Raw genomic sequence first — 144,179 nt, 5'->3', positions numbered from 1 at the left:
TAGTTGAAGCAGGGGAAGACGGCTAGCCTAGCTTTATCTTTGGGTAATAACATCTGCCAACTAGATAACATTACATTAGACTTAGCAACATTTCGGAAAATTTTTATATTCCAATGTCCCTAAATGTTTGATTGTACACACGTGGGAAAATGCACAATGCTACATTTTCCCACGTGTTTAGAATCATTGCATGCATTTCAAGCCGTTTTGCTTTAGGAAACAAAGCGCTATGCATGAAGTTAAGCCTTGCCTAGCTTGGTGTGTGACACCTGTCAAGAGAACCTTTGGGGTCAAAGGTGAAATCTACTTCTCTTCCCATTGAAGGAAGCGAACAGGTAACGCGATATCGGTGAAGTCACCAGGTTGAGATTTTTAATCCATTGTGCAGGCAGCAGGGAGCGGCGCAAAGGAGAATTGATGAGAGTGCGGTTGAATCTGTCATGTGTCAGAGAGCAGAGCTTTGTAATTGTGTAACTTTTGAAACACTTTCAAAAGTCAAAGAGCAACAACAAATGCGACGTCCAAAACATAACAAAGGACTGACACTGAGAAGGCAGATGATTAAATGAGGTCACGGAATGAGGGGGAATATTGAGACAGTCGTGTTATAGAATTATTGTCATCTTTCACACAATGACAGCTTGTATAATGCACGGCAATCATTTTACATATCGGGTTTCAATTGTTTTATGGCTTTGCTTCACAATATTAACTATCATATTACAAAACACTTTTTTGGCAAGAAGTTTGTGCGGTTTAATTGAAGTTTGTGGATTTCAGCAATTGCCAGGGCATTGAGTTTGAGCTCTTGTTATTGAGATGAAACCAACCCCTGCAGTCTGAGTAAACAAAGCTAATACAAAATAATGCGGGCCTGATTAACCTGCATTATTACCTTGTTTGCGTAGCACGTCATTAGCAACAAGAGTCTATCATTTCTCATGCTAGAGATTAAGAACAATTACCTGTAGACCATCATTTAATAAACAACACAACTGTAAGTGAATAGAAGTTTAACATTTGTTCATAAGACCTTGATTATATGTTGCACAACTTAAATAACATCATTATTTTGAGTCCTCATCCTGACAAATGGGAAGACCTACTAATTTGTAAAATATTTGTACTTTTATTTTTGGGAGAATTACCAGGTGAGTCCTTACTTATCCAATCCATTTTATTTATATAGCACATTTAAAAACAACAGAGTTGAACAAAGTGCTGTACATCAACAACTGTATAAAAACATAGCATAAACATAAAAACAGACAGGACATGAAACAAATGTAATACACGAGACAATGAAACCAGATCAGAAGCCACCGACTGAAAAACTCTCCTCTATGACGTAAAAACAATACAAAACACTAGTAAGCTAAAAGAAACCCACATTTAACAGTGATTTATGTGATGTTTGGCCTCAATACACAGTGTGTACAGTGTGTAGATGTTATTCATTACACCTTGAGTAGGAGGAAATTACTATAACCTTAACGACAATAAATGTTGCATTACTAATCGAATAAAAACACAAATATTTCTATTAATTTATGATTTAAAAAATGTAGGAAACTTTGGCAATTATGATATTGTATTTGTACAATTCTAATGTTAAAAACTGTTTGTAAAATAAACCAGTAATTTAAGTGACATACAGTATATGTCAATAAGAAATACATATATTTATATTTTGTTTTTATTTTATTTGTCAATGGTAAAGTTCTCCTTCCGGAAGTGCTTTCATAAAAAAGCCTTCCTTGCTGTGTCACAAACTGAGATCATGTGACCGGTGAGATGAGGAAGTGTTGACAGAAGATTCCCTTAAAATACACACACACACACACACACACACACACACACACACACACACACACACACACACACACACACACACACACACACACACACACACACACACACACACACACACACACACACACACACACACACACACACACACACACACACACACACACACACACACACACACACACACACACACACACACACACACACACACACACACACACACACACACACACACACACACACAATCTCCTGAAAGGTGATATCTTGTGAAAATCCTTGCTGAGGAAGTAGGGATTAGGTCGAAAAGGATGGAGAGGAGTAATAAGAAAAAAAAGGACAAAAATGGGGGAGCAAACAGAATCCATGCTCTTTTCTCCCTCTTTTTATCCATGCAGTGTGTGTCTGTATCTCCCTCTCAGCTATGAGGCAGCAGTGATTGTCCCACATTGGTCCCAGGGTCCCCACGGTGGAGGCCCACCCTACAGCCATGCCCCCAGACACAGAGTCTGATGAGGAGCACAAGGCCAGCCACGAAGGCTTACACTGAAAGCCCAAGGGAACACACACACACACACACACACACACACACACACACACACACACACACACACACACACACACACACACACACACACACACACACACACACACACACACACACACACACACACACACACACACACACACACACACACACACACACACACACACACACACACACACACACACACACACACACACACACACACACACACACACACACACACACACACACACACACACACACACACACACACAGAGAGAGAGCAGGGAATACATGCACAATCGGCCCGACATGTACAGTGCACATATGATCACACAAACAGTCAGATCAACACAAAAGCAGGTGGGCGAACTCATTCCACTGGCACACTTACACACACACTGGCACGGTATCAAAAAACATAGTAAAGCATGGAACAACACAAACACACCCGCTGCTACTTCCTGGCACAGAGACTCGTATCACATCAGACATGTACTCTCAGAAATAAGCCCGGTACCAAATCAATATTTTCCGTTCAGATTTAATCTTTATTTACCCATATGTCACAACAGCATTGACATCTCTTTTACAGCGGCCGAGGAGACATTACACTGAAACTGACATGAATGAAAACGATACGAGTTCAAACATAAGTACAATTATTTCAGCACTAGTATTTGTTTGAAAATGTAGGCTAAAACAGGCTTAGTATTACTTTCCTGATTAATGTGCAATTCTAGGTTCATATTACATTTGAGATGTCATGTATTGACCCTAAACAGGATGTAAAATCAGAGCAATTCATTTAGAATAGTGTGAAAAATAATGCGAGGAAAGAAACAGTATTATCATTTCCCCATATTTTCCCATCTAAAGCCCATTGCCTCAGATTGGTGCCTCAGGCCTACATAGAACCACAACATGTGTGCACCTCACTGGGACCAATTTTTGAATTTTTCCCAAACAAACCTGAACCAGCAGAGAAGAATGAGGAGTCATCTGCTATTGACATAAAGCGCTTAATCCTGCCTAGCACTAACTAGCTCTTCTAAGACTGCACCTTTCACCTCTGAGTTGGCTAACTAGCCTTCACTGCTGCCTGTTGGCTACACACCTGCCCCAAAAGCACCTGGAGGCAGAGGTAGGCCCCAAGAGGACTTAAACACACATTTATGTATAAACCTGAGTGTGTGGACTCACATCACACACACACAGAGACTGCCTACACACATACACACGCACACACACGCACACATCGCACCGAGTTTACATTCAATTCACTGTCCTTTTGTCAGAGCCGTTGCAATTATAGCTACCAAACACACACCTGGTGCTGGAGAAAACACCCGGCGCGCCAAAGTAAATTAGCAATATTAGGAACGCGCACTCATCATTTGCAGTCAATTTCCTGTCGCTAATGAGATTAGAAACAATGCTGTCAGTCAAGAAACAGTGGCAAAGCGTTTCCATTTGGTTATTTTCTTTTTAGCCCGTACTCATTGGTTTAATAATCATGAAAATAGCAGGATATGGCAGCACTGTTAATTACATTCTGAATATCTTGGACTTTTTAGTCACTCGGAAATGTCATTTCGTATGATATTGGATTAATATTAACAGTAAATGAGGTACGTAATATGAAATTATAATTTCTTCGTGGGTATGACAAGGGAATAGGATAATAACCACAGCACAAACAAACCGTTTTAATTGTGTTGATGAGGGTTACACAAGATAGGGAATGGTATTGGAAATTGCTTTTTGTGTTTTTACACAATTCAGTTTTATATGTGCCAGAAACAGTATATATTTTGTCTCACCTTTTATCACCTCCTCCTCTACATCTCTACCCCCCTGCCTTTTGCATCTCCCCCCTCCCATCCACAACCACCCCCTCCCGCCAGTGGGGATGGTGGCGGTGGTGACCAGAAGAGGGCAGACATACTGTATTTAATCTCATATCCTGTTATACATCTCCTCTATCTCTGCACCCCCCCCCCCCCCCACATCTTTCTATCTTTCTCTCCCTGTCTCTCCTTTTCGTGAAGTTTAGAGGAATTTCTATGACTGACCCCCATGTACCCTCACCCATCCATCACGATTTCCCTCATCATTGCTGCCTGGACATACAGTACAGGAATATGTGTTTATTGTCTTGGTAGAAATAGATCCTGGCTAAGAATATCCACTGTTTTTCTTCTTCTTTTTAAGGTTTGTTTAGCTTTAACAGTAGACGTAACCAAAAGGAAAACAATGCTGGAATTCATCTGCGATTCTGAATCAGTAGGTTTGGATATTATTTACCGTTTTCATTGGAACGTGACATCATATTTCTACAGAATAGGGAAAAAGAGACTGCAAATAGCAGATTATTTGCTTGTGTGTAAATGCAGCCAACCACTGACAGGGGCTCTCATGCTCTTACTCATCCAGGAAAGGGCAGGGCCAGAGCTGGACATTATTACATATCGATCGAAATCCCTCCTCCTTTCCTCTCTGTTGTATCTGATCAGACACAGGCACACAATGGCCGCCCTCCCTCTGTCTAGCTCTTTTTCTGAAACCTCCCTCTGGTATATTTTAGATCCCGGATGCCTGAGGCCTCTGCACACCTCACTCCCCCCTCCCTGCTTTCCCCCCCGTGCTAATGAGTCGGTGGTGCTAACAGTGCAGGGCTAGCTAGCCTGCTGATGAAATGTAAATGGGCAGTAATGAGCACAGCCACGCATTCATAGCAAAGCGTACTGTCCCCTCCCTGCCTCCATCTTTCTATCACTCCAGTGCTGATGGACAGGCCCCGGTCCCAGGGTGGTCATGTGACTGACAGGGCCTGGCCTGGTGCTGAGGGGACCCCAGTGGGCCTCTGGAGTGGCCCTTCATGACTTACCTCAGGGACAGGGAGAGCGGCGGCGGCGGCGGCTCGGGTCTCGCTGGCCGTTCTAAACTGGTCCATTAATTACATCAAACCCTTAGAGAAAATGTAACAGGCAAATGTAATAACAGGGGGAAGGAGGAGGTTTGTGTGTGTGGGTGCATGTGTGTGTGTGTACACTAGTTCCATCCACCCCCTGCTATTGTAAAGGAGGAACGCTCCGAGCTTATTGTCGCCACTGACACTCATCAAACAGCGCCTTCTGACACTTAAGGTCAATGATTTACGACCCAACAACGGGTTTAGTGAGTGCAGTAAATCGACACATTGGATCCCCAATTATGAGACCCTAGTTTCTTTAATTGGTGATTCATGATGAGCCATAAATGATGATTCTCCACATGCAGGTTTCATGATATCTGAAAGGCTTCATTAAGAAACATTTGACTTTACGTTTGGTTTCTAAGGAGAGTGATTCATCATTCAGTGATGAGATGATCAAATGAGGAGGGAATAATATACAAATATTTGTTGTAATTGTATTTTCTTTAAGCAATATGATAGTTATAGACTCTTTGGGGATTTTGAAATACTTTCAGTTTAGATTAATTTGATATTAGAGAATTTAAGATCACTGGGATTTTATTTTTTGGAAATAACTGATGATGTGATTTGAATGTTATACATTGGAGGCACAGACTGCATCTATTGAAGGGCTTTGTATAGACTCACATTGAGTCACAAGCGTTTTCCCAGTGGCTTTCTATACCTAACAGCTCCTGGGTCTCTCGGTGTGGCTATTCATTCATACATCAGGAACTCTCCTTTACCGAGTGTTGATTCATTATCTAAATGACTATAAATTCCCCATGTGGAAACAATTCAAAGATGTTATTCTGTCCAATGGTTTCAAATCCAGAAAGATGTCCCCATTGAAACTTAGCTTAAAGGTGGAGTAGGTAAGTTTGAGAAACCGAGATCGAGATCGCTAGAATTTGAAAATACACAACCGGAAAAAATCTGCCACTTCCTTACAGAGCCCCTCCTCCAACACACACGAACGCGCACATGACCAATGAGGGCACGAGATAAGTTTGTGCCCCGATGGGAGGCTGACAGGCAGGTAGGCCATCCAATCCGTTTAGCCGGGCTGGCTAAACGGATTGGTTGTACTTTTTACAGTACTACGGCTTCCACAGATGACATTTTTTTATTGATTTTTTGTCAAAGCACTTCAGATATTCATTGCTATCGGGATGTTAAGAGCATTCCATGGAATATAACAAAAAGTGTATCTCGAGCCGGTTTCTGAAACGTACCTACCCCACCTTTAAGCTAAACTAAGCTAAGTTTCTGGCCCATTGTAACACCGTTGTTAGCATCAGAACGGTCCCATAACAAAGATGAAGGTTTGAAAGATACCATTATTCCCAGTCAGCCAGTATTAAACTAAGTGTACAGTACTATAGTAAACTAAGTGCCTACTGTGACTTTTAGGAAACTGCCCAAATGCGGAACAGTATTCTCATGCTATCTCTGTTCTTTATTCAGGAATCTCCACCGCAGCTCACATGCACACAACATACGGCATGTGTCACCGAGCAATACCAACGCGCTCTTGGAGATTTGCAAAAGGAATTTCAGAATCGAGTGCAAATCCCTCGGTGCAGTCGCTACATTTAAATGTTGTGTTTTGCACAGGGTACAGTATCTCTCTCACTCACTGTGCTGTTCAAAGATAGATATGCTAATGCAGGAAGTAGTTCTGCTGTTATTCCAATGCACTTGCTGTGCTGGAAAAGCCATCATCTCGGCATATAGTGAATCAAACTTGTGTATATGGAAAATAGAAGAAGAGAAGAGTTTGGGGTAGCCGTGGCCCACTTCTTCTTCTTCTTCTCCTTCCCCTTCTCCTCTGTGTTCCCTCTTTCTCTGCGGTGCTGTCAGTCTCCCTGGGGTCGGATCAGCGCCGCCGCAATAGGTAGGCCGAGGCTATCAAAGTACACTTTTAACTTTTTAAGACTTTGCAGGTTGGCTTTGTTCTCCTTTTCTCTCTGTTGTGCGGGCTCTCCTGGGCCCTGGGTTGGGGAGTCTCTCTGGGTGCTGGCGAGTGGCTCTGGGCTATTAAAAAAAATGCAGGTTATCTACTGGGAGAAGTGAAGGAGCCTTTCAAATTGAAGTGAGCTCACGACCAAAGAAGGAGTTTGGAGGGGGGGTGGTGTTGGTTTCGGTGACGAGTATGCAAGTGTACAGGGTTGGGAGGGTAACTTTAATAATGTAATCCGTTACAATGACTAGTTACCTATAAAGCAAATTAAATCAATAACTTAATCTGAGTAGGAAAATGTAAAAGTAATGTATTCTGATTACTTCACGTTACTTTTGGATGACCTCAATATAAAATGCTATACAAATGAATAAAAGAGAAAAATAAGGCATTATTTAAGACAACAAGAATTTTGACCTAATTTGGCGTATACATTCACACTTAGCCTACATAATAGTACAGTTTACAAAAAATAAAATAAACTCTGATTAAACAATATGCTCTTTTTAGTTTTTTAACTACATACATGCTAGTAATCCCCAAATGCTAGAAATGTAACAGTAATCTGATGACATATGTTTTGTAATGTAACTGTATAAGGGAATTCAGTGAACTTTATTTGTATCCTGATTATGTAAACCCGTTACAAGTAATCCGTTACTCCCCAAGCCTGCATGTATAGTGTACATTGTGTATATATAAGGGTGTTTATGTGTGTATGTGCGGAGGAACACTAAAAGTCCACTGTATATCCTACGTGTTTCAACACCTTGCAAACCGCAAACCGACCCCCTGTGATGGGTTCACACAAACACACACAGACACCCGCTTCATCACCCCCCCCCCCACTCCACACACACACAGCTGCTGCATCCACGACTACCACGTCTCCCACCAAACAAAAACCCCGGGCTCAAAGCCTTTGGGATGATTTGATTAGCAACGATATCTGAAAACGGCCTCATCGTGCTAACAAGATTAAGCTGAGGCCCTGTCTGTTTTCAGTGCTGGAAATTTGCTAGGTGATTAAAACTGGCTCTCTCCGCTGGAACAGGAGCCTTAGCCGGCTAGTGGGACCGTTGCCAGGTAACAAGACATGACTGCTATTTTGATGTGGCTACATACATAGGCAAAAGGCTAAAGCTACACTAGGCTGCTAGGAGATAAAGGGGGAAAACATTTGTCCCTGGCCAGGAGATACAGGAAGTGAAAACGCCTATGCACAAAGAGCTACTATAGAGGACACGCTCCAGAAAAGCTCCACTGTGTGATCATCATGAGACATAAGACCATCAGTATATACATTTTTTGAAGGTTTCCAATGATGTATTTTTATCCCTAGAGTAACCTCCTTAGGGCCACATTTTGAAATTGAGAAATTATTTATTTAAAATATTTTAATTATCAGACTCATTAAAAGTGTGTAAACTAATTAAGAAAAATGCATCTGAGTGCCACAAATAAATACAGTTGGTGTACATGGACAACTACAAATGTCTTGTCATAAATGAAGACGGATTTCGATGGAAACATTTAATTAGAGAGTTTATTTTTCAAACGGATGCTCAGCTGAGTGATTTGAATATAATTATTATTTATATTTATAAGAGGCACAAACTCGGGTTGTATTCAGCTATTGAATCATTTGTAATAAGCATTTTCCTATACTTAACAGCTCCTAACAGAGTCTATATTTTCCTGATTTGCTATAGGTTATCAAACATCTGATGTGATGTTTAATATGAATTTAGATTTCATACTGGACAATGAAATAATGTCAGTCTGCAAAGATTGGTAACTACATTTAATTTAGTTTTTCCTCCATCAGTAAAAGTATGCTTGTGTTAAAAAGAAAATTATAGTAGTAGTAAATATTGAATTAAACCACTGGAAGGGTTTTGGTGCGTTAGAACATAAGTTATACTTTAACCTCAAAGTATTTTTCACTCTACTATTCCATTTGAACGAAAGTCAAGCTGCAGGATCTCCAACTTTCAGTTTACCATGGGTATTAATTCTTCACTCCACACTGTATTTATTCAATTGGATTATGTATGCATGGAAGGCCTAATGAGGGCTTAAAAATGCAATTATTGCTTAAGCAAAAAATGTGACTTTTTTGATAAATGTTTCTATTACCTAATAAATGGAGAATCAACAGACTTAGGAACTGCTTTATTCAGGGCTTGAAATTAGTCCATCAATCATGTGCAGAGTTTGTTAACTATTTCTCTCCTTCTCGCCTCCTTCCTCTGTTGCCCCATCCTCGCGGGTCTGACAATATGGAAAGCGAAAGAAGAGAAAGGAGGGAGGGAGAGAAAGAAGAGATTGCTTATGATAACCCATTGAAATACAATGAGGCAGGAAAATCATTGGGGAAAGATACTTACATGCAGGGTATGATATCCCTTAACGACCGGACTATGATAATGAAGTGCATTTATAATTCATACGGGCTATAGGCACAGGTCAGTGGGCACAGGTCAGTGGCGCAATGTGCACAAGGTTAATCAGAAGCAAGAGGGTCATTTTTATGAGCCTATTGATTATGTTTTCAGAACAATGAATACCACATAGTAGCATATGTGTGTGTTATTGTATTGATTTGGTGAGTTCTTATCCAAATGTGGCCTGAAAATATCAAACCGACCCCGATAAATGGACTGTTACAATATTCAAGACATGCTGTGAGTCTAACCAATGGGAGTGGATCAGTGTAAACTATTCATGTGTAAGGACTTACAAAAGTAGGTTTACTTAAAGGGTCCTTGTGCTTTTTGGAGGTTTCAAGTTGTGGTGTGGTTTGTGTGCATGTAAATGGTCTCCATTGGACTCCTTTGTTGACTTCTGTAACACAGTGACATCACAACATAACACTCAGCACAGGCAGTATGAGAAAAATAAAGAGCTTTTTGAACATTAAAGCATGGAAACATGTCACAGTAGAGGCACTAAATACTAATATAAGCCTGAAAGATGAACATAATGGGGCCCCTTTAAAGAAATAATACAGAAAAGCAAGCCAGGAGAAGAAGATTGGATTTTTTTGTGCCATTTTTACGTTTTCGAGCGGATAGATTCTTCATTTTAAACTGAAATCCACAATTTAAGTCATACTTGCATTATATACTATTATCAACAGATACGTTTTTTAATTAAGGATAATCACAAATATATATATTTCTTTCTTTTTAAGGCGCAAACACACACACACACATCCAGTGTGATAGGGACCACACCTGCGGAAAATGTGGGGGGGGGTTTGAATGCAGACGAACTGTGTCTTCATTTGATCCTGTCATGTCGTATGTCAGTCAGTTCAGATTAGCTTCTACAGTATGTTTGGCCAGGTATCGGTAGAGGAGAAACAAAAAAGCCACATCATTTTTATTCCTTCATCCAATCTAAATGAATGGAAAGTGGCCGTTCTTGTCAGAGTCGATTGGGAAAATGTTTGGATCGGGCTGATGCGGGAGAGGAGACTTCCGCTCGGCTGTACATCAATTCAAGCGAAGGGAATATTCAAAATATATTCATAGAATGTTCAGCGCTATTTCAGCGAGGGATCACACAATATTACCTCCACACGCTGATAAGATAAGGTATTTTTCATATTTCCATGTATTTTCATTCATTTTCTCATTTTGGGGAAGGAGGAGGAAGCGTTTGGCCTCAGGCAAGATTAATAAGCATTTAAAACGGTTTCACTGCTAACCGGCAAATCACAGTGTGTGTTTGAGAGTATTGTTCACCACTGAGTGGCCATGAATGACATAAATAGATTGCCCTGGTATACCCAGAAAGCTATTGAAGGCAGGAACAAATAAGTAAACAAAGCACACGTCCTTTACCTATAGAATTTCCTACATGCAAGTGCGAGTGGCATACACATGCATGGAATCCAAACACACAGTATACACACATATATTCCATCTCCCTTGTGAGCTATAATTAAATGAAAAATTGCCTTCCGGTGGCTTTTTTTTTTCCTCCTCAAAAGACAGAATTCAAAACACTTAACCCCTATTAGATACCAATTGACAACGGAGCCTAAAATGGTTGCTGCAGCCGTTGGCTAAGACCAAGTTAGTCTCAATATCTGGCTTCAAGCCTGTGTATGTGGCTACAGGCTAACCACCAGCAACACCAACCACCCTCCCACCATCCCAAATTTGCAAAAATAAATTAACGTGCATGCATATACCATGTGTGGAAATGCAGAGATTCACACTAAAACCCCTTCATTTGCACCTTCATGCATGAGCATACACACACATCAGCAAACTTGTGCCCAAGCATTACGGTACAACTGTAAAGTGGTTTAATGGCTGATGTTCAAACAAGCAAGCGACGGCGCCATAATTGAAGCCCTCCCCAAATTGTGTTTTTATTTTGCTCCCCAGTTCTGAAATATAATCAGTTTGCCTAATTTTATTGCATTTCCTAATGATGCTCGCCCAGAGCAATTGTTCTGTGTGTTCCTTAGCAAACAGCGCGTGTCAGCTCACTGAGATTAATCTTGATTACTTTAGCCCTTGATGAAGTAGGCTACAATAATGCTTTAATTGGGGAATATTACCACATACAGAAAAAAACGGTGATAGATAGACCAGGAGATGGATGTTTGACTCCAAACTGCACTAATTGTAATGCTGTTTGGAGTGATTAACTCTGGATGGATCAGTGGCTGTGGCGGAAGCAGAACACCAACAACAAACAGGGAACCATACATCCGTAACTGTAGTGTGCCGTTATCGTTCTCATTGCCGCTGACAAACATGAACATTCACATTTGATTATCAAGACGGAGATAATGCTTCGTTATGGTTAATGTCCTACAAATGCAAACATGTATTGCTTTTTTATGTTTCAACGGTTCCTTCTGATCCAGTTTGGTCGAATTGTTGTTGCTGATATGGGTTGTGTGCAAAATATGTCCTGCTAAAACTCTAGACAATTTTTATTTAATCGTTGGCCATATTTTGGGAAACTATTGTTAGCCAAATACAAACAATATATATTCTGTACTTCCTCCATTTTCAGCATTGCACTAGTGTTACATTTTAGGACACACGATGTACAGTTCAAAAAATAAAGAAGCTATAATTTGCAACCGAACCCAAAAAAGGCATTTTAAAAATATATATTATGTTGCAAACTCTGATTACTACTTTATCCTTAAGACAACTTGAACAGTACAGTTGGTCATCCAGGTCTGTTAGCAGCTACAGTAATATAGCTTCGAGCGGCTAGCTTCAAGCAGAGATGCTACAGAGGTCCGCTAACATCACTTCTCCCTCCAGAGAGCCAGATATCTATTTGTTTATCTTTATTGATGGCATCTGGAGAACGGGCAGGACAGAAGAGAATACACAAAGAAAAATAACCAAAAGTTACTTCATTTTTGCATTAGCCTAAAACCTAGAATGACAGAATGCTTCCTGTACGTCGTTAACGTTTCTAGCTCTGCATAAGTGTTGTATTTTATAAGGTTTACCGTTGAATTTTGCAGCGTGTAGTCTTTAAGAGAGGACACTGAACACATTGTGCTTGCGTTGCTAACCGCTAACTCAAATCTTCTTCTCTCTCAGTTATAAAAATGGTCCAGAGCGTCTTGTGTGCATTAAAGCAGCTTCTACTTTGAGATTAAATCCAGCCTTCTAACCTCATTACCTTGACCTGAAGTATAATGAAGCCCCTAAAAATGCGGGTCCGAGGCCTGTCATGTCACTACTTATGGAGACTGCTGTACACACCCCGGGGGCAACACCCAAATCTGCTCATGCAGCTCTCCTGCTATTCTGCCCCATCTTCACTTGTGTGGTATCGTACGTGACACGGGTGAACACACACACACTTGCTGTACAGTAAAGTGCATACACACACAGCTGCACTCCAAAGCTGTATAGGAGAGACCCAATCTACTCGGTCGGGACAGTTGTCTTACGAGGTGTCGTACGCTGACTGGACATATGCTGACCCCTTCCGATTTGTTTTTTGTGCTGACTTCCTCGTTGGTGCCTCTTTGTGTCACGACTTTGTGCTGAGTTTTGCAGAGGGTGGAGGAGTTTGCTTGTTGTGTGTGAGAGACTTTCCCACATGTGTGTGTGTTTGTTTCGAACTGTTGGTCTGTGTAAGCGAGTAGTTGGATTTGTTGGTGCTTGATGGCAAAAGACAAGGTGTCTCACTTGTTGAGCATGTGAATGAACACACAACCTAAATAAATACACTTTCTGCCATTTATATGTAAGGAAACATTTCTTTCAAACACTAACACACACTTGCCGTCCCTGTACCTTCAGCTCATTCTCCATCCAGTCCATGTGAGTGACACCTGACAGAATGTGTGTGACTATCGTTAAAGGTAAACACACACACACACACACACACACGCTCACACCTCCACAGAGCGTGTCACCTGCTCACGACGAGGCCGGTTCAAGAAGATAGGCAAAGGAGGAATGGGGACAACATCCTAAGCGTGTGGGCATTGGTGCTGTCTCGTGAAGGTGTGAATCTGTCTTTAAAGAACATCACAGCTCACACACACATCAGGATACACACTGGCACGAGAAATGCATGCACACACAAGCTGATTTATTCCCAGTGTAAAGGAATGATCCTGTATTCAAACACACCCTTATGCTAGCTTGTATCTTTACCCACTGTGCCACAGTCCTTGGTCAGGACTAGGAGGTCACACACAGTCTACTGTTCATCATGCCACGTCAAATCCTGCTGCAGTGAGGCTCTGCATGTCAAAAAGGCCTTTCTCTGAGAAGCCTGACAAGATGCAGAAGGATCAGTCACGCTGTACCGGAAAGATAACGTCACCAGAATCTGTTACGACATATTGAGGGGGGGGGGGAGGAAAATGGAAAAAAAACCTGACACGTTCCACAAAAGCTTAAAACAGGAGCTGTACAGTTATTTGGTGATATTAATGTATGACGACAACTAGCAAAAAATGTCAATAAAATGTTTTATGACATCTCCATCGTCCCTGGCCGCCGCATCTGTAATACTATTCAAATGGGAGCAATGATGATAAGGTTTGGCCGAGGTTCCCATAAAGGAGGGGGGAACGGAAGACGAGGATGATGGAGGGCCCCCAGATAGCTCGCTCCAGGCCGTCTGCGGTGCCATAAGCTGTTGTTTTATTTCCCGTTTTGTGGGTGTAATCAGAAGAACAAATACAGTATGTGTTTGGCAGGGAGGGCTGAGGGTTATCCCCATCTCTGAAATCATATAGCACATAATCTACATACTGTGCGCTACGAGGAATTATAGAGAAATATGTCATGTTGGATCTGTGAGAATATGGCCAGAGGTGAAACCTGTGTGTTATTCCAACAGTGCAAGATGTGAAATGCCTCACACGAAAATACTACATTGCAGCCCAAATGATAGTGATAGAAAACACCACAATAGCATACATGGACTCCTCATCTGAAAAAGGCTACACACTAAGTGGACAGAATTAGAAAACAATGTGGGTGGCCATATTTGGCTTACGTTTGTTCAAATGTAAAATGTACTTACATGTTTCTTTAATCCGTGAGTTAACACTTCAGGTGCTCAATGCATTTGGACATAGTATGTCTATATGCTGCTTATGAGTGTGGCTTCCTCACAGAATTAGAGTGGATTTGGTTCTAATCTCCTGGGTTTACTCCACGTACAGTCCAACAGCAGCTTTGGCTTACAGGATTTTTTGACAGTCGACAGTCACCCCTGGTTTGTCTTGTTAGAGCTTGCCGAGCTCCAGCAAGACAAACCAGGGGTGACTGTTAACCGTCACACACACACACACACACACACACACACACACACACACACACACACACACACACACACACACAACACACACACACACACACACACACACACACACACACACACACACACACACACACACACACACACGCACACACACACACATACGCGTGTACACACACACACACAAACATGCACGCACAGGAACGTTCACACAGAAGCAGAAAGAGAGCCAACTGTACAGTAAATAAACCTGCTTGTCATAATAGTGATGAGAGCCGACTCCATTATGTTCTTTTGAGTTTATTTCTCTGATTTACCGCAGTCGAAGCGACGCTTGCCTGGGACGGTCTCCAAGGTTGCTGTCAGGGGGAATTTAATGTCCTTGGCTTTAGCGTCTTTCTGGGAGCCTGTCACATCGGCTCAGCGCTGACTGGCACACCAGCCGGGACCCCTGGCATTGTGAATATTAATAGAGTATTGATACCGCCAAAACACAGGATCCTCATGTCTCCCCCCTCTGCAGGACTTTAACCCCCTTTGTCCCCCTCTCCCCTCTCTACATGGTCCTCTTTTCTTATTTTGATTGATTAATTTGACCGTTTTTATTACCTCTGCTTTTCCTCAAATTATGAATTAATCAAAAATACAGGTGTATATGACTTCAGAAGTGTTGTGACACATTGCATCAGATCTGTTTCATAAGGCACCCTGTGCATGCACCTTCATGTCTTAAAAGCAATGACTCAGAAAAACCGGGATCTCGTTCAACAATCTTTTTGTAATGTTTCCGACAATGCCGTTACACCAGCCAGTTCTGGCATGACCCCCCACTTATATGTTATTACTGTACTTACTGTATGCCGGCTTCCTTTCCCAGGTGTCTTTGGATCAGATCGTGACAATAAGTAGGAGTATTTAAACACTATGCGCTGCGATGGGAAATTGTATTGTGCAATACATGTTCAGTTTTTTGTCAATGACATTCATGTTTAACGTGCCAAGTCAACAACGTCTTCACAGTGAAGGGGAAAAAAAGAATTATGATACTTTAATACCCTGAAAGTTGGTGTTAAACATTTCCTCTAATAATACATACTTATTGCCACAACTGCAATCAACAAGTAAATAGTATTATTTGTTGGAATAATAACTTAGACTCAGACATGTATTATGAATGTGTTGTGGCTTGATTAAATGTGTTGGATTTTCAACATAATAACCAACTGCTCATATTTTGATTTAAGTATTGTTAATACCGCTATATACATGTATATTATATTTCTCTGATTTGGGCATAGTCATTTGTGACTTTTTTCCAACTGAGTAATGCATGTTTCTTGTTACAAAACAAAAAAAGAATAAATAGTTAATACAGAAACACATTTCTCATCGCCAATATTGTGGTGTTTATTGAGGGCCAAATTATTCATAGCATGAAGTGATTGAGAGTTGTTTTTGTCAAGACTTAAATGCAACTTTTTGTCTCATGAATTCCAAACTTTGCAAACAGTCATTATGAATCACACAACTTCTCCTATAATATCGAACAACATGATGAATTCCAACATGCTTCATCACAAGGGGCATTGATTTTCATGTCAACATAATTATCAAAAAGCGTCAGACTAAATTGGCCTGACAAGATAGAGAGTTCATTATCAGCCGAAACACTTGGGAGTGTGTTTCTCTAATTAATTTTCTATAATGAACCCAATGTTTTTGTTGAGCTCGTAAATACCTCAATGACGCATTGTTTACTGGGAGACTTCATCCCAAATCCTCTGGGTTTTGCGTGGGAAGCTTGTGTTGGCTTGAGTATGGCATTGGACATGTTTAGTTCTGAAAGTGACAATTTATTATAATAAAAATGTAAATTCTAACATTGTGTGACAGGCTATTATGATTGTATTCTACACTGAATTCAACACAGTGGATGTCATCGCTTTAATACGATGGTTTCTCTATCACCTCAGAAACATTTTAAACTTGTTCCAATTTCGGTCAAATAAGTGCTGTCCCCTCTCTAACTCACCGTAAAGGGCGGCGTCGACATCAGAAACTATTTTCAATAATTGATTCTGCACCCTAATTGAACAGCACGACTGCACGACATAGCTCATTACTTTACTCATTAGTTAATTATCGGAGAAGTAGGACAAGTCAATAAAAGTGAAGGCAGTAAATTCTGATACTAATTAGCCGCGCTTCCTTCAAGACATATTTAAAGGCAGATTAGTTACCTGAATGTCCCGCGATGGGATAGGAGGGGGCTGGGGGGGGGGTGAAGTGGAGGGAAATGGTGGGGGGTGGGTGGGATACTAACAGGAAAGATGGCTGAGGTTAGAAGCTTGATATCATTAAAGTGGGAGTGATCATAGTTACAGAAAAGGGATGGAGCTCCCCCCAAAGACAGCTTTTAAACCACATAGGGATTCAAGGTTAGGGAAGAGAGAGGGGGGGGGGGAATTAGTACTGGGGGCAAAGTACAAAAATAAATGTATTTTGTGTAATAATTCATCATGGTGAGGATTTTTGCTTTGTGTAAAAATATTGAAAATTGAAACAAAAATCAAATCAACAAATAAATGAGCATAAACGTTTTAAACAATATAATACAATTAAACATAATATAAAAACGACATTATGTGTGACTCCTCAGTAATATCAGCTGCTATTGTGTCTTTGACATATTGCTCCAAATTGATGAATGAGCCGAATTGATTAAAACAATCTATTCCCTTTCTTTATGAGCCTCTCTGCCTCTATTTGTTTTCTTGGCTAATGCTGCTAATAATAACCGTTTGACACATTGGGCCCACAGTGAATAGCCGTGACTGGGTCCATGCACTCCTAACAGGGGGGGGGGGATTTGCAACAGTAGTGCAGATGCCCTGTCAGCCAATCATAATGCAGCCAACAGTAGTGTCTTTTTCACATGCAAATGCCACAATGTGATAATAGACACCTGACATGGAGCATGACTGAATGATCCTGCCTGTTTAATCAAAGGCGCTCCTTATGAAGCCCCCAATCCTCTGTTGCTATATTTCTGATACCTTCCTCCTTCTCTAATATTTCATCACCCTCTCCTTTCTTCCTGATACTCCGTTATATTTATCTCTACACCTCTTTTAATACTTTTCTTCCTTCCTTTACACTGGCCCTCCCTTCTCTCCCTCCCTCCCTTTTATCACTCAGCTGTTTTCACGGTCATACATTATCACTTTTTCCGTCAATTGGCTTTAACCGTGCTAAGTTTTGTGAGGAGCCATTGGCGGGGGCCCCCTTAGGGACAAGGAAATGACAGAAGGCGGCCTTTATTTACCTCTGTGGCCCCTACCGTGTCGTCTGCTTAATCATGTGGCTAATCGACAACACTGTCTCCCCGCTCGCCCGCACCCGGACAATGGGGAACCTCATTCATATTTAATACAATGGAGTGTTTAAGTCATTGCACGCGTCTGAGGAGGAGGATATTGTGTTTCATTGTGAAGGGCTCCACAGGGACCTCCTCCCTGCCCACCCAGGCCTCCCTATCTGCCCTCCTCCTCCCAACTAGCATATGCTTGGCTCTCCCGGTGTTAAGCAGGCGGGCCCCGGCCCCATGCAGCTGGCTGGACGCGAGAGGGCCCCGGCCTGGTATCAAAGCTCGGATTCCCATGATTAATTCAAATTCTGCTTTATCACGGCTTAAGAAGAATTACCAAGACAAGTATGTACTCCACTGGAGAGTGAATTACGTGGGGGTGTCTTTAATAATGCAACAGGGCGTATAATAGCGGCTCTTTTCCGAGCACTAATCTCCTCGCCACCTCCACTTTAGGGAGCATGGTGTCAGATGCTGGGCACCATGTGCTGCCTCTGTTCTCTAACAGCTCCAAAAAGGGGATTTAACACATTTTGTGCCGTATTTGTTAAAGTGTCTGTTGCTACTTAACCACTTCCATGGCATTTCAGTTGTAGGGCTTTAGTTGAAAACGTAACCCTATGTAACTGCAAACACTTACGGATGTGAGCAGAGGAAATCTTCATGTACTCCTTCTCCCTGTCAGTTTTTCTCTCCCTATCTGTCTCTCTCGCTGTTTCCTCTCCTCCCTGTTTCTCTCAAAGATTAACCAGGGTCATTAAGGACACCGAGAAGGTTCATTTTGTCGTTACGAGTGGCAAATTAATCATGGGGGGGATGCCATTTAATGACACACTTCCCTGGACTGATTACTTGTGTTCTTGCTAATTACATTGGTTAACTACAGTGCACCTATGAAGGTCCTTTTGGTATTTGGTCTCTCAGGTCCACATGCCTCCTTAAAGACACTCTCCCACTTTATTTTCTCCTCGGAGCAAATTAAAGAACATAAAAGAAACAGCTGTGTACGGCGTGGAGCCTCAACGAGCCCATTACCGACGCGCCTGCCTGTGCCACGGAAGGAACTTAACTGTGTCCTATAACCTCCAAAACGAGGGCACGCCGCCTGCCGCAGTTTTGCTGTCGCAGCGCTGCTGCGGCGGCGGCTTCCCTCCTCATCTCTCACTGCTGGTCTAAATGAGAAGAGCACAAAAGCTCAGTGTCATTAAAAAGCACCACCATTAAGACTGGCTGGCTTCATTTGTCCTCCATTATTACTGAAGACAGACGCAGAGGTGGGGAGGGGGCAGCAGGCAATAGAATACAGGTTAGACACAGAGCCCAGTTAATAAGGGAGGGAATCTTGGGGCAGGTAAGGGTCAAACTGGACACTTCCTAGCATGCAGGGAGGAGCCATTCATCTGAATGGAAATGTCAGCAGAGAGCATCAGGTCAACAGCTCCGGGCTAACTCGGACCTGGGTGTGACTCCTGACACTCAGCAGTGGACAGAGGCCAGATAATGGGTTTAGGACCCTGATGGTTATCTCCTCAACTCTGGCTTGTTTTCATTCCTCTCCTCCACTGCCCCTCCTTCCAACCCCCCGTCCTCTAATGACAACTGAGGAGGGGTTAAATGGTCCAATTCCTCAGAGATTTTTTAGGGGGAGAAGAGACGTGACAGATGCAATCGCCGTAAACGTGTCGCTTCATGGAAAAAGCAACTCAGAAGCCACTCAGAAGCCAGGGATAAAAATAGGAATGTTGTTTCCTTGTGATGTGCGTCACCACTATGTATGGGGGGGGGGTGTGTGTGTGTGTGTGTGTGTGTGTGTGTGTGTGTGTGTGTGTGTGTGTAGGTGTGTGCATGTGTGTGTGAACAACTCCAAGTCCCGCCTTTTGACCATCATGGTTGGTTACTTTATTATGTATTTGTCAGATCGCTCAAATGACATCCTCGCCAGGTGCACTGATCCAAGACAAAGTTTGTTTTGAGTGCAATTGATTTTTATTATTGATCGATCTATTTTCGATCATCGTTCAAATTGCTTAGAGTGACATTGCAGTGATTTAGATGTGACAGTTGTTTGGAATGACATGTTTCAGTTGATCATTTTGATCAAAAGAATTTAAATCCCATGGGGAAAAACACTCTTCCGACATGAAATGCAGAACACATTTTGTTTTCAGGAATGCAACCCCTTTGTGTGGAAAACAGCAGACACATATCCACATCTTCCTCATGTCAAAATCTGTCCGAGCGTTTGGAGCCCTTTGATTTTTCTTTTTTTCTTCCTCTTGCTCATATTGAGACGGCTTAGAGGAGATCCTGAAAAGACCTTTTGAAATGGACCAGAGCTGGCAGTCTGGCTATTTGGTAACCCCCCTCCTTTTCCTCAGCCTGTTTTACAATCTCATTAAATCGGCCCTTTGTTTTGCCACTTTCCAAGCTCTGATCTCTGGCTTAGGACGAGTCAAGAGGCCGAGACAGTTTGAAAAAGGCTCCCTCCGCCACAAAGGGGCCGCTTGTTCGTAATCATTCCCCTCTTCAACGCCACCCAGACAAAAAAGAGAGGGAGAGAGCAAGAGGGTCATTCACTGGCGCGTTATCGTGAGAACTTAATGAAAGTTTTATAACTCTTGAAATGTTTATGACCTTCCCACTCAGCAGCTTGTCCCGGCAATTGATGACTGATTCTGACAGCTAGTCCGTTGGCTAATAGGTCCTATCGGCAGAGGGAGGAAGAATATAGTGGCGAAAATGATTAGGCGTTGTCAAAGTGTACTTCAGTCGACAGAAATTATCTCAAGAGAAATTAGAAAATGCTCCTATTTTGTATTCGAGGTGAGTGTTTACAGTGTGCCCTCAGTATCTTACCTTAGCTGTTTGGTTGCTACAGGGCGGCACATGGAGATATCATAATCTGTTTGGCAGCCTCTGCTAACAAAGTCTTCCTCCTCGTCCCTGCCCAGCCGCTTTCCAGCTCTTCATAAATACGGCCTTATTACGCAACATTCCACTCCATTATGTCACGGTGTTTACAAAAAAATGGAGGATTGAAAGGGCCACCATCAAAGAGAGATTCTGCTGCTGCTTCTGCATCACATTCCAAATAACGCTTCCAAAGTGTTGCATGAAAGGCCGAATTGAGCAGTGACTGCAGCCTCTTCACTCACGAGACAGTAGTTACTGAATGACTCCTCCTGCAAGGACCCAGCAGAGATCCATCTTGGTACCGTGAACCTGTCATGGAGCAATGAAGGGGAATCCAGCGCCCATCTGAAACAAATGACAAAGTCTATCGCCCAGGGCCCCGCTCTCCCTCTTCTTAACAGCGATGCTGAGAAGCCATCACTGTCCACAAAATATGATAAAACCCATGGCATAATAAGATTCATAAACATGCCCAAATACAATTTGCTGAGATGTATTTCAGGAAAAGACAATCATTTACAACTTCTGAGGGGGATTTAGAATAAGTATGTTTGTATGCAAATCCGGCAAACACGTTTTATGTACTGCGCTCCCACAGATCATGAAAGCGCATTAGATTTATGGCAATGTGTGTGCATAATTGTGAAGATGCTAGGGTGGGGGAAAAGAGGAAGAAGAAGAACAAGACGACGAAGAAGAAGAACAAGAAGAAGAAGAAGAAGTCTCAGGATTTATAGTGAGACCTTTCGGGGGGTTTTGATTAGTGTAGAAGGAGCCCAGCTTTCATGCCCCCGACATGGAAAACAATGTCTGCCACTTGGCTGAGTCCTGGGCATCCAGGCCCCCATTGCTTCCACATGGGCTGCCGCCAACATTCGCTTTTGGCAATAAAGATAGCCGAGGACAAAAGACAGACAGCACGCACCTCTTGGCAAATTCTTATTTTGCAAGCAGGCCTTCTTAGTTATTGTTTTTTCCTTAAAAAGAAGTGAAATGAGGGGACGTATTTTTGGGGAGGATTGTTTTATAAGTGAAGAAAATAATCCTGAACAAGCACTTAACATTGCCGTAACGTATCTTAAAATGGTATTAATTGGATTCAACTACATGGCTTAACCTAATACCTAACATTTGGTAAAGAGAGTTAAGATTGATTTAGTTTTTTTGAGACATTCGAATCCATTCTCTGACCAAGCTGAAGTAAAACTCTTCGGCTTTGGTCCAGTCTGTGTTGCCTTCTCTGTCATATCCCTGAAGCCTGACACTTTACAGCCTTCCTCTGTGTAAGCTAGTAACTTTTAGGGTCTTATCAAGTTCTCTAGTAAAGAAACTAAGGCGTCCTGATTGGCCTTCTATAAAGATGCCACTTTAAATAAAGAAAGGGCTAAGTCTAATGACTTTATGCTACCTTGGCCTTATGTACACACCATTAGAAACTTTAATCCAATAAAGTCCAATTTACAAACTCATTTATTACCAATAAAGCAGAGGAGAAACACCTGCTTCGTGCCACCTTAACCTCATTTTGGGATTTGTTTTCTTTTCTCTGCCTCGCTCTGTCTGCTGTGCAATGTGGCATGCATTTGTGCGTCTGAGACAGCAGCCTCCTCTTCCTCCATCTCCACCGTTGGCGGGAGAGAAGAAGGAAAGAAGCGGGGGGGGGGGGGGATTGTCCCAGGAATCTGGAGTTTTTTGGAATGAGAGTTCAAAGGAACTCCCCGCAGCCTATATAAACCACCCTCAATTGGCACAAAGAGGAAACTCAATTTGCAGGGAGCTGCGCTGTATACTTTTTATAGAGGAACTTTTAGTCATTAGGCCATATACTCCATCTCACTCAAAGAGCCAGGCGACGCGGCAGGAGGCCTCAACGTGCTTCTTCTACAAAAAAGCAGCACCCCCCCACCCCAGAGAAGAAAAATTCTCTTAATGAGAGCCCAGTCAGTTCCTGTGTCTTCAGATCTGTCCTGTTTGTTCAGCAGGGGGATCTGTGTTAACCCTTCCTCAACGAAATCTGCTTAGAAGGTGTAATCCTATCTAGTATGCATGTAGCAGTCTTCAGGCGGGGCTGTGCAGGAAAAACAGCCAAAGATGCTGTATCAAATTAAACATATGTGTGAAAAAAAGCACACTCTTTTGGGCAACAATCAGTCGGCATTGAAAGAGAATGCATTTCCTCTGAAAATCTACTTTAAGGTTGTCATATTCATTTGAGTCAAATGGGATTTAAGAACAAAACACTGTTTGAAACACGACAGGCCCAATAGTTGATCTGTTTACACAAACATTATTCACTATGCATACGGTGGGACTTTCATCAAAGCAAGTCCGTATTAAATAGAGAAAGATTATTTTAAGTACAGATACAACATACATTCATTTAAATATTATTGATTTAAATATTTAAAACATGCCATACAAATGAAACAAAGTCAAATGTACAATACATTACATTTGGGACAATTGTATTTATGATTTATGAGTCAGTTCCGTCTTTTGTATGGAGCGCCAGTCTTGGGATAAAATAACATTATTTGACAATAAAAACATTTTTACTTTCGGAATTGATTCCGTACACTTTCACATATTTTTCATTTGCTTAAAGCATCACGTAAACAGAAAATGATGTGTTTATAAGTAACATTTATTACCCTTTATCATACCATTTATCCAGGTTTTAATACAGACCAGCAGCTACATTTTAGTTGATTGCATCCATATCTTTTTTGGTACAGAATGTACATAATTTGGGTTGGTTCCAAGGACAAAATACATATTACAATAGCTGACCGTCATTCCCCATTTGTCCTTTTTAATTAGTAATTTAATAAATGCTTCTTTTTAGAGTATAATCATCTGTAAATGTCATCGGAAATAATATTTTTAGGTAGCAGTGATCCTCTTTGTTCCCAGTTTTAGACTCCCTCCTAACATCATCTTTCATAATCTCCCCCTCCCCGTGTCCACCTGGGTTCCTGCTAACCTTCGTGAACTTTGACCTTACCACACAGCGCTCGCCAGCCATCATATTTGTCTCTTTGTGTCCTTTGTCGCCCTTCTCTTCCCCCCCAGTCCCCCCTCCCCTTCACCATGTATGGCAGATTAATGACAGCTAATAATATCTGATGTTCCTGGACATTGCGTCCGGTAATGAGATGCATTCCCAATGGGTAGGCAAGGTGTCACCACTAACAGATTCACCGTGGCTGTGTGCAATTAGCCTGTAAAAAGGCTGGGAAAATACACTAAATCAGTATCGGCCAAGATGGATGAAGCGCGCTGAAAGAAAAATACCCCATTGTTACCAAAGACCCAGGAAGAGGGAGCGAGGGGGGGACATGTCTCTTTTCCTCCTCCACATCCCTCTCCTGCATGTGGACAGGTTACCTTTATGGAAACATTATTCCTTGACTGCTCCCTGGCAGGAGTTCATTACAGCTCAGCCGTACGTTGAAATATTCTGCGCAAAATGTCAGCGTATGTAAATGAGGACTCAGCCCTCATTCGCATGTCATGTTGTGTTTAAAAGTTGTTGCAACCTTTCGTTCACTACTTATTTCTGGCTTTCATGTGGCCCTCCTTATCACCAATGATTCAGATCACGAAAGAATAGAACGTATTATTTGATCATCTAATACAAATATGAAGAATACACCATGTTATCATTTTAATCTACCCTCAAAAGGACATTCATCAATTCATAATTTGTATTGTTTTGTAGCTATTTACAATCTGTGATATCTCAATGTGAAATATGGTGTGATGTGTCTCCCACCAACATTCAGAAGAAGTTAAATGAAAGCCCAAATAATCGATTTTCTGTGTGATGTGGCCATATTTATATCTGTACTAGTAGGCCATATTAAATCATGTTCAACAGCATCGATCCCGGAGGGCAGTTTAAATATTAGTGAGCATTAAATCAATATCAATGCAGGCTGTTGTTGCACTCTGAAAAAGGACGCTGGCATGATTCAACATTTATGCAAAACAACAGCTAAACTCTGGCATAATGTCTGGTGCCATCCTCACTGCTCGCGCCCTGTGGCTACTCGGAGTGATGAGAATGGATAGAGCCTCCATTCACAGCCATCCATGTGCCCAGTGGCTCAAAGCACCCACCAGTAGCCCAGTCATCCCCGATGTGACAGCTAGCTCAACGAAGCTAATGCTAATGCTGCACAGCACCCACTTCCTGCTGTGTAAAGTTGAAGCTCTTTTGCTTTCCAGGGCAGATTTAGATGCTGTGAGGTAAATAATTCCCATCGTTGGAGGCTTGACGCATGTCTGAATGCTTGGGTTGTCAAAAATGTATTATATGCAGACGATGCCAACTAGTTCACCGAGAGCTGTGAGGAAAGGGGATTTGGTGCATTGTGCCTCAGAAGAGAACGCTGCAGTACTCCCATATTCAGCTCCTGCTTTGTGCCCCCCTGTACCCCCCTGAATCTGTGGGGGCTTTGTCAGCCTAATGAAAATTACATTCACACCCGCGCCACTTCTGCCTATACAGCCTACATTATGCAACAGATGAGCACTGGGGCCACGGTGTCTAAGTTTGATAGCATTTCTTAAGCAGGATCAAACTGGAAGTGCGGGAGGAGTGTTGGCAGTGATGTGAATTTGATGAGTTCAACAGTAAAAATATTCACTTTTCACGTCTCATAAGAATGACAAACAGGTCGGCGCCGGGTAGATTTTTGGAGAATTTTTTCGGAAGGAATCTTCTTTTCTAATATCATTACTGGGGGTAAAATTGATATACAAATGAACTTTTTTGAATAATTGACTCGGTGCTCATAACGAGAGGGGATCCCGTCATTTTTTATGAGCCAAATGTATGCTACAATATAGGAAATCCGGTTAGGAGGAAAGTGATGAGTTTCAGGAAGGCACCGAAATCTACATGCAAATGCATAATAATCACACATCTACATTATTGCAAGGAAAAAATACCTTGAATTAAATTATCACGTGGGCTGGAATAATCATAATGTTATTGGAAACTCGATTACGGAGGCAAGCCATGTCTGGAAATTAGCTGAACTTCGCTAAGACAAGTCAGCCCCTTGAATTCATCAAGTATGGATTATCACAATATTACATGTTCACTTTGATTCTGCTGTCCAAAGACAAACATTCACAGTCACTGCTGCACACTCCCCACGTTTGTTTTATTCATGAACTGCGCTCTGATCTATTATACATACAAAACTGATTCTATGCTGATCGCCTCGGGCTAAGAGGCTCAGACATAGAATTAATTATATGATATACACATGCATGATAATTGTGTACGATTCGGTCAAACACAGAGGTATTTCTCCATGTGTGATTACCATTGTTGCTTTGGCGGCAATTATTTTCATTATTGTTGCTAATATTGTTAATGTTATTGTTTTGTCATTACAGCATTTCTCTGGGGCTTATTTTTAAGATATTAGGATGTATGTGACCGCTACTCTGGAATAAATCATGGCGTTGGCTGACGAGGCCCATGACATTAATACATAAACGGCACGCTCACATAGCAAGAAAATTACTTTGAAATTAAACACCAGGCTAGCACAGGTCGGGCACAGGAAATAGAGATAAGGGTGCTAATTCATTAAAAAATATTAATGAAATATCCCCCTCTACGCAGTGCGCGCGGAGACAACCATACTTTTGAATATTGCAGCATTACAAGTCTTTCCTCTGGCTGATATGAAGGGTAGATCTTTCTTTAATATTAATATTATATTGGTTGATACTCTGTTTTCCATGCCAGAGCATGATTGAAAATATCATTTCCACTCGGTACTGGGAGCGTCATGCATGGGTTGGTTATCAAATTCCAACACACACTGCAAGGTCCAATAAGATTCCACTGGAAGATTGTCCGAAGACATTTACATAAAATAAACTGGGTTTATGCAGAGTTTACTATGAAGGGAGTGCTGGACCTACAGTGTGGAGGTCGATTGCACGCATTGGTGGCATTTCTAATACAGATACTGTATTTAGGCATGGACACCGTATAAGGAGCTTTATTGATATTTGCATAGTATGGGAATATCTGAATATTATATGGAAGACGAAGCGTGCAAAACAACTGAAAACATGTTAAGCAATACAGAAAAAGAGAATGAATGGCTTTGTTTCTTACTGCTGTCCAGGGTCAGGGACTCTACTTATTTGTGTGTGTTTCCGTAAACTTGGAGAGTTCCTTTCAGTTCACTCTGTCTCCAGCCTCTCCCCTGTTCCCCTGCACTGAGCTGGGGAACATGCAGCCTCGCTCCGAGACGACTTCAATCCCCTATTATCAGGAGAGCGCACATTGCCGCTCACAAGGGTTTAATTTATTTGTGCCTGTTTCAGCCCAAGATTAAAGTTTAATTGGCGCTGACTGGCAGCTCCCAAGTTTTGACTAATTCTCCTTATCGGGAATCCTTACCGAGTAGCTGTGGGCAATGTGAGGCCTGCTGCCTGTGTGCATGCGTGGCACCGGTGCCCACACACACACACACACACACACACACACACACACACACACACACACACACACACACACACACACACACACACACACACACACACACACACACACACGCACACGCACACGCACGCACACACACACACTCACACTCACACTCACACACGCACACGCACACAAAGGCACACATGCTGTCAACAAAGTAATCCCTTATTTTAATTGGTCGATACCTGTGACTGCATTTTTTTTTTTTACTAGTGTGTATTCTAGGTGTGTGCGCAGGTGTGCATGTTTGTTCACATGTGTTTGTTTGAGCGGTAATACACGTGTAAGCCTATTTTGTCCTTGGCAAGCTCCCAAAAGCTTCTAGATTGTTAGCCATTTAGACATGCATTGTATTATTTACTCTAGACTTTATAATTCATTTGTAAAGGTGGAACCATCCTGCTATCGTTCACACAGCTCGTGTTACTGCAAACAGGAGCTATGTGACGCTAGTGATGTATATGCACGTGCACTGATAGGTACATGTCTCGCAGTGTTGCAAAACCAAGAGAAGAAAGATGCTTGGTAAAATAATCACTATTGGATTGTGGGTTGATGCGACTTGTGCCGCCACATCTTCCATGAATCGTTCTAGCATAAATCATTATAAAGTGCATTACCGTAGAGGGATCACATTTCCATAAGTGCGTGTTTATGCCAAAGTGATACACAACACAAGCGTAAATAACACTGATAATCTCAGCCTGTGTTGGATCAGCCAAATCTGAGTCTGAGGGTGCAATCATTTGTGACCTGTAATATTAGTGGCAGCTATTAAAAGCTGTGGAGGATTTGCAAAGCTTCATTTAGTCCGTCGGGGAGATGTGCGTGAAATAGAGTTCCTTTGGTCGTAACTAATGTCTCTAATTCTAACGAGCGGAGCTTCTGTGTTGCAGCTACATGCTCCTAAACTGGGAAGCACTGCATTAAAAGAGAGGACTCGGGAGGGCACATGGACCTGAGTTCAAAGTCATCAGCTTGATCAGGCATGCAGATGTACACATGGTACAAAAGGCTGTATCAAAGGATTCAACGGATGTACTTTTGTATGGGGGGGGTAAACACACGCTGACTTTTATCCTATAAAAACTGAACTGGAAGTGATACACAATTCGCCATGGCAAGTTTATGGAAATTCGTCTATATGACTTTGATACTGTGCCAGTAAGAGTGACATTTGTAATGTTTCAGTGTAGAATAGAAACATTAAAGATCTATATTGGAAATGGAGGATTACAAAAAGGTAAAAGTTTGAATGTGAATGAAATTGAAGACTACATGCACGTGAATGTAGGAAGAGTGAGAGTCGTCCTGACTGGTTGAAAGCAGTTTCTCCCCTGCCAGAGCAAATCTGGGATATTGCCAAAGTCACAGGTAGCCTGAGCGCTGCGTCCAGCTGGAGAACACGGGCTCCCCTCGGATGCAAATCATGTGCTAATACACTGTCCATGAGAATATCGATGGGCCTAGCTATTCAATGGAACATGCATGCCACTGCTGGCTACCTGTGGGAGTAAGGGGGACAAAGTGAAAATATACATATTTGAAGTAATGTTCAAGTTGTGTTGATGCAGAACTAAATGACAAGCTTGTTCTCTACAGGCTGTCTATATTTTGTTGCCAGTGTCCTTAAAATATTGTTAGACCTCTTTAAAAAAAACACACACATTGTTCTGGATTAAGAACACTGCCCCTAGAGGACTCAAAGACAGTTACCTGTTGCATCTGCCTCCTGATTGGGTAATTGGCTCCAGGTGTGCTCAGGTGCAGGCTGATCACTTCAGATCAGTCCGCCTCACAGCAGACAGACCTGCTTCCTTTATGCGTGTGAGCTTTTTTATGGACATTATTGTTTGAATTAGATTGTGACCATATGCTTGTTTACCTCATTCGTGGATAGTTGGATTTACTGTATTACGTATTATAATTTGACTTTAGACGCATGCATTTGTTTCTATCTTTGTGATATGCTAAAGTAACCACATTCTGGCACGAGCTTCAAATGTAATGCAGGCCTTCAGACATGGCAATATCTTTTTGGCGGACTCTTAGAAAGATAGTGGATGTCCCGAAAATGTTCTCAAAACAATGTTTAAAAGATCAGTACACCCAATTTACCAGAACCCTTCTTAATCACTTAAGCGTATAGATCTATTTTCCAACTCTGATATTCTGGGTTATGTTTTTCCATTCAGCTCTATAATGTTTGTATTGTGGTAAGGTCATGAAGTAGAGTTATTTGTTGGTAGTTAAAGGTGGGGTAGGTAATTTTGGAGAAACCAGCTCGAGTGCGCTAGAATGTGAAAATACACAACCGGAAAAAATCTGCCACTTCCTCACAGAGCCCCTCCTCCAACACACACGAACGTGCACATGACCAATGAGGGCACGAGATAAGTTTGTGCACAGATGGAAGGCTGGCAGGCAGGTAGGCCATCCAGTTATTTTAGACGATGATTGGTCGTGCTTTTTACAGCACTACGGCTTCCACAGATGACATTTTTTTAAGGATTTTTTTGTCAAAGCACTTCAGATATTCATTGCTATCAGGATGTTAAGAGCACTCCATGGAGTATAACAAAACGTATATCTTGAGCCAGTTTCTCAAACTTACCTACCCCACCTTTAATTTAACAGCTTTGGCAAAGTCTTCACACCATATTCAAGAACATAGTTCACCTCGTTCGGGTATTTACATGTAACATTTCCTCTAAGTCAATTTGATACTTGGCTCAAGTTCAACATCACAACTGAATCAGTTATATTTTTTTTGGAAGAGACGGCAAACTTGTTGGATGTAGAACTTGTGAATGATGTGGTTTGGGTGGTGTTTGCTAAACGGCCTTGGAGCATCCCACGTCTTTTGGACTTGGTGAGAATCTTAGCTGGGAGTCATCTTTTGGAGCTGTGGGATCAGACGGGAATGGTGTGTGTGTGTGTGTGTGTGTGTGTGTGTGTGTGTGTGTGTGTGTGTGTGTGTGTGTGTGTGTGTGTGTGTGTGTGTGTGTGTGTGTGTGTGTGTGTGTGTGTGTGTGTGTGTGTGTGTGTGTGTGTGTGTGTGTGTGTGTGTGTGTGTGTGTGTGTGTGTGTGTGTGTGTGTGTGTGTGTGTGTGTGTGTCTCAAGGTGTGAGATTTAAGGGCTGTCAGTGTGCTAAGATGGGGGCGGCAGTCCTTAATGAATCCCCCTGGTCTGAGGGTCTTTCATTGACGGCTGCTAATTTCACCTGACACTGCCGAGACGCCGCTGAGCACGGCCTGGCCACCGATCGGCACGAATCAGTCTCAATCAGAAGGAAATGCCCCCCTCTCTGGCGCTCGCTCACACACACACACACACACACGCACGCACACACACACACCACACCAAGACACACACACACACACACACACACACACACACACACACCACACACCCAAACACACACCACACACACACACACCCACAGCACACACACCACACAACACACCACACACACACACACCACACAAACACACACCACACACACCACACACCACACACACACACACACACACACACACCACACACACACACACACCACACACACACACACACACACACACACACACACCACTTAATACAGGGTCAGGGCTGGTATCAGTTAAGCGTCATCCCCAAGGAGAGCACCTGATCCTGGCCGGGAGGAGACGCTTTTGCTGAGTCTAACTCTTCCTGACCTCCAGGTGCTAAATACTCTGACTCCGTTGTTGCATCTGTCACACCTGAGGATTGAGGAACTCTCCAGGGAAACGCACCGGGGCCTCTTCTATTCTCCGAAGCACAAACTCTTGATACCATCACCTTGGCTGATTGCCACCTTTTCGCACACCCAGTGACAACTCCTACAAACATTGTGTGTATCACCTGAGGAGTGGCAGAGTGGCTTCCTCTCAAGCTGAAGTCAAGCAGCACCGAACAACAACACCCAGTAGACAGATGGTGTCACACTGCTGAGCTGAAGCACAGGGGAGCCAGATAACAGGGTTGCCAGTTATGGTATAACACCATCACCATCCATAGGACATGTGGATGTCTCCTGTGTGTGCTTCAGTATTCAAACATGGTTTCAGTGGCTTGGCTTGGAAACAGTGCACTCCTGTATATCAGAGGCACACGTGTTGGCAGTCTCTGCTGGTCATCTGTGCCACAATCACAAACTTTAATTCACAAGTGTGACAAATGCACACCATCTCCTGCCTTCAACATCTTCCCATTGGTCCTTTTTTTATTTAGACTTTTTTCCAAGGTCTTACTCCGGGGCACGACAAATGTTCCTTTCTGCCATCCAACTCTGATGAATAAAAAGCGAGGCGAGAGATGATTACAGGAGGAAACAAAACAAGAAACAATGTTGAGAAATGGGCGCCGCAGTTAGTTTTTGCAAAACAATTAATGTTGCTTGCGGTGGGCAAAAAGCTCCCGCGGCCAAAACCCATCTCTCGTCCTCCTCAGCGTGTGTATGGAGTCGACGTCGCGGGTTTCTCTCTGTGTCAAGAAAGAACATATTCAAATGTGTATGGCTATTAAATGTTAATTTGCACAACAGATGAATGTCAAGTACAGCGCTTCATCAACAGAATGCCCCTGTGTTTCAGTATGCAAAGAGCCGGGCTTTCACCGAGGCGACTGAGCAAATGATTTTGGCATTAAGAAACCTTAAACTCATTTATTTTATAGTTTTAAAAGTTAGCGTCACATTCATGTTGCAGCTCTGCTCAAGAGATGGAAAAGGATTTCTCCTCACCTTTTGGCTTATGTCTAACATTTGAACAGTGACTATCAAAACATGCTGCGGTGCCACTAAAGACTTCCGTTTTCCCTCTGTATTAGTTTTTGTTTAGACCTTAATCCTGAGCACACTGCTTGAATTGGCCACAGCTCAGGAGTGACTAATGTGGTTGCTCAACATCGTGTTGACACGGAAGAGTGTTGAACCATTATTGACAAATGTCATTGAGCAATGCAAACCAAATCACTGGAGATGGAGCGTTTTAATACGGCGAGCTTAGCGCGCTGAGAGATGGAGATTATCAGAGTGAACCACTCAACACATGATTTACAAATCCAAATCCAAACTCAAACAACGCCTGAGATGCAGTCATTCTTTATGGAGGCCTCCGTTATTGTATGGAGCGTTCTCTTTGACAGTGATTTACCCTGCTCGGCCACAACATGGAACTTTAGCACTTACTGTTCAAGCTTTTGATTTGACGAAACTTTAAGGGAAGGCCCGACATGTGAATGGGATACAAAGCTTGAATTGTGTTTTCACCATGAACCGTCGCTTTTATAAAATGTTAGGTTTAAACAAACACATGATGCATTATCTTATGGAAAACGTAATCATTTGCAAACATTTCCAGAACGGAAATCTGAACATTTAATAAAGCCAGGTTAAAAATGAGTAATTTATTTTATTTGGACATATTCTAGTGAAAAACTAATGTTTTTAAATGCTAAACAGCAATTAAGACCAATTTGTGTTTTATTGAATGTTAAAGAAATCAGGCGATGAATGATATTTAAAAAAAACCTTTTCAACAATAAAGACAAGAATAAAACTGGGATCTGAGTGTATGTTAATAGTAGTAAAACAGAGGTTTCTGGCTCAAAGTCTGAATAAGAAAATAGTTCTGAGAAAATCGTTTATGATATGATTTTCCATTTGTTCCATTTATAGACTATAAGGCTCGGTGTTTAGCTGTAGCTCAGCCATGAAGCGTTGTCCAGATGTGAGTCACCCCTCTTCTCTTTCACACAAACACACACTCAAGCCCCTCTGTCAGGAGAGCTCAGGTATGTTCAGAGCGTACGTACCTGACAGCTTCTCCCAACCACGTCTGCTATGGAGACGCAACACACACTCACACCCGGGCGCTGAAACAGAAACCGCGTAGAGGAAGCGTGGTCCTCGCCTCGCGCCGGAGCTTGAGCTGATGCCGCCTGACACGCTCAAAAACAAAGCTCAGTGTTTCTCCGCCGCTACGTTAAGCATCCAGTGTCAGGCCTTACCTGCTTCCTGTTTGAAGGCTGCACTGAGAGCCGGTGTGACGCACCACCTGGTCAGTGTCAGCCGGAGTCAGTATGAGAGGGAGGGAGGAAGGAAGGGGGAGACCTGGGAGAAACGGCTCCCTCCTGCTGTACTGTATCGCTGCAGGAAACCAATGTTCATTCTCACAAATATTGATTATTTTGTTCTGAAGAAGTAGCTGTACTGTTGGCACATGCCGGATTGTCCAAAACACTGACCTTTGCTCTTAATTCAGACAATTGTGGAATTAAACATTATTTAACATTTGTGTTGGGGGACACATCGGAGGTGAAGCCCGGCAAAAAATAATGTGTTTCCGAACTTGCTGCTTTTATTTTGGCTGCATTTGTGTCATGTGTATGTAATGCCTTCAGGGGATTTATGTATCTATTCATTTATTGAGCTACTGGTGCATTTTAAGAAGTTAGAAACATTTAATAAATTCATTATGTCAGCCCACTTTATATTGATCAGTAAAGTTGTGCCACATGTTCGCATTCTGTACAAGCTTTAGGAATAATTATAAGATTGGAGAAACTGTTTATGCGCAAAATTATAAAATGAAAATGTGCAGTTCGATTAAAGTAGGACATTGCATCAGGAGTGCAAAAGAGATGCAGAGCTGAATGCCTGTGTGTGTTTTCAGCCTTCCCCCAAATGGAGGCCACACCTTTAAGGTCAGCAGAGGAAGTGCAGCGGGTTGCAGAATGTTGCTGGCACTTAGCTCGCTCACTTCTGAACCTCGCAGACTGTGGCAAGGTCACCGCGGGAAGCACAAATGGGAGCTGATGGCTCCGTTGTTCCGTGTCATCCTCCCTGCTCGCCACCATACTATTTGGGGACGGCACTACTGAGCGCAGCTGACATCGCGTACATACATGCACACAAAGGAGGCAGGGGATATTAAAAAAGCGTGGCAAAAATAGAGCCCGGCCCGGCATTATTAAGACACAGGCTTCAGTTAGCGCACACAATGTAATGATGGGATGTCAGTGATGCATGCTCTGTGTCGAGAGAGCTTTTCATGCTGGCCTACACAAACACACATCCTTGTGTCCGAATGCATTTTTTGTGAGCTAGTTTTTTATAAATGGAGAGGATAATGGATTTTCTGATGAGAGGCCAGAGTGGTCCTGATCCTCCACTCGCCCTTTTTTCTACTCAAGACTTTTTTTCCTGCTCTGTGAATGCATTGTTTTACTGCAAATTATAACCATAAAAAGCCTCTGATCCCCCATTCTGTTAAATTAATAGAATTACGCAAAAAATGTAATGATAGCAATTAAGTCTTGAAAATGCAAATTTTATAGTCAAGGACGATTACCTCATTTATAGCATGTGCTGGAATGATGCCAGACGAAGGTAATTTAGATCTGGGTTGCTCACGGTTACATCATGATGAATATGAGACGAGCGGGGCCTCATCACGCACCTCCAGTCGCCAAACTCTCAATCAAACGAAGGTGGGCGCGGAGTTTAGGGGAATGAGGAACACGAGTGCTGTCAGGGACAACCCTTCCCGGGAATAGAGGCATACATCAGGAGCAAATGGGAGTGGAGGGGCATACAATCTGCAGGTATTCTCCAAAAGATGGTATTGCATTTTAAAATGACTGCAAAGGGCACGTCTGCACTGACCATAAGCTTTAAAGGCCTGTTCTTGACTTCTGTGACTTTACAAATATTATGCATTCCAACTCCTTGACAGAGAGAAGCTGTAATGTGTTTTACAACGAATGCTGACATTTTGGAGGGAAATGGATTCTAACACAGGTTTGATGGAAGCCTCTCAGGACGCTTCAGCGCGCCCTGTTAACCTCGTAATGTTTATTGCCCGAGATTAAGAATTCACATCCAAACTCCACGGCCAAATGACATTTAAATGCAGGGTTTTTAAAAGTGTTTGGCTGAGTAAAATACTCACATTAGTTAATTATTCCAGAAAGGCAGCTGTAATGGCATGAATCTTTTATGGAGGTCTGCCTGGTGCCATGATCTCTAATAGCTTAACATTTCACTTTAGCACTCGCTCACCCTCCGTGCTAGTACACTTTTCTAATTAACAACTGTTTTACATGCTGGAGTGTGATGCAGGGGGCAGCATGGCACCAGTCCAAACATGGAGCACCTATTGTTTTAAAATCCCTTCCTCTGTCTGTCATAGCAACACATCACCAGGAGGAAAGTTTAATTTTGTTATGACAATTTATTAAAACAAATTTCACTGAGGTTTCATCCTCATGAGGGCTTGATACGTCCCTCCTATCAGTCATATATGTCCACATATTACCTGATTTAGCTGGATTCACCCCCAGGGAGATTTAGTAGCAGAGAAAGCACTGAGATAAAATAAGAGAAGTATCCCTCTTGTTTCCTTTAAAACTGGAAAGCCATTTAACTAACATCTCACCCTGGCTATTACACAGTCTATTGACACACATTGCACCGGGCTGGACTCTTTCTCAACCCCATCCATCGGTCAAACAGATTGTCCCCTGGTCGGCAGGGGCCTGCGCCACTAATGGAAATGGGCGATGCTGGGAGCATAGAGCCTGGAGTAGCCTGGATGATCCCTCAGGCCATGGCTGCCACGGGATGAAATAGAGAGACTATTACAGCGGAGTTGTAAAGCCCCACACGCTCCACGCACTATCATAATAGAATATTGATTCTATCAGATGAGGCCCAGGCCTGTCCCCGCAATGAAGAAAAGAGCACTAAAGGTCATTGTGTAAAAGAACAGGGTGGGGGGGAGACAGAAGAGCAGAGAGGTATAGAGGAATAGAATAGAGGACAGGAAAGAGAGTGCTGTGCTGTATTTCTGTAATAACCCAATGTATCAAGCAAACAAAACTATTACAAAAGTAAAAGGACTCGTAGAAAAGCTGTATGAATGCATTGGAACCAGCCTTTACACATTTCTGCCATTCAATTATTTTCTCTCTTTTTCTTTGCATTGCCGCATCTGTCTCCACAGCCATAAGTAACAAGGAAGCAATTTCAACCATTAATTGTTGATCAAGGCGGTTGGGAAAAGCGCCAAAGGAAAAGGATGACAAATAAGCGCCCACCACGCGAACAGCAGTACAAATTACACCACAAGCAGGAGACGTTTATGCTTGATTGGAGCCATTTAATGTTTTCTTACAAAAAAAAGCTCGCAAATCCTGGGAGGACAGTTAAGGAAATGACTTTTTAATCATCCAAGGAGCCGCTGCGCCTTGTCTCTCCTGATGGCCCCATATTGAAGACTTAGAGCCATTAGGAGACGGAGTTCATTGGTGGAGGCCGTTCTTAGCAACAGTTGGACTTGTGGTATTTAAGGAGACAACTTTGTAGGGAGCAAACTGAGAAATAACAATTGATACAAAAAGATACTTTTATAAATATCTTTGCAGACCATTTACATGCACAAAAACATATATAACACACTACAGGAAAGGGACCCCCCAAGAGGCGTATTAGGGCCCCTTTGAGATTTCATATAAAAAACAACACGAGAGAATTTACAAGAAATTAAAAACTTGTGTAAATGGAAACAAAAAATAAATGCGCTCAAATACTGTAAGGCCCAACAACACTTTTTGTGTAGCAACAAAAGCCATGGCAGTTTGTCATAAAGCATATACCTACTGTAACAATGCCACCGTTACATGCACAATACATTAGGACATTGACTAATCTTCGCTGTGACATTATGGCCTGTACAAACTTTATGATGAATTCTGTTTTTCCAGGGCCCCACGGAAAATATATTCATGAAATTTCAATGTCCGATGAAACAAGTCATCTTTTAACCAGAGCATGACTGTGACATCCCATTCCTCATTTCCATTCCTGGGCAAGGCTTTATTTTAGTCAAATACATATCCATTCGTCTTGTGTTTCTTTTTTCTTTTCTTCAATTCACACACAGCCCCGGTAATTGAACAGTAGTTGTTGTCGAGGGCCCTGGCAAATGAAACTGTCATTGTAGCATCAAAAATAATCAATTTGATGAGTCTTGTATACACACCCATACTCAAAGTAATGTGATATTGATCTGGAGCTTTGATATAGTAGCTACTCCTCTTCTGCACCACAATGATTATAGGCTTTAGACAAATTCCTGCACACTCTTTTATCCCCCCCCCCCGCTCTGCTCTGCCACCTCTTTTGTCACAAAGGTTCAGTTCCAATCTGCAGCCCGACGTTGTGTGTGTTTTAGGAACACACTTGAACGATAAAAGACTATTTTCTTTATTGCTAAACAACAGCGGGAATACAATTCGACCCGATCAGTCTGCATCAAACCATTTTACACGCGACTCAATTTGCATCTAAAAGACATGCAATTTCATATTGTACACCGCTCTCTCTCTCTCTTTGTTTCACCTTCACACACACACACACACACACACACACACACACACACACACACACACACACACACACACACACACACACACACACACACACACACACACACACACACACACACACACACACACACACACACACACACACACACGCGTTCCTTTAAGTTATTATGTTTCATAGCGGTGTGAGGCATTGTGGGATGGCAGCTCCGAAAATCTAATACATTATTTAAATCTAAATCACCCTCCCCTGTCCGGCCCTGTTATGGATGACAGTGACGCTGCTTCTCTTTTTCTGTAGCTTTCTCTGAATCAAAGAGATGCCATGGAGCAAAACAATCATACGTTTGGGAGTGATGGGATACGGGATGATGGATGAAGTTCAGGGCTTGAGAGACAGAAAGGTGGATGAATGAAAGGAACGGAGGAATAGGAGAGAGGGATGAGGAGTGAGAGGCCGCAGAGGAAAGATGGCAGGCCTCGATAGCAGGCCGGTGTGTATTGATTAGTGTGTGTAATAAAGAGAGTGAGACACTTGGCCCCGGAGAGGACATGGTTCACTTGGTGTCTGCTTTAACAAGGAGTGTGTGTGAGATCTTAAGCCACTAAATATGCCGATGTGTGCATTTTACAAACACAAATGCCTATGGGTGTCTGCAGAAATGAATAAATGAAAAGTATGCGTGTGTGTGCACCTGTGTTTGTGTACATGCAAGAGTGTGTGTGTTTGCGCACGCTGCAGGCTGCATCCCCTTTGCGCCATGGATGAAAACACCTCACACACACACACACACACACATAACCGGGGCCTGCTCATGGAAAAATCAATATGCTGGTGATAGAAATATGCGAGAATGTTTTCTAGGTGAGAGATTGATCTGAGCTCCACTGAGGGTCTGTCCAAATCCAAGTAATGGTTAGGGGCCAGCGACCTCCAGATCTCCACAGAAAACAATAATTATTACCACACTGCACGCCTGAACTCAGCATAAAGGCCACGGTCAATGGCGGCTAAATGCTAACACTGCAAAGGTGGTGACTGAGCAATAAGAGAAACGGCAGCTTTCAACAATAATTAGGTCTGCACAGTAATTGTAGTTATTGTGTTTTTAACCTAAATGACAAAAATCACGCTTTTTTCCTTAACATCTAATAGGGCCGGCAGATTGTTGAGGGTTTTATTCCACCGGGTTGTCAGATTAGAGTTTTCCCAAGTCAACCACTTTTCTAGGGACTATTTCTTTGGTGGAGAGTAGTCCGGAAATTATTTACAGCAGCAAAAAACTAAATATTCAATTCAAGGCTTTGAATTTACTCAAAAAATACTTTATGTCTGCAGTGACTGTTCTTTCTAAGTTGCTGCTTTAAATATGATCTTTGTCTGATTTGAAATACTTTAACACCAAGTAATTATAGAACAATTTAACAAAAGCAATATTCAATTTTTTCTGCTGAATATAACAATTTTACAGGGAGCAAAAGGTTTTTTACATCTACAAATGTTGACATGCTTAGTCTTATTCGAGTGTTTGGTAACTCTTGATAATCCTAAAAGCAAATATGCTAATATAGATGTTTTGTTAATGCTGGATTGGCCCATAGATCTTGATATCACCTAGCCGGCCTATCATCTGCACGGCAACTTTTTGAGTGATGAGTCTCCTACAGGAACCAACAGCTGTATGTGCAAATCATGCATATAAATCAATTACTGGGGCCCTATGTACTTTAAATGCACCCATTAATTAAGCAATGTCAGACACAATGAACCGTGAAGTTCATTACATTTTTAGCATTCAAACCCCGGATTATTTGAAGAGTGCATGAGAGAGAGGGAGATGGCTCCACCTAATGATTAGCCTCATAGCTCAATGTCGGGTAGACGCCAGCGGAAATTTCAGGAAAGCTGTTGCGAGCGGGGACAGAGCGGCGGCGAGCTGTCTGAGCGGAGTACGGAAACACGGAGGGGTGATCAAAAGGAAAGCAGGAAACAACAACAACTGGTCGTGCTACTTCTCAACTTTTAGCATCACAAAACTCCCATTCATACATGAGAATTCTATGGCGGATTGGTTTGAGGATTGTTTGTAATATTCCCACGTTTTATAAGCAGAACGCTCTCGAACAAAACACGCAACATACGTGTATTTTCATCAAAGGAATTTGTTATTTATCCAAAAAGTGTCTTAAGAATTGTCTTAATTCAATCCAATTCGAAGCATTGAACAGCATATTCAGGTGTTTGTGTATGAATGTGAGTCCATGACCTCGGTGTTGCTTCGTGCCAGGCTGCAGTTTGGTTCAAGTTGCTGTAAGATGACAGCAGAGGTGGGGGGGGGGGGGTGCAGAGGGAAGAAGCTGGGCCCAGCTGCCTGGCATTAAGCAATGACCTCTGCATAATGAAAGATGGCGACAACATTTCCCACTCATTACAAGGTTCCACACTGTGACAAGATTTGCATATTCATATATTTTTCCCCTCCGCCTCCCCTCCCTTTTTTTTTTCACCGCAAATTATTTTGTTCCTGTGAGCAGGACATCTGCCTCCTTGACACTGAGGGAAAATAAATAAATATGTGTGCAGAGAGGCACATGATCTATCCAGATGCCACAGAAATATGGCACGATGTTGACTTCCTCGCACACCCCGACCGTGTGTGTTTTCCACGGCTTAAGCACCAGGAAATCGTGTTCGGGGTCAGTGGAGAAGGATACAGCGTGGGCAGGAAACCTGACAGAGGTCTGGAATGTATTTCTGTTTTGCATATTCTTTTTCTACAGCGGTGACATGAATGCCACCGTTACACTGGTGTTGCAGGTCCGACTAAAAGTCTATTTCATTTGTTGCTGAAATGATTAGACCGGCGCTTCCACGCAGCTGGCTTCAATTCAATTAGATGTATACACAAACAGTCTGAAACACAATGGAGATTTGTGGAATTGGCCACCGCAATAAGCTTTTGGAAAAACAAAAACAGGGGCCCAGACACTAAACAGGAAGTATTTACACTACATATTTCAAAAGAACACCTAGAATTAAACATTTACGAGCTTGAGACACCTCAAACGTACCAAACACTATTAAAACTCATCTTTTCTACTTCAAAATTTCCCCAATATAGTCATTATCAGACACAATATTGGTCTCAAATAGGTATATAATAAACACATTATACTGTATGTCTAAGAGAACATTAATGTACAAATTAGCTAATTTTAGTGAGTTGTCTTTGTATATATGATTAAAATAAAACAAGTAATATTAAAAAGAGATGTAAAATATACATTAATGTACATTGCAAAGTTTAAACTACCAAAACATACATTATTATTTTGTTACATTATTAAATAGTTGCAAAGACAGAGGTTGAATATAAAAGTTTAATAGTAAGATGATATGCTTCAAGAAAATAATGATATTAATAGAAGTCTAGGGAACACACATTATAGCTGCATGTCATCAGACGTCTTTGATTGATGTTAGTCTGTAGGATTTCTCTGATCATTAACGCATCAGAGGACGCTCTTCCACTCCTTACAAGACAGAATTACATTTCAACATCAAACAAAGAGGTGCCTTAAATGAAAGTTGGGTGAATAGAAACGTATGCAAAGACAGTGAATGTTCTTGATCAAAAGAAAAGCGTTAGTGGTTTCCTTTCAGAAAAACAATCAGGGGGAAAAAACAAAGCAGTGAAAGTGAGAATTTGAATCCCTTTTATATAGTTGGTAACTTTAATTCAAATGAATCAGGCTGCGTTGCCCCCGCCAACTGCGCCAGAAGAGTCGCCGATCTCCTCGCAGCGGAACCATCACCGCAGCACTTCTGAATACAAACTGTTTTATGTGAACACCTCAAGCTGAGAGCTACATAAATATAGAATTAGACAAAGTGTTATTTTTTTCTTTTTATGTTTTATTTCCCCCCCTCTCTTCTCTCACTCTCCAGCAACATCCCCAGGTCGGGCTGGCTCTAAGCAGATGCAGGCACTTACTTCAAAAAGTTGTGGCTCCCTTATGATAGCTCTGCAAAAAGCTTTTCTTTTAACTTAAATCAGCAAATATGTGGAGCCCAGACCTAGCGGCGTGTTTCTCTCCCCCAGAAATAATTGCTCCCAGGGATCAATTTGAAATTTAAATCGCGGTGAAATGGTGTTTGTCATTAACAATCAAATATTTGAACCGTTGAAATACCTTTACTCCCCCCTTCTGCCTCCAGTTTGAAAATATTGCAGAGGGCATTGTTTTGATGATGAAGAACTGAAAAGTTGGTGTTACTCTCAGAAAACATAGAACAGAGACAAAGCAAGGGGGAAAAACATTCATCAAAGATAATAGCTTTATATAAAGGTGTTCAGATATCAAAACAGCAATATTTATGCTTTTTAGACGCATCGACTCTGCTTCTGAGGCCTCCGTCTTGTTGCTACGAAGGAAATACGTACATAGAGAAATACATAGTGGGAGAAAAGGTGGTAAAGTAGGACAAATGGAGCGAGAGAAGAGCTTCCTGTCATCTTTGAGGCAGCGTCTCTGCTTAATGTTCATTAGGGGGCTGATTGAATTGGGGGGTGTAGCACTGTCACTGTTAATGGAGTGATCTCTAATTGGAGCGCATTAGCTCTATAGGTTCTGGCTACTGTCAAAGGCAGACAGAAGGACACAGAGCAGCGCGAGGGGCTCACATCCTGCCAACGCTAAAGAAATACACCAAATTAAAGAAAATGTCATTATCTGTGCAAACAGTGGAGATACACAATGTAGAATTATGCCAACATTTAAAATCCCACATGGACTTAAAATAAAATGTCATCCCAATACTGCCCTGCTTTCCACTTTTCACAACAATACTGATATTATTCCCAGTATTTGTCACGTTATACTGTTTGTCATGTAAATATTGCTCTGTATTTCAATGTTATAAGAGTATTTTTTTAAATAGTTATTAGAATAGTTTGGTCCTTTTTATTACAACTTATCTTATGTTACTGTGTTTAGAGTGTGCACCATACTGTATACACCAAGGCACATTTTGTGTGTGTAAACCTTCTTGGCAATACATCTAGTTCTGATTCTGATTTCTGATCACATGTTTTGCCATTTTTCTCTTCCTGTTTTGCAGACATGTGGGCCCACAGAGCTGTTAGGATCTGAAACAGGGGTGTGTGTGTGTGTGTGTGTGTGTGTGTGTGTGTGTGTGTGTGTGTGTGTGTGTGTGTGTGTGTGTGTGTGTGTGTGTGTGTGTGTGTGTGTGTGTGTGTGTGTGTGTGTGTGTGTGTGTGTGTGTGTGTGTGTGTGTGTGTGTGTGTGTGTGTGTGTGTGTGTGTGTGTGTGTGTGTCCACATCCCCCCAGGCCACGACTGTGATGGTTTGAAGAGCAACTTCAAGGCCAAAGTAAGGTGTGTACCTGATAATGGCGAGCACGAATGGCCCCTCTACCGCCATCTAAAAAGACCCAGGAGTTGATCCGTAATGGCCGCCTATAAAGGAACATCATCATCAATGAAAATGACAGGTTATTAAGATCCGATTTTAGGAGGGGGGCTATGGCTTTAGTATGATAGGTCAGCTATCTATAAAACCTTTAAAGCCCGGCCCTGGACGACATCAGTCCCGTCTCCCATCTCCCGCGCCCTGTGCCAGAGACACATGCTAATAAGCTCACAACCTTTAATTAAGCAATATGTGTAAGTAGGCAGCCATTATGGCCTGATTTGTGAGCCACTTCATTACACTGAGCACCGGCTAGCAGGCACATATTCAATACAAATCAAGCTGGCCTGAATATTATCCCGCTTAATGTGAAGCCAATATTGATATTTTATCACTCGGGTTCTGATTAGTGACTTTATAGAATCTTCATTTTTTAGGCAGGGCTCAACACCTTACATTGTACTGTTTCTGAACTATCTTTATTAGCTTTCAAGTAGTTCGCATTCTATTTATTGTTTTGTACTTACTTGCAGAGGTATGCTTTTACAATTCAGTTTTTCTGATGAGTCAAACTCCCATAATTCACATTTCAACTCTATAACACATGAGAAAGTGAGAAAGTGCTGCACAATTGTATACACTGTAGCTTTTGAAAAGTAATCAGATATTTGATACCACATTTTCCAGATGATGGCAGCAATACAGCGTTAGTTGAGCTGCTCAGTGAGAAATATTCCGTTTTTAATATTTGAATTCAACAAGGAGGACAGAGTTCAAGTCAAACAGACGGTTGATAAGATAACTCAGTCGTTTAGCGGCCATCTATCTTATCCTTTGCTTGGATATCATTGCCGGAGGTCTTGCAGTGCGAAACTGGAGCCACACCCGCTTCCTCCTACGGGCTCGACGCGGTGGAACCCTGAGGGAGCGAGAGCCGACAAAACTGAGCAAATGCTGCTAAACAAACAGCCGCTAGGATCGAAAGGTAAACAAGGGTCACGTGTGAGATGAAGTGAGGAGGATTACTGATTGTACCCAAATGCACTTACGCCCAAATGGCTTCTTCCGTTTTCGAAGCTGGTGTGAGGCACCTTCCTTGTCCTCTCTCTGATTGGTCGATCCCTGGCTGGGCACCATCAGCGTTGCATTGTCCATCCCTTCCATGTCACCAATCACCTTAATGCGGGAGCAACAATAAATGAACAGCTGTTTCCGGGGGCCACATGCACCAAATACAGGTTGGGTGACAGTCAGTGAGATTGGCAGGAGAACGGAAATGCTCCTGGAGGCCTGAGAGGAGTGTTGTCACGCACAGACTCTACCTCTGAACTTGGAGGAGAAGCAGAAATGGAGACTTTGTATGACACACTCCCTCCAGTCCCAGAGGGGAAACGGCTCTCACAACTCCAGCTTGGCCTACTTATGTACAGGGATATGAAATACAACTTAAATCTCACCGGTATAAGCCATGATAAAACGATGGATCGTAAATGTGTCTGTAAACTTGATATATCTCTTCTATAAATATAGGAACAAATGATATTGTGGTGCATAAATAACGATCGGTAATGTGATAAAATGATGTCACATTCTTTCCTCACACCTTCAGCTCTATATTTCATACAGCATGAAAAAAAAAAGGTAGGCTGGCACATCTCAAAAGTTGCAAATTACACAGCAATTGAGCAAAGTTGAAAAAATGTGCCACCGAGTGCTTTCTTTATCTGGAACTAGAATAAACTTGCCAGATAATTACATGCGGTGTACTTTGGAGAAGTCCTCCTGCTAAGCAGATATGGCTGCCAGGGAGGCATTAATCTCCTCATGCAACATACAGTATGGAGCCAAGGACATCCCCCCCCTTCTCTTTCTCTGTGTCTCTCATATGTGTGCAGGACAGATAGCACACACACTTCCTTTCCTGTGTAAATCGTATTCATATTTCTGAGGGCTGCCGATGACCTCACGGCAAATGAAGCGTGGGTCCTCAGCGGCAATCAAACGTGCGGCAGAGTAATTATAAAACAGGGGACGAGGGAGAGTTGATGCCATTTGTCAATTCATGTTTCTGTAAGGTGTTTTTTTCTCCTCCTTAATTTCTTCATATTCTCTGCATTGTAAATTAGGTCAATATTGGTCCGAGGAAGAGTCATGTGGGCTGAGTCATGCAGAGGCGAGACAAAGGGTGCTTTAATGGGAGATTTGATGGCATATTATCATCATGAGGTGTCCCTATTCCTCATCTTCTCTGATCCTCGCCTGTCCTTATTATCATCAGATGTATCAGCTTTGTAATTATAAAAATCTCCCGACTACAAGGGGATGTCCTCTGCTGATTACACAAAGCACACGTAACACAGCAGTCCTCCCTGCTGATAATTAAATGTGATACAGTTAAAACCCGACTATGTGAATCAACTGCATACCTTTTGTCTTTCTACAAATGGTGGAGCACGGCCCGCCCCGGAGAGGGAGAGAAAAAAGCTGAAATTGCCGAGAAAAGTGTTTTTATTTATACAAGTCGCTGGAGATGCTCATCATCAGCGTTTTTTCCGAGCCATAAATAATTTGCGGAGAGAGGTAATATTCAAGCTGGCAGAGCTTTAGTTGTGCATCTTTAATGGAAGTTTTACAGAAGCTGAGCCAGTTCGTGCATATGCTGCTGCCTCCCATATGGAGGAGAGGAGACAAAAGGGGCACAGTTGGCTTGTCCTATCTTTTTATAAGTCCATCGACACTTAAATGCTAGCCCCGGAGAAAAAGCGACACAGGGGGACATAAACCCACTGTGGTTTTAGGAGGGAAGATAATGACTTTGTCTGCATTAATTTCTTCATCAGCCATCTTGTTTCCTCAGACAGAGTGGTTATGAGGCCCTCTCTGAAGGTCCTAGGTTATATAGATGCATTTCCCTGCATAATCCCGGCCCTAACAGTTGTTGTCAGCAGTGCATTGTGCGAGTTGGCAGCTGGGGAACATCTGTTTATAGGTAATGAGTGTTTGAGAAGCTACACCTCACTTTACCTTTAATGTGTTTTATTGGAGCACACTGATGGGAGCGCGCCTTTAACTTTTTTCTATTGTTGTGAATCAGCGAGAAGATTCCTTCAACATGGCCACCATTAGGAACAGCGGCCCTGGGCGACGCGCTTGATGAGAGCATATGATGGATCATTAATATTAACTTCTTTAAACAGAATACAATATGCAAGTCAATAAAGACTTCATTTTATGTTTTACTGCGAACCCACAACTCAGAATGTAATCCTGCCTCTTTGTTCGTGCCAACATGGGAAGATAACAACTTCAATAATGGCTGAATAAACATCGGAAATGTTTCGTTTCTCATGACTCCTGCTCCATTTCTCACCCTCCAAATCAAACAGGACACACCTCGCGGTTATGTTACATGCACACAGTGTCTATAGCTCAGGGCACTTCTTCCAGGACTTGTTCTTAAGGTGTTCGTTTAGACCTATTTTGGATTTAATTGTGTGGGTATTATGGAAATACTGGCCCCTGGAGCTTTGGTCATGTTAGTCTAAGGGAGGAGCGGGTCCTTCGGGGCATTGGTGTCCAGGACGCTGCCTGAGAAAACACTGCTCTTAAAGGGAAATGAGTGATCAGTCAATATTTCCTCAGTAAATGGAAACAGACTTAAAAAGATGATTATTCTTCTGAGAGGGAGTTCAGGTTTTTCTCATTATCACCCTAAGTGTCAGTGTAATACAAATAATAAAATCCTAGTGCATAGTGTGTTCTAAATTAAGATGTCGAAACAATGATAAGCTTATAATAAAACCTGTGTGGAAATGTCAAAACACCTCAGTATTTTGCTTAGAGTAAAACTAATGACATTATATTTTTTATTGCTCAAACAGGATTCATGCTACATAACCGCATCACCATAAACCATGCCACTGTTCAGATAAGTGAATAAAGTAATAAGCCCATGCAGAAAGACCCATAACATTGCTTTAAAATGTCATAAATCTAAGAACAGATGGGACTCCTCTGCATTACTGTGGTCACCATCGTGGAGCCTTCATCTATTTCATTCTTTATTTTCTATCTATTTAATTTTTTGCAGAAGTGCCTGCGCGGCTCTTATTTCTCTCTGAGGAGCTGTCACCTTACATCTGAAGGCCAGTTTGTACACAGCGCCCTGTCTCAGTGTGTGTATCGCTGCCAGAATTATATAAAGCGCTAATAAAATCAGCTCAAGTGTTCTTCCGAGTGGTGGGGATGCCCTTTGGTGGTTCCCGGATCTTGCTCTATACTGTACATAAAACCAGTCTATATATTCAGGGGAGGATTAGTTTTGAATATGTAAAGTGGGGGTCCGCGCTGAGAGGGGAAGGGGAATGGCATAGTGCTCTCTCGGCGATGCTGCGCGTCGGTGTTATCGCTCCCCTCTACCAGCGGGTGAAAGAGGGTGCCACCGGCGTCTCTGCTACTGGAGGTCCCTGCCTGTTAAGTTGCAAGGAACAGACAGCAACACCCAAGAGACACAGTGTGTGAGAAAAGAGCAACAGAAAGATTGTGTGTGTGTGTGTGCACGTGTTTTCCAAGGACATTTACACCTATCTTTCACTTAAGATGGCCTCGATGAAACTCCCTTCACAGTTTAAAGAATGGAGTCAGCACAGTAGAAAGAATTGCAAAGTAGTATTTATGATGTCGAAGATATTTAGAAAAAATAATGTAGAAACATAAATTACAAAAATGACTTAGTATTGTGTGTCGAAAAATAAAAAAAGCCTAGTATAGTATTTACATTTATTTTAAAAACATAGTCTAGTATGTCAAAACAATTCTGAAAACGTGACTTAGTATTGTATACCAAAGAATAATCAAACAATAGTATTTTATATATATATATATATATGATGTATGACATACTTTACTCTCAGTAAGCTAATGTGTTGTTTGTGTTTGTTTTTGAGTGTAGTACATATGTGTCGTCATCTGTATCTGTATGTTTTTGTCTAGAAAAATAACAGTTTTTCACACAGGAAGTGATGATCTGTGCATCTGTATCAGAGTCGAATAGTGTGTGCTGTTTGGCTCTGAACAATCCACCCAGATGTCTCATCTGCTATGCACAGGTCTAGAGGGGCACACACACGCACGCGCACGCACACACACGCACGCGCATGCGCACGCACACGCACACGCACACGCACACGCACACGCACACGCACACACACACACACACACACACACACACAGTGCGACGACACCAGTAATAAATATACCATGCTGTGTGTTTACTCACATAAGCTCACCATCACTCAAATTATGACGGAGAACCATTAGAACGCGAAAGAGCCTCAGAGCTAATTGTTAGCGCACAAAACCCCCTCCTTCCTCACTCCTCTGACATTCAAACTTCAAAATATTAATTTGGTCGGGATGATCCAGGTTGCTCTTGGGCGACTGACAAAATGATTGAGGAAAGGAACGACTTCCTGCCGCTGTAGCAGGAGTCACAAACACTGCTTTTAATTAGGCAGCAATCTGGGAATCAGTCTGTGTCTGACCTGCCTGTTGAAGGACGGAGAGCTAAATATAAGTTGCAATGGGTACGATGCCTGTCAATGTGTGCGTATTCTGCTATCTACAAAATACGTCATCAACAGTTTTAAATAGATTGAGATGCTGAATTGTCATTATTAGAGATTGTAAAACGATGAAACGGGCAGAATAGAAAAAGGTGAGTTGTGTTGACTCGGTTGTCCTGAGCAGCGTTTATAGATACACAGTAAACTAAGTCTTGATTTGATTCTCAGGGCACATCCTGTCATTTACTATTTGAAGAGAATAAATCATTGAAAATGTGGATAACGCAAGAAGAAAAAAGAATAAGGACCTAGTTTCTGCATCCAATTCTGTCCTTACCCTTTTTTACTCTCGATTGCAGAGAAAGTCTTCCTCACCCTCTCTATGTCCATGTTCTCTTTCATTGCAAACTTTAGTTAAAATAGATCTTTGCTGGACTTAATATGGGGGCGGTTTTGGCGCAGTGGTTAGAGTGTTGATCATCAGATCAAGGGGCGTTGGTGAACTCCAGTTCGAAACCCGCCTTGGCGTCAGGCCGTTGTGTCCTTGGGCAAGACGCATTTGCTCCTGTGGGTAATGTCCACAATATTGGCATTTACATGTCTAATATGTGTAATATGTCATTGTAAAGCGCTTTGAGCACCTGTAAAAGCGCTCTAATTAAAAAATGTAATCCATTATTATTATTATTATTAATATCTTGAACATTTAAATAATCTCTTGTTTATCACGACAACAGATTCCGACAGTTTTAAATCCATGATGTAAGGATGTCTTCTCTGTATTTATGGACAATTGTTGTATCGAGTGTATTTCTCATAGTACCCTTCATACTGAAAAGCCTGTCGTACGTAATCTCATTGGCAATAATAGCAAGTAGAATTAGCCCTGGATATCCTGAAAGACAACTTGTGTCCCACAGGTTTTTTTAAATAGGAAAAACTTGATGTTGATATCTCACCTCAACGATAGCCCCGTCCGGTTGACGGAGGAAGTGTCTGTATCTCTGTTTCTGCCCACTCAGGTACAGAGTGTAGACTGCCACATGGGTGCTGGTCTCCCCCTCTGGTGGGGGTTCACCCTCCCTTGGGGGGTCATTAGGGACTGCTGAGCCTGCCAAGGGGTCCTCTGCTGTCCAGATATAGTCGTAAACTGTAACCTAATCAAGCAAAGACATTAAAATACATTATGATAAATTGATGATAATGAAAAACTCTAAGATCCTGCATAAAAATAAGGTTTAGGATTAGAGTTTGTAATCAATGTACCGTATATTATAACTGGCTTCAACCCACTGAGTTGCTCATTTTATTTACATACAACTGCGTACACCAGATAAGCTCCACTGGTGCATCAGCCGCTGATTCCTAGAGAGTCCTGTGGGGCCTGATCTGTGGCAGGTAAAGAGACAGGTTGTGTTTGTGATCATGCATACATATGTATAATCCTGGTGGCAGGCTTGTTTATGACTCTTTGTGTGTCTGTGTGTGTGTATTGGGGGCTTACACACCTGTAATGCGCTGCCCTTCTGTATTAGGGTGAGACACGGGGAGCAAGCGGAGCGTGTAACGTGTTATATAGGTCATGTAACTCGGAGTCATCCATGTGTGAAGATCATGGAAGCTCTTTCCCCCTCTGATAGTGTCTGCGGGTGAAGCTTTAATGTGTGTTGATCATGCATTAGGCTGGATCTTATACATTATTTCAACTTAAAGGCAACTTTGTTTATCCCAATGCAACAACATTAAATGAATGAAAATATCGAACTGTTGTTTGACATAAATCCTGTGTTCCTGCTTCAGACTTCCGGGCAAAGTGAGGCCCTTATGTCCTGTTCTGGGATGTGATAATTACTAGCAAAAGGCGCTTTCACACCAAGTACTTTGCCGTACTTAGTTCATGAGAACTTAGTTCATCAGAACTCTTTAGTTCTGATGAATTAAAGAGCAGATCGCGTTCACACGATCCTGAGGGAGGATTAGGCAAATGAAGCCGCTGACATCACTTCTTCTTCTGCTTTGGGTTTACTGGCAGGCCGCAAACAACTTCACGGCGTATACTGCCACCCGAAGTCCCCGGCCGGAAGTCCCCAGCAGCTTCTACTGAAGCCTTCCGAGTAAATCGCCAGAACGCCGACATCTCCTCATCTCCACCGCTCCCACGTTTTATTTTGTGTTGCCATAAGTTAGTCTCTCTCCGTTGGTGCGCAGGGCTAATGCTAATAATCTTAATGCGAGTAAATAAAATGGCGGCTTCACAAAACCCTTTGGGAGTTTTACGGGGCGTGGTTTGCAATCCGCCCAGCCAATCAGAAATGGGAACTTTTCACCACCTTTTCAGTCCCTGCTAGAGAGCAGGTACTTTCATGGGAGAACAAGTTCTCATGAATTAAGTTCTAGTTCCGGATTTTTTTGGTGTGAACGCACATTTTCGGAACTATACTAGGAAAAGTACTCCGGTGCAAAAGCGCCTATTGAGTCACATGTATAAAACTATTCAAGATTCAAATATCCAAAGATTTAAAGGCTTTATTCTGAAAGGCAAAAAAGGTCAATCGTAGTTGTTGGACTTAAATATCTCAGTTCCAGGCTCCTCCAACAGTGCAACATACAATATAGTTAAGAAATAAGGAAGTACTATCCCTAACTTAACGTACATTTTAGGCTAATTTGAACACCAAATGACCTAATTTTGACCCCCCCATGCTGTCTTTTTAACTCTGAGTCATAACACATACCATGGTCACGTTAAAGCACCAATGGCGTTAGTAAAAACCTGCAAACAGTCTGTACGTCCATCTGCTATAGGGAGAAATGTAAGCCATAATGCAAAAGTTATCCAACACCCAAGACTCATACCAGGTAAAAGCTAATGGACCCACTCACACACACTTGGAGTAATGACAAGGAGGAAGTTTTTCCAAGTAGTTTCTTAAATTCAAGGTGACCTCCTAATTGGCTGCGTAATTATGATTGGTTTAAAAATACAGAAAAAGGGAAAAAGGTAAACTCATTCAGCAGGCCGTGAGTGGCAGGGTCAAGCTGAAGGAGAGGTTTAATTTGGTGTTGTATCGCTGTCAACCCGCACTTATAAACGGTTAGCCAAACACAACTCTAGGCACTTCACCGAGAAAACAGTGGGAGCCATTACCGCACTCGTAATTGGAGACGTTGCATAAACGGCAAACCAGAGGAGAAAGGACCTCATTGTCAAAACGTCAAAGAGTCACGAGTGCAGAAAGACTAGCGAAGAACATTTAAAAAACGTGTGTGTGTGCATGTAAGGGGGAGGTAAGGACGCAAGGATGCATCTCTTGAACGCTAATTAAGACGCTCATTAGTGAAAACGCCTGAACTGCGCCTTGCCTCCAGCTTGGCCTCTGCCCACACTGGAGGAAACTGATTACCTGAGTCCTTTAAGTAATCAGCACCTCTGCTAGGCAGCAATCAGTCTGTTTGGATAGTGTGTGTATGTTGAATTGCTGCTTTTTTAAGGAAATACAAGTGTGTGCAGAAACTCCCAGGTTCGTTTCCTACATTGTGTGGCTCTTGTAGGACGATACAGTACAAATCACAACCATTTAAAGTCACGAATATGGAGAGAACTGACATCTTTCCCGCTGTGCTAGCCACAGGAAGTCCGGCTATTACCCTGTGAAGGCCCAACTCAAGGGTTTCATAACCCAAACTGTACAGGGGTGATAGAAACACCATGTATGCAGCCTCCCAAGTCACTTTGGCTAACACACCTGCTTAAATCCCCCTGTTTGTATGTTTTTTGGCTTGCATGAAAATAGATTTTTCTTTATGTTAGCCATGCCACCATCCTACGCTAATTAGCACGTGAAATCCAGTTGACAAGACTAGACAAAAGCTTGAAAAGGTGTTTGTGTGTTCGGTTTGGGTGATGCCATTTCATGCAATGCACCATGGCTCTCAGGACGCATCACCGCCAAGACACAAAAAGGGAAAGAGCATTAGAGGGGCCTGTCTGCTCGACACTACTCTGTTCTGCTCTGTTGTGTTGCGTTATGGTGCTAGCCTGGCTTCTAGCCCTAGCTTGAGTGCTCTCTCCACTCCACCATTGTTCCATTTGATAGCACTAAGTGACTGATTTAGGTTCAATGCCTGCATGGAGCAGACAGGCCAGCTGTGGGTTAAGCAGATAGCATTCAAGTGAGCTAACCCAATTGAAACCCAATCAAGCCGGGATTTATTGTTGGGGTCTGTATTTAGAAATCTGATAGAGTCTGCATCAGTCCCTTGACTTGCATCAGGAGAGACGGGCCTTATTTATTTTAGCGGAGGACTATAAACGGCTGTTTTCCAGCAGGGACATCAATTTCAGGATTTGTAGACATTACCGCAAATGCACACAGAGGACGGGAGGGAGTGACAGGGGCACAGGAAGTGGGGATGACACAGCTGCAGACATGGCTCCATGGTTCACAAATAGAGTCTGCCTTTCTCAGAGAAGATACGATTTCACACCAACCGAATGATACCGTATGAAAGCAACATAAAAGCAATCGGCACTTAAATGCATGTGCCTGTGGATAACTTTTTTCTTTTAAAATGGGCTGACATGTTGTGAAAAATGCCTGACCTGTCAATCATGTTTATTCAAGTGTTCAAATATAAAGTCTGTCAAGAGATGGATTTATAATTATTTCACTGTGGTGTTAGTGTAAGGCCAAAAAGAAAGGCACCACTGCTTCAAACATTAAATGGATATTATTTTGTGTTGTGTTTAAAAGAAGGGCCGTAGTTTGAGTTAGGGAAAGTACAAGTTGTTGAGATTTGTTTTCTGTCTGGTTATTTAATATTTGTGTTACTTTTTTGATACTTTTGGCTCACATGCTTGATTAGCATTTAAACGTGCCTCTAACAACTAAAAAGAGGGAGGAAAGTATTTCAGAGAAAGTGGGAATTAAACAGTCATTTTCCATTGTCCTTTACTGTCATACATATCTTCATATCTCCTTCATTTCGTTGGACACAAACAAAGCACATTATAGTTACAATGGGAATCACTCCCGTTCAAAAATGTGAAAGTCACCCATCGAGCCACCATTTTGAAAACACTACCAGAAGGGGGGATGCATCAGCGATTAATAAACACAAACCAACAAGGGCCCAGAGTGAGTGAGTTATCCATAGCCATTAAATATTAAGCTTTATGGAGAGAGGGAGTTTACATGTGTGCTTAAATGCATCAGTGTATGATGTATGATGGGAACACACATGTGTTTCGCTGAACTGAAGGGAGGAGAGAATTAAGGAGAAGTCTCCACGGTCGGGCAGGCTGAGCCGGGCTGGCGACTGTCCAGGACCGGAGCCTGAGGCGTGGGCACGAACAGGCCTGTCGGTCCCCCTGATCCTTTAATGATTGATCCAAACTAGATAGCCATCATTACCATTCGTGCACTCTCTCTTCCCCAGGTCTCCCTGCCTCTGTCTAATTTTACCTTTCATTTGCATGTTCCCATGGACTAATTAAATCTTTCCTCTCTATTTCTCTCTCCCTACGTCTCTCTCTCTCTCCGTGTCCATTGGTATGAAAAATAATGCAGCACATTATTATGTATGAAATGTGAGGGAATAATGTATTCCAGTTGGTTGAAGTTCTGTAGACCCTGTACTGTATGTAATGAGCACAACAGAAGTCGACTTGCTGCACTGTGAACACCATACCTCCCTTTCCTCCCCTTTTAAAGACAAAAGCCTCCCTCCATACTCCAGCCACACACTTCACTTACCCACCATACATCCATAGGTGGGCTTTGGTTTTCTCCTGCCACTGCCGTGATCATTTTGGTTTGTAGTTCTGTCCCACTTGGCTTTAATTTACAGTGGGGAAATAATTAGAATCTCACTTTTACGAAGAGTGGAGTGAAAATGTAAACAATGCTTCCCTGCGGGCGGGTGCTTCATCACTTTGACAGGTGCATTTGAATTTGCCTGGGTGGCGGACAGGTTTGGTTATTTATGTGTCGCACATGGAAGCCCCGGCTGTGGCTGGGACTACGGCTGGGACCGAGACTGGGGAAGAGATTGGAACTCTGTGGAGAGTGGGAGATAAGTTGAGATTTGGGAGAACACTGAGGATGGTGCTGGTTCTGGACATGGTGCTGAGAACAGGGCTGTTGCTGGTCCTTGCACTCTGAAAGGTCATAGCGTATTAGGGTTAGATCCGGATGTGGATCCTGTGTGGATCTTTGGCGTGGGGATCTAGGTGCTTTACTTGGTGGTATATTTGGAAATATATTGAGCAACAGCTGTGTATGGACTTGACTTTATCTCAAATAAAGCTTCCTAGGGTTAGGGTTAGGAATTCAGGCTTGCCCCTGTAAGAAGAGACAGCCTGTTAAATCAAGACATGGCAATGGATGAGGCTTAATGGTCTCCATAAAGCCCTCAAATGGTGAATGACATAAGATTTTGAAAGGAAGTATCATTGTGTTGTATCAAATGAATGCTATAGCACTTTAAACTACCTTTGAAAGCACTTTGAATTGTCGCGTACAGAAACGTGCTATATAAATAAACTTGCCTTGCCTTACCTAAGGATGCTAAATTGTTTAACCAAATATGCCGTCAGAATATTATATCTTAATTGTTTGTCTTTTAGAAATGGCTTAAATGCTCATAAAACTTTATTAACCACTGCATGGAAGCTACGGTGTGTTCGAACAGACCAGGTCACTGTTTTCAATATCCTATATTTCTCTACCTCTTGTATTTATTTGTGTGTAACCATTTGACACGAGATGTTTCAGTAGATTTCAAACAAAAGGCAGTCACTACACGAACATGCAGCGGGCACACTAGATAGAGCATCAATGATTATTGCCAAGTGAGAGAAGAGGTAGACGTGGTTGCTTCTTTTGTCCACAGATCCACACACACACACACACACACACACACACACACACACACACACACACACACACACACACACACACACACACACACACACACACACACACACACACACACACACACACACACACACACACACACACACACACACACACACACACACACACACGCTCACAAACAGACAAAGCCTCACACAGTGCGAGGCAACGCATGCATGCATCTCCAGTGCCTGCGGGCGCTTGGGCTAGGCAGCAGGGAGAGGGGGGGGGGGGCAGGAGGGGAGATGGAGAGGAGGGGGGGGAGAGAAGTGTGCACTGTGCAGAGGCTCTCTAAGCTATAGAGGGTCAAACCCTCCACTCCACCCCCCCCCCCACCACCACCACCACCACCACCACTACCCTGTCTGTCTGTCAGAGCTGGCCCGGGCTCAAGGCCTCTTTGCTGAGCACTGGGTTCATGCAACACTGTATGTAGGCACACACACACACACACACACACACACACACACACACACACACACACACACACACACACACACACACACACACACACACACACACACACACACACACACACACAAGTGCCAACACATCCTTATGGACACACACACACACACACATTTGAAATAACAGTCACATATACTGCAGTACAGATGGACAAGCTTTGTACATCAGGGGTCATACTGCACAAATGCACATGCTCATTCACAGAGATATTCATGCATGCACATGTACACGTACACGTACACACACACACACACACACACACACACACACACACACACACACACACACACACACACACACACACACACACACACACACACACACACACACACACACACACACACACACACACACACCACACACACACACACACACACACACACACACACACACACACACACACACACACAACACACACACACACACACACACACACACACACACACACACACTGGCTCCACATACAAGGTCAAGACATCATTGCACATGGCTGGGAACAGACCGAACCACAGAGCAGAAAAGACCACCGACATACATGCATGGGTAAGCCAAGCAATGTCAGCCATTAGAATGGAAATAGATATGCTATTATTGTAAATTTGCCCAATATGTGGACGCTTCGCGGATATAATTGGAGCAGCTTGAAAATGGCATGGATGCACACTGTCTGCGTTGGGACTGATTTGGCTGAATCAAAGGTCTGTGTCTGGTTAAACGCACCACTGGACAAGACAGGCCACCCATTCATATTTGCATGCAGGGACACACATAATGAACACACGGGTACACACGCGGAGTGACAAAAAGGCTAGTACGCTACAGTGGCTCTCATACACCCTCCTCATTACAGTGGCTATAAAGCCGAGATCGCAGGCTATAAATATTCCAAGTGCAATACCGCACTCCATCCAACAGTAGCACAGACCAAATTGGACTTTGAGAAAAAAGATAAACAAGCAACAATGACTATATTTACATTCAGAAAAAAACTTTAAAAGAGATTATGCAGTGAGATAATATCTCTGAGTGCCTGCGATAATCCAGAAAATGAGATATGCATAATTCACTGTTACTAATCTCCTTTGCAGAAAATAAAGCCTACTCCCAGCCTACAGTAAACAACTCTGAGAGTCGCCCATCGTTCCCTTCCACACCATGTCTGACTCACTCCCCTCAGGAGATCACTTTTCCAGGTTTGTTTAGAGCGCATTGAAGTTCACCTGCAACTTTATTTGACAAAGGAAAATATGTGCGCTCAGGGATAATAAAGAAGGATGATTAAAACATTAAAGGTGATAAATTAATCACTCCACCTGCAGATATGTAACCTTCATCATGCACACATAAGCCAAAGTAAAAAATGCAAATTCACAACTTGTTTGTTTAATTTAAGATATAAGCAATATTAAAGGATTATATATGTAACACATGTGCATTCATGCCTCTAATATAAGTTATATTTGGCAAAAGTTTAATCATGCAAACAATCACACCGACAGTAAAGCTCTAGTATTCACGCCAAACAAATTCAGTGTTGACTTGCTCCCCACTGATAATCCTTGTAAACACATGTTCCTACTTAAAGTGTATGAAACACATATTTTAAGACGTTTGCTCAGAATCCCAGAAACTCAGGCTCCGTATTAAGATGCTCCAGACAGATGTCAAAGTTGAGTATTGCCATTGATATCCAAAATGTAACTTTGGAGAAGCTTCAACCTAATCAGGCCTCCCAGGCAGGAGGTGATAAGTATCCGAGCCAATAACCCGAAATGAGAGTTAGGGAATCAGCGGTAAGACGTATGCACGCACACACACACACACACACACACACACACACACACACACACACACACACACACACACACACACACACACACACACACACACACACACACACACACACACACACACCACACACACACACACACACACACACACACACACACACACACACACACACACACACACACACACACACACACACACACACACACACACACACACACACACACACACACACACACTCTTTAAGGTTATAAGTGAAACCCTTGTAAAAAAAAGAAAAGAAAAGAAGCCCCTCCAAATGTCTATCTCTCCTCGGGATGTCATGTGGGGCTGTTAAGACGCGACACCTGTCACGATCACCAGACCTTCCTCATCCCCTCCGGGCCGCAGGGAGCGGCCAAGGTCAAACTCTTTAAAGGAGAGGAAGGGAGAAAGGGGGAAAGAAGTGACTAACGACGGACAGTCACAAAGAATCAGATCTGTCAAGTTGGGCTGTAAAACCTCTGCGGAGTCAGAATCTGAATACTTTATTTAACTCGGAGGGAAATAGGATCTTGGGGCACTGGCAACATCTTAGAATAAACATTTATAAATATAAATGAAAATAGAGTAAAAGTGTCAATTCAAGTCCAAAAGCCACTTGGACACAGCTTCTTAAAGGGTGCACCTTTATAGATGAGTTTAAGTCAGCATTATATTCATCGTTGCCTCATAGAGTACGCAACGTTTTTCTGCATATAAGTCATGTGACATTTATTCTACGTTGGGTAAACCACATTAACAGTATGTCCACACGCAGAAAAACCTGGAGCTGTGCTCTTAATTTTGATTCCATGTGTCGGAGCCTCCTGCTAAATCTTATCACACTCTTCAACAGTCGAATGTGTTGCCTGATGTTTCACATTATGGAATGGCTAGGGAACAGGCCAGGGGCCTGTAGCATGGAGGAAGGAGGGGAGGTTGAGGATGAGGACAAGGAAGGAGGAACCAAAAAGCATCTCGAAGTGGTAAAAACCTGCCGTCAATTTAACTTTCTCCAGCTGGACATGTTTTGACAGCTGACAGGCTCATATTCTCATATACTCGCAAATCTCTTCCTCACTGACAGTCACATGAGGCAGGTGTCCGAAACATTCGATGAACACATTGTTTTGAATTGGCCTCCAAGAATCTTTGCTTGATCCTGTTCTGTGACACCGGGTCGAACATGCTGTAGGCGGCCCTTCCTTGTTTTGACTGGCTTTCTCCTCCTTTTTTTGACTCCCTCCCTCCTTTGCCTCTGAAAGAACAGCCTGCCCAGAACCAGGCTTTGGTAGATAATGACATCCTCTCCCTGGATTAATTGTGAGGGACACATTAAGCAATGGGGCTGACACTCCCTGTAATTAAACTGTTCACACCAACGAGTTCATACTGGAACACTTTCTGCTTTCTCCTTCGATGTGCTGCTAAAGCTGTTTAGAAATGGGATGAGACATTATAGGGCTGTGTTTGGGAGAAAAGGGAGTGCATGACCTTGTGAAATTGGTGGGATCCGCCTGTGTTCACACCGAATAACCATTTCTTGGTAATATAAAACCCGATCTCAAGATGATACTCGCACTTAATGAATCTTACGATGTGACACCATAGTGATAGCCCCTGTCCACTGAGCCAGCCAAGCTTTGTTTGTTAAACCACTGAAAAATGGTAATAACCAAGCGGCAACTACCAGGACTAACAATGTATCTAATGCGGAAGTACCAAAAACTGCAGTTCCTCGAACGGCCATTTCAGGCTGGTTTCAAAATCCAGTCAATCCCCATAAGTCCCCTTGTTAAAATGTCCAACTTTAGTGGTTTTAAATAAAAAATATATACAAGTTATGATAATAACTATCACTGCGTCCATCCCCTCACATGGCCAGGTCTCTGGGAAAGTGTGCATGGGTTTGGGTGTGCCTCTTGCTCCAAACAGCAGGTGATGAACAGAGGTCAAATAAGAGGCACGTGTATCAAAAAGAAAAATGCTGACTTGAACAAAGGAACAGACAAATGGTTAACAGCTCGCCACCCACAGCTCATTTAAGGTAGAGCTGGGTAAATGCCCTTAAAAGAACAGTTGTGCAGAAAGTAGTTATTCAAGCATTTGCGTCCTTAAAACCCTATATGTGTGAATTGGAGAGGAGATGAGATGTGTCTGATATTTATCTGCTTTTTTACCCTCCTTTTTTTTTGCACCACTGTGAACTGCCTTCACACATTACTGCCCAGCAAAGTCCGTGACCTTTTCAGGAACACAGGCATGTAGCTGTGCAGTCATATCTCATATTGAGCTCCCTAATGCTCCGACTGGATGCTGTGCTTGCTGCTACGTCGCTCGTGTCCTTGCCTGCCTGCTCGCTATCGCCTCGGGCCATCGGGGCCCACAGCGCTGTCCACAAAAAAAAGAAAAAAGAACCCATCCCCTGTAATTGAAGAAGCCACTTTAATGTGACATGCACATGCGGGCGTGGAAAGGTTTGCAAGTATACACACTTACAAATGACAGTATACTCACATGCATAGATGTACACATGAACGAATATACAATACATTGCTGTTTGGTAGACGTTATTGGGGGGGTTGGGCGAACTTCGGTGATCCCACTCCTACACACACTCGCGCACACACACCAACCATCGTCCAATAGTTGCCCTCTGACTCTAGACGACCCCTCCTGTGCTACTGAAGCACTTAGCTCCTCTCCTGGTGTTCCTGTGTTGCTGTTTTGGGTTCCTGTTCAGGAGCTGAGGGTCCTATTGTTGTGTGACAGCGGTTCCTGTGTATCCTGTCACAGTCCACTGCCCCCTCTGTCCGCCTTCCTCTTTAAATCGTCTTCTTCCTTCACCTACGTTTAGATGTTTGTCTCGGATGGCCTCATCCTCACTTTACTGTAGTATTTGCACGACGTGAAGTGCTACGTTTCATTGTCTTTTTTTACAGAGAGTAAAGATGCAATTACCCTCAAAAGTATTTCACCTGTGATACCATGGCTGCCCTGTATGGCACCTGACAAACAACCAGTAGTAGTTTGCAGTTCCTTTCTGCCACATATCAGATTTGTTGAAAAGTGAGTAAAGATGCCATGCTGACTCATTTACTCTGATACATGAAATGATTGTAAACTTAAACGGCACTTAGAGGGCAAAGACCTGCCAAAGCCAAGGCTGCATTCAAATGCCCCTGGGATAATCTTGTTTCCTGAGTTTGAACATTATTCTTTCGTCTAAGGTGTGTTCATGAGCTTTAAGGTGTCATGTGGAAACAACCTCCTTGGCGTAGGTAGTAATTATAGTGGTCTGGATAGGGTTATTTCGTTTAAAAACGAGAGGCATTACAGAATATTTCCGATTTAACTTTTCAACAATATTTAAACACCAAGTGTTATTTTTTTGTAATTGGTAGGAAACAAAATGGCGCTAGTATGGCTTTGATCAGGTGGTACCATCATGTCACTGCTTTACATTAAGATGGAGAACACATCCTACATGATTAACAGCTAGCCTCCCAGACTCAGGTTATCATTAGCACTCCAATCTGTGCTGTTTGACTCTCAACAGGTTTACTCCCCACCAACCACGCTGCTGTTGCAAAGCACCTTGGGTGTTCCCAAACTCGCCGCTGGTAACCCATTACCTAGACATACGGAGACAAACGGCACGAAGGTACGCAAATGTTGATGCAATCAGGTTGGGAAAACATCTCCAGGGCCACCACTCAAACCCCCTCTTTCCCTCCTTCCCCCGCTTCTTTTAATCTCTCCCTCTCTCCTTCAATTATCACAATGTCACTAGCACCACCACTGGGAAACTTCTGGTGAATTAACAGGAAAAGAGCTTTGCAGCCGGCGCTACACTCCGTCATTGTCATGGCGGTGGCTCTGACAAAACAGTTTGCGTACCTGCTTAAGTATTACAGAAATTAACACCTCCCTTCCAGGTACAGTAATCAACGGGGTGACGGGAGACAATTAATTAGGTCCATCTGCATCACTGCCTTTACATAATTAATGGGGCTCATTACTGAACTAGTATGATGTGGAGCTAGCTAGCACACACAAGCTTAGAGCATGATAGTACTTAACACGGTATTAAAGTGAAGACTTTTGTTTGTTTCATTTGGTACAAATGTTATTCTGATTGACTCATTTGCAGTGTGAACAGCAGTTAAATAAACAAATGGAAATGAATTATTTTGGCTGTATTCAAAGCTTTTGTTAGCCTCCATGCTAACCACCTTAACACAAAGACACAGTCACATTGGTTGTGATACAGAACAGCTGCCAAGTGACAACAACACTAAAGTAGGATATAAGAACATTCATTAATTATAAAGAAAACCTCCAAACATTTATTTAATTGAAGCACACTTTTAGGCCCCGACCACACGAGGACGAAAACGGTCGTTTGCGTTACTGTTTAGTGTCATATAGACAGTTCGGCTACACGAAGACGACCGAATACGGCACTAAACGACTGCGGAAACGATAACGGGTCCCAAGGTGGATAGAACGGCATACGCAACGCTCTGGGGGGTCCAACGGCTCCGTGTCTACGACCTATACGATAATTTTCGGATAATGATGAGGCAATAGCCCCGCCTCTCCCCACCTCTGCTGCTCACCCCCGCGTCAAAGTAAACTGCACACTGAATTCAGATTATTTATCTTTCTCTCGATATGGACATAAACGCGAGTGAAGTCTAATCTGACAGGACGGAGACACCTCTCAATCTACCTAAACTAGTTATAAATATGTTTATTTTTACTGTCGGCCGGGTCACTCATTACTGGATCAGCTGCTGCATGAGACAGACACTGACGCTGTCAGAAGAGAGGGATGAAAAAGAGAGGCTCTGTGTATTTTATTATTATATTATATAGAGTCGTTATTCATTTCTTTTAAAGCTCAATAAATAACAAAGAAGACCTTTGACCGGCACTTTTATCCGGAAGATTTTAACTTTAATACACGTTGACTGGCGAAAAACGCCCGATTCCCTCGGCTCCCACCGCGGAGAATAAACAGAAGGGCAACCATGACAACCATGCTTCTTCGCTGCTTTTGTGGAGGAAGTTACAGCGCCACGTACAGGCTCCTGCATATGTACTGCAGCTTCTCCAGCGGTTGGAGCTAAACGGAGCAGTCTCGTGTGGACAGACACTATCCGGTGAATATTGCGTGTGGACGGAAGCTTTTTTGCGATTGCGTTAATCCTATGAGTTTAGCCGTTTTCGTCCTGGTGTGGCCGGGGCCTTAAAGCAGTGGTTCCCAACCTGGGGGGCGCGTCCCCCTTGGGGGGGCGCCAAAGATCGCAGGGGGGCGCCAGGCCTCAGATGATTTGAGGCCAAATATCATCTTTAGACTATTTTTTTTTTAACACTTTTTTTTTTTACATATAATTGTAAGGCAATACATGATTGTCACTAAAAGCCTTGTCTCTACATTACAATAATTGATTAATTAATTTTAATAAAAATTCAAGTTAGTAGCTATTAAAGGCAGAAAAAGACAGAAATGTATAATTCTTTCTATAGAAATGTTTCTTCTGCCCTTAAAGTTTCCAAACCGGGCTTCTCTGGATAAGCGCATTTTTAAAGCATAGTCATTGTCCATGCCGTTTTCAGTTGGATCATTTGTCACAGTTGCTCCGATCAGATCCGTCTCCTCCATTTTGTAGATATTTACGACTTTTGAATCCACATAAACACATCGGCAAAATCCGGCTTACATGTGTTTTAAACAATTGAATCCCTTTGTGAATTGTTTCCACTTCCACGCCGTCCTTTAATTTCTTCATACAGCGGGAATCCAAATGAATTAATCCTGAGTCCAATAACCATCAAAGTCACTCCAATAGTGCTCCTTAATTACGCTTTCATCCTCCTTTAACAAAATACTTCACATTCATCCAGTTTGTGACAGTAGTTGTAGCATTTTTGAGACTTTTAAACTTTAATTACGGCTGTTGCCCCCCCCCCCCCGTGTGTGTGTGTGTGTGTGTGTGTGTGTGTGTGTGTGTGTGTGTGTGTGTGTGTGTGTGTGTGTGTGTGTGTGTGTGTGTGTGTGTGTGTGTGTGTGTGTGTGTGTGTGTGTGTGTGTGTGTGTGTGTGTGTGTGTGTGTGTGTGTGTGTGTGTGTGTGTGTGTGTGTGTGTGTGGGGGGGGCAACTTCCAACAGGAATCATTTGGGGGGGCTCTTGGGAAAAAAGGTTAGGAACCCCTGCCTTAAAGGACGCTGTAAATAGCAGTGTGAGGTAAGTCTTGAAGAATTTCAATCATGACAAATTGGTGGTTGAGCTAATCCCCCCCAACTCAGCTGTTATCCACAACACTTGAGGCATTTGATCTTTGATGGAAACTCATAATTGTTCCTTCCTTCCTGCCTACAAGTCAAATTAAAGAGTACACAGGTAGATGCATCTTTGACTCATTCACACTATTTGCTAAAGCTCCACTACTGACATCTTAACCTCAGTCATAGTTAAACCTCAGAGGAACTCAAATTATCATATGGCATGCAGGAATCTATAATATAAAGTTAATTGGCGAGAAAGTAAAAATTAGATTATGTTTAATGACCGCCTTGTGGAAATTACAAGTTTGATAATCATAGGCCATTTGCAGGTTATTGAATGTGGATCCTCTTTTTATTGTTTCAGTGCTGGAGGGAGATGCAGCGTCAGACAACATGTGCTGGCTTTAGAGTTACAGCATCCGGAAAACAGTTTTTAAACTTTGATTTGCTTCAACTAAATCCTGTATTGTTATCTTGCCAAGTGTAAAGTATTTTTACTATTAATGCCAACATATATAGCCTGTTGTCTTATCTTAGATGAGGTCTGCTCAACATAACACATGACACTCTTCCTGTCCCATTGCTGCGTACCTTACCCTTTACATACTAAATTAACCTTAAAAAACATTCACTTGTGTTAACTATAGTTGCCCTGTATTGCACCTGACAAACAACCAGTATCAAATTAGTCTAAAACATTGCTGCAGTTTCTTACTGCAACATGTCTGAATAGTTGAAAATGTTATATCCTTTTAAGAGCGTGCTGTTCAATAACTTTCTAAAATTGGCTCAATATCAGACGGCTGCTGTTCCTGTGAGCACCTTGTTTTCCTTCTCCTCATTCCTCCTCTCTCTCACTCAGCTAATGAAGGCCTCGTGGCCCACTGTTATTAAAATTACGCCCTTGCCTCTGATATTAATTGGTTCCGTAATAAGGAATGCGTCGGATTCATTATTTAATTGCAAGGGCATATTTGGAATACAGTTTCTGAAATGTATTTTTAATGAAAAACACTACATCCTGACCTAATCATATCAACCTTATTCTATCTAATTAAGGATGCAAAAAATCATTAGAGTTGCAAAATATTAGCTTCAGCTCTGTCGGGCTGCTCCTTTGCTTGCCTTCATGAATATATTTTTTTTCCTGTCTATGATAAATAGTTAATGAGGGAAAAATGACAAAAATTAGCATGAAGGCAAATTAGTCTAATAGGGATATGTCTTTGCTGAGTTTGGAAAGTGACCCTTTTCACAGGAGAAATTGTTCCAATAATTATGAAATAATGGCACGGCCCATCTTATTTTGATGAAAAATGGTCGGCTTGAATAATGGAAAAATCATAAAATGCAATAACCCTACATTTTCATCATGCTGGAGAATGTGTTAGCATTTTATCAGTTTAATAACGGCAAATTAAGGATAATATGAAGTATGCTGTAATTGTTGCTGTGGAGGAAGATATGCAGTAATGCAGGGATGATTTAGCCGAGCCACCACAGCAAGAGGCCATCAGCGGCTAAATGAAGCATTTTCTTAATCACAAACTTTAGGGGTGTAATTTCTTTCAAAGTCTCCAAAACATTGGGAGGTTCCATTTTCTCCCAATAAACAGGTCCATCACCATCCCATTAGCAGTGGTGTAGTCACCTCTCTGAGGCAGGGCTGCACTTCATTAAGGCTTAAAAACAGGTGGTAAAAGAATAGCAGATTAACTCTTTATTTATGTAGGTACAAATGAAGTAAATAATAGTCAACATGTTCTGTCTTATTCATCCCATTTTTCTCAGTGATTCTGAATTAGGAGAACAGGAAGTGAGAACAGGAAGTGAGGTCACTCGTGTCCGGTTATATTTTTGTAGACACCAACTGTTGAACGGCAGTCAATCATTCACCAGGGTTTGACTGAAGTTTCTGGTTCCATTTCACCCCTTCCCAGCCGTGTGAACTTGTGTGAGCAAAGAGCAGCGGAGTTAATGAACATGGAGAACACCGAGCGATGTGTGCCACTAACACATTCTGCAGGATAAATTAAAGGGTGGCTGCAGTTTGAACGCTGCGTTCCATTTTCCCTTATCTCAACAAGTCACATTTTCAATCACTATGCAAAGATTTTACATCGGGTGTAGGCTCGGCGCTAATACACTGCCCTTCCCTGTGTCATCTCCATCGACCTACCGGCTGTGAAACATCCGACAGCCTCTCGTGAGCAATAGTAATTTCATGGGGATATGCATTTATAGGAACTGGGATCCTGCATGTCCCTAGCAGTTGTCTGAAGAATGCCCAGTGTAACATATGTATCCCAGTATGTGTGTTGATTGAGCAGTCTTACTTTAATGAAATATCTTCGGAAATTGGTTTCCACAGACTAATCAGGCAGCCCGCTAGCCGAGTTTCTGTTTTGGTAATTATCTTGTACTAATTAGAATGAAGCTAAAGACCTCTGAGATGAATTCTCTGCTTTCTGAAATGTAACTAAAGAAAATGTAATGATACAAAATGAGCCTGTTCTATACATCTCCTCGGACGTAATATCTTGGTTAAAGTGACCAGATTGGATGCGGTATTGTCGTTGTGATTCCTTTCTTTACAGACCAATCCAGCAGATAACGATAGTGACCTTTTGTCTCTCCTTAAGAAAACATCCATTAGCCCAATTAATCACCAAGCGTTTGAGGAGACGACTGCTTACCTTGCGCCTCTCCCCGTTGAAGCCTCTCCATTGCTCCGCCTTCTTGACAATGTAGCTCAGTTCCTGATTGGACAGCTCCAGGTCTTGAGGCAGGAAGTAAGTTCCCTCCTTGGCTGTGAGGCGCTGAAAGACATCCAGCATGCGACCATCGTTGTGACATCTAGAAGGGGAGAAATAAGTGATGAGGGGGGGACGCAGTGACGCCATTCTGAATCACAGCCCTGTAAAGGTCACATGTGGGCAAATGCTAAAGCAAGGACACGCATGCATATTTGTTTTAATGGTTATAATCACAGCTAACTAGCTCTGTGGCTAGCTCCTAGCATCATGTATTTTTTTCATATTGGCTGGCTTATACTGTATGGTCAAATCACAGTGATCCCAACTGGCTAGAAGAACTTCTATTGATTAGACACTACAAAAGTCTAATACATCGATACAAACACAATGAGAGAGCAAAAGGAATCAAACAAATTGACCTGTGAGTAGGAAGCACTTTGTAAAGACAAGCTGCAGCGCTGGCTGTGTGTCTACGCGGCGGTACATCTGTTACTGTGTGGGAGTCAGATCCTGGGATAGTCTTCAGTGTTATTGCCGGGCTTCAAAGATGGCAGATGCAATGGACGTGCTGGTTGCAGATGTGTCTGGAGAGACCGGCCTGAGTCACAAGAAAACGTTCGGCGCAGCAGAAGGCGTATTGATTCATACCTCCCGATGAGCGCACACCACCAAAATGTTGCTTTTCTTTTACCACACAAGGGTGCACGCAGCCAACCCCTAAAAAGAATCACCATGTCTGTAAACAAATGCCTTGGCTGACCATCAAAACCAGCAGACCTTTCGCCCTTCCATAGAGAATCTATCCTGTCAGAGGGTAATCAACTCTCAAATAAAACCAACATCAAGGAGACGGGGATTTATACGAGAAGCTGGTGTGGAGCTTTGAACTCAGCATCATTCCCCATCGCTCTTGGGAGAAGGATGTTTGTAGAATGTTGACCTCAGACACAGGAATAGCACGCATTCATTTTGATCCTACACTTGAATTGCGCTTCTCATTCATTTATGCGCTCGCTGTCTTGGAGGAAATCAGCATCTTTGCATCTTTGGACTTCAAAACTGGCTGATTTCCTTGGTGTTGGGAGTGCTCTGAATTTCAGTATATGTAACTTATATACAGTAGGGGGTCCGACCTTGATGATAAGGCTTTCCTTTAGTGGAGGGGTCCCCTTAAGGACATGTTAACTTATGGAATACATTTGAACAGAATATTCGACATTAGCAGGGTGGATAGAAATGGAAGGTCTTTTTTGTGTGGGAAAAGCTTTACAACTTAATTATGTATGCAGTGTTTTCTATCTTTGACTATGATATTTACATTTTATTGGCAAACAATTAAAAGCATTGCCCTACCTCCCAATCCCATGCCAATGCTCATGCATTTACTATAAATATCAGCTGTTAATCTTTAAGAAGAGGTCCAGATGTAAACTGTACATGCACACTTGAGAAGGACATCACTTGTGTAAGAAAATGCAAATTAAGTGTCTTTTTAGTTTTTGAACCTTGTAATCATTTGCATGTATTTGCACCACAACCACTGTGACATCACTTTTTTGTATCTATGAAGTTTCAAACAGTATGGAGATGTAAAGCACATCACTGATGTGTATATTTGCAGCCAGTGAATAAAGGCTGCCTAAAATGTAATTAAAAAAGGATAACAGTCCATTCTATCTATACATATAGCCAGAGGCGTTTTTTTAGAAATAGGTCACGCTCTGTGTCAGAGCCCCCTTCCTTGCAGCCAATAGGAAACTGTAACCCATAAAATTATCAGCCTTGCTTCAGCCTCGTGGCCTACATTCAATACAAACCAGCGTGGAGGTTGAGTGGCAGAAGTCATTATTCCCCGCTGCTGTTTTAATATTGTCCATTTAGCCGGAGCCCGATAAGCGTCCCGCTTACTGAAATTAGATGGTACCCTCTCCTCGGCCGCCAATCTCAAACTGATTAATTCAATAAGGGTTTTCTTACATTTTGAGCCGTTAATGGAATTTGGTCCTTTATGGGGGTGGGAGAACACACCTTGGAAGAATACTGAGTTACATTATTCAGTAATTTATCACCCGCCCTTCTACTTTTTTTACTACCATGCTGAAAATAATGATGTCCTTCTATTATTTAAAAAGTGCAATAGTCATCTTTTAAGCCGGGAATTTGGAATTAGTAGTTCTGCGGTGCATGTTTACGTCCACCCTCCCATTGCAATGCAGTGCCAAGCTCCTGTCATTTTCTGAAACGGAGACAGAAGATAATGTTTGACTCAACACTGACTAAGAACTCTAGTCACAGAAGCTCCATGAAGGCTTGGTAGAAAAGAGTCTGAGGTGCTAAAACATATCACAAACCTAGCAAGTAAATGCTTCAGCATGGGCGACCTCAAACTTCAAGACATGAGGTGAAGACACGGTGAGATACAGTGTGTGTGTTCCCCACCATGGAGATGTCCATTTAAATATGTATGAGACCTGCAGTGATACCAACCATGGAAAACATTCCGTCTAATCAGATAGTGTAAGGGGGCTATGCGTTCACGCTATATCAAAACACATCACACTTTTGGATTAAGAACGCTTTAACATTTTCCGACCAATTGCAGAGTATGGTGTTTTCGTAACTGTGTTGTGTATTTCTGCTTATGTGTGTGTAGATGTGTGAGGTTGATGCATAACTGCACGAGTAATTCTTTGCGACTAAAACATCTAAATGGATTAGATCAACTTTTTTTTTCATTTTCCAACTTTTTTTTGGTGCTTTTCTGTGAATAGAGGAAACAAATGGTGGACGGTGGAGATGGCACGAGGCTGCGGGGTGGACGGTTCAAAGTTGTTTCTGAACGGGTGTTTGAGAGTAGAAGGCCACAGAAAGGGTCTTCCTCGTCATTGGAAGACTTTCCATTTGGGCTCTGTCAATACAGGATCAAGTCTGATATCATAAAATCCATATAATATCAAGATAAATAAACATATTGTTATTGTATTGTTGATGTAGTGAAGATTTCTGCTATTGAAACATATTTCTCTACGTTTTAATCGTGTTGGAGGTCATGGATCCAACATGCCGTTTATTCACACGTTTTACCAAATGATCGGATTTGTTTTCCGTCCCCGCCTTCCTGCACGTCTGACCTGAGCATGTTGATGAAGAGGATGGTGACGGACAGCAGGAAGATGACTGCATAGAGGAAAAGAGTGATGATCACTCCCGCTGCACCTGATTGGTCAACTCTGAAGAAGTGCCAGTAAAGCTTGGCTGCGTCTCCCACCGGTGTGTCTGGGCTGTAGGCGAGACGCTGAGGAGACAGGGAATGAAAGAAAAGAAGGAACAAAACAGACATATATGGATAACTGTTATACAACCGGACATTTGCAATATGGTAAAGCTCTTGCCCGGGACTAAGATGCATCAGAAAGATCACATGATGGCTCAAGGACCGAACACTGGTCAGCTGGTGCTCCTCTCCCTCTACGTAGAATACAATCCCAAATGCAACAAAATGTATTCCTTAGCAATAAGTACCAAAAAGAAGGAGTTATTATAAGACACCATTCCAATGCCATTTCATTACCCTCATGTCAACAGTCCAAATCAATCAGCATCTTCGTCTCCTTAACTGTCAGAATGAAATCAACCGCTAAAAAAAGACACCCATCCAACCTTGCACATTTTCATTCTCACCCAACGCCCTCCCCCTCTTTGTTTTTGTTATCTAAAGTCACTTTGCCAAGATAAAGTGAACTCCTATTTAAAGTGCACAAGTGTCCAAGTTATTTTTAAGTGACTTACCCCGAGGACGGCGTCCACCGCAAAGACGGCCAGGGGGTCGAGGACTGTCCACACTCCCTGAGCCATGATAAACTTTGACGTGAAGGAAGGGAGTGAGCCAAATATCTGTTGACAGCCACATCTGATCAGAACCAGCAGGAACGTTGCTGCGTTCAAGGTCAGGGGACCCACCACCACCATCGCCAGCTCCTCCCGGGTGTGCAGCAGAGAACTCTGGTACACCAGGTCCACCGTGTGTGCGTGGAACTGGAATCTGGAGGGAGAGGAAACGGAGGCGGGTGACGTGTGAAATGGGTGCATGTGTCAATATGCATGTGGTAGATTTGTGATGCTTTCTAGAGGCAATTCACAAACTATTGCTAGTGGTTGATTCAATCATATTCAATTAGTTTGACGACAATTAAGGTTGTATTCGGCTGATTGCTAGTACACGCTGCCCTTACTGGTCAAATGTGATGTGTTTATAAGATAATCTGTGTATTTATATCAAATTAAACTAAAATATGTTAAAATAAACGGACAGACGCTACAATAATATTAACACCTGAGAGCTTTTGTTATCCAGACTCCCCATTTACCGCAAGCCTCATGAGCTCCTTAATCTTCCCATCAGTCTGGAGGAGGTAGAGCCAGTGGTGGGGAGGAGAAGTCCAGTTTGTGCTCATTAATTTCCATCTGATTTGCTCCAAGAGTCAAGCGTCTCTCAGATTCTGTCCATTAATCTGACAGTGGAGGTCCATTGGTGTTTCATCTGAAGCAGATCTACTTACAAACATATTTAACCCTATAAAACACCTCACTGAATGACCGGTGCAGACTCCTGCAGAGTTGTTTTCACTCTGCAGGTTTCTATTTTTCCAGATAAATTGCATTGCTAAATCTAATTTCAAGACTGACAGGGGAATATTTCATTTATAGAGAATCGTGATTTAATACAATGAAAGTTTCCAGTTCAATAACTTGTAACAGCATTTTGACATTGGCAGCATCATCCCATCTCAAATACTGACGGTCATCATTCCATATTAAATCACATTTTGTATCTCTTAAATGTGATGTGTGAAATTTCAAAACTGCAGGTGGTACTTGGCTCTGTAATGGATTGAGCATGTGACCTGCTATTCCCTGGCCATGTGGATCTCGATTAGTGGTACGATCTCATTTAATTATAAAGATATAGCAAAATATTCAATAAAAGAAAAAAGCTAGAATTACTTTTTATTTACAAGAGGAAAATAAAATAAAATGAGCACATATGACATTACATTGTAACATATAAATCAAATACCCAACATGACAAAATCATATTTGCAATAAATAAAGCTAAAAATACACTGCTTACAGATTGATGCATAAATAGTCTATTAATTAATTTAAATATACCACTTACATGGGCATTTGTGCATGAGTACTTTTACGTCCGCTTTTGAGCACATGTACTGTAGTAATTTTAGACGGTTGCATTATTGTGTTAGTATATGAAAGTGCAACACAAAAGAAAGGAGTTCTCTGGTGAATGAAGGAACATTGGGGCCAGAGACTCTGTGGCCCCGGGGCACACTTTGCTGTCCACTGATGTCCAAGGATGGATTATGGGAAAGCAGGAGAGAGAGAGAGAGAGAGAGAGAGAGAGAGAAACAGAGAGAGAGAGAGAAACAGAGAGGGGGAGGCCTGTCACACACACCCCCCCCCCCCTCTGATCCTGTCACTTGGCCTCTCTCTCTGGGCACCACCAGCTCCGGCCATGGCATGGAGAGAAATGCTCCGAGGGAAAGCAGCAGATTTCGACATGTGGAAGTTGTCATCCGACGTTGACCCCCTCTGTTTTCGCAATTTTGTTTTTTCACCTCCCATACAGTACACCCCCTCAGTCCATTTTGTTTGTAACATTCCGCCGCATTTTTTCTTCTGTCAGCCATCACTTTCCATGATTTAATGCGCGATGTTGTTTGGACCGCCATGTTATTGCAATAAAAAGCTGCCTGTATGCATGTTTGCAGCCAGCCTGTTTTATTGTGATGAATTAAATCAGCACCACATGCTATTGAGATGTGATTTAACAGTTCTGTGGTGTCTCATTGCTGTTCATTATCAATGCCGTGTAACAAATAATACAAATAAATTCCTTCCAAATAATGTAGCCTTTTGGGACTTGAAGCTGTGCGGTGAAATCAGCAAACTCCCCCAGCAATGGTTTGTTAATATTGAGAGAGTCTTGTTAAAATGTTAATGGGGGGATTCCAAACAGATGATTTGGGGCGGATCCATTGTGTGCGTGTGTGTGTGTGTGCTTGTTTGCCAACACACACACACACACACACACACACACACACACACACACACACACACACACACACACACACACACACACACACACACACACACACACACACACACACACACACACACACACACACACACACACACACACACACACACACACACACACACACACACACACACAATGCACATCCTCTTTCTCTCATTTGCTCCTTAACCTTGCCACATCTCATTTTACCACCATGTTTTGCATGTGTGTGCTACGAGCTTGCACGAACTTGTGTGTGTATCTGGAATTTGCATATGTGCCTCTATGCATGTATCTGCCCCCTGTGTAAAAGATTGATGTCAGCAGTGATGTTTGTGCTTAAAAAGTATGTAGTTGTGCTCTATGTATCTCTATCCATAGGCTCCACTACGCCCATTTGTGTCTGTGTGTGTGTGTTTGAGAGTGTGTGTGTGTGCAGGGTGATATCAAAGGAAGCAAACTCACTTGTTGACAGGAACTGCTATGGCCTGAAGGTAGAGCCACTGGCTGCAGTAATGCAGGTAGAGCCTCACAAACCACATCAAAGCCAGCAGCAGCATAATTAGGCCGAGCTGCCGAACGGAGCCACGCCAGCTACTATGCGGCTGTTGTTGCCCCGGCAACGGCAGGCCCAGCTCGGACGGCAGCATGCGCAGGGCCAGGCAGGCTCGCTCGGACAGGCGTGAGGGGCGGGAGGCAGCTCCAGGCAGCGCTGATCTGTTTTTAGACAGAGGAGAACCGACATTTCTCATAATAATATGTATTCAAATACTTTGACAACATGGTATCTACGTAACAGTTCCCGTACACATGTGGCAGTGTCGTTAAAGATTATATTTGAAACAGGGTACATGCTATTTAAAATAAGGTGGGCTACAACACTTGATGTTCATGTATCTACGTTTTAATTCCCAGTGCAATCACTTCCTTTCCCATGCATTACACAGAGAGTAGTATTCAAATGCATTGTCTTTACCCTCATCAGATGCATACAATGAATAATAGGTAGGGAAATGTAGTATTCAAATTGACACACATCCACACAAACAGATAGGAATCCCTTCCAGCAATGCGCAGCTTCCCTCAGCACCTCTGCCTCCTCTGTGCCGCCCTTTGTCAGGCCTGCTCAGCTATTCCCTTTCATATACAGGGCACAGATGGAACAGTGGAGATGAGTGGAAAAGAAAGCTACAATGGGCTTCTAACAGGCCCGCCTTAAAAATGTCATACATAGCAGTGTGTGTGTGTGTGTGTGTGTGTGTAGTAAATTAGTGTTCATTGTAAGGATGTGCATACAAATCAATCGACTATAGTTCGAACATGTCAACACAGACACGGATGACCCCAATCGTCTGCTGACAGTAATTAGGCGCAGGCTAACGTAGGTGTGTACATTAGCGCTCAGTTAGCATCACAGAGTGTGACTTTAGGCCGTAGCCTGTGGACATCCCTGCGCCTCACCACTGTGTCCCAGAGCACAGTTGGAATTCACTTTGTAGTGTGTATCTAGGGAAATTGATACACTGCCTTAAGACGAAAAAACAAGAAAAAAGGAGAATCAATTGTATTGCCCCCCCCCCCCCTTCTCTCCTTACCAAATAATTAGGCTAGACTTGCATCAAAATGCAGCATTGTGTTTTCTCCTCTTGCATTGCTGCTGGATTTTGAACAGCTGCGTTTAAAACAAAAGGGATCATCTTCCCTGTTCCTTTGAGGTGGGTACACGCACACTCTGAAGTGTTTATCAAGTTACTGAGAGGATGCACACGGGTGTAGTGTACGGTACTCTCCGGAGAACTCATTCAGAAAACGCTCAGTCAACAGTTTGGGGTGATAAATATTCATAGCTCAGCTGAAATAAAATCGAGCAGAGAGGATAAACATCTGGCATAAAAGTCAGATACCGGTCAGTTCAATGGTTGACATTTTACATTATAGTACAATTCTAAATGAACAATGCATATAAATACTCTATATAGCTTGTGTGAGGTCAGTTAGATGCTATAGAAGATAATGTATGCAGGGGGGGTGTACATTGCATCTGATTTCATTACATGTAAATTAAATCCTCTGAAGGCATTGTTTACTGTTTTTACCGCACTATTAATGTTGCATGAGGACAGTATGTGGTAAAGGAACAGACTGCTCTTTATTATGGGATGACACTGCCTCCATATTAATGAATAGCACTGGCAATAAAGATAACTCTTCATTACGTAACCACTCTGGATATTTACGTAGTGAATACAAGAAGCCATAAAGGATACTTTAGATATACAGCAGATCTTGCAAATGAAATACATGGGATTTTAGATCTGATCTCGCATAATACAGCAAACACAAAAACCAAGAACACTCGTCTCATGTCCTATTTCCTGTTATATTTTGTAAAGAAACTCTCCTTTTGTCTTGTCTTAATATCACTTCCTGTCTTTGTGTTTTCCTGCCCTTTTGTGATTGTTTGCCCTGCCCTGATTCTCTCCACCTTCCGCCCTTGTGATTAGTTTCTGTGTGTTTATGCCAGTGTTCTTTGTGAGTCCCTTGTCAATATTCCCCTGCTATGGTGCTGCTCGCTTACCGTAGTTTCATTAGCATTCATACCCAGGTTTTATTCACTATTAGTTTATTTGTGAATCTGTTTTTTTGTACTGCGTTAGCCTTCCTTGCCCCACTTCTGACACTGACAACGTGCTATTCCAGTGTCCTGATTTTGAACTGTAATGCAAACCAAAAGATCATAATGTACAAGAAATTGCATGTCTCTGCTTCTCTTTTGTGATTTTAATCCAAGCTTTTCACCACTTGCTTCACTGTGTGGTATGAATCTGCTTTCCGCATGTTCGCAAAAAGTGGAATTACAGAGTAGACAAAAAAGCAGCGAGTCACAGACACAGGCAAGATGCTAGCCTGTCAAGTGGCATTAAACGGAAACAGCAAACACAACCTGACGCACATCTTTCATATAATGAAGATATTGATGATGCATGAAAGAGGAATATTTTTAGCCGTCTTCATGTGGCGGCCTCTTCCAAAGGAAACTGGTAACATGATGTGAAATCTGTTATCACCACTGAATTGATTTCATTATGGCACCTCCAATTACAAAAGTACAATGTAGGAAAAAGAGGGGACGGCAGGGGGTGGAGGTGTGGGCTTCTTTATCTTGCAGGATATTTCACAGCTTGTCCCCTGAACGACTGATAGTATGTGGCGTAACGGCCCACAGATGAAACGAACCATTTCAACAGGCATGCTTTGGCACATAATACTATATTTTTGTATTGTATGATTGTGTGAAATCTGGGCCAGGAGCTGTTCCCTCATTATCTCAGTTTTGATATGTTTGTTGTTAATTTCCACGTCATCAAAGCACGTCGCGAGAGGACTCATCCCTCATAAACCTTTCTACAGAGTGGCAAAGCCTGTAAATCAGATTGAACTAGCGTATATGTGCCAACTATTGGAGCAAGAAGCATGTCCTGGACTGGTTTTCCCAGGCTGTGTCCCTTAATGTTGTGCGGCGTGACGTAACGGGACCTGTGCTCTTAAAAATAGCACAGAGTGAATATCAAGTACAGACGAGTATTAAACCTCAAACACGGCATGGGTAATGAGAGATGGAGGGGGCGGGGGGGAGGAGAGGAGTACAGTGGGGTGTTTTTAAATAGCAGATTTATGGCGAGGTGGCTCCGGGGCCGAGGAGACTGAAGGTAACAATCCCTCTGCAGGGCCCTGATGGCTTAAACCCTCCAGTCTGAGGCCACTTAAAATATTGGACTTATCCCGTTTACAGTATTTTGAGGATTAAGTTATTTTCTGTCACTTTCTTATTTGGGCCACCGGCATTGTTTATAAATGCACACGTCTTTCCCCACATAGTCGGAGGATGTCTTGCTGTTGGGGAAAAGATACAGTGTGGAAATAGACTTAAAAGATTGACGGATAACGTGATTGTTTTCTTAGTGGCCCAGATGCACGAGTGTTGTGGTGATTATGGAAGTGAGATTAGCTTAGGTGTCAAGAGATAGGACTGAAGATGCTTCTTCTTTGTTTACATTTCATTTTTGAAGAATGCTGATAATGCTTTTGTTTTGGATAGTATAGCCACCTGTTCTGAACTGGCTAACTCCTGAGGTGCACATATGCTACATTTGAGCTATATACTGTATTGTATTTTAACATTATTTTAGATGGTGTATTCACTTTTAGTCTTTGAATGTCGTTTAAAAATAAATATTATCTTAGCAGACCATATCTGATAATAATATTGAGTACTTAGCAAGCTGTTTGTTTTAAAGGCCTTAAAGGGGGCCCTATTCTGCTCATTTGCAGGTTCATATTAGTATGTAGCGCCTCTACTGTGACATGTTTACACTACTTAGCGCTAGCCAATAGAAGTGCAAGTGTTACCTATGTCACTATGGAAGTACAAAGGACTACAATCGAGGCATTTCAGGGTGACAGAAAGTCCCTCTCGAGAGATGTTAGCCTTTGCAGACCATTTACATGCACAGAAACCTATAACACACACTACAGGAAAGAGAAAACCCAAAAAGCATGATAGGGCCTCTTAATATAAAAAGAAAATACGCCATCGACGAGCTAAATGCCATATCAGCTAGCCAGAAAACTCGGATATCATTTAATATTTGCACCAATAACCTACAGTATAGGTCAACCCACAGAAAGTAAGTTAGCTAGGGAAGCACTTTATTAACTATGTTGCATAAACATACCCAATAAAGTTACTCTCTGTATGCCAATCCAAGTTACATCGTGTACAGATGCTGCAGTCAGGCCTAACTGCCTATTCATTGCATTTATGCAGAAGCAAACAAGTTTGCGTAACAATTGGCATGGCAGAGCTTTGCACAGGTGGGGAAAATATAATACAGGAAGCTATGAAACATCACAAATAAAACTGCTCCCACAAGATGCATTAAATGATAATCATTGGTTACCAAGCTGGTATCATTTTCCAAATCACCTCGATTGCGTGTGTGCATAAAAACAAGTTGAACAGAGCAGCAGTATATGCCCGCAAGGCTTCTGGATAATTGAGTCATTTTTATATCATCTTGTGAGAAGTTTTATTTATACTGGAAAGAATGTTTACGAAAAAAAGCTTCCGATTCAACTTTCTGGAGCTCCTTCTCTTTCTCTTGTAATGATATTTGTTCCAAGAACAATTACCATTTGGGTCTTTTTACAGAGACCCTGGCAAAGGGAGAACACACATAAATGAGTTGCATTGACAAAATAGGAGCATAGTGGCAGGTATTTGGGGAGTAGTTAAAGAGAATTATGTAATAGTGACTCAGCTGCAGTACTGGAGTCCATCATCATGTAATTAAAACAGAACGATGCACCTACAAATGATCAGAATTATTTGCAGCTGAGTGGAGGGGAGCACAATCAGAAGCAGGAACACATTAATGTTCCACTTAATTAGGAATCCATGTTTGACTAATAGTTGGCTGCTCGTTTTTACAATGCAGGGGGGGGGGGCAGGCAATGGAAAAGGCCACGTGTGCTGTTGATCAGCAAGCAATGGATTCGATGCAATGCTGGCACTGAATGGCAAGCTTGTATAAATGTTGCACTGATGATTGTATCATATTTAATGTGAAACAGTGTTGACTGGGAATAAACCCATGGTGGGAATTAAGGGAAGGATGTTGGGTATTTCATGTAAACTTCCACTTGGAGTTCTGACAATTACTACTCATTAGTTTCAAATAGAGAAGTGTATGCAATTGATTACAAATCCATTACAAACTGATGCATTGTGCTAATTTTCAGGTTGGCACTAGACTATTGTTTAGATTGGTTGGCAATACGAATATGGCGCACCTTGATACTCAGATAGGGGGCGGTACTTTCTAATGAGCTGCAGGTGACATAACAAACCTGAGTGGTTTGTTGAATCGCATGTTTTCTGACAGAAAAGCCAATAAAAAACCCTGTGTTGCCTTTTACGCAGAATGGGATGGTCACACTGTAGCCAAACAACTTGTCTCCAGTCCAATGCACTAATATTCCCTGTTTAATGGCAAACCTCTAAACTTTAGCTACCAGCAATAATACCCTCCAAGAACAGAAATTGGATGATCCCGCTCCATGACTCCGGCACTGGCCAAACAAATCCCTCCTATAAAAATGTGTTTTGGCCTCCCCACACACCTTGGATCGGTTTAGATGTATACATGAGGTAGCCCGTTCACTGCCATGCAACATGTGGCGTTTTTATGGAGCGCCCGACTTAGCACGAGAGGGGATTAAAACATGGAAATGGCAGGTCCCTCGGTGCGCCATAAACTAGGGTGGAAACATTTGAAATGCAGATGCACCTGGGATCAACACACACACACACTGGGCCTTCCCATGCACTCACACAGCTACCACAGCTACCAACGATGAAGAACAGGTTGTTTTTCCCTCTATACACTTTTTTTGGGAGGCAGTGATGCCAGTAGATGTGTAATACATTAAATGATTAATGCAGGACAAATAATGAAAAAGGAGATCTATCTATTCATCAATTTGGGTGAGGCGTACAGGGAAGAGTGCTGCAGAGGCTGAGTATGGGCCTCCAGAGAGTTGCATCAGTATTTAAATGGCTTTCACTTCTCTGACCTTGCCTCGTAACTGCAGGACATTGTCACCAGAGAGATGGAGACGGAGAGAGAATGAGGAGAGGATGGCGAGAGGAAAGACGAAGGGAATTACACGCAGAGATAAGGCGGGAGTGAGTGAGAGGATATCATTAGGAGCAAGAGAGACTAACTATATGTTATATGTGTGTATTTAGGTAGCAATTCAGTTGTGATAGACCAGAAACCTCCCCCATGATCATAGAGCAGATAAGGCATATGGACAGGGTTGACTGGGCTCCAGGTTTATCAAGTGTCACTCTTCCCTTGTATAAGCTTACAAACAAGACACAACAGCAACGTTGTGCAATTATCAATCGAGCATGCTTTAATTCTAAACTGGGAATGGCTAAAACAGGTCCGGTTTGCTTCATGCTCACACACACACACACTCTCACACACACCCATTTTAGAATCAAATTCTGATTACATTGGCATCTACGACTTGTCAGTGGTATTATTAGAGCTGCCAGTCAGCTGTGTTTTCCTAAAAAGTTCATATTTATGTGCACAGGGTACAGTGCATTAGAGCATGTTTGTGCTACAGTGCATTAGCTAGCATGTATCTGCGTGTACAAATCCATTTCTTAAATTCTCCGCGAGTTGTTTGTTGACTTTTCAGATCTTGTTTGGGGTGTTTATGTCAGTGTCTTGGGGAACGAGTGATTACAGATGAAAAGAGAAGAGCGTGAGGGAGGTGTCACCTCTGGCCTGGGTCTCTTTGGCTATCGCACCCGCCCACCATCTTGGACAAATCACACGCAATCACTCAAACGCTCCCTCGTGTAGTCATTTGTTCTCTATCTGAACCCTCCCTCTCCACTCCTCTCTCTTACGTGTCTGTGGGAAATACATTTCGTTTGACCCGGAACACCAATGGGACCGCACTCGGCTCTGACTGACAGCTACATCACTGCAGATTAACCAATCAAATCGCAACGTTAGCCTGTCAGGGATCTGACAGCTGTGATTTCCATAAAGGAAGTTGATTGTGTACGTCTGTGAGCTCCGGAGTGACCCAGGGCGCGTCTGGCCGCAGAGACCCTAACATGTGCACTCGGGCTGGGTAGCCAGGGGCCCTCTCTTTCACATGCACGCTCGCACTCAAGCAGACGCATTCCAGACCCAGGGGTGACCAGCACTGCCATCTCCACCCACCTCTCCTGCCAGCGTTACATCACAATTGATTGACCCTTGCGCCGAGTTGTGATTTGGAGCCGCAGTGTGCCGGGGATTGACAGCCTGGGACTCGCTGTTATTCCAGGTGTTTTTCTCCCCGTCTGTTTCTGCAGACCGATCCCTCTTTCCCCGCGATGAGTCTCTTCTTGAGAGGAGGAATGACACTGCAGGGTGCATGTTATCAATGTGTTCGGCACGTGATCCTGCAGCGAACGATATCACTTGTATGCAAACAGATGGAGGGCACAGGAAGACGGAGACAGACACAGAGCGAGTGAGTGCTCTGATAGGCTCGGTTGGGGGAAACGGGCGGAGAGGATTGTTGGTCCCCAACGAGGCGAGCTAACTGGGGGAAATTAGGTCAGTGTGTTCCCTCTGACTCCACAACAAGAACAGGCTGTGCGTGTGTGTGCACGTGTGTGTGTGTTTTGCCGGTGCACCTTCAGCACTGCACTGCTATAGTGACATACAGTGCAGGTCTGTGCGTGTCTCTGTGAATGTGCTAGCAAAGGTCACGCTGGATTTTTAATACAGGTGATCATTATTTCCTCCACTTTGATTCGACACCTTTAATACATACTTAATAGCGTTTGATAAATAGCTTTGAAGCCACCCGTATTTATTTTGATTCCTCATCCTTCTAATTGAAACACAAGTGTAGGATGTAACTACTCATAAGATCATCAGTAGTAATAAAATACTTCTGAATAGAAAAAAAAGAATAAAGGTTAAGTGACATTTATCCCCAAATGGCATTTTGGAATACAAAGCTTCGGGGACAGATGGAGTCAGTTCTGCAGTCGTGTGGCCTCCGGAGGATGTGGATGCCTTTTTTCATTCTACCTCCCACCCAGATATGCCTTGACTTTGTCTCTCTTCATGTCTCCTGATCAGGACACATACTATAATTGATATGAGATTTAGGGGGTATATTTCAATGTAATTAGAATCTTGATAATTGGACTAATTAGATCTAATTGCTACGTGAGAATGACTTTGATTAAAACAGGTTTCTCTCCTCAAAACCAGAACAGAACAAAAATGGTTGGGTGACATTGCTAAGACCCAAAGGTAATTTACAATAAACATGGATGCATACAAATAAGTAACAACAGATATGACCAAATACTAAGAAAAACAACTAATAATACTGATTTTGAATGTAATTAACCCTGAATATAAGGGAATACAAGCTAGCAACAGTTAGCTTTTCTGAGTACACTGTGAAAAGTACTGCTAAAGTACTTTCTTAGTTGTAAAATGAATTTACTTTATATGTTTACCTTTTCTAGAAGATGTTGCCTCACCATCCGTACGCATTAAATTAGCCCTATCAAATTACAACAGCTGCATTGAATCAGGTGCTTTGGTTTTGCTCAGTGCTATTCTGTGAGAAAAAAGGTGGTTAAGTTTACACTTGTCGAAATCAAATAAGCTGGAAGGTCGGCAGGAGCCTTTCATGTATGTTCAAACGGATAGCAGCAGCAAAGACACTTGTGAAGAGAAGAAGAATCATCCCAGGCTTATTTCCCCCTGCCAAGAATTGACTTGCAACTGTCAATACTCTCATTAAAAATAGCATTATCATTTTGTCTTTGGAATTTAAATGTATGGTTCACCGTTATTGTGATTCCATGCGACCCTTTTCAAAGGTGGATAGGTGCGCTTCTGAGGTTGTCAGCCAGGTACTTCAATAGAATAATACAAAAGAAGATAATTAAATGTGTAACTCGAAAGATGCACAGAGAAGTTGACCCTCACACACACATTACATTTAAAAATCAATATGTATCAAATCATATACAGTATAATGCAGAAAGCACAACATTATGTATTTTTAGTACATTTGAAACTGCAATCAGAAAAACAATAAAGTGTCAATTATGCCAAAAGAATTTGTCTTGAACCAAAACATGTTGTATAAGTTAAGGGTTAGAATTAGGCAGATTCACACACGTTATTTACTAGTGTTATAACTATCGGTACTGAGCGAACTGAGGCTCTGTGAGACATCCCTTTACATTTTATTACATTTATTCTACTTAGAGAATAAAGTGTTGCTGACTGTGACAGTGTGCAAATGAATGCTCTGTGAAAAGCCTTCCCAGACTACCCTAACTGAATCTTACTGTTTCCAAGTGTTTGCTAAATAATGCATGAGCATCTGATTTGCACATTGGTGTCGGGACGCCCTATAAAAATCTCAATGAGCTCGATCTCTTGTGGCTCAATAGATGGCAGTAATATCCCTCAATCACCGCAGTATGAATCCTCATCCCACATGAGAATGCATGTGTGCGCACGCATACTGTACACAGTGGAGACACACACACACACTCCCACACACATGCACAAATGCACACAGAGATACAAACAAAATGCCAGAAGAGATGGAGATGACATCATTACGGCACATAAAACAAAAAAAATCCGTAAACAATCCCTTTCGTGTGTCAGTCCTCAGGTGATGTAGAGAATCCCAGAGTAAGTCAAACAGCACAGTGGGAGAGACGGGTGAGGGAACGACTTGTATGCATGACTGCAGTGTCTTTAACTTCCCTGTGAAAGCCGGTATCTTCCGAATGTTCTGATTAGGCGAGGGCAAAGAGAAAAAGGTGCCTTTAGAGATACTGTGTGCGTGTAAAGATTAAATCAATAGCAGCAGCACCTTCACAGGGCATCAGGGAACCGCCAGGGCTGCAACTCAATACACTCCGTACCTATAACTGATAGAAATGTCTCGTCTCACGGAGCCCGGGCGACCGCTCAGAGGTAAAAAGCGGCACTATGAATAATCGTGAAAACCATTTAATTGTGTCCCTTTGTGCGCAGCCTGCCCGGGTTTCTGTGTTTCGTTCTGTGTTCACTCTCCCTCCAGATAGTCCCTGTGTCGTCATTTGTTTGGCAGGATACGCTGGTAATCATTTGAATTCCCCCAGTATGTTCAGAAGATGTCAGGGAGTAGTCTCTGATCTTGTTTAATATGTGACCAGCAGCTATAACTTACCAACTCGCAGAAATGAGGAAACATGGGTACTTCTAAATCTCCAGGGAGGGCTCTCGTTCTGTCTCCCTCACACACACACACACACACACACACACACACACACACACACACACACACACACACACACACACACACACACACACACACACACACACACACACACACACACACACACACACACACACACACACACACACACACACACACACACACACACACACACACACACACACACACACACACACACACACACACACACACACACACAATCCCCTCCCCTTAATTTAGTTGAAATAAAAACAAATACCTGTGAATCTTTTTGTTGAAATAAGCAATTTTGCTTTTAGCCTATTCTGATGCTCTCACGGCGCCGCTGCCTTGTTGCGTTTAACACGTTTGGCCAAGGTGTTTTAAAAATGCCGTGCATCCTGCTTGTTTGTATTTCATATATCCCTGCTTTCTCATTAAAATCAAATGCTGTAAGCCAAGACGAAGACGAAGAAGAAGAAGAGAGGAAAACACATTTTTCCTAACCCTCCTTTGTTGCGTGTTGTTGTGCAGAGGAGCAGGACACAAATAAACCACATCGTGACATAATGGGTGTCGGTTGAGCAATTGTTCGGTCTGGCTATGCAATATTGTTACAAAGCAAATTAGTTTAAAATAAAAGATTGATTCCTTTTGTCGCAAAAATGTAAATCACTGAGGGAAATGAGGCATGTTGAAATTAAACATTTCTGCATTTGATTTCAAAGTAAATCTAATGCAGACATTTTTTGTCCTGTCTTTTCTTTCTAACAAACTTTGTGACTTTCTCTAGTTTAAGGGCAGGTCATGAGGCTCCGGAAAGATATCCGCCTTTAACTTGTTGCTGGTGACAAATGAATACAAGATGAACGCTACCACCCATTTAGCTTGGATTGCCCTCGGATGCCATGTGACTCTATATCTGTACAGGAGGTGTTGGAGGCGCATTTGGTTGTCAGCTGCTTGATGCCGTGCACATCACTATCTGTCGTCACCCACAATTTCCTCTTTTTCCCTTCCCCACGTTTGAATGTTGCCAGACTCAAGCAGGATAATGAGTGGTGAGACTTACTGTAGGGAGAATGTATACTCCTCCATCTCCTCCGTAGAGAGGTTCTCCACTGAAGGCTGCATCTTCTGCTTGTCTACCTGCCGAGGCGGTGCGCTGCTCATGCTGGGGCCGCGGCTATTTGTCTTCTTGATTGGCTTCTTCTGTGAGGAGCAGAAATCGGGGAGAACACATGCGGATGTCATTTGTAATCAAAGCAGGAAACAGGCCTCTGAATTTATCTTGGGGGATGCACACGGTGACAGTGACAGTGTGCGTGGCACTCCGGAGCCTCTCCTATATCTCAACCGTGCCTCAATTGACACGAGAACAAGAAAGACGGCGAAATCGCATACGGCACGCCATCATTCAAGTTGAGTTCATTTGGAAACGTGCGTACAGTGACGTTAAATATGTGATATTGGAGCAGCTGGCACTGTTTTTTTCCACACAAGTCGTTTACTGTCATCGTCATAAACACAGTCAAATGGAGTTAGGAAGTGGGGTTTTAAATATTTCACCGAGGTACTTGGGAGCAGACATTATTTGTTAAGCCGCCAACATGTTAACGGCTTGCTTTCCCTGGCCCTGTCAGCCTGCCTGTGTTGCCCTTGGGTGGGCTTAGTGCCTTTCTGCTTGAAGTTGTGAAATACTCACTGATGTATGTTAATGAGATCCACAGTTAGAATAAGCAACCTCTCCCTTTCTTCTCACTCCTTTTTTTTCCTCTCCTCCATCTCTGTCTCTCCCTGTGAGATAAACTGGGCCCAGGAAGTAGTAAATGGGCAGGGCCCCATAAAAGCTCCATCCGTTTTCATAGGGCAATCTTTGCCAAAGCAAGCTTGGATTCCAGAGTGATGATCACAATAAAAGGGTGGAAAGGAGCGGGAAAAGAAGGCAGGGAGGGAAAAAATGCGGGAGATATATAAACCACAATGTTCTCCTGTGTCTCCCCACAATACATTTAATGCAATACCTTAAGAGCGGATTCCGTATATCGCTGGATTCCTGCCCTGTGGGCAAAGTGGTCGCCTGGAGAAAATTCATTTTAATTAGGCTTGCACTGCAGGTTGAAGGGTTGAAATCTGATCCCGAGCGCTCCCAGGCTGGGGCAGGTTGGAGATCACTTCACTTAATCATTAGACAACTGGGTTCAACAGCACGACATTTGACAGAGTTAGCAAGGCTTTAAAGATAGGGGGCCATGAGGAGAAGGAGAAAAACGTGGTCTACAGAGGCTAAGGATAAATAAAACCTCAGATCAACAAACTCATTTATTAAACCGGTCATCACTGATTAATGGTGGACTGAGGAGCCTCATGTACAGCAGGAGGTTAGTAGGAATAAAGACTTGGAGGGATAGAAGAAGGAGGCGGGGGGGAGGATCTGTGTGTGACAGGCGGAGGCTTGATGTTGTTCACAGGCCTCTCACTACCTCAACAATAACATCGCACCAACAAAAGGCCGCAGAGGAGGAACAATAGCAGCAATGCCAGATCAGCACAGAGTCATTTTGCAATTACCACTTCAAAGTATGGCAGGTAACATGCAGGCTTTGATTAATTTAGCTTAAGTCCTCTGTAGCACAGGAAGAGGCGTGTTCACAGCGGCTCGGAGGGAAAAGGGAGGCCTGGCTGGCGTTGCTGATTTCACAGAATTGGAGCTGCTTTGGCTTGTCAAGCAGATCAAAACTGGCTTTGAAGGCAGAAAAATACCTGTTAGTGTGAAATGTATTTTGACAAATCTCAGATAATAAGCTAGGTGTGTGTGGGGGGCGCACTGAGGGGCGGGAAGGAGAAAGCAGAAGGTGCTCATTTCAAGGGTGGGAACAGTTTCCCCCTAAATCACAGTGTTACCTTGTAGTGGATCTCGCCCTCTGCTTTCTCCCTGCTCGGATCACTCTTCTCTCCCGTGTTTCCAGAAATGGCTCCCGAGGAGGAATTCTTCCCTGCACCCCCCCCCCCCCAAAGAAAGACAAAGTAATGTGCAGTGAGTGTGAAAAAAGTACAAAATGTTCTTGTTTGTTTTCTTTCGCAAACCACATCTGGCAATCATAGTTAGGATCAAGGGTGGCGGAGTGGTATTTATATTGCAAAATCCAAATGATTGCGAGTATAGACTTGTTAAAAGTACTGAGGAAATATATATTTTTTAAAGTAGTGAAAACTGACAAAAAACTACTTTAACTATGAAAAAACATTACAAATCAAATCGAAAAGATGATTTACTTACAAAACATTAATCAAAACAACAATGCAAGGTTTAAAATGACTGAAACTCTGAAGAATAACGGTGTGCAGTATGAGGAAATCAAATACAATAGGTATTGCATATCTGAACACACTTGCTTACTGTTATTCTACTATATGTTTTTTTGTATACTATCCAGAGGCAGATTTTTCGTAGTAAAAAAAAAATCAGAGCTGAACCTCCCTTTCCGCAACGCTCTAATGTACGCAATTAGAAATGAGGAAAAATCTCAAAAGAAATTAACTTTGGTTGTAACACATTTCCCCATTCTTCTTTTCTCCGGAAAATGACTTTTGACGTATTTTTTCATCCTAACCCTCTTTCTTCTTTTCTCTCTCGATCTATCTGTCTCACTCTTTTTTCTTTTTTTCCCGCTGTAATTTAAATGGTAAGCCGCCAGATGTGTGTCTCATGCTTGAAGAGTCGGCGATCTGCATTATTTAGCATATTAACATTCACAGAATTTAAAAAAGGGTTCCTGCATTGCCTGGAGGTTGTAATTAAGTAAACCTTAGCTTGATACATGTACAAATCTCACTATGTGAAACTTTTCCCCCCGTGGAACCAGTCACATCTATATGATACATATGGAAGCCTGCGCGATGATATAATTTTGTCTTGCTGCAGGATTAAATATATCAGCAGTAATAACTTAAATAGAGGCGACACATCAGAAATCCTTCCGACAGCTCAAATGTACTTAAATGGCAGGAGGAGTCTGCTCGCTGCTATTTTTAAACCGGTCTGAAATCAGATTTCATCCTAACACAGCTGTAGTTTTTAATTACCGTCGCTTTGCTGGTAAACATGTGGAGTGCCTACAGTTACAAGGTAATGGGGTTATATTTGTTCTATTCCAGGAATCAAATCATTTATATTTCTGCATTTGCAAGACGTTACATAACTGTTAACTCACTTTTGTGTCAAGATTTCAATACTCTCACATCATTTCACATATTTTGTGTTCACAGTGTGAACATGTCTTCATGTCCCGACCTTCTTTTATAATCACTGATGAAGAAATGTCAGAGATGGAATAGCATTTAGTAAAGGAAGAAGGAGCATTTCAAGAGGAACAAGTCCGATCCACTTTTGGGTCAGATATACAAATGTTTTATATTATTTTCAGACCACATTCACGCATAAAAAAAAGTTTAGAAGTTTATTCTGCATTTCCAAATGTATAAAACACCCATATTGAGCAAAGGAGAGTATAGTCATATTTAATTGCTCATATAAATAATGAAGATAAAAGGGACAATTGGTAAAATACATAAAACATTTATATTATATTCAAACTGCATTTACCCCCAAAAAATAGATCTGTGTATTCTGCATTTCCAAATTGTATTTCATTCATATTTAGCAAAGTAAAGTTGCATTTTATTGCTAATATAAAAATGTGAAATGTTGCAAGTGCAGCAATAGTATATTATAGTATGTGTTGCTATGCAAACAGTATGAGACAGGGCAAAGTGGCCCATTGCCAGCTGCTTTCATACACACACACACACACACACACACACACACACACACACACACACACACACACACACACCTCAATCTCTATTACTAACAACAACCGTGGACTTGTCGAATTGGACCACTGTGGACTAGGATGCTTCCATAGATTGCACACACACACACACACACACACACACACACACACACACACACACACACACACACACACACACACACACACACACACACACACACACACACACACACACACACACACACACACACACAATCATTACATCAGGCCCCACTTGCTAATGCGCAGACGCTGTGGAACCGTGGTGAGCGCGGAGGAAGCATCGACAGCTTCGACAGATTCGACAGCTAAGGGCTACGTCTGTGAACTCGGAGCGTTGGAGCTGCCACAACTCCAGCCTCTCCGGGCACTCAAGGCCAACAACAAACTACTTGTTATCCCCCTGCGCTCTGACACACACACACACACACACACACACACACACACACACACACACACACACACACACACACACACACACACACACACACACACACACACACACACACACACACACACACACATCCAGAGCACTGCACCCACACACAGGACGGCGTACAAACAAAGATATTCATTTGTAGACACTTGCATACATGCGCAAACATTTTCCAGGGTAGAAACACAAATGAGTGTACCTCACAACTCAACATACCTCTTTTCTCTCCTGCTTGCACACCAAAACAGGCCGAGGAAAAAGAGAGGAAGCCTGGGGGCCGTAACACTGTGGAGACCCCATCACTGTGTTGCTGGTGAGATGCAACCAAGGCTGTATGGGGGCTCTCGCTCACCTAGGCCCCTAATTGCCTGATGACTGGTCCAAAGTTATAGAGGGATCGAAGGTCAGTGACTCACGGATTACCCCCGAGTCCACGTCCGGATCTCGTGTTAAGGTTGCTATGATACGGTGAGGATTTGGTGTCGCTTTACACAGGAGTTTATTTTCCTGTAATCCATTGCATTTTAATGACAATAACAGACACTAAATGCATACTAATGTGTAGAAAACGACTTGTTTCACTCTCAATGCTGAAGTCTTCTGCAAATCTGTCTTTATCATTCCCACAAAGGCTGGTGCTCTTTAGAGGAAAGACTTCACCTCTGGGTGTATTTGTCCCACATGCAATCTTTTAGCCTTGTTTACCACACAGCATGACACACGTGTATTTCTGCAAATAGGCTTCAAAGGGTTGAGTCCATCCATTTGGAATCCGGACATTTGTTGGATTAATTGGCAGGATGCAGAGTGCGACTGATTGAGAGGCTATGACGTAACGTTGTGGTTAAAAAAACTCTTGATGACTGGGACCGGCCCGGAGGGAAGCACATCCCGAAAGTGCAGGGCAGCGATCCAAAGAAGACATTAGATGAGGAATCCTCGAAATCTCCTACGGCGCTCAAGGGGATGGAGTCTACGATACATTTGTTAAAAAAAAGAGAAACGAAGAAGCAATATGGCAATCATGCGCGTGTTCATAGGGATCCTCTAAAGGCGATCATGAAACAAGAGGCTAATCTAATTAGTCGTTTGGGTTCAAACAAACCCAATGTAACTGGATCATTCAGTTAATGTGAAAGGTCACTTAACCCAGTGTGCCTGTAGCTAATCTCTTCGTTAAAACACCAAATGCACTCCTATGCTTGGACGAGTAAATTAATATTATCCAATGGCGAAATAATCAAGAGAAGGACAGTACATCTTCAGATTTCTCGATCAGAACTTGTCAGAGTTATTATCTCGGATTGGGATGTCAGGTTTGGTTCTGTAATAGACACCTCATCGCGCACTGTGATTTTTCTACAGGGATTAATTAACTTAAGGCCTCAGGAATACAAACTTCCAGTCTCACTGTCAAGCTCTGCCGTGTGTACGTTATCGCAATGACAAGAGGTCTCTGTATACTTGTCCTGATTCTGAGACAAATTGGTAATGTGGAAAAATCCCGGTGTCACACGCACGGCAGAAAAAAGTGATCTCCACACATCAGAAACAGAGAGGCATGAAATGGGAAGTAAATGTCTACTGACTTGACAGAGGGCTGAGGAAGGGGATAATTTGTTCTTTTTCTCCTCGCTCAATTGGATTTCCATATTTCTTTGGCTGGGTTAAAGTTGTCCGTCCGATCGCTCCCTTCAACATTGACGTAATCTCCACATCTGAATGCCATAATTCGCTCCAGAGGTAATGCAAAATGAACAGATCTGTATGTAAATGTGGCCCAGACGTCAGGTCGGCTTAGGGAGCGGGCGTGGACGAGGTGTTGTGCCGGACGGCTTTTGATCCGTTATTTCACTTACGGATCGGGTTCACTTCCCAGGCAACCTCCTCACCTGGCTGCGAGAATGTGTGTGTGTCGACGTCCGTGTCTGTGTGTGAGCCCTCGGAAAAGACCCGGTACCTTTTGCCTTGTGTGGCAGAACATAAATCTCCCATAGTGAGTGCCTCCCTCCCTTTCCTCTCCCTCTCTGGAAAGGCAGGCAGTTCGATGGGGACACTTCCCTTGTGGGCGTTAGGATCTCTGTGGGGGGTCACAGGTCAGTCGGCGGAGGAAGCGACAAGCTGTGAAATGTAAAAGACCAATTTCTTCCACATGTTTCAGTGCTGGGAGAACACTGCCAAGCTGTCAGCCGGCATCACGTTTAAAATGGGCCAGGGTGCTACCCAGCAGACCTGTCACAACTCATTTGTAATTAAAAAGCCTGTGTGATGTTTAAAGCAGAGCACCCCAGAAACTTTTGAGGACTGTTAAATAAAGATGAGCTGTGCGTGCAAAAAAAAAGAAAAGGAACAAAAAAAAGTGGGATGTATTAATAACAAAGAAAGTAGCCAGTCGCCTCTGGAGTAGATCAATACCAAATGAGCCTGGATCTGATTCCTGACGAAAGCCAGGATGCTGGATTACTTAGGGGGTAAAACAAGAATATTATGTTTTTAAAATGAGGAAATGGATGCTTATTACTATTAACAGAAGTCATTAGCCACCTCTAGATGTGGTTACGATTGTGGTATGACCTCGCCTTGACTGACAGATATGTTGTGGAACCACATCAGAACAGTGTATCTGATGGACACTATTGCCGTAACATATTGGAGTGTATCCCAGCATGCACTGAAAGAAAAGCAAACTAACAACAGTCCATCAGAACTAAAACATGGAAACATAATCATAGTAACACCTGGGAGTGCAAGTCTCACATCAACCTGAGCTGCATGTCTTCGGACCGTGGGAGGAAACCAGAGAACCCGGAGGAAAACAGCAGAATGTGGGGGAAATATGCGAGCTCCACACAAAGACAGTCTGCTCTCTGTGAGGAACAACTAACCACTGAGCTACTAAGCAGATGCTACAACGGTGCACCTGCTATCTAAAACCACTGCTTTCTAAAGTGATGCCAAACTACGGTAATCAGATTACACAGGAAACCAGAGTAATCCAGTGATAATGGGAAGAACTTGTAAATGTATGGTGCATTAATCGCAGAGTGTCGGTTAAAAAAATAAGACTTTTACCGCATTATCTCAGTAAAACACATATAACCGAGAATTGATAAAGCCAGAAAATGTGTATTAATGATACAAAAATAACAAGAATGTGTGTCGGCATGTCACAATGTATTGGTTACTTTAGCTAAATTGGGCAATGGAGTATAAAGCCATGCATATTGAAAGTCTTATATTTCTTGAATGTACTCTTAGAAATTGGCTAACATTAGCATTAGCATATCGATAATTTGGATAAATTATTTGCAGTCCAACAATTATAGAAGAAAAGTGAGAAACGTAACACCTAGAAAGAATGATGGTGTCATTTTATACGTTTATATAAGGCTTTCTGTGTCAGCGTGCCAAACATTGTTTGTTCACCAATGGGCGGTTGTTTTATGGAGACTCATTATCTGAATGTGAAACAAGTGTTGTGCTTCTTGCTCAAACATTTGCCTTTACTAACACTAATTCTACAGTGTATCCGGATTTTTGCATTTAATCTAACTAAGAAAACATCATTAGTTTGATATCGCTCCTGTCTGTCTACACACGGTGGATCAACACCACCCAACCCTCCCCTGGAGCAGTTCTCCTCAGCGAGGCCTGCCACTCTTCTCTTCCCAGTGCTTGTGACATTCGGGTGACATTTCCTCCCCACCGCGGCATAGTCGGGGGGTTTTAACATAGGACCCCTACCTGGCAGAGATGAGGAAGAGCACGCCGAATCAGCTGACAGGTAGAGAGGAGACCCCCGGTGAGAGAGAACCACAGAGGGCTCTCCTGCTCTGCTGCTGGGCCCCGACGGCTGGGAGTATAACTGGGGCAGAGGACGGAGCTGCGCCTGAGACTGGATTGGCAGTTGGCCTGGTGGTTGGTCAAGATGGACCTCAGGGTGGGGCATCAGAGGGGGGTTGGGTGGGGGGATGGATAGGGAGATGCAGCGCTCTGGAACACCAGATGTCCCAGAAGGGAGCCGCTTTACCTGAAACATCAAAAACAATCGGTGTGTTTAAGGTCTACACATGGGTTCAGTGAACATTAATATAACCACTTCATTTTGAAGTCAACAACAATTATGATCATATTCTTCCATTGCATCACCATATTGTGTGGGAAGAACAGCATGTGTGTGTAATTAAACTACAGGTGTAGAGTTAAAACTGCAGACAACTATTAGTATTTGCCATGATTGCCTACAAATAATTCAATTTTGATCCTATTTGTGGCTAGTATGACTATTGCACTCCCTATTGTTACTCAAAGACGTGGGCTATTAACATTGTTTTGAAATCAAAGCAGTAATGATGATGCCGTAATGCAAACAGCATGTCACAGTGGAAGGGACACATACAGAGACAACCCCAAGACACAAAGCTTTGTTCTGGATTTTAATTCAATTAAGATGTTTACTAATCTAATCAATGCATCAGCCATAATGCATCCGGAATCGCTGGGTAAAGATGTGGTTCCTGTTTGCTCTCTGGGGCCAATTACTTTTATCATAGAAATCCAAAAATCCAAGCCCTGTTCCACCATCCTGCCCCCTAAATATCACATAACATCAGTGTGTAGGAAAGAACATGCACACACACGAGAATATGATATAGCCAGCAAACGATTAGGAATATAACATAAAAGAAGATGATACGTATCTGCAAAAGAAACATGCATCACACACCTGAAAGTACAAGTTGCACAGCCAGTGGTCTAAATCTGAGGAGATGACGGCTTCAATCTTTTTGAATTGGTCCAGGCGTGTGTTCGGCTCCCCCCTGAGCAGAGGGGTTTTGAACCTGGGTCAATGACACATAACCGGTAATGGTCACTTTACAACCAGATTTATGATGGGTTAGGTATTTTCAAACTCAAGGTCTGAAAATAATTACAATGTTATGATAGTTCGCGTGATGTTTTGAAAGTAGTAGTTTAATGAGCCGGAATATTAAGGAAAATAAAAACAATTTTGAGGACCGACTGATGATTTGATACGGCTTTGACGCACCTGCCCTGGACCAAACCGAGGCTCGATCCACAAACAGGAAATGCCCCCCACGCCACTACAGAGCTGATGTGACTGCCGTCCCCTGGTAGTGTGATCAGCTGGAACACCAGGACCATGGAGGGGACGACCTTACAGGCCGCAGGACAGATCTGCAGACACATCGGAAGGCACAAAGTCACTCACATTTCCACTTAGTTGAACTCGCACGCGTGCAGGCACATACACAGTGACACGGCATATACTGTACTACGGGAGTAAGCAAACATAGACTTGCTCACAGCCATGAAGCCAATGACAAACTGACACTCAGAAGGTACCAAACATGACAGGAGCCCTCGGGGAGCTACTTAATCTGCATCCTAGACTTGAAACCTCTTTTAACTTATTTCTCTGTTATTTAAAGAGCTTTTTTAACTGCCACTCTTACCCATCCAACCTTGGAAATTCTCTAAAAGGAGATGTTGGATAATGATAAAGACAGTTGATCTCAAACATAGGGTGGAGGATAATTGCCGTTGTAGTGTACAAGCTGACAGTTACTTTGAAGTGAATTTGCATTTAAGCTACATAAATCAAACTGATTATGTCCAGGAGCACATGAAACTAAAAGTGTTAGCGGTTAGCAGTCGACGGCAAACATTCTTATTTACCCAGAGAACGGTGGGTTTATTTAAAAAATGAACTGACAGTGAGGTGTGTGTGCCACTTCATCCATCACTGGGTGGACATATTGTATCCCTTTATTAGTTGTAATGGAAAAACGCAGGGGACTTGTTTTAACACATAAATCATGTGTATCCCCCCGTACCCCCCCTGATAACCTGCTTTTGGTATGCACCTGTGAAATGATGGGTAGTAGTGTCTGAGCCAGGACACAAATGTATGGCATAATATCACGGATTATGGATATTGAGGATATTTCATATTATTCATTTACTGTAAGAAATATACCTGCATAAATAGTCATTTGTGTGCATATGTGTGCAGTGCCGCACGCAGACATGTGTTTGCATATGTGTGTGTGGGAAGCGTTGCAGTGAGGTTTGTGAGCTTGGATGATGTGGATGATGGCCCGATTGTGCTTTTTCTGGGAGTTTCTCTCACACACACCTCAAAATGAGCATACTAGGGCCCCTTTAGAAAATGGACATGGTGCAAGATGACTCAGTTCTTAACCATATAACTAAAAATGATCCCCGATGACCAAAACATAGGACAAAAAATGAATAAAATGACAAAGAAATACATCGACCTCCGTAAACTCCTCAGAAGTTTTTACACTTTTTATTTTCTTCCTCATTCCTTTTGCTTCCAGCTTTAATATTACATTTTGGGATTTTACGCTTCTTCCCATTCGGTGTAAAAAGTGCACAAAGACTACGGGCTCTTCAGATGTCGGGCCGACTCCTCTCATGTGCTCCCACTTGCCTTGCATATCCAAGACATGTTCAACTGTACTGCACTGTTTCTGTCTAAATCCGAAACCCAGACACACAAAGCAAAGGGGTGAATGAAAAAAAAGAGGAGAGGGAGGAAAGGAAAATAAGCTCCTGGCTTCCTCTTACCATCACTAATTCCTCATTTCCTCTTAGAAGGCACTGTAAGCACTCCTGAAATTGCACGGCACAGTGTGGGCAAGAGGAGAGGCAGAGAGAAAACATCCAGGCTGATGCTGATAGTGGTGGAAACGCTGATCAGATCTGTTTGTCAATGAGGACAACAACAACAACAACAGGTTTGTCTATATAGCACAGGCGAGGGTTTGGGGAGGGAGTAAGAGTGACATGAGGCATTTACCACGCTTTACTTAAACCTTTTCTACCTCTGAATCAGATCCCAGGTCCGCATTCAGTTTATGCCAGCTTTTACCCGCCCTTTATGTTTTATAGGAGCTGCAGACAATATTATCAGGCTGCTGTAGCTCAGTGAATACGCCCACCAGCACATTGGCAGTGTCCACATGTGCTAAATGCTCCAGCTAAGGCCTGTGGAGTTGCCATCAGAACACTGAAGAAGCCCTTCCTGAGCCTGTACAAAACTCTATGAGGGACACTGGATTTAGTGCCTTCTGTTTTAAGGTTTTTCTCTTGTGAATCTTGCCTACTGTGCACACACCGACCATGAATAAACACAAACAAAGAGATCTAATCCACTGGTCAATATCGACCATCCAAAACGAGAATTTTAAAATAAGCTTCTATGGAGGATGTCTTCCTCAAATCAAGAGGTTTAAGGAAGTGGTTGTGAAATGTGCATAGATTTAATGTAATCTGATGTTTTTCTTCATGAAAAGGACTAAGAATGAAACAAGTTTAGTCCTTGACTGTACATTGGGAATGGAGGTTGAATTTGTAATACTAATTTTAGTCAACTTCCTCCTTTTATCCAGTTGCAGAGGCTCAAAGACGTGCAGAAAAGACACTACATTTTTCATTGCATTTGTACATTTTCATTCCAATAAAACATTACTTCCTTATATAAATGAATAATTGATCCGCAGTTTGATTTACATGCATGGATTAAATGTCATGTTTGAAAAGTTGTTGTTTTATTCATACGGAGATCCCCGGAGAAAAACCTAGAGGCTATGCGTGCCGTATTTTCATATCCCGTCTTTTACAGCAATATAACTTCTCATAACCCTTTCAATCTTCACTGCAACTGATGAAACCGGGGGAAAGAGGAATTTCGGAAATAATGTGGCAAAAACTAAAAACTAAACACGAGTGTAGTCGGTTCTGCCATATTAGCAAAGCATGTTTTATTGTTGGCTTTTATCTGAGGGGACTGTTTGTTTTCAGATTGCGCTTTACTGAGACTTTCCGTTGTATTTCACATCAAAGGCTTTGTCCGGGTTATTGAAAGTGAGTGTGTTTTAATTCAGGTTCCCTCAATGTCAAAATTGCTTTTGGATAAGAGATATTTATATTTATTCAAATATTTAGCTGGAAATAAAAGAAATATTCAAAGCAATGTCCCCAAGCATCGCATGAATAAAGAGGTGGTTATTAAATGAGATTGCAGCGTAACAAATCACAACCTGATTCTGTCCTTTCCTTTTGTGTATAAAAAAGTGTTCGTGTCAATACAGGAAAACAACTTTTTACTGGTACCTCAAAAATCCGACCTCTGGGTATTTTTTCACAACAGCAACAACAGCGATCTCTGTTTTGTTTGAATTCAGTTATGATTCATTGTTGCTTAAAATTCAAGCCGTTTTCTAAATCCACAAAAAAACCGAGATATTTCTGATGTCTTGTTGAGTGTTTGCTTTTTTAAAATGTTTCTTCTTTCTGTGTTTGATGTTCTGCTTTTGTCCTCACCAGGAACAGGCTCTGGTTGATGTTCAGGTCGGTGTCGCAGTAGCGGCCGCGATGCTCGATGGGCTCCGTGGACACCGCCCGCTCATGCTGCTCCTTCTTACCGTGCCAGGCCAGAGCTGGACCCCCGAGACGGCTGTGAAGGGCCACACTGACTGTGTAGAGGCCCCTCGGCAGCTTGTCTCTGGTGGCTCTGAGGCAACACACACACACCTCCACAGGCTGAGGGGATGTGATCTGGTCCACCTGTAACACACAGAACATAAGGTCTGATTACAATATTCCATTCATTTTTTTTTTCCAACATCAACTGATTGTATTACCTAGCCTAAAAACCCTTATAATTATATTAAGACTGTAGATTATAGTCAGGGTTTGTTTGCAGTTAAGTGTAACAATATTATAATTGATTATCAACGTTATCTTACGAAAGCGTTTATATTTGTTAATTAAATGTTGCACTATGAGCTATCAGTAATGACCTCCCTCTGATAAACAAACATTGTTGACAGTGTTTGGCTTCCACGTTTACCAAGTTGTAAATGCTGTCAAGACTTGTGTTATCGTCTGTAATGCACTACATAACTATTTGAAGGAGTGCTATGTAAATAAGGTTTACTTGCTTAGATACTTTGTAGCTTCCCTCCTTATTTACTTACATCGTTAGCTGTTGTTGAACTTAGAAATCTCGCTATCACTTCTTGTCCTTAGGGTTGAGTCTCTGGGTTATGACCTAAAGGACCTAACCCTTACCCTAGCTTAAGGGTGCTGTGCTGTCTTTACCTCAGATTATTAAGGGAAACCCCCCAGTTGTTGGTATTGCTGAAATACTTTGTAACTGCGCTCCTTAGTTACTTACAGTAAATACTTAGCAGTTGTTGAACCAAGCAATCTTGATATTAGTTGTTCTTGTTATTGTAGAAAATACTTTAGAGTAGCACAGCATTGTCTTTACCTTAGATTTTCATGACATAACCCGATAACATCCTTGTTAAGAACATTATCAGAATCAGAATACCTTTATTAGTCCCATTATTGCACCATATCAGAAAATAAGGTCATAACAAAAACCAAAGTAACATGTCATTTACTAAAGGAGTGAAGTGAGAGAAATATCCCAACCTTGCTATATCTAGCCCATCCAATGAATATAATATTACATTACATTTAGCTGACGCTTTTATCCAAAGCGACGTACAATAAGTGCATTCGACCAACAAAATACAAACTTGAAGAAATTAGGAACAACATCTGGACTTAAGAAAGCATGGCCACAGTGTTAGATAATGGGGTTTGTTGTCGCTTGTTGGAGCATTGACAACTTCTAAATAATGATTCCTAACCATGACGCTTTGTATTTGTTTTTGAGGAAGGCAACTTCAGGTACGTTTTCTTAACAAGAGAAGTGTGTTTGTCCAACTGCAGTGAAGCAGTCATGTATGTAAGACTCGCCCGTACAGCTGCGGGCTTCCGTCCAATGATCTCCATTCAACCATTTAGAGGTTAAGTGCCTTGCTCAAGGGCACATCAGCATTCCTTGTTATCGAAGTTGAGAGCAGTATTTATTTCCCCTGGCCACACTGCCCATTCAGATGAAGGTTTGAAAACGCCAACCTTGTGGTAATGAGCTCATCCCAACAACCTTCAGGCTACATCAGCCCACTTGTTGTTTATTTGCTTGTTTGTTTTTGTTGACATGTGCCTCCTTTTTAGGGCTTAGCATGAGTAATAGGGTGGTGCGACAGTTTACTTTTATGAAACATAATCAGAGAACAATGTAAATACATATTCAGTCTCTTGTCCCCTATGGCATCTGTTGAACAGCACTACATGAAAAGTCAATCTGGCTTAAACAGAGCCACTTCTTTTATCACCACTGATATGTTTGTAATCTTCAGTAGCAATGTTGATTGGTCCCTTGTTGTTTGTTTGGACATTTTTTCCATCCAGTTGTTCATCTAACACACGCTATCCTTTCCTGTCCAATCTAGGGTTGCACCTATCCACTACTAGTATGGGATATTTGCAGGTTCTAGTTTATATAGCTGGAAAGGTCATTCCGAGACAATTGGGCTGATCTATTCAGTTTGATTCTACGTTTACGCCTGATTGCACTGATAGGGAAAACATATTCAACATGTCAGCTGTTTGGAGGTATTTTATACTTACTACTCCAACATGTATTAATACTACTTGCCATATTTCATGAAGGGTGCAAAATCAAAGATATAACACTTAATGAGGCACCTCCGGAAGCATGAGGCTAAGCAACAAGTTCAACACATTTCAAAAGTGTTGCAGGTGCACAGTGAATTTTTTCACTGCCAAGTAATGATTCTGAATGGCAATCGGTACCTAGAATCAGACGATATCGAAACCCCAGTTATCGTATACAGTATCAATACTAAAAAAGGCCTATTTATGCATCTCCTGTTATCCCATCCAATCTTTTTAAAGTGCATGCATTTGTTTCCCTTTGATGAACTCAGATCTATCTTGCAAAGCCAATTTATTTTATGCACTTGAATTATCAGTTGACCAATTTAGGTCAAATGTGAAATGTGTCAAATAGAGCCAGTGTTGTCACCAAAACAACCTGACACACATCACACACACATTCACCTCACACCGGTGTGTGAGGGGGGAAGGTGTGTGCTGAGCCCTGCTGCAGTAATGCTCCTCAATCTACCCACTGTGAGCATCTTTGCATACCGAAACAACAAAAACAATTTAGGCAGAAGTGAAATTAGTATAATTGGTGGCAAAGCGGTTTAGCCCACACATCTTACATTTGGGAGGAAGTGATGGAGGCCTCCAAACCCCCACACTGGAAAGAGATGGAAAGGAAGAGGAGGAGGATGATAAAGGAGGGGAAAAGAGGCAAAGAAATGAACAACAATAACGCGGTCCAATATAAGGAGGTATTGTTATTATCTGGCCTGCATGCTTTGCGTGTAAGAGACGGGCGAAGAAGGTAAAAGGTGAAGTGAGCCAATTTTCCATATCAGAGGTGGTTTGTTTGCCCCGAGCCTGAGTTGTGCCTAAAGTGCCGTAACATTACAGCACTCCTACAGATGAGATCAAAGGCTCCAGCGAGTGATCCTCCGTGGTTTCTCTGGCAAGCGGCCGTCCTCTCGCTGAAACATCTTTTCAGGGCTTTCCACACATTGACTGATCACACAACATGCACTCTTAATAGAGACAGGAAATGCCACATACAAAAACTTCCTTTCTTTCTAAGTATGGGCTAATATTCAGAGATTAAGCTTTCTCGTTAATTATTTTCATTTTAATTAGTAAATCTTAATTAACAATGAACATTTACCCTTAAAAATTGTTGGCTTCGGAATGAAGGAGGGGGGTGAAGAAAGCAGAGAATAAATATGACAATCTTTTTGGGACCGCCGGGCAGGATTACTGATGCAGGCTGCCTTAGTTATTAAACACGTTCTAAATTAAATGCCTCCATGAATTTTGCACAGATATATATTTTCATAGTTTTGCATGCCAAATGTGAATTTTATATTTCAGATGCATCTCGCTGCAGTCATTTTAGGGAAATGTCATATAAACAAAGATTTTGTCATTTACCAAAAGAAATTACTATGCGTGGCAGGTTTGGCCATTGCTTTCTCTCACTCTCTTTCTCTCGTTCCCTCTCCCTCTTTTGCCCCCTATTCTGCCTGTGCCGGTTGTTTCAAGTCAGCAAGCCATAAAAAATCTTTATCTCAGTGAAACACAGCAATTTGGGAGATAATCGAATGGTGACTGGGGGGCACAAACGCCAGTCTGAGGAATTATACCACAATCTCCCCTGCATTTACAACCTTCCTCAAAGCTAGTTGTCACCCTGGAAGGAAAGCCCCCGACTGAAGATTCATTACATCTTTAAGCCAGCATGGTGGCATGGCAGCCTCATCCCCAGATGCAACACAACAGCAGCCTCCTCCCACAGCTGCTGATGCTACCGCTAAAGCTGCAGCTTCCTCCTCTCTTTCCCACTTCTCTGTTCCCCTTTTATCATCTCCAAAGACTCCTTTTCCCTCCTACTTAAATTCCTAAAACCACAGACGCCATCCGCACAAAGCAGGAGGAAAAAAATCTTTATACTGTATAAAAAGAACGCGACTGAATAGTTAGCATACAGTATATGAGACGGTTTTTGCTCGTGGTGCCTGTATGTGAATGTGCTTTTGTGTGGGCATACAGTACCCATTAGTGTAATGAAAGGAGTGAAGGAATTTGAAAAACATGGGAGATAATTTCCTCATTCCCTTACAGGTCCCACTCGTGGCATGATTTCAGATAATTACATCATTGCAGTGTTTTTTTGCACAAACAAACCCTGCATATTTTTGGGTAAACATTTCGGGATCGATATCTCCTCCCGTGATACAAGCCTTGAGGAGATTAAGAGCTATGTCACTTCCTGTTTGTGCAGCTCACAGTCAGGGCGGCTAACAGATCTTACCGGCCACTGGGGTCGTGATGCCGAAGAGGAGGATTCTGGGAGCTCTGTCATCTGACCGTATTTTGCCATCGCTTCCTCTTGGCCTTCCCCCAGCGCTCTGAGTGACGGGCTTTCAATGGTTCTGCCGCTACACACACACACACCACACACACACACACACACACACACACACACACACACACACACACACACACACACACACACACACACACACACACAAATACAAGAAGCTAACCCTGTTAACAGCCACCTGCATTTTGGACTCTGTTGTTCCACTCTGTAGCCAACAGCAGCTCAATCTAATAACACCACAACAAAACACTTTCCACGGGTCCCTCTCTTTCTCTCTCCCTGCCTATCTTGCCGTTTCAATCTTATCATTGGTAATGTAATAAGCGGCTGCTTCGCTCTGTCTCCTCGCCACCTCTCTTAATTCCTCAAAATAAAGCAATATCACAGGAGCCCTGGCCTGCCTGTGACTGGGGATAAGATGCTTGTAAAGGGAGGGATAATTCAGCAAATAAATGCTCGGCATCAAAGGCAGGCACTGGGTCTTTCTTCCCTTTCTCTCCCTCCTCAGTGTTCGCCTATCAAAAGTATTACATGTGCTTTCATCAGTTCACAACAAGGCACAATGTGCTTCTTAATGCAATTACTCGACCTCCATTAAATCAGAAACAGTGGAAACAAATGAATTACACATTTGTTCCAAAAACCACAAGTCAGCGCCGCGTCTCTTCTCTTTATTTTATTTTCCTTTCATAGGCGCAGGGAGAGAAAAAGTGGAATCATTTCTCATTAAATTTCAGGCAGATGTAGCCCTAGGTGATGCATAGAAAGTCTCCCATGCCTAATAGCCACCCACCATTGATATCAGAAGGAATTTACAGAGTTCAAGGCTGTCGAGAGGAGGTCATCTTGCTAAACTCCGAACCACATTCATCTGACAGGGCTGGTGTCCGACTACCACCCACCCATAAAACAACCAAACATAAGAGGAGATACTGTACAGTACAGTAGTTTGTGATTTTATCATGTCAGCCGGCGCCGTAATTACTAAAAAGTTAAACATGCTGCGAGATCTGATGTGTGATCTCATACTAAAGTGGATGGACCAAAAATGGATGCGCCTTCAAGCCCGATGACATGGACGGATTTCTGCGCCCTCGAGCCAAAGTGCCCACAATGCAATGCTCGTTGACGGAAGAAGCCATGCAGAGGACATGTGAATTACATTCCTTCTTGAACGTCAGTGGGAATGCTTTTCGCACAATTACAGTCATGGCGCATCAATATGGAGAGAAACATGGAGGGCTCACCACTGCAGCAGTGTGTTCAGTCTGGGCTGCGGAGCATCGTCACAGTCTCTTTGTGAATGAGGCTCCTTTGAAATATTAAAGTGGATATGTTAACAAACACTGTTAATGTGTTAACAGTCATTATCCGCTAATTGACAGTTTCATTTAAAACCCATCAATCTAAATGATGATGTAAGATTTTTTTTTTTTTTTTCTGTGACCGAGTGTTATTCAATATTTCTAATAGATGAGCGCTCAAGCTTTTGTGTTATGGGAGAATTGCTTTTAAAATGATCTATAGGTGGTTATCTAAAACTGAAAATCAACATATGCTTCACATATACATCAGACGGGTCTTTACCTTAACATTTCCAGCAAAGAAGTCCATTAGCTCCTTCTTTCTGTTTGCCCACTCACTCCTCTTCAGCGGCCCCTTCTGAGCCACCTGCTGAAAAAACGTGTAAACACACACTTTCTTTGGATGCAGCTTTATGGAACAGTGCAGTGCGCCATAATGGCAGAATTAAGCACAAGGGGCAACTGTAATGCAATCTGCAGGCAATCGATACTGAGCCAGGCCCTTAAGACATGTAGCGTTTGATGAGTATTTCTGCCGGTTTTACATTCAGTCAGCACATTCACACTCCCCATTCACATGCATTGACACTACTAAGTGACAGCGTCTCGCCCTGTAGGGGCTTTGTACGGCAGAATGGAGACAGAAGAAAAACGCTATTATTTTTAAAATAGATGTGAAATCTCTGGTGGATAATGTGCTTTCAATGGGAGGTGGGTGTGGAAACAGTAGGAAAGCGCATACATATTATGGCAGAATAAGATAACACTGATCCCAATACTGATACAGTACACAGTAGATGCTGCTGATTATCCAGTAAGGGAGGATGAGTCAACTGTTGCTAGTGAGACATTGTTTAAGCATTTCTTTCCCAATTACGTTTACTTTCTATTCATATCATTTGATACTCCTACTCTCTTTTCAAGCAAGATTATGACTAAAAATTCAGAGAATGGAAGTTGTGCATTCTCTTTACGTATGCGCTAATGTTTGGGTTTCTTTGCAATATAGATTTGCCAACACAATGGAAACCCCATGTTCTTGTATCCTTTCCCATTTCCGATTTATAGAATACAAACACTTGTTCTGAAAGGAGCTTCAGATCTTACCGCTAGTTCACAACTTCCCCAGTTGGGAATTAAATAGTAGTCACGCTCTATTTTTCTTGAAAAGAACATAAGACGGGTAAAGGAAAAAAAATCTGCTTCTGTGAGAAACAAATGTGCATAATAATGCAAAACAAAGTTCAAAGACGGAACAAAAGTGTCTCCACAAATAAGTTAATTGTGCAAGGATATTATATGTAGCGTAGATTATACAGCAGAAATCCATGCACTCATTCTGAGCCGAGGATGAATGAGTTATCTAACCTTGAATGCATGTTTCATGAGTGCATTCAGCAGAGATTCAGATCACTGAAAATGAAATGCAGAACTTTTACAAAGGTGGCAGTGGGAAGAAAAGAGGTTGGGAACACAAAATGGAGCAAGGAAAGAGAAAATTGAGAATGTAACACACATACAGATAGACAAAACAGATAAATGTACACGCACACATGCACACACTCTATGTCCATTAGCCACAGCCACTGATACACAGCATAATGGACATGGCTGATGTGCTGGTGAATATGGGATGATGACACAGATATTCCTCTTTGTAGCCCTGACCTGCTGCAGTGAAAGGCTGCCAAGCATGATCATGTCAGGCCGCACACGCTCCCTCAGCTGCTGGGCGTAGTGGGGGATCTGCTCCTCCACTGGCCTCACTGCAAGAAATAATACAGACCTTATCATATGTATCCAAAATAAAATGCTACTGTTGCGTGATGAGTGATTCTTAGAATTTTGTAAATCTATGAATGAAATATTTTTCAAAGACAAATTCAACAAAAATGAATGTAACGTCCTGGAATAATAGAGTGGTGCAGTGATGATGTACTTTGTAGGCCGACCAGGAAGTAAGCATCGACAGACGATACATTTTTGTGAATATTTAAGAAAATAAGCTCTGTGGCAAACATGTTTTACGATATTTAAAAAAAATGTGTTGGGCCCGATATTCCTCATATTTCAAAACCACTTTATATTATGAAGCGTAAATTAAAATGGCTAAAGTAAAAAGCCAAGGTAGTGCTTCACCACCGCTAACCCCAAGGTGGCTTATGTTCGGTGTGATGACATTTAGTACCTCGTTTAGTAGTCACTTGTTAGCAACCGCTGTTTGTATGACACAAAGAAGCTTTCTGACATTTACGAATAGGGTATTTACCTACAGTCTATGGTATTTAGAGGCGTGTTTTATGTCGTACAATAAAAAGTGAAAATCTGTTTAGCTTGTGTTAACTACAGACCTTGTTTTAGGCTTCTAAACACCAACACGTTTAAAACAACGTTGACTCATTCCTCCACCACTTAATTACTCGCTATATCTTCTAATGATCAATTGATATCATGTGCAAAGCAAACATATTCTATACTATACTTAATATTATTGATCCAGCTATCAAATTCAAAACGTAAATAAAAGCATAGCATTACTTTTTACAGCGCTCTCTCTGCCCATTACCATCCTCCCTGCTTCGAGTCCAGCCTCTCCTCCCGGCCCAGCACTGACCCCAGTCTGGGCTTTGGCGATGGTTTGGGTCTGGGAGGGTGTGGAGCCCGAGGCTTCACCACCACCACCGTGGAGCTGAAGGACTGGATCACCCGCCTTCACCTCCAACACCTCCTCATCCCTGGAGGCTAGCAGCGTACCTGGAGAGATATGCATCGGTGGGCACACACACACACACACACACACACACACACACACACACACACACACACACACACACACACACACACACACACACACACACACACACACACACACACACACACACACACACACACACACACACACACACACACACACACACACACACACACACACACACACACACACACACACACACACACACACACACACACATACGTACTGATGGATGTGCATACTGTATATTTACCACATCCAGACATACACTTACAGAGACTGTATACAGACCCATGAAGGTGGACAATGACAGTACCTCACACAAAAGCCAAGTGTGAGCATTAACAAAAGATGCATGTTATCACTTTAAAACCTTTTTATCCTTCAATTCTTGAGTTTTACATAAACATATTAACAGGACCTTAGTTCTACATGGCCATTAAACACGAACACATTAGCCTGCTATGCTAGTCTTTTGCTAAAGTGTTAGAAGATGTTTGTTCGAGTCTTATAAATGAAATATATTATACCATTCATCCAAAATCATGCAGGAACAGACAAACGCATGGCTGGAATTTCTTAATAAAATAGCAGATATAAAATATGTTGAAAATATGGTTGAACTGATGCTACAGATCTCAGATATTCAATGTGTTTCTATACAAGAATCGAAGGAAGATCCTGCTTTGGCAATGAGTTCATTTGAATTGGAACATACATAGAAAAAAAGTTTTCTTCTACACTGTATTTGAACTAGTTTCTATTTAGCAGCCTAGAATCAATTACAGAAAGCAGAGAAGCATCTTCTATAGCTAACCTGCTTGCTGTGCGTCTTTTCAATTTTGCTTCGCCGCCTCGTTGTTAGAAACAAGAAGGTATTCTTCGAGCATCCGTGTATTCAACGTGTGCAGTCCAAGACAGCCAAAGCCGTTATCACTGCCGAATGCTTTTCACATAGAAGCTGATATCAATGCCTCACGCCTTACAGAGAACTAGAATGAATAGAGTACCAATTCAGTTTTCTTTCATCTCCAAGCCAAAGCAATAGAATGTATCAAGATAAAAAGGAAGAGCTGAAGATCTTAGACAGACAGAAGGGATTTCTCTAGGATTCTTTTTTTCTGAGAAGGTGTCTACAGCACTGGCGACTGTCCATTTCATTAATACTTTGTCGTATTCATGCTCTTTCTTGTGAGATGTGCTTTGTAGCAGACTGTTATCGCTGAGACAAAACCCTGAGAAACAATCACAAAATGTCAGGATCAGAACTGACATACACTGAGCTGGTTCTGAAGCTGCATAAGAAGACTGGCCTACACCGGTGGGAGGCATCATACAACGGCATAAGGTGATTGTCTGGAAGTCTATTGTGGCTCGGTGAAGTGCTTACTGGCAGTCGCCGCAATTGGACTCCAACAGTACAGAAGTAAGAGCTCTCTCTCTTCCTCCTTCTCTTCCTCTCCCAGTCTCTCAGCCTATTGCATGGAGGAACTGTTAATCCGAGATCCTCTTTACTTTCTGTGGGATTTCATGAACATTCCAAGACAATGGATGGGGCTGCTAATCTCGGTGGTACAGCTAAATCCAAGACAATGGCAAATAATACAAGCCGGCTAAATTCTACCGTGTTGAAGCGGGCCTAAACCCATCACTTGTGCACTGGAATTACAAGAGAGATGTGCGTCATGTCAACAGGATCTGGTGCGACTGTCTTCACCCAGAACAATGCTAAGCTTAAACCACCTCAGTGTTGCCTGGCTGGCTACATATTCAAATGAAACTGTGCTAATGAGAAAAGGCACGCCTACTGTGACACAATGGCTGTGCTTGGAAAGCACTGAGTATAAGTGAACGTCCGTTTCTAGTCTTATTCTTTGTTCTGTTAATGCTGCTTTAAGTGTTTGTGGAAAATGTGGTCTTATTTTTGTCTGGGTTGTTTATGATATCACTGTCTTGAGCTTCTCTTTAAAATACTGCACCTTAAAGACTGCAACCGGCACCATTGTTAACCCTGATGTTAACAACCTGACTGTTTTACTGTAACTTTGGTATTCTAGTTTCAGGATGTTATATATATTCTAGTTTCAGGATGTTATATATATTCTAGTTTCAGGATGTTATATATATTCTAGTTTCAGGATGTTATATCACAATGTTTGTTTCAATATATTACCAAATAAACACACAACATGTTCTAATTTGTGAGGAAATAATGATTACACTCTATCTCAGCACCTTTGGAAAGGTATTAAAAAGAAATACGAAAATCGAATATATTAAATTGTTCTGAATTTAAATATATATATTATTTAGTTAGAAAGTTAGAAATGTGTTATCCATTGCTATTTTGACCATTATAGCCAAGATACAGGACTAGAGTAATTCTGGGATACATACCTGGTATATTGATGAAGGTATCGTCCTCATCCAGCATCGCAGCCATTCTGTGATACAGCCTGTTTTCATCAGCGTTCAATATTGCTACAAGTCAAAACAATTATAATGTGAGTACACCCTCAAAGGTGCTGGAAAATTGCGTGCATGTGTGTGCTTCAAAAGTACTTTCTACATATCAGACAAGTCAATCTAAACCACATCCTAACATGCAAACGAGGGAAATTAGCCGTGGCTGGAGAGGGCTGAAAATCAAGTGTGCAGAGGGGTAATGAAATAGGAGCATTAACAGCCTGTTAGCCGGCCTGTCATCATGTGATGAGATTTGGTTTGGCGAATCCTTTGATATTACACGGCAGTGATATCCAAAAGATACAGGTGTAATGGCTTCTCCATTAATAGCCATGTTTCATTATAACATGCATATTACTTTTCTCCCAAGAGCTCGCTTTTAATAGGCCTACTTTGGGAGGGGGCTGCAAACTATTGATATGGCTCTGCGTGTGCCATTTGAAAAGGGGGAGAAAACGCTATCTTGGAAAGAGAGTTGACCAATGATACGTGACCTTCGCCAATGACAGCGGGTTAGATAGCTAGTGATGCCATCACTTGGTATATTTACATAGACTGTCCTGGCGTCTCAAATGGCAAACTGCTACCAGTGATCTCTCTCACCTCGCTTTAATGAACCGAGGAGAACTATTATGACGGAGAATGGCATACTTAATTCCAGCTCATCTTCAGTGCTGACCCCAGCCATCCCGCAATGCCTTGGGTCTGTCTGCTCCGCCGCCGACGGGTCAAAGTAATTTTGGACGCGTTTATTTCCTGTGGAAAGTGCGAGAGGTGAGAGAAAGAGGAGTTGGGGGTTGGCAAGCGGGGAAGGGGAGTTGTACAGGTTCAGGTTAGTGGTTATTAGAAGCACATGAAGCGAAATGTTAATTTTGAAACCCACACTGTGGAAGGGCCGGGGCAGCGAGCAGATAAGGCAGAGCCGAGATGAGACGGGAGCACAGAGGCACAGAGGAAGAAGTGGGATAGAGACTCGCTGCACCTCTCCGCGGCCTGCAGTGCTCTGGGGCCTAATTAGCATGCCGCAAAAGGTCACGGCAGGCAATCTCTTAAATACGACTGCCATATGTTTGCCGTGTTCAAAAGGAACTAATGAGAAAGTCTACAAGCTCAAAAGTACCTGGAATTTCAAAGACAATACCTTCTAAATACTCCGAGGTCAGCGGCCTCGAGGACCGGGCAAGTTTGGAGGAGCAGATCCAAAGGAAAATAACCCGAGCCCATGTCTCATTGACTTCTTATTAGCAATCACTGACCTATGGGTATCAAGTCAGCTCCACAGAGTTTATGGGAATCCAATGGCTCCGGGCTTTTTTCTATTAAGGGTACACCCCACCAAGCAGCTTTCTTAACCCCAAATCATTCTCATTACAGGACTTGAATATTTCACTCCAATCTAAATTGCTTTACTCGTATTTCTCAGGTTGTGGGGCGAAAATAAATGGCATGGTGTGTTATATCATGTTATATAGTCCACACAAGGATCGCCTTTATAGAAGTATTGCACACACACAAATGTGAGTGTTTTCATAGGAGCACCGCTGGCCCACTAGGCCACCGCCCAGAAAAGCTCACTGGGATTCTTTCGTGCTCACATGAAAAATCTGAGGTTTTAACACTTGAAGTTAAACAGTCAGACTGGAGAAGTTATTAAACAAATTGACTGTGAAATGCACACGTTAAATCCCTCTACATCATTACGAAAGAATTTGAACAATTTTCTCCGCAAATAACTGAGTTTATGAAACCCTTTTCTCAAACACAAATTTGCATAATGGAAGTAACGTCCACGGATTTTGAATCATATCTGTGATTTACCTAAATGGTCTGGCTGTCCTCCAGTTCATCTCTCGAATGAACATTTAAATTCTCTGTTCTTACATGTACATGTTCAATAACTAGCTGCACAGAAAGAGAGATACTGACATTCTTTTTTTGGTAAAGGCCAAATAGAAGTGTCACAAACATGGAACAATGTGACATTTTGATCGTCCAATAACAGCTCATAGTCACTGCATATTCACACTCTCTAATGTAAGAGGGTTGCTTATTTTGTACTTGTGATGTATGGTTTGTTTATCCAAAATGTGCTGCAATTATCACAAAGAATTAGGCAATGATCCTATAAAACACATAGTGTGTGATTTATAATGCCTTCTGCCTGTAATAAGAGTTTCTATGCACATGACACAGCACTGTTAAAGCAAAGTTATACTATTAATACATTACCACATGTATGTATTGTGTATGCTTTACGTACATGGCCTAATTTGCATTTTCAGCTAATAAAAAAGAAAAGAAGAGACAAACTTCTGTTTTGGGACGCAATTATTAAATATGTATTTAAGGATGGTTTGGGAACATTACCGAAAATAGCTTCAGCCAAACTACCTGAATGCCCAACACAATGTATTCCTGGTGATTTCCCTGTAATTCCAAGACTTTATAACTTAATAACTAATATATTAACAATTTGTTCTCTTCTTCAAGCAATATCAGTCTATTCGAAAAGCCCTCAATCAGTCAGTGGCTAAAAAACCTCTCTTGTTGTTTGACCTTAGAGAATTAACCTATGCTATGAAGGGAACGCCTGATACCTTCTTTGGTGTGTGAGATATGATGGGATGTGATGTAGCTTCTTGTTTACCAGCCTCATCAATTACTGTTAAAACTTAATTTTAAATTCACATTCACATTCACATCATTTTTAATCATGTATGTTGTTTAAAATGCTCTATTATTTCTACTAATTATGTATATTTCTGTACTTTATTTACTTTTCTTGTCTCTTATTTTTTTGTGTGTAATGCAAATAAAAAACTATTTCTCAAACTAACATGCAATGAGTAATGTGTGCTTTATCATACATGTGTATGGTCTGTTGATACAAATATGTTTTAGTCCTACTGTATGCTGGCCTGTCCAACACACTATTATAAGTGTAACCCTACCTCCTGTGCACAAACATTATGACAATAATTGATAATAATTACTAGCCATGCAAAGCAAAAACCAAATAAAACCACATTAAATCAAGAATCCTACATGTGACTCATCCCTGAGAAAAACTGGCACGCTCGCAACCTTGAACGCATCCTAATTTACCATCCCATTCCTCAAGAGTTCTCCCTGACATACTGAATTATAAGGGGGCATATTCGTATGCCTGATTGGCCTTAAGCCGTGTTTCGGGGGCGTTGTGAGTACACCACACAGACAGCGGATCGGCTTGGTAGCGTAGTAGCGTATGTAAATGCACTCTCCTATGACTCCAGCCCACCACAAGGCATGTAGCCGAGAGTGGGAGTCAAGGCTGATTGTGTCGAGGGTACTTCTAGATAGAGATAGAACACCCACTGCTGCAGCGGTCTCCAGCGGAGGAAGAAGTTATACGAGGGTTGCTTGTTAGGACACGCTTGCCTTGGAATGCAGGGACCAAGGGCCCCCCGAATGGAGAGAAGAGAGAAAAGAGAGGAAGAAAGAGGGAGGGAGAGAAAGGTTAGATCAGGAACACATCTACTGTCAACAAATTTGAGGCTAATGAAGAATGAAGCTTCACCTCTTTCTTTGGCAGGGGCTTGCAGCTCCGTTTTTTTTCGGTGAGCTGCAAGGGTGCTATCTGGCCTGTCACCTCGAATTTCTCTCCCCAGCCAAACCGGAGGAATGGAAAGCTCGCTGCTTCCTCCTCCATCGAAGGCTGGGTTTTCTATGCCAACCAGAGTGGCACTCTCGTCTCTCTCTGACAAAATAAGTAGAAACATAAATACAAATACAAACACTGACATGAAGGGGCAATACAACAGTTAGGTCAAAGCGACTTCTAAAAAAACATTTAAAGGAAACAAAATGCTTCTGTTGGGGAATTTTCTGCGCCTAAATGTTCAAGCGCATCCTCTTGGAATGACACTAAAACACAATTAGGTTAAAATTAAATCAGAATCTTGCAAAGGAGGAGGAAAAAAAGGAGAAGAAGAAGAAATGATTAAAATAATTACAAATTGCGCCCTGACAAGCAAGAGCAAAATTTAGCCCAGAGCCATTTGTCTGTAATTAGTTAATTAATCCTTACACAAATTATGAGCAATAACTCATCAAGCAGGACTCACCCATCAGAAATTCAGCCGACTTGGATTTCTTCTGCTTAGGTTGCTGCAGAGCCTTCTGCTGTAACTTCTGGAGGGAAATTGTTAAATGAATAAATTAGCTGCAGAATGAAGATCATCATTTATGATCCGCAACTAACGCAGTATTTTAAATATGGGACGACACTAAAATGTCATTTAATTTACATCGCCGCTAAAGGGGTCAAGCACTAATTGAACAACAGGAGTGGAAAAGAATTTAATCATAAATAGATAAGAAAAGTTGACGTGAATGTGTAATGAAGGTCACATTAAAATATTCCTCCTTGCCTGCTTCTTTTTTTGTTTGTACATGAATGGGCAACAACAACACTCTCTCCTGGAAAATGATGCATTTGTACAGGAGTCTTAGCGTGCAAATGAGTATGGAGATGCAGTCCTCGTTACTTTCATCCACATGGAGTCAACTTAAAAAATCTCAAAGGAGCGAAAAGAAAATGTTTTTAAATACCACTGTCAGAGAATTTTCAATACAGTTATTTAATGTCTATCTCTCTACTGTATGTATCTGTCTATTTGACATGCCATGGCAACACTATTTTGACTTGTAGGTGGTCTACATTGTCATGAAAAGGAAAGAAAAAGGGAAAAATGTATGTAAGCAAGTATGTCTTCCTTTGAAATCAAGAGGATGTGGAACAAACTCCGCAGCCTCACATTTGTCTCATTTCTGCGGACAGGCAGAAGAATGAGAAAGCTGAGGTAAAGGCATAAGTAGTTGTTTTTGTTATGGATATGTTTACACAAGAATGCAGCATATAAAAGCAGCTCTGTAGCTCAAAGCGTATGGAGCTTCTTAAAGCATCATTTTATGCAGATTTCAATGATGAACTGCGCTCATGCCCATGAACAGCATGTATTTGTATACAATATTTAATTTCAAAGGCAAAATCAAGGGGCAGAAAGGGTGGGGGGGCTTATTTCAACTCTAAATGACAGAGCAATTAAAATAGAGAAGGACTACTTCCAGACCAATCTGGTAAGAGGAGTTTTTGTAAATCTGTTTTTACATTCAACAAGCCCTACAGCAAGACATTCATTTATACTACTGAGATTAATGCTTATCTAATTGTAACTTATTTAAAAACCATTTTCATTTCGACTGGGTACCAATCAGTTTTTCTGAGTTGCACATACTGTGGAGTATGAGACTCAGTGGTGAAGTGTTTTCTTTTCTTATTTCCATGTCATCAGACCCAGCTTTCGGAAAGACAAATATTGTTGGGAAGCTTATGTGAAAACGAATCGTGTCATTTTTTTTTTTTTAAAGCAAACAATCATAATTTGCTCTGTGTTACACCAGGCCACTTTTAAACTATAGCTGCTCTTTAAATAAGATATTTGACATTTGCTTTCATTATATGGTATTAAAAAGAAAATTGTTATTGGCGCCTTGCAAACTATTCTGAAAACCAAAATAAATGAATTGCATTTTTTTTCTTGATACTGTAAGATTGTTTTTCAGTCATTTCACAAACCATACTGCCTACATTATTGTATGAGTTCATTATTGTTTGCCAAAAGTAATTAATCATCAAATTAAAACAATGAAGGAGGATAACGCTCTTTATTTCACAAATAATTGTTTTGCCCTTAGGGCTAAAGGCACATTTGGGGGATCAAAGGAGAAATCACATTACATTTAATCCTATACAAATGCATTTTGTTTATCAGTAATTAATGCAAATAAATATCTAATATATCATCTTCCTCTTGTATATTAATACTTATATATAATCCGCATTATAATACGTTTTGGAGACTTTTCCTTTAGATTTTTTTTTAAAGTTTTAATTGTGCTTTTATTCTTTCTGTTATGTCGTTTTCATATTAGTACATACTTTAGCTGTAGGCAGTGTTGTTCTGGTGCTATTTCTCACTATGCAAAGTAAATTAGCTCCATGTCCTGCAAATGTCAATAGGTCCTATGATTACTTATTTATTCCAACTAGTAAACACACAAGGAAGGAGTACAGTACACACACCCCAGGCCTACAGCTTTGGGTCATTGTCACTAAAAGTCTAATCCACACAGCGCCATGTGAGCATCGCTGTCTGCAGAGCTAAGGAAGAATGCCTGCTTCTCATCTCCTTCCTTAGACCCCACTGACATTGACAGCATGCTCCTTGTAATGCAAGGACTGTTGTTTAATGTGCCATAACCGGATGGAACATGCAGATGTTGCATTTCTAAAACGATAAACAACAATTCATTCCTGAGGAGAAATTGTGGAATAAACTGAAAGTAGGGATTGCTCTTCTATAATAGTGGGATAGCCGCAGAGTGAACTGGTCCAGAGCTATAGCAAACATTTACATTTCCCTGTCATAAATATGTTAAATGTACAGTGCTGCATCAAAATCATGTGCCAAGAAAGTTGGGTGTATTACAACATGCATATACAGTACCGAAACAATAGCCCGTGAGTTTGTTCTCTTGTCATCTGAAGGCATCTAGGCATGCCCCCTTAAGCCATCACACGTTCCCTGTGCAGCACAAACTGCTTACTGTGCAGTCAACATGAGAAAAGAATCATTTATAACTGGTGACAAAAAAAATCCATGACTTCCTCTCCCTTCTTTCTTTTTTTTTTTTGTTGTAAATGTGATTGTTGTCAAAAGGAATTGAGCACAACAATGCTTTGTTCAGTTCTTGTTGCATTCAAAGGCATAGCTAGAAGGGCTTGGGGAAGACCGCTCGCTGCTAGGGGCTGGTGGGCACAGACCAGCTAGAAAGTGAATTTTGCATACTGTACGGATCATCGCCCAGTTCAGCCCAGTCACATTGAATCTGCCGTCAACCAATTGTGCTTCATGAAACCGTCAACCCTAATTTACGTCTGCCTGTTTTCTTCCCCACGCAGCTGTAAACAAGGCCCGGCTTTGAGCTGTGTCTCTGTCCCTGCGCGCAGACGGGAAAAACCTCGTCTTCACAGAGATACTTGAAGCTCCCGTTTCCAGACAAGCACCCTGTGTGCTAGGCAGAGGAGTCAAGGAGTCAAGGACAAGAGCGTATCTGGAAATGACAAGAGTTTTAAGTGCTTTAATAACAGTAGATCCCTGCACGTGATTTGTTTTTCCTTCTTATTTTGAGCTTTAATGATCCCTAGTATGAGGGCTGTGTAGTGAGTTCCTTAGAGTGGCATTGATCAGAATTCAAATGAAAAAATAAAGTGAAAAAAATGTATCTTCTTGAAATATAAATATATAAGTCTGAATATAAGTCATAATTTATTTTTAATAAAAAAGTGTCAAAATGCCTTGCTGAATCAATAAACACATCAAAAGTGATTTTGTTTTCATGTTTATAAAGTGTTTTTTTATCTATCAGCGTAATAAAATTATATGAAATGTCATAAGAACAATGATAACGTCTTCATAGCTTATTTATTTAAATCACGACAGATAAGGTTAGCATTTTGTTTCAAAGGCACACAAAGCCAACCAGTAAAATGTGAAAGCTTAATTTATAGAGCAGAATTATATGTGCACGGTAATTGTGACCCAACAAACAGCCTCTTATTAAACAACAAGCGCGTCAGTTGGTGTAGACAGAAAACATAATTAGTATTCAAGCTTAATTAATCTACGCTGGCCCCCTTTAAGTGAATTAGTCAATTATTTATGCATGTGTGCTCCTTTGATGCTTACAGATTATGTATGTTGCTGGGAAAAAAACCTTGAAAAATGACTTTGAAAACTTTCCACCATAAAATGTCACTACAAGCTTATAAATATCAGTGAATGCCATGACCGCTGAAAGAAACAAAGTGTGAAACTTCTACAAATTCTCATTATTTTTGCCAAATGCCAGATATGTCAGTGCCAGAGAAGGAAAACATTGTGATTCATTGTCCGAAATCCAGAGCAAAAGATAAAATAAATGAGCCAAATATGTACTTTTTGTGTGCCCTAATCCGTGGAATGGAAATCTAACACAGGTCGGATCAAGGTCTTTCCTGGGATCATGGGAACTCCTTGGGATTTTCAACAGCCTTTTTGTTTTTACCCTTGAGAAACAGGCACTGGCCTCTGCACCCCTCAATCCCCCATTGAGATCCCAGAGGCAGCGCGGAGGAATGCTAAATGTCAATGGTCAGCCTGCGCCAGCACCTTCAGTGAGAGAGATGGAGGTGCAAGGCCTGACCTTGTTGTGTTGCGCCTGCTACGAGGGGCCAGAAGTGAAACTGTACTCACACTGCTAAAGGTGTCCATCTCCACCGAAGATCATCGCTGGCTGACCCTGATCTCTGAACGATGGCGAGGCCTGCAAAACAGAAAGTGTGAAAAATGCGGTGAGGAATGTGCCAAAACAAATAAATGTGAAGTGCACGTGAGGAGAATGTGTTATTGACATAAAACTTGCCTGATAATTGAAAGTTTGCTGATGTTTGCAAAGGAGCTCTTCTTATTTTGCAGCTCTAAACCCTTCATGCCATGCAGCGTTACACTATCCCTCCCCTGCTTGTGTGTTTAAACCTGTTATCTCTGCAATGCATCTCGCAGAATAAAAAGGACAATAAAGCCCATTTATTATCACAGATAACAAATTATTTGCCCTGATTATTCAAATAGTGTATTCATTTACATCTGGTACAATATCATTTGCTGTTTTTATCGCCTTTTCCTATGGTAATTCATATGGCTCGCACAAGTTTCTGCTGAAATAGCAAAACAAACCCCAGGCAAAATGTGAAAGATTATCCCATACCATGCGAGCTAGGATGAAATGCTACACTTTTTCACACTGAACACTGCTCCACTGGGTGTGATTGAAAAACATGTAAAGCTATTGAATCTGTGGTTTGTATATGTGAGGGGAAAATGACTGTTGTAACAAGTGGGCCAGTGTTTTTGTAATTGTTTCAAATTACACTCTGCGTAATAACTCAGAGAAAGCAGAGCCAGTGTGCGGTCCGTGCACATTAACTAGTCAAAGACCACAGGATATCCATGCACCTTATCAGGGCTCAGAAAAAAACCTGATTGTGTAAACAACTGTGGAGAAAAAACTATTTCACTGTGTTTCCAGCTGTGTTTATTTGTGTCCAATAACGCTTATCAGCAGCTACACAAAGGAAGGATAATACTTTTAGATAAAGAGGTACTTTGCAGCCTTTCCTTTACATGTGCATTTTATTGAATTAAATACGGCCTGTTTTACATTTGCTGAAGTGTTTTTCTGGGTAATTAATAGGGATGTACATGTAAATGTTTTATACAGGCTGTAAATTGTGATGCTGCTATATTAGTTGTTAGAAGTGCATAACTCCTGCCAAATACTGGCTACCTAAACATTAAGATCTCCAACTTTATTATTAACCATATAAATGACTGACTCACTTTTCTGCTTAAGGTTCAGGCTCTCTGTCAAAATGTTGTACGCTGATGTTTTACAGTGAGTGCAACAAACCCCTAAAGTCTTACGGCTCTGATGTCTGGACTTAAGTGATCTCATTATCTTACAATACACGGATGCAACTACTGTATACATACTGTCCCTGCAGAACTACTTGTTTTTGAAGTTGAACTCGTGCCAGGAATAAGCATCTATGGCTAAAGTGTAACAGCAGAAAGGAAACACAGCTGTCAAATAATTGCTGTTATCTCTAAAAGATGTCTCTACATGCTTTTCTATTCTAACAAAAAAGTGTTTAATAAGAGTTATCACAAGTATTCAAATGTTTGCATCATACCTCCTTTATTCAATGGCTGGTTAACACCACCAGAACCCCCCTTTTTAATCAAGTATAATTCATGAAGAAGTTGTTATTAATTATCTCTACAAATAATATCAATATAGAGCAAATGACACACTTCCCTGCTGGTTCCACTTCCTGTCTTTGTGTGTTCCCTCCATTGGAATTGTTTGCCCCGCCCTGTTTTTACCAACCTGTGTGAGATCACCTTCTCCAGCTGTATCTCATCAGGTTGATTAGAGTCTGGGTGTATATAAGCCTGTTTGTCACAGGTAAGGTGTCATCTGTTGTCTCTCTCAGTCTCTTGTCGATGCTTCCTGTTGTGTGGTCATGCTCTGTGTCCCTCACCCAAAATAAAATGTGTTTGAGAATTATTACCATCTTTTAATTGTGCACTTTAATGCTGCAATGGATACAATGTTATATATATAAGTCAAATCCCCCAAAATATACATGAAAAACGAGTGTAAAATAGACCACAATTAGCCCAATTGCTATAAAGAACACATCACACAAGTAAATGTGTGTGTCTGAGTTTGGATTAGCCTATTAGCAGTGGTGAGTGAGCTATTGCCATAATATTTAAATATTCTGCTGCTTATTGCGTTATGTATTGCTCTGTATTGTGTACATGTGTTTGCTGCTGTGGTCACTGGTTGGCCAAGATTAAGCAAAGCTGTTGCTGTGATGTTTTGTGTGAATGTGTGCCTTTAAGCTCATGCTAACGCTAACGCTAATGCTTGCTGTTGTTACTGATGTTTGTGCCGCCGCGCACACACTGCGATTGTTGCTAAGCTGCTTTATATGTTGTTTGTATGTTTTCACTTGATGCTGTTGGCTATGTGGATACAATGGTATGTATTAGTGGTGCTGCACATGATGGATTTGATGGGCCTTGTGTGTGGTTCTGCTCCTAAAAGTTTCCCTGTGTTGCTTCCTGTGACTCACCCTCTTGGACTGTTCTTCAATTTATTTTTGCTTCTTTTTGTTTGAACTTGTCTGTCTCTTAGTTTTGGTTCTGACATGCTACTATATTTGAGCTGCAACTATTTTATCCATCTCCCTCTGCTGAATAAGAGGGAATGACCATCTCGTCTGTCATCTAGTCAGCTAAACTCAATCAAGTCTTAATCCAGAATGACAACGGGGTCTGTGTGGAACTGGACGAGGCACTTCCTCTTTTCTATGGCATAGTGCAACCTGAAACATTCTTTTTCTTCTCCTGGAACATGGATCGGGGATGTAATTCAATAGTCACAGAGCGGCAGGGCACCGTGCACCAAAGACTGTTTTATTTGCTTGAGGACAGAGGTATTTTCTTAATGTTTGACAACAGCCAGTGTCCCTGCAGACATGGGAGTTCACACAGCTGACAATAAGGGTAGAGAAAGGGCACAGAGTATTTCTTCTTCGATGGTTTTGCATGCATATTTAGACTAAATGTACTTGCACTTTAACATGCACTTACAAAAAGATGTATCAGCAGTGAAGTGAACATTGGAGTATATCATGAGTACATTCAAGCAAGTCTTTTACATTTTGTTAAAAGAATGAGTACATTTGCCCACGTACATTTCAAGAATGTTCTTACAAAAATTGTAAGAAGCCACACTTTAGTCATTTGATCTCACTGAGTTTTAAAGCAAATACTGCAAATAGCTAGCACATTATATTAGTAACTGTATACATGCATATTGTATTTGTTTAGGATTAAGAGGTAATTTACCTTGCGAGGCCCGAATTCTTCCTCTTCATGGTCAGCTACCCCTCAGTCGTCAAGGTGATGATGACGCAGTTCCTAACCACACACACACACACACACACACACACACACACACACACACACACACACACACACACACACACACACACACACACACACACACACACACACACACACACACACACACACACACACACACGCACACACACACAGTCTCAGATAACCTCCTCATGTTCACTTTCACTCCCTGCAACGAAAAGTGCAAGAGAAAGTCTGAATTAGATTACACCCCTCGCAATTTTAGATCTCAGTTTTCGTATGTTATGAATTAAGTTGGGAAAAAAGCAAATATTACTGCAGGATAAGAGGAGCTGTGTGTCATTTAAATTCAGGTAAGGAGAGATATCTGTTACAGCATGAAATTACCATAACCGTTGAGTTGTGCCAATATAAAGTGTAAAAGTCCCATCTAACAGATGGCATCTCTGTTTGTGTTTTAAATGCGGTTTCATTATTAATGAGGAGTGTGAGAAAGACAGAGTCTCCACCGAGCCGGAGATATTGTTGCTAAAACGGGTTTCTTCATCACCTTTCAGGACAGATTACAATGACCTCCCCCAAACTCAAGATAGACTACTTACACTGCTTTGTAAACATCAATTATGCAGTATATGACAATTCACACAAAAGTTCCCCTCGTGAATGATTTAAAAGGTAACTGCAGACAAACGTATTTCTCAGCCAAAGACAATACAACAAACTTTACATCTGCGGTGAAGAATAGGTGCACAATACCCGGCGGATTGGACCAGGCTATAAGTATACACTACAGCTAATGCATCCCAACAGACTGCTTTATCATCATTTGACTGCAAAGCCACGCGGCCATTGGTGGCCTTTTCAACTGAGGAAGAGAGATTGCTCATTTGTTTTGGCAATGAATAGTCCTTATTTGTTTGAAAAATGAGTTTATGATCAGTGCTGTTAATGCATTCAAAGAATCCATCCTACGCTCTGTCGTTGAGTATCGTGCAATGCTGTAAACAATCAGAGGTTATTAATATAAGTCATTAATGCAAGGCAAGGCAAGGCAAGGCAAGTTTATTTATATAGCACTTTTCGACGCAGGGTAATTCAAAGTGCTTTACAAAAAAGAAATGAAAGACATTAAGCATTAAAAAAGAAAAGCTAATAAAATAAACATTAAGGAAAAATACATGGATAAAAGTTACAGTGCAGTCTAAAATATGAATAGTTCAATTAAACATTACAAGAAAAAGTACATGGATAAAAGTTACAGTGCTAATAAAATGCACATTCTAATCAATACAATACATCCCAAATGGATCCTTACAGCACCTATAATTGATGTTTTTTTGCTCATTAAACTGCTATATCGTGATCTAAATAAGATGCCCAACGATTTGGACCCCCCATTACCTGGCTGAGCTGCAGTCTAAAATATGAATAGTTCAATTAAACATTACAAGAAAAAGTACATGGATAAAAGTTACAGTGCTAATAAAATGCACATTCTAATCAATACAATACATCCCAAATGGATCCTTACAGCACCTATAATTGATGTTTTTTTGCTCATTAAACTGCTATATCGTGATCTAAATAAGATGCCCAACGATTTGGACCCCCCATTACCTGGCTGAGCTGTCGTTGATCGTTTACGCGATTAAATATAGACCTAAATCTCCATCTTATCCAATTAATTCTCTGTGCAGGCATAAGAGTGGCTAATGATGTTATCTTACCTAATTAACCTGTATAGGGATCCAACTCCAGGACAGGGGATTGTTCATCCTTCATCCAAGTGTTCATTATTATCATTAAAATCATTATCATAAAGGGGCTAACTTGCGATGTTGGCCATTCCATCACCATTAATCTAGATTGAGTCCTTTTTTTTTTTTTTTTTCATTTTGGGTTGGGGGATCCTTTGGGGTCATTTTTAATTATCACTAAAAAGGATGGGAATTCTAGCAATAGTTGTGGTCACAGCAATCACTGGAATCCCGTGAGGCCACATTACTGGAATGTGATTTGAGTAATCATGACTGAGGGGACATTTCTGATTCGGCCGTGTTCAGGGCCCTGAAAGTCCTCCCAGTTTTCTGTCAGCTTTCCCCATTGAGCGTCGGCTTCAACCTATTAACGCAGCAGACTTGGAGCAGATCAATAGCTCTCATTGGGCCATGTGTCATTAGTTAATCGGATATTGATGAGGGTATTGACACGCACCTAATTAATCTCAGGCCCGGCGCCGGCTTTCATATGTTTCCTTAATTATGCACTTCGTCTTAGTCCTTAACATCAGCAGGCTGCCGCTTCCTGTTTGACAGTGAGTAAAAGTTAGCTGTCAAGTCTCATAAGTTTATTTTCTTTCTTTGCTTTTTTGAACTATTTCATACTGCATCAGCAGCTTAGTAAAGTGATTGTTACCGCACATTGTTATGTTTACTGTTGCAAAGACAAGAGCAATGGTAAAGTCATCTTCTTGACAGTGTTTCACAACTAATTATTATTATTTTTGGTAAAAACAAAAAAGAAATTCAATCAAGATGCATTGTGTCATAAAACAATTATTATTTTATCACCAGCACAAATGTATTTAAAGATTTTGAAACAATGTCTATTTTATAGTTTATTTTTACATTATCTATTTTTTACACTTTTATTTTTAATGACTGATTTTAAATGCCATTTTCTTAATGTCTTTCGTTTTTTGTAAAGCACTTTGAATTGCCTTGTGTTGAAAAGTGCTATATAAATAAACTTGCCTTGCCTTGCCTTGCCTAAATACAAGTTACAGAGTTGAGTCAATATCACTATTGTTGTACCTTTTTATTATTATTTTAATGCATATTATTTTGTAAAAAAAAGTTAAACAGATGCATATAGTCAAAATTGCACTCAATTAGATTATTTTATTACCGATACAAATGTAAATATTTAAACATTTTAAATTGATGTGCATTATATTTATATATATTTTATATTTAATGCAAATGTAGGCCAAGTCTCTATCTATACTATCCATGTACCCTCATTTTATATTTAGGCATATCTTTTGGTAAACTTTGAAAACAATGTGTATTTTACAGAATATATTTTTATATTTAATATAAATTAGGTGAGTTTTTATACAAAGTATCTGTATTGTTTGCTTGGCTGCATTGGTTAAATATCTATACTACTATCCAGGTACCCTCTTTTGTGCATTTGCATGTATGCATGTTACCCTTTGACTATGTGTGAGCTTATACTGTGTGTTCTTGTGTGTGTGTCAGTGTTGACGCACACATGCTGATCAATAGAGCTGCGCATTAGGGCGCTGCTGTAGATGAGAGAGCACCTGAAGGTGACCCTGACTCCTGGCATCACCACAGGGCTCCAATAAGCTGCTGCTCCGCAAAGCACAAATCTCCAACTTTTAGCCTGCTGCTGTTGGTTTGATTATTGTTTATAGATACAGCCGAGAATTAAAGTATGGCCCGCAGGCAGCATAATTATTTACAGCTGAAAACTCGTATCATTACCAGCATGCTCCTAATTGCCAGAAGTAATATCAATGTTAGTTGATTAAGTGCATTTTTTTCATCTTCCCTCTCCATAATGTGCAGAGATTGTTTTCCCTCAGCATATGGGGTGACGGTTTATCTCAATACAGCTGTTCATCTGGCTTGACTTCTATTTTTTTTCTCACTGTTGATTCCAAAATGCAATATTGCCGTATCTTCAGAGGGTAGCGATCGATTGCTCCACTTTTTGTAGTTTGCTCACAAGGTCAGAGAAAACACAAGAGATTCATCCTTCATTGCTCAAAAATAATTTCTCCCTATAAAGATTTTCCCTGAATAGATACAGATGTGACTTAAAGAGGCTCGAGTTTTGACTCAAGGTGATGTCAGAGCTTTAAGGGAAAGGCCAGTGGGCTGAAAAGCTACCTTTTTTAATTCACTATCAAATGATTAATTAAAACAAATGTTTATATGACCTGGACCCCCCTCCCTCTGCTATGTCAACATATTTCATCCTGTATTTAAGGCAGCAAGAAAGATGATGCTATTAATAATAGCGCCTGTGAAGGGGAAAATACATAAACCTTGAAGGCTACTTTGTTATTCACATGTAGATTACTCAAACATGAATGTGGCACTGTGGCACGAGAAATATCTTTTCTTAGACCTGAGCATAGAAATCTCAGAGTTCCAACAGAGAATATATGTTTCATTTTAAAAGGGTAAAGGTCAAATAATTCTTACAGACACAAGCCTTTTATATATATACTGTAAATTGTCTTTAACAACACACCTGCGTTACAATTGTATTCTTTGCAACATCACTATTGAAAACATCGTTAAAGCTATTGCTAATAACAACATGTGTTGCTCTTGTTCACACAACAAACAAACTGAAATAGGACTCAGTATGTATGAGTGAATGCAGGTATGTCACTCAAATCAGAGGTGGAAAGTAACTATGTATAAAAGTATTGTACTTAAGTAGTATTTTGTTATATCGTACTCAGTCTTTCCATTTAAAGCTACTTTATATCTCTACTCTGCTTCATTTCAAATTCAAATATTGTACTATGTTTATTTAACACTCACAGTTGCTTTGTACATATAAAAACACATGTCATAATGGTACAATGCGGTACTGTACTAGTCTACACAGTACTTCAAGTATGTACATTTGGTCCACATTGACCAATCACAATACTACAGTAAAATGCTCTTACATGTAAATAATAATAACCATAATATAATACAGTGAAAGTTGATACTTGAAGTACATTTAGCAGATAATACTTATGTACTTTATAATATTCTGAAATGAGCCATGGTGCAGACTGAGTACCTTCACTTTGTGTACCTTAAGTATATTTTGATTCTAATACTTTGTAATTAAGTACAACTTGGAAATAAGAACTTTAACTTGTAGTGGAGTATTTTAAGACCGTCGTAATTGTAGGTTTACTTTAGTAAAGGATCTGTGTACTTCTTCCAACACTGACTAAAACATTACTGTAGATCTGTCATGAAACTACTGCATCTACTTGTCAAGCAAGGTTTTATCTGGATTCTGTTCAGGAGTCGGTCATTTAGTTAGACTTTGACTTTTTTGGTTAAACACATTTGTATCACTCTTGCTTTGCTTTTGCTTTGCTTTTGCTTTGACCACAGAGTGCATGCAGCCTTGTAAGAGTGGGAGTGAGTGACAATAGAAAAAACAGGAAAGATTCATGGAAATGTGCTGTGGAAGTCAGCCCAGCCCGCCTTGCATGATGAAGCATAAGTAATCCAGAGAGGAGAAGTCATAGGACACTTCTACTGAATGTTCATCTCCTTTTAATGCATGATATCATTTGAGAAAAAAATGACCCCAAAAGATTGTGTCTATAAGGCAGTTAACAATTACAGGAATCCATCTCATGCTTCTACAGTTAAAATCGGGAAGAGGAGCGGAATCATTTTTAAAAGGGCAACGCAAATAGTGATTAAAAGCGGGCCTAGGGTCATCATTAGGGCATGGTCTCAGAGAAATGGAGAGCAAGGGGGGCCTGCTTGAGAAAGGTCTTGCTGACCAACAAGGGACATCTCGCATGCAAGGGACTCCTCGATGACAAAGATTTATTATGCGCCTTGTGTGACAGGCAGTGAATCTGCCTCTTTGATGAGCACACTGACTGCGAGTTCACGCATGAAACGCTTGGGGAAATTAGACAATTGTCGGAATGAAACTTAGTGCTAAAAATAATTTGTCTTGCTTTCTTTGTCATAAATTCTGAGACGCAGTGATGTCATCGCACAGTGAAGGACTTGTGATCCCTTTTAAAGATCAAGTGGCCCCAGGCGGTGGTGTGTCAGTGGCTCAAAGGCTCGGGATGTATAGGATATGATACTATACAGTCTGAGATATTAAGATGCAAGTGCTGACTGATAATTATGGCAGAAAACACACTTTGATGACATATATGTAAATCTAGGTGATGGGTATACTGATGCTTTGTTTATTTAATTAATTTCTATTTGGGTAATCCTTACTACTTGTATCAATAGTTATTATCAACTTTGAAATGCTAATCTGTGACAAAGTGAAGCACAGCCACAAACAACTCTTATTTTCAAATAAAGACCAGCGATCACATTATCATGTTATCTCATTATTTTCAATTTGCATCCGCTATTTCTCTCCTTTAAATAATAAAGTTAACAATTTAAGTGGGTGTTTTGCAAGCCGACGTAATTCAATTAGTTTGCAGCTCTGTTCATCTTCTTTGACTTGACAATGAAACTTATGTTCCATTTCTGTCAATTGCCATAAAAGCATGGTGATTATAGGCGCCCCTAACTACTAAACTGATTCCTCAAATTCCCTAGAGGTGGTGTAATGACATTATACGTTTGTCTCTGCTGTTTAGCATGTTTCACTGACTGCAAACTGACTGTGTTGTGTTTGTCCTTGCAGCTCAGTTTAAATGTATTTATTATTTGATACCGGTGACGATTTGACATTGTTTGACATTAATTATGATATATTATATTAGTGTTTGTTATCAATACCGTGTCTATAGTCTTGAAAGACCATCTTGGCTGGACACTTTTTGGTGCATGATGCTTAAATGACTTACTATCATGTAGGGATTTGTCCATCAATGATTTTTCAGGTCACAAAATAAATTGTCCATTATGCTGCGCTTACTTGGAAGAGTTATGGATTAAACAAGTTAACATTACAAAGAAGCTTTGTGTCACCCGACAGTAAATGCTTATTAACTAATGACTCGCAAGGATGTAAGCCAGTGTGAATTAACATACCAGGAAATAGTGTTTCCAGGTTGGACTCCTGCCTGAAATGAGATCAACCTGATCTCCCAGGTGGTCACCGACTAACCCACATCTGTCTTAATAACTTGGAGAATGTTTGAAATGTAAATGTCTTCAATGACCAACTCCACTCAGCTTGTCTTCAATGGACATGCAACGCTGACCCTTAAGGCAGTAGCAAGCTCATTGGACTATTCATAGACTGCGTCCTCTGGTTCTTGCCTTTTAAGTTTTTTAAAGGGTGTAATGTTCACTCTGTGAGTTTAACCTGCATCTCTTTTGAACTTTTAATGATCTATTTCCTACAGTTAATGATTCAACACTAGGTTTACTACTGTGTGTGCACTGACATATTAACACACAGGCAAAGCAAGGACACTATTAGATGTACTTCACTGAGGTAACTATATTTCTCTATGTTTGCCTCATTTAACCCACAGGATGTTTCATATTTCAACATTTACATTTTCAAATTGACTTCTATCTCTGAGGAACCTCCACACATTATAAACTGTAATTGTATTGGCTATTGCTGTACAGACAGTTGAACAGCAGGTGTGTTGTACAGCATGAACTTTAGGTTAGCAGGTTGTTTTTAGCATTCGCTAGCTGGGCTATAGTTTTTAATTTAGTCAGTGTAAACAAAAGACCTCACTTACCTTTCAGTATTTGTTGCATATCCAACCCTTTATATTGGAGAAGACAGCTGCGACGTTTCTCCATACATAACCAACAACCTGTTAAGATAGCTAGCTTGTTAGCTAAGTGAATGAATGGCAGCTACAACTGACTTCTCCATGTAAACTCCTGCAGCAAATCTGGTAAATAATATATCTCGTAAAAAGGCATTTCCTCTGCGTTTTATAATATTTCTCATAGTTCTCTTCTTCCTTTCTTGTCGTACTTGTCAACTCGTCTTTGTTATTTATATCAGTGTTTCAAACTATTTTCAATGTTTCTACTAAAGTGGCTAGCAATAGCTCTAAAAGTTGCTAACTGGCACTGGCAGCATATTATGCTCATTTGCATATTGGTGACGTTATTAAGCAATCATTTATATAAAGATGTGTGAGCCGTGAATGGAGAAAACACGTGTAGAAATATTTAGCCAACACATTAAAAATATGAATATACAAAGGAAGTGAGGTAAAGTCATGTATTGTATGCACAACAGTACAGATAGATAGAAATCGTATATCTTAGACCCCTTTCAAGAATTCTCTAACGTACGTACAAAGGAAAATAAAGCTCGTAAAAATAGAGAATTGAAGACAAAAATGTAGGAATAAAACATTTATTTTACAATTTAAAAATACAGAACCGTTTTTGGCACAGCACACATCAAACTGAGCGAAAGTGCAGTGGGATTTGTAAGATTGCGGTTCATAAAGCCAGGTAATCCACAGACTTTGTTACAGTGTGTTTGCTGTAAAATGAACAGCATTATCAGCTGCTCTGTGGAAGTTGTTTAACTAGAGATAAAACGTACATAAAAGGCTTAGTCAATGTAAATGCAGGTGATGCACTATGTCAATGCTCAATAATTCTTTAATCTCTTGCGTTTTATTTAACTTTTCAACATCTCTTAGAGAGCTAACTCCCTTTTTGTTCAAGGAACTGATACAATGCTGTTTGGAATGCAAAGTAAATTGCCCTTGTAACAATATATTTGTTGATATGGTGTACATCTTTAACAATGCATTAAATTCTGTTTCTGTCATCAAAGGGTTTTGACAGAGGGAAACTGCAATAGACACCTTTCACAGGGCAGGTAATGTAACTGTCTAAGGGCACTTGTACTGCTTTGTCAGTTTCTATAACTCCTAGTATAAGAACTAGTTTTTGCCATTTGCAAACTTTCTTGATTTGTGCTGTGCAATATGCATGCAACAATCAAAATAGATTGTTTGGAAAGGGAAATTTTGTTGCTTATTTCCTTTGTGAATCTCTTTTAAAACCACTTTAAATGGTGATCAGCATATTGCACCTCAGGCAGCTTTATCATTGAACAGTATTGATGACAGGTGTTCAATTGAGCACTTTCCTTTAGATATTTTGTCATCTCTTGAGCCTGTAGTAGCCACAAATGCAGACCTCCGTCAAAGCTGAAGGCGATCACAGTCCCATCCTCACATGAGTGTTTAGATGTGGGCCTGCGTGAGGCAACTCTTAGAGCTCAATATCTACAACACATGAAGTTATAAAGAAGACAGAAGCAAAGCATCCTCTGTTGTATAAAAGTCATACATCGCTCGCAGGCACCAAAACACAAAAGAAGTTGAGCCGTGAACGTATTATGAAACAAGATTGGAGAGTGGCAAATTGGTAATTAGCCTCTACGCTGCAAATGAGCATTACAGTCTTGCTTATGACTTTCCTCTCTGGTCCCCAAAGCCTCTTCTATTAATTTAGCTCTGAGGGGCTATCCATAAACAGGCTGAATAAGCTGTTAGCCTTAACGACGAGTGCAAATGAAGGGCTGGCTAAATATGCTGTATGTAAGAGAGATAGTGACATATCCAATACTCAAATTACAGTGAGTGGAGAGGGGAGAAGGTAGGAATACATTAGTTTTCGCAGGTATTGTGTGAATCATGCACAGTTCTCGTATATATTCATAGAAAATGTGGTGTATCAATTCTAAAAGAATGTTCAACAATTTGCAGGAAAACAGATCCCTGCCTGATCAAGTTAAAAAGTCAAAAAAAAAAATGACATTTGACTAATGTTTTGTACAAGACATAGAGCAATAAGGTATAATTTACTGGGAAGCATTTCTGCATTTACCTGCTTGGCACATATGCTCATCAGCCGTCGTTTGTCACATAATATGTTCTGTCTCCCGGCTTTAATGTAATTTGCTCTGAACTCTTGAAATTCTTCCCTCCCTCATGAGGTCAGTTTCCTGCCTCAGAATTCATTCAGCCCTCTGGTTGTCTTGCATAAGAACAAGTATAGCCCATTACCACCAAATGAAAAGGAAGTAAGACAGAAACTTCCAAATTAATTTACAATGGAACACACCTTACAGGTAACTGACTTGAGTTTGATGTAATTACTCCAGAAACCATAAATTCCGGTAATTGAGAAAAAGCCTACAGCATACAAGGATAATGAATGGCGAGATAATGGAGGCAGTGAAAGTCTTAGCTATTCAGATTGATGTGAGGGGAGAAATATCTGGCTTCTTTGAGATGGGCAATTCTCGCAAATACACCTCACCAACACTGCTAGCCCGGCGCCTGCCCTCCCTTAAGCATTGCGCTTATATTCAGATGAGCCAGCCATTAGCTCTAAGTGGTCTTTACCCCCAAATTCTGCCATTTCACAAATTAGCCAATTTTAGACATTAGATGTTCGCCAGTGGCAAGGGTCAAAAGGTCAGCTGTGGTAAATATGAGGTGCAAACGTGCAGTTAAGGGGATTAATAAGGGCTCGTTCAAAAGCACTTATGTGGAGCGTGCAGCACGTTTACTGGAAGGGAGAATGGGTGCTGGCTATTCAGGATGAGTGACATTTCAGCTTTTAAAATGTTGTGAATATCTCACAGTGTGCTGCTGTGACCTGGATGACACATGATTTAAAGCCATCGCTCTCTCTCTGCTGTGGCCTACATTGTGTCCTAAATGTCCGCTGCATGGTTTAATGCAATAGACAAAACAGCATTAAGCTTTTGCCCTGCACTAAAGTGGAGAGAGATGCTTGTGAGTCCTGTAAAGTAGAGAGATTGAAAAAGGGAGATAGCACTCTCGCATCCCTGCCCTTCCACTCCATGGAGTATGCACCAGGGCAGACGGACATATGGGTGACGCTACATTCTTTAAAGAGAGTGAAGCAAATTCCTGACCCTCTCCTCCCGCCCCATCCCTCTCTCCCGCCCCGTCGCTCACAAATTGCCCGTTCGAATGTCAGCCCTCCTCTTTATCAAACAAATCCATTGTCTGCCAATTCGTGGGGCACTGACAAGAAGAGGCTAGCAAACTGTGGAACCTCTCGTCTGTGAATGAGTGCGTGTGTTTTTGAATATGCTCGCTAGCTGTCGTATTAGCAGTCAGCCTTTTTAACATGGCGACACACAGTCAGACGCACAGCCAAAAAAATCAATACAGCTTTGCATGGGCCTGACCCACATACAGTGAGGCCACTGACTGCGTAGTGGAGGCTGTTTCATTATTCTGAAAGCAAGTGTATGGTGAAATTGCGTGTGCCTATGCATTTGTGATTTTGTGTGCAAATGTGTGCGTATACATTTGCACGTGCATGAGAGAGGTTATGCTTTTGTTGACTTGGCTTAGGATGAGTGCAACTTTCTTTGTGTGAATGCACATATAATAATGCATATGTGTTTGTGCAAGTTTAGACGTCAAGTCCGAGTGGGTGTTGAGTTCACACAACCCCTTCCTGCTGCCTGGCTTCACTGTCACTGATTGCAAGCGACGCAGAGCTAATAAAAGAGCAAAGCTAACTGTCAGCAGCGATTAGGCTGGCTACCCAGACAAGACAAAGAGAGGGAGAGCACGGCGGCATTAGCTATGGTCATTAAACAGGTTGAGTCAAGGAGGAGACTATAACCTGGTTTATTAAAGGGGAGGAGGGCAGCGCTATAGAGTTGTTTGCTATAATTCACATTTCAAACATATATTTAATATAGTGCTTTCATGTTTGGACAATGGAAACAGGTTTGGAATTTCACACATATTTCTTGCGTGTGTGTTGCTGTTTTTTTAACAAAGTTAAAGTATGCCTTTTATTTAGTGATATATGCAACAGCTATACCACCCAGTGTGGGAAACCAACACTGGTAAATTCGATTATTTTGAATAAATATGACCTATTATAACACTTTATTACCTGCATGTATCAGTATTCATATGGCTATTGTTGTTAATTTACTGTATTTAATTGATCTCAGTGTCATGAACATTAGCCGCATGATGTTTTTAAAGATGTTCATTCCATATCCAACTTCCCAAAAAATCTTGATGTTTCTTTCACAATTAATCTTAATTGAAGATTTACTCACTAGCTTTTTTGAGCACATCTGCATCTCACATTCTTCAAGTGCTTTAGTGGAGCTCACTCAATTGGAGTTTAGTGTCGGGTTCAGGTGTTTTTTTTGTAACTGAAAAAGCCGAACTGCTGGTGAGTCAGCATGAGAGTTCAGATGCACAGTTTGCCTACATTGTGAGCTTGTTTGGTCGTTTCCGTTTAATTACGCTACCTTTCCATCACAGATTCTCCTGATCTTCCCTCTTTATTCTGTCATAATTACGGGCATATGCTTGATGCCGACAGTTACATGATTTCTTGTGGTTGAATTAAATCAACAAAAGAAGTCCCATCCTTAGATCTTTTTTCTGCTTGATGCCGACAGTTACATGCTCACAACCTCACCCTATAGCTCTCAGAGCTTGCTACATGCACCCTCATGCAAATACAAAGACAGAAACATAAACACACATTGAATAAGTTCCAAAATGTTTTTCAGTGGCTCACTTCCTAAGCATGTACCTGTTGCCTATTAGTGTGTTTCCTCTTTTTGCCTTTTAGCTATATTAGCTCTGTGGCTGGCTGGTTCACAGGCTGGCAGAAAGGTTACCTTACCATCACCCCTCTTCCCTTCAACATCATGCATACCAATGACATTATCTCTCGATAAATCAAATCTGAAACCCACCCATCTGCTTTTTTTAAGATTAAGAGGGTACAAGTTATACATGCAAATGTGCTACCACGAGTTGGAGCGGCTGTGTGGTGGTTTTGCAAAGAAGGCTTCTGAAGCAGGAGCTCCTGGCACATCAGCACTAGTGAGACATTTATGAGCAAAACTAGCTGCTACGTTTCATCTGCAGTGGCCTCTAGGATGAAATGTAAGCTTAGACCTGCATCTGTTGATGACAGCGTGGATTATGAGAGGGAGACATGACGGGAAAAGAGCAGTTTTTAGGGGGAGGCAACAACATCTATGTTGTTTACATTGACAACAGATGCCTAAGCAGTACATTTGAATTGTAATGATATGACCTAGCGTGCCCAGACATGTGTTCTCAACCCCAACCTTCAGTCCCCACAGTGCACTGAGTTTTTGAACTGCCATTTTATTAACGATGTGAAAATGTATGAATACAAAGTCATAAATGTGTCATACGCCACGATTGTACTTTATGAGCATGAGAATGTATTGCTTGTTTTTGAATCCGCCCCGAATGTATGTGATAAGATAAGGGGCGGGACATCTCTAAGCGGTTGACCAATCCCAGCCAGCTAACCAATCAGAGCAGACTGGGCTCTGGTTTCAGACAGAGGGTGAAAAGAGGTGCTGCAGCACAGGCAGTTTGAGAAGTGCTTTTTGAACATTAAAGGATCTAAACATGTCTCAGTAGTAGAGGCACAAAATACAAATATGAAACTAGACATTCAGAAAAATTAACATTTGTGTCCTCCTTATCTGACATAGGCCATTCCTACAGAGTGCAGAAAAGGTCAAAATGGGACGAATGGATATATAGATGGATGGAGGGATGCAGGGACGGACAGATGGAGGTAATTAAAAGTAACAGGTGACCTGAAAGCCCAGACAGGAGGCAGTAAAAACAGCAGTTAGACGTGCATGTGGGAGTTCTTAGGAGGACTAGTAAGTGAGATGTAAACGGATATCCTTCTTTAAACTTCAGAAATTGTATCATGACCCTGATCATTTAGATTGTGTTATCGCAGGCGGATGGCACAAATTGAATTTCTGTAGTACTTTGATATACAGTGCTCAAATTCACCTAAAAGCTACACATAATAAAAAGACAGAATTAGAATAACTCAGATATGAAAACTCTGTACAGTGTGAATACTGCGTAACACGATATCAAATGTTAAAGATTGTATTCCTCCCGAAGCAATTTAGCCCAAATAAAAAGAATAGAAAAATGTTTTAAATTAAGACTTTGCCCTTCTGTCATCTATATATGCACATATAAATAAATCTAAAATGTCTTTTTTCACTTTGATTAAAAATGAAGCAAGAGCAAAAAAAAAGTCCTGCACAAGAACATTTTGTAATCCTTTTGTTGCATGAACAAAAAGTCAATGCGGGTGGATGAATTTTTTAGAAAGCAAGTCAAATGGAAGTCGGATCTTTCTTTTCCTATTCTGTAACTGATTGTCGTTTCCTCACATATTTGAGGTTTTTCTCTATTTATAAATCTGTTGCGTTTTATATATCTGTACAAATTAGCAAATGGCATGCAAACATCACACAAACAAAGGTCCATATGAAATGCACATGCCTGAGAGGCAGGCACACACACATATAAAAACAGAAATGAGTCAGACATGCACACACACAAACCCAAAGCCTGTTTTTCCAGCTTGTGTTAGAAACGACTGCCAAGAAGCAGGGTATCCCACAAGCCCTGTAGCCAGGAGACTGAGCCTGATAACCAGATTGAAACTTTCTGTGTCAGAGCGCTTGTTTCTGTGTGTGTGCAAAGGAGAAGGACGTTGTTTTTGTTAGCAGAGCAGAGCAGAATCTCTATCCCTTGTGTGACGGTGTTCAGGTAAACACAACAGCTGTGTTCTTCTTCATAGTTACATACTTGTTGTGTGTTTCCCACATGTGCTTGTGCACTACATGTATGGGGACAAGTTGTTTCTGCTTGTTTTGTGCATGCACATGAGTTGGGTGTTCATGTCTCTGCTCCCTGAATCCCTCCCACCAACTTGCCTTTGAAGGCCCAGTCTTATTGCTCTCCTTTCCCTCTGCAGGTCACCCTTTTCTGGAAGAGGTTGGCAGTCTGCCCCCTCAGACTGGCCTCCTTGGGGGTCTCCTCAAAAAGCACCTTAGGAAGAATTAGTCTATCGCCATCTGTTTCTATATATTTTACATTTAACACTTCATTTACTATTCTTTTTTATGAAGACATTCAACAATTGCTTGAATAACATTTAAACATTTATTTAATCTGGAAACCCAAGTATGTCACTTGACATTGTGCAAAATACTTAATATTTTATTTTAATCGTTTATTTAGCAGGGACAATGCACAGTAAGGAACACTTAAAACATTAAAATGTGTCTTTTGTAACAGTGCCAGATTTAGCTTTGAGCTCATTTCCATCCGCAGTCCCTCTCATAAAACATTTAAGAAGATTACATTTTACAAACCTAGCAAGAACAATCCATGTAAACATTTATAAAAAAAAGCACATACTTTTAAAAGACTTAAAATGGTCAAACACCTTGATAGCTCTCTTGTACAGCTGTTCTATGGGTTTCAGGTTTGTGGCACAAGCAAACGACCAGTTTGTAAAACAGTATTCAATGTGGGATAGAATCATACAGTGGAGGTATGACTTTGCAGCATTGATATAAAAAGAATAATCAAACAATGAACTAGTTTGCAAAGTAATGAGCAATATTGAAGCCAACAATCAAATGTCAGAGAGACAGGAAGAGAAGAGGACTGATTAGTCATATAGAGCATGTAATAAAAGCAAAAGAGAGCACAATTAATATGTTGCTCTTTGGCTCTATTTGAGGAAATTCACACTGTTCCAGTCGAGTAGCTGCCTTTATCAATGCACACATATTTCCGATTTAGCGTAGCTTCAAGCAACAGAGAGCGTGAGAGTGAGGGAGCGGCTGCAGAAGAGAAAATGTTTCCCTGAGCCATCAGCCATAACTGACATTACCGGTTCCTCCTAGTGACTCTGATTTAACTATTGTCACTGACTTTGTTCAGACGCAGCCATGAAATGCTGCAGTGAAAGCAACCATGAAATGCCATTTTATTTTGTATTAAAAGGCCAAAAGCAACCGCACAGTATGCATGGCATTAAAGTTCCCTACTGTGCACTGTTCAGAATGCTGCTGCTGCGTTTACAACATTGTTCTACTTTAAATTAAAGGGGCCCTTCCATTCCTTTTTGTTTCCTCTTTTCTGTAGTGTGTCATAGGCTTGTGTGCATTTACAGTCTGCAACCCTACATTTCCGCCCCCTTTTTTTACTTGTTGACATAGTATAACACTATGTAACACTCTTCCATTCCAGCTCCTCAAAACATTTGACATGATAAGCTAAGGGGTGGGACATCTCTATGCAGGTTGACCAATCACAACACAGCCGGCCAGCTAACCAATCAGAGCAGACTGGGCTCTGTTTTCAGACAGAGGGTGAAAAGATGTATGAGGGAAAACCCGAAGGCCATTCTCTGAGCATTACCAACTTTAAACATTTATTTCCTTCTCACTTTCTGTCACAAAAAACACTATTTGCACTATAATGCAGTTAAGCTATGCCGGTACGGTTACACAAGCAAAGCGACTCATTGAGTTCAAAACTTTTTGCCTACATCTTTTTCGTCTTTCATCTTAGTTTTTATACCTTAAAGCCTTTTCTCAAACTCGACTTTAAAAGCCCAATGATCCATTATGTTTGCAGCATTTGTCAATACAATGAACAGGCGTACACACATGCAGGATGTGTAATACACATTCACAATCTCAGAGCTAAAAACATTACCAACAGAAACGTTTGAACTGCTCCGCAGGCTCAACAAATCAATACAATTATCTTTTGTTCTTAGGATGTGTTTTCTTTCCCCAATACAAATCGAAATGTATTTTTATATGCCTAACTCACAGCGGCAAAATGTTCAATGACAACACGGCGTCTGGGGAACCAGGGAAGTCTTCGTCCCGGCAAACAAATACGTGCATGCTATTTTCTGCTCCTCCAAGATCAGATATTTAGGGTAAGGTGTTCACAGTTTCCTCGTGGGTCTCTCGGGGGAGTCATTTTTTTGTGCTTCTTCTCCGGGATGAGATAAATGAAAAACCTTTTGACTTTCCCTCCAAGGAGAGAGTGCAAGGGAGGAACTGTGAGCTACGCTGTGGAGAATGCACCATGCCTCCAACGGAGAGAGTCAAAGACAGAGGGGAAAACATTAATAAAACAATCTCTTCTCATTATAATACTGTTCGGCTTTCTATTTTTATTTTGGAGCCAACATGTCACTTTAGTTGGGAATGATTTGCCGCAACACCCTTTGCCACAGTGGCATATTGTTGCATGTTTTTGTCATTACTCAATGTCACTTTTTTATGATATTCCATAATGTCGTATATTTGCCTGTTGAAATAATCAAAGTAACAGTTGCATTTTCTTTTCTTTTATTAATTCAGACTAAAAGCACATAGTTGTATTCAGAATATTAACTGTGCTCCTGTCAGTGCAGCCGTTTCCTGAGCGATTCCTTGGAGATATTGAGATGTTCCTTCAGCATCGTCATCATCACTTCGGACATCCACCTCTCAATTTTTCTTGGTATCATCCCTGTTTTTCTATCTGCTTGGCTGTCAGTACATCACTCCATCAGTCTGCATCCAACAGCTCCCCCTGATTGAATGAGAAAAGATACCAGATTTGAGTGTGCTGACAAGGCTGTGGTGATCAAAAAGAGGTGGCAGCTTGCGCCAGGCAGTTGAATGGATATGAATACGGTCCCTTAGGGTTAGTTTGACGCTCAAGTCAGTCGAGATGGTAGATGGATAAATTGACAATGGAAGTAAGTTATGTAACTCAAAAGAGCTGTTTGCATTTGGCTAATACTTTCTAATCACACTTGCATTACAGAAAGCTGTGTTTGGATTAAGTTAGCATTTGTACGGTAGTTTAGCAATGTTTGGTTGAGAGTGCAACATTGTATTTGAACTTGCAATGTTAGGGTTAGATGAGAAGGGTTCAGCATATTAATTATTAGGAAACTGTTTAATCTGCTGTAAACATTGTTTTTCTTCAAATATAAAGGTACAGGGTAAGGTAGGGTTTATTTAACAGCTTCCTTACTTACTTCCTTCCTTACTTCCATGCTGTATAGCTATCTGTCTAGCCTGTGCCTACATAATTGTCCAACTTCTTTAAAACATTTTTAAAGAGGCGTGAAAATAAAATATCTTCATTTTACCCCTTTAAAAGTCAGTTTACTTTTATTTTAATTTACAGCATGTATTGTAATACTACATCTATATGCATACACAGTCATCAATATGCAGTTGTATGTCTGCAGAGAATAACAGGTATGCAGCTAAGCATGAACATTTTCACACTGTGTTCAAACAACCTTGTCTATCAGTGTGTTACCTGTGTGGGTGTGGGTGGGTGTTTGTGTGAGGGATGCCGGGTAAAGGATAAAAATAAAAAGGTGTGGCGTCATTAACAGGCTTGTAGCCACCTGCCAGAATCACAGATGGGTAATGTTGGGCCATACCTGAGTGTGTGTGTGTGTGTGTGTGTGTGTGTGTGTGTGTGTGTGTGTGTGTGTGTGTGTGTGTGTGTGTGTGTGTGTGTGTGGTGTGTGTGTGTGTGTGTGTGTGTGTGTGTGTGTGTGTGTGTGTGTGTGTGTGTGTGTGTGTGTGTGTGTGTGTGTGTGTGTGTGTGTGTGTGTGTGTTTCACTGTGTTCACACACAGTGAAACACGCAGTGAAAAGACTGACAGTTGACTCTAAATCAAGATGAGCATTTGTGCAATCTTCCCACAGTGTTAGATGATACACACACAACCACACGCACTGTCTTTCTCTATTCCACAGCAGTTATGCGTCACCTTCACCTGTTAGTCATCAGTGTATCAAACTTGATGCTATGTCTGCTATGACTCAGATCTGTATTTATTATGCAAATCAATAATTCACTTTCTGGCAGTATAGACTACATTAGTATGGCCTTGCATCCAGTTGTGTTGCAGTGTCACAACACAGTATGGGAATTCTGAGCATTAAGTCAGCGTCATTTCACATTTTGGACACAAATGTATACCATATTGTTGGAAATACAGGAATTATCTCAAACGTCGTGCAGTGCCTTTATTGTGAAAGGAACAAGCATGGTGTTTTTTTTCTCCATCGCATAAAAACTGTGAAGAAAGAGGGTTGAGCAATAGCCACCTTCATCATCTTCATCAAAGTGTCCCTAACCACATGTTGAGAGGAGAGACATCCTTTAAACTTGCTCAAGTGGAGGTGTACGTTCAACTTAAGGCAGGGCAAAAACAGCATTAAAAAAGCTCAATGTTCCCCAGTAATCCAATCGCATCACACCAGTCCCTAAATCTTTGTCAAGGAAATGCAATTGTTATAATGCGTTTATTGAAACTTGGGCAAGGTTTTATTTAATCATGCCGCGCTCTAACAGCACTGGCGGTAGATGAGAAAAACACACAATCTTTCATCACACCATCATCCTTGGGAAATCCAATTTGTTGCTGTTCCTCCTGCCCCGCTGCGCTCCACACATGTGATTGCTACATGGTACAGCTCAGAACATGGAGTAAACTCCCAGTTAATGTGTGTTGCATGTGTTTCTTTCTCTTTAATGTCGTATAGTGTGTCATAACGGTTTCATTTCTCTGGTGATTATAAGAGTAATTCAGTGTGTTGGGAAGGTGGAACGTCTCTGAAGGTGTGTGTGTGTGTGTGTGTGTGTGTGTGTGTGTGTGTGTGTGTGTGTGTGTGTGTGTGTGTGTGTGTGTGTGTGTGTGTGTGTGTGTGTGTGTGTGTGTGTGTGTGTGTGTGTGTGTGTGTGTGTGTGTGTGTGTGTGTGTGTGTGTGTGTGTGTGTGTGTGTGTGTGTGTGTGTGTGAACCTTGATGATGAACTATTTTACTACACATTCTAAGTGAAAAAGATATTGCAGAAATGGGAAGTAAATATTTGAAATGCAAATGTGCAATAACCAAATGTTTCCTGATCAATTACCAATGTTGCTCTCCTATACTGAATGACAATGCTAGAATTGTGGTTCACAAATAACAACATGAATGAGAAAGCATGTCGAAATAATACTAAAATTAATCTAGCTGTTGGAACATCTTCATGTAATCTGCATGTTCAGAACATACTGTCCAATTATAACAAGTATTATTTGTTTTTAGTAACTACTGTTTTGCAATCATATTCTGGTACTTTGTTGAGTGTTAATAGACCTGTGCTGTAGGCCTACCCTTGCTGTGTAACACACACAGCCGCCTGTCTTATTTATTAGAGTACAGGAGTTGCTGACAGCTCGCAGGTCCGGGGCTTATGGTGCTTTGGGAGTAAAAGCCTGGGTGATGACGGGGGAACGACCCGAGCCATGCTCTCGCTATGACACCTTCCAAATGTTCTTGTGTGTTTTTACTTGTGTGGGCGCTTGTGGGATAGACAGAGAGTGTGCCCAAGTCACTTACATAGGTGAAACAGTGGTCGTGAGTTTAAAGGAGAGTCTGTAACTTTTCAATTATTTATAATCATACGTGTTTTATTGACATGATATCAATAATTCATTTGTTGAATATTACAGTTATGATCAATGCAGGTACATTGTGCCACCCCTAGTTTGTAGCTGTCTTTCAGTTTGGAGATAAGTGCTTGGATGTTTGTTGGTTAACTTTCTGGGTCATAAAATGGAAGTACAGACACAAGCTGCTTGGCTTCAGAAGCCACCACACCCTGGCAATGGAAAGGGTGGTATGTGTGTGTGTGTGGTTATATAAATGTATTGTGAGTGCTCCTCACTCCTCCACCTGCCAACTTGGCAGGATTTTCTCCCTCTTTTCTTTCTCTCTCGTAAAATTTGCCAGATGTTACAGATTAGTCAGCATTTCACATTGGCTCTAGTCTTAAGTCAAATGCCATCACCTCGAGCCACCCCTAGGTAACCATAAAGGCTTGAGGTTAACCAAATGGAGAAGGGCAACAAAATATAGTTGGGCATTGTTTGCAGATGGGAAACCTTATGGTTGTAAACCAGAGAGGCTCTAATCCAGCTGTGTTTAAAGCCATTACTGCGATGTAGCCTCAGAGAAAAGGAATTTTACTCCAACATGTCAGCCAGTCGTGTTCTGCTCAAAGCTTCATGATGTGGTTGACAATATGTTGAAGGCAAACCGTGGCGGTTGGCAACTCTCTTCATCAGAGACCAATGGCATGTGGAGTGTGACTGACAACTCTGACCTACAATGTTTGTAAGGTGTAACAACATATTTGACATCTGTATTGACTCTGTAAATAACTTAGTAGGCATCAGCTCTGTGTTATAAACTTTTAACCTTTACATTTTGAATTGTCCTATGCCCAGATCAGACAACCTGCAAAACCTGAGGCATTCTGCATTGGGAACACATTTTAAAATTCCCAATCAACGCAGTCTTTGTTTTACAGTCAACAGTACGAAGTATAAGCAGAATAATACAATGCAACTCATAAACCTATATATTAATATATAGGTTTCCACAAATTTGAATATTTTCGGTTTTTGTGCAAAGCTTTGTTCCATGAGTAATACATCTGCAGCTAGACAAAGCCTTACAAAAGTCATGATTTGAATGGGCAATATGCTATTGTATTGTTGCCCCATACTTTCAAAATGACATACAGGTTACATTCACGAACCATAACTGACAACATCCAGGATGTTCTGGAATTGACATAAACTAAGATGTCACCTTAAATTATAAATTACACAAAGTTGAGTGTGGTCACTGACCGTACTAGAAACAGCATCCTGGGGACTTGTCAGGTACTTAGTTGTAACATTTGTGTGTGTGTGTGTGTGTGTGTGTGTGTGTGTGTGTGTGTGTGTGTGTGTGTGTGTGTGTGTGTGTGTGTGTGTGTGTGTGTGTGTGTGTGTGTGTGTGGGTGTGGGTGTGTGGGTGTAGCATTAAGGTGCTTCAGATGTTCTGGAAGCTCAGGCCCTCTGGCTTCAGCCAGCTGGAGTTCTCCAAATTAGCCCAGCACTTCATTATGCAGCTCCTGTCTCTTCCTCTTCCCTCCTCCCCCCTCCCAACTCTCTCCCTTCTCCCAAATTCTCACTTCCATCTTTTCCCTCACCCCCGAAAAAAAGCTATGCCTTATCCTCCTTATCCTATCCCCTATAATGAATGTCTCTCCATTCTCGTCATCTGCTTTTTACCGTATTTCTTTCATTTGAACTTGTATCTAGTTCCCCTTAATCAACCAGTTGACACAAGCCGTGTGAGTGATTTTTACAAATGATAACGTATCAACAAAACTTAAAAACTCCCTTTCCAGTCACATTATAGTCGCAGTGAAGCACCTGCTCGCCCCTCCCTACACCCTTCTACTTTGCTCTTCTCCCTCTTGTCCCCCTGTCCATTATCTCTCAGCTTCCCCCTGCCCCCCCTTCTCTCCCACACCTCCCTCCCCTCTTGACTCCCCTCTGCTTAAGATATTTAGCTCCAGGTGAAACAGCCAGCCGACCCTTATGTTGCTTCTGTCTGTGAAGCTTTTGTCCTCTCCCTCTTAATTGCACCGAGGCTCGATGCAGAGAGTGTGTGTGGCTGTGTGTGAATATGTGTGTGTCTGCGTGTCTGTACAGTATGTGTGTGTGTGAGTTGTCTACATGCCTGTGTGAGCCTTTGCTTTTCATCTGTTGCCTATGGTGCAATTCACAACCCCACTCCCCACAGGATACCTGCACAAACACACACACACACACACACACACACACACACACACACACACACACACACACACACACACACACACACACACACACACACACACACTCACACACACACACTCATGATTGAGGTTGTTAGCAGGTGTATCGTTGATGTTAGCATTAGCCACATTAGCCTAGCCCGCCATGCCCCCCAGTGAGTCAATGGAAGCCAGGGATTTCTTTTCATTTGAGGGCTAAAGGGAGGGCCTGCGTTGCGCACGCACACAACATACACACACACACACACACACACACACACACACACACACACACACACACACACACACACACACACACACACACACACACACACACACACACACACACACACACACACACACACACACACATATATTGGAGGGCCTGAGGGAGGGCCAGTAACTGAGCCACCAGCCAAGGGAGCTGGACCAATTACATTGTTAGGATAAATGTAGCGTCGGCTATGCATGGATTGTGGTACTTAACAGCCGGCGCGAAAAAGAAAAAGCCTCCCTTCCTCCCTTCTCTTGCCTTCACCCTCCAGTTTGCCAGGGCCTTCTTCTTCTTCTTTTTTTTTTTTAAATGGAGGGGAATTTAAAAACAGATTTATGGGTCAGTTAAATATAGTAGGCAAAACTGATTCCCTAACCAACCACCCCTCCTCTGTAACTCCCTCCATCTATCCCTCCCTTGTATCAGCGCCACCCTTCCATCCCCCAGTTTTGTCTCATCTACCCTCCCTTTGGTCTTTTATAAAAATGATATATCTCTTAAAAAGGATGGAACAGTTCCCCCAGTGGAACGCTCAAACACAAATTGACAACCCGGGCCTTATGGTTTAATAGGCACCCTGTATCTCTCTGAAGCTTCCCCTCCCTTTCTTTCCTTCTATCTCCGTCTCCCTCCCACCTCCCTCTCTCCTGTCTCTTTTTCTCCTGACCAACAAGGACTTATTAAATGAAGCCTTAACTAAATCTGAGTTAATGAATTATTCTAACACCTACGATGTGATTATTGTAATTAATGGGACACCGACGTACCTACCTTCTCACCAGGTTTTCTAAATGAACATCTTGACTAATGTCTTTCTTTTTGACACAGATTTAAAGCTTCCTCTGTCTGCCTTTCCCTCCTCTTCAACTTACAG

General features: G+C 41.7%; 1 protein-coding gene across 1 annotated transcript; it reads right to left on the bottom strand.

The window, feature by feature from the left end:
- Window positions 1-44,423: 44,423 nt before the first annotated feature.
- Window positions 44,424-115,747, bottom strand: ofcc1 (orofacial cleft 1 candidate 1). The gene is made up of 23 exons (XM_034109155.1): window positions 115,703-115,747; window positions 113,254-113,324; window positions 112,711-112,886; window positions 109,803-109,907; window positions 109,083-109,166; window positions 106,472-106,687; window positions 105,602-105,699; window positions 104,217-104,303; window positions 103,880-103,941; window positions 102,558-102,678; window positions 98,090-98,332; window positions 94,767-94,915; window positions 94,443-94,557; window positions 93,461-93,746; window positions 87,350-87,441; window positions 85,518-85,657; window positions 74,045-74,296; window positions 71,272-71,524; window positions 70,614-70,777; window positions 67,423-67,582; window positions 50,198-50,395; window positions 44,724-44,850; window positions 44,424-44,593 (listed from the first exon to the last, which is right to left on the bottom strand). Exons 1-23 carry the CDS (start codon window positions 115,745-115,747, stop codon window positions 44,520-44,522), a joined length of 3,318 nt encoding a protein of 1,105 aa, XP_033965046.1. The 3' UTR covers window positions 44,424-44,519.
- Window positions 115,748-144,179: the final 28,432 nt, after the last annotated feature.

This window comes from Pseudochaenichthys georgianus, chromosome 20 (assembly GCF_902827115.2).
Source record: "Pseudochaenichthys georgianus chromosome 20, fPseGeo1.2, whole genome shotgun sequence".
Taxonomy (NCBI): Eukaryota; Metazoa; Chordata; class Actinopteri; order Perciformes; family Channichthyidae; genus Pseudochaenichthys; species Pseudochaenichthys georgianus.
Note: the sequence above shows the minus strand (reverse complement) of the source record. Positions and strands in the feature narration are given on the sequence as shown.

Bases quoted from the DNA above. Each gene is read 5' to 3' on its own strand.
- ofcc1 (XM_034109155.1), bottom strand. From the start codon at position 115,747: ATGCCTTCAGATGACAAGAGAACAAACTCACGGGCTATTGTTTCG. The intron at 103,942-104,216 runs GTAAAGACCCGT...AATATTTCAAAG, and splicing joins TCTTTGCTGGAAATGTTAAG to GAGCCTCATTCACAAAGAGA. The intron at 74,297-85,517 runs GTAAGTCTCACC...GTCTAAAAACAG, and splicing joins GAGTATACATTCTCCCTACA to ATCAGCGCTGCCTGGAGCTG.